Below are 105284 nucleotides of genomic sequence, written 5' to 3'. Positions count from 1 at the left end.
GTACATATATGTATATATCGTACTTAGAAAACTTTCCGAGCTGTACCTTTTTATTTCTAAATGAATTGGTTCAGAAGTCTCTACTGGGTCGATTGTTACAGAAGTAATACTTTTGTCAGTTCGGTATACTGAACAACATATACTGGAACATTATCCGCCATTAGTCCGACTGGATGTTTCAGCCGGACAGCTATAAGTTTACTGAAATACAGACGAATATCCAGGTTTCACAGAGTAATAAGCCTAGTACAAGAATTTTCCTTTGCGGTAAGTTATTTTGTAGCTAATAGTCAACATTTGCTAAGTACCTGAGTGGTTCTTCTGCATTTCTAAAGTCCGTATCAAGACCCAAGACCATGCGTCAATTATTGACGCCCGTGAGTTGATGAGACTAGAGCTCTAATCATTCATTTAAAAGAATCTTCACTCTAGAAATAGCGTAAAACAGTGGCATAAATCAATGGATTTTCTTTATCCCATTGGTATCTTCGCCGCCCCCTATCCCTTTCTGATTGGGCAAGAAGGGCTTTGTAATATGAAGTGGTTTTTTTTTTTTTTTTTTTTTTTATTCTGTTTAGCATCACTATTATGTATATTTCTTAATTCGCTTAGTATCTGGCAACAAAGTGCTAGTTAATTGCTACCGAAGCTCCACCCACACGTTTTTAGATGTGGAAGTGGATTTTCACAACGTCAAACCTTCTAATAAACCTCTATCATGACGAGCATTCTAAAAGTTGACACGACAAATTAGGTTGGCAATAACGGCGTTGCTTTACAGTAATTGGATCACACGTTCGTCATCATTATGGCCGTTCAGATATTCACGAGTGAGATAAATTTGGACATCAAAATCAGTCATCTGTTGGTCAGGTGACCACGCTGATTATGTATTAGCTAATTAGGCAATTGAGACGACGCCGATGTCGTTCACTTTACCTGTCTAAAACGACCCCACTTATGGGAACCCATCACGTGATGATTTTTGTCTAATAAGACAATGACTAAACTGTGTAATTGTGTATGTCTCAGGTTAACACGTACGCTGTGGTTCTGATTCGAAAGACCTTCTACGAAGTATATATGTTTAGAAATACCTTATACAAAGTATGTTTAGTTAAGAGTTGTGCTAATTACCGCAAAGTAGATGTTAAAGCGACATAATCTCATTGAGATTCGAGTACAAATACAACATTTTGCCTCGTGACCATAACGCTCGTCTCATGACACGAAAGGTGAATTAGTGCATAGCATGTAATAACCCAATGGGTTCTCACGGGATGTCGTAAATCATCGCATAGGGCAACGAAATCCAAAATTCCAAGTCGCTGCAAAGTTTAATCTTTTACGGAGCGACGCTTGTCAATTTATACGACAATGTACTTTTTCGCATAGCACAACTTTACTCATGTTGTCTCTAATGACGAATCATGTCTGCACAATGAATGATCTCCTTTGTCATATCACGAGGCGATGCCCTATCGGATCGTGGGCCCTATCTTTTCATAGGCCAGGTTATCTAATGGGACCTCATCTGTCGTTTCAAAACATCTCTTGTGTCCTGTCACTTCACGAGGCGAAGCTATGACTTTTCAAGGGACGAACCTATGTCGTCTCACGGGACGTCGCTCTGTCTCGTCTTACGTGAGCGTGGCATTTGTCCCTTATATTCTTTATGACGGTGCATAGGATTACACTGCGTCCCATCGCTGTCAATTTTCTTCATCGTCTCCATGCCACCACACAGGAACAACCCTGTCGTCTCGCGGGACAATGCAATGTCGTCTCATTGGACGACGCCTGTCGTATCACAGTACGACGCCATGTCGTCTAACGGGACGACATCTGTCGTCTCACGGGACTACGCCATGTCATCTCACTGGACGACGTCATGTCGTCTCACGGGACGACGCCTGTCGTCTCACGGGACGACGTCTTTCGTCTCACGGGACGACGTCTGTTGTCTCACGGGACGACATCTGTCGTCTCACAGGACGACGTCTGTCGTCTCACAGGACAACGTCTATCGTCTTACGGGACGACATCTTTCGTCTCACGGGACGACGTCTGTCGTCTCACGGGACGACGTCTGTCGTCTCACGGGACGACGTCTGTCGTCTCACAGGACGACGTCTGTCGTCTCACGGGACGACGCCATGGCAGTCTCACGTGAGTGAGGCATATGTATCCGCGTATTTATGACGGTGCCTACAGGAGGTCACTGCGTCTCGTCGCTGGGCCAATGGCACCGAGCGGAATATCACGAAGTTAGAAGTAATCATAATCTTTTCGATGCTTTAAATTTCTCGAACTTTTTAATACTTGCTTTTGTAAACGTGTTGCTCGGCCGAGTTACAAAAGCGTACTGAGGAAAAAGCAGCCGAGCGCTGGTAACCGGGCGACACTAGTACTTGACTGGCGCGCCAGATGGCGCTACTAGTCGAGGAATTCACTCGATTAGGGCCGAGTTATGAAGGTGTTAATCTCATTAGTGGTTCAAGCGAAGGCACGGACACCTAAATGATAATTAAGTCTTAAATTACTTTTGTATTATATCGAGGCAAGGATATTAATACCTTGTAACGAATTGGTAAGTCATTATTATGAAGCCATAAAACCAAAGATTTGCGCAATTTAAAAAAACCTTTAATTCGGTATTAGTAGATTTGGTAGTAACTTTGAATATTGACTGGTATCCCCAAATAATGACAGTGATGACGTCATTCAAATGATTTTGACAGTGGCAATAAGTGCGAGAGGGACACCAGCCCCAACTTTACCCTCTCATGTGGACACACTTTTTGGCCTAACAACTCAATCTAGCTTAATAATATATAAATCTATGGTTGTGAGTTGTGACACATCCCTCCCCCAATTGACTCATTCGTTTGATTCTTAATTAATTATTTTGTAACGGTAACTGAATACTTTAAAATGTAAACGACTCCACTTATATTTTAGTTCTAGAGTTTCAATTAGTTTTGGTCACATCTACAAGTTTATCCATCAGGCTTCATGGAGTAAAACTGCGTAAATCGGAGCGAACGGATGAGGTATTTGCTTGCAGTTGGCAGTAAGTGTACATCCGTGGTATATCCCACATCCGGTAAGTCCTAGATTGTGATTGGTAAAAAAGTCACATGTTGGGCTAGCATTGGTTGTGTTGAAAAAAATAGACAGGAAGTGTAGGAAGTGTGTCAAATTGTCAATTTTAGGCGCTAGAAATAAAAAAACAATATCAAACGAAGTTTTTATTGCTTCAAGTTATGAGTATTTAATAAAATCTTATGGTTAATTCTTAAAATATCACAGTGCAGGTTTTAAATATATGTACTATACTTATATGAACTATAGAGTCTGTTCGGAAAGAGTCGTAAAATGTATGGGATCCAACACATTTCACCAATCTTCGCTTTCGGAACAGACTCTATACATCATTTTTATTAGTTTAACCTTAACTAAGGCTTCCCGGAGACAGTCTTAACAATTCATAATCTTAAAAAAAACTTGTATGCAATCTGACAGTTCAAATCTGTTAGTGTCTTGTCAGTGTCAGTTTGAACTGTCAGATTGCATACAAGTTTTTTTTAAGATTATGAATTTTTAAGACTGTCTGTGGGAAGCCTAACATGAAATACTTACATAGAGCATGTTAAGCAACTTCCGTCAATAGAAAAAAGCGGCAAATTTAAAAATGTAGGTGCGAATGTTTATCGTCCCATAGACAATTTGAATTTCGCGCCCTTTTCTAATGACGAACTTGTTTGACCGTCTATAATTATGAGATTTAGGAGTAAAATTTAACTTAATATTATTCTTGTATTTGATGTAAAAAGCTTCAAAGAGAATGAACAAAAAAAATGAGTATATTAATTAACATAATTTTCAGTACAGATGGTGTTTTTTTACGCACTAGTGCGAGAAGTGGTTCATTATATGCCAGGCAGGCAATTATGGTCGCGCGATAAGTGATAAAATAGCAGGCCGTCCCTATCGCTACACGTGCGAAAAGGTAACTCGTGTCGATTCAAAACACTCCCTTCGGTCGTGTTTTAATTTATCGCCACTCGTTTCGAACTTCCTTATTTTTTACGCACTTGTGTCGTAATGTACTATTTCTAACAATCTGCACATGTAATATTACTCAAATTATACTTTAATATGCTATCCATTTCCATTGAAAAGAATACGTTTATAATTACATTTACAGTGATTCCTATAATCTTAAATAATAAACTGGTGTCATTCAGAGCATTGGCCTTCCGCAGGTGATGTTCGCGGTTTATATTGAAAATAAGGCTGAGAACCACCGCCACGATAGCAGACACAACCTAAAAAAAAACGAAAAAAACACAAAATAAAAAAAAAGTGCAGGAAAAAATTGTGATAAAAGAAACTCGTGATAAAAATGTAAAAATATAAACCGACCAATCATTGAAGAAAAATAAACAAAGGGATGTAACGTAACACAAAATAAATATATCGATACTCTGTCAATTTTATTTGACCCATTTCTACCCTTACGACTAAACTGTCTACAACGTATATTGATAAGTGGCACTTTGCATCACTGCTACGCTTTCATGTTCAAGAACTTATCAACAATGCTCGTTGTCCTATTTCCATAGAAATCTTGCGTGGAGAGCGCGGGGTCGAGGCCGAACGTCATTTTAATAACATCACAGAAGACTGCGCATGTCATGAGCCCCACCGAACCGTGGTACAGCCAATCAGCGATTTTCTTCTCTTTATGGCTTCCCTCATTGTCCATGAATGATATGATTATTGCCAAAACTCCCGCGCTCGCCTGAATAGAGTAAAACTTTAAGTGAAAAATCAAGAAATATTATAAACGAAGGTTAAGTTTTACGAAGTACTCTTAATTAACCTTAAATAGTTTGTCGGTAATTTTCAAGACATTGTGCCATTTCCTTTCCGTAAATATTCGCTATTAATATAATTAAGGCGTTCTAAAATCAAAGGGCTGTTGGAGTACTCTAAACCGAACGCCGAAATGACGATATTGAACACGGATATGACGAATATGAAAATGACTATGATGTCATTGAGGATCACCGCCGAAGGTTGGTCGTCGTCGTCATTCAGGTCCAAGCCGCCGATGGCAACAAAGAGCAAACCAACCAGCAGCTAAAACAAATATTTACCTAGTTTAACTTATATTTAAATTGAAAAATAAGCCAATTCTACGCTCCTTAATCTCTGCATCTATACACAGATTATGATTGGTTGATTTACGTTGTTGATGACTTTATCACTAATTAGGAATGAACACTGACCTTTTAGTTACTGTACTAATTGTAATTATTGGTTAAATTACACAAACTATTAAAGTATTCAATGTGCTGCTGTTGGGAGTGGATGTTATTAATACTTGTTATAAATATTGCCTGATTTATCTTTAGCAAGAGCCAGTCGGTCAGTGTTAGCAAGAGTCAGGGAAACAGAGTTTTCCTCCAAAATCTAATATATTATAAGAGAATAGTTTTTCCGATATTCTATTTTTTCTGATAGAAATCATGTCTGTCAGTATGACGTAGGTACTCGATCTACACGTTTAGTCTTGTGCTACACGACTTCGCTTGTGACTTGACTATTAATGACTTCGCCTGACAGCTTAGTTAATCGCATAATCTATTTCCAAGTATCTTGCAAGCGAAGAGTCAAAGGCAGACACGAGCACATTGAGGACGGTAACCACAAAGGCAGACGCTGTGGTGGCGTAGTTGACGCGATGCGCTGAGACGCGGTGCCGAGGCTCGTGGAAACGACAGTCACGGAGCAGGTTTAGAGAAAGCAGCACCAGCCCCATTGCTACCTATACGTAGTTTAAAATCAACAATAGCGGTGGAAGAATATTCATTAGACCTACACGCATATTAGTTTTTGTCTTGTACAGTCACCTACGCTACGGCTAGTTTATAGATAACTATACAATAACATTTTCTTTGAAGTACATTATGTAGCGCGCATATTACGGCTTACATACTCCTGATATGCCTAGTACCTGAGATGCGTTGTTGAAGTTGAAGAGGAAACGATTATGTTACACCACACCTGATAATCTGTATTCCAGACCTTTAGACAAAGGTCAAATCTATACAAAATCCTACGCGTAAATGCTTACCTGCAGCACAATGGAGACAGAGATAAGAACGACCAGCAACGTGTAGAACTCATGCTTTGGGCCAACTTGGAGCACGTACTTCAGCTGCGACGCATTGGAAGTCAGCAGAGCGATGTCCAGCATGCCCTGGGCCACGGTCTTCTTCGTGGCATAGCGGTTAGCGTCGAGGCCTTTTACCTGAATAAAGTAGTTTCTTTGTTAACACGGGATACAAATGTTACAAAACACCTGCCTATACGTACCTAAAGCGTGGCACCTAGCTTTTTTCGGGCATAGGACCTTGATAGCTAAGGCGATGGTTTGTTTTATATTGTTTGATAATGAAAACCTTAACACCTTTCATTGCTCTCTATTTGTGTAGGTACATCAGCATCAGCAGTTTATTTTTAATTGACTAATTATGATACGCCAAGGGCGAAGATATAGATATAGTAGTGAGATTACCTATATAATAGAGCTACATCGCGTTTTATATTACCTATCTAACTGACAGAGATTTTGGATTAAATATAGTCTGTTTAAATTCACTCCTTCCCAAACCTTTCAGCAGTTAATAATTGATGCAGGCCATAATTATTAAATTATTGTATAACTTACAATGTTTCAATAGTAATTGTAATAGGAAAACAAAAGAAACCTTAAATTACTTGTGCACTGAGAACTCCAGTAGATGCATCCTGTTCCTTTCTTATCATTTCGTCTATATCCACATCCACGCCGCGTTCGCTCGGAGCATCGGTATTATCCTTACTTTCCATTTTTTAAATTTAAAAACACAATTTCGATTAAAACTATTCACGGATACGTTCCGACGGCAACTAAAGATCTGATTGAAGCATTGTTTTTCGCCGAGCGAAGGAAATTCGTTATTTCCTTTAGCATGAGCCTTCGAACACGGAGTGAAACCGAATTTTAAATAATTACTTACTAGCGTATTATTGAGCGTACGCGTAGGTACGATGAATCAGCGAGAGCAATGGATTTTGTAATCTTCCAACCTAATTGAATGTAAGTACATGGAAGGATCCCGCGAGATATTCTGCTGTGCAATTGTGCACAATGTGTACATCGCACATAACTTATTTATTACAAACACACAATTCAATAAAATTTACATATATGAAATATATCATAAAGCTAACCTCATGATATAAAGTAGAGAACTTATTGTAGTTTTTTTTATTGCAATAGTGGTCAAATTGGCCAAACAAATACAATTAAAGTTCTTCTATCAAATTGCAGCAGGTATTTAAATGATTAGATATTTTTTGCGGTTGCATCCTGCATAGAAGGCAATTAAAATGTATGTTAAGTACGAGTATATAATATTTAAGTAGGAGAGGACTAAATGTAACCTAGCCAACCAATTTTAAAAAGTGGAAATAAGTCGGAGTTAAAATGGATACCTACTCCTCATTATTGCCAAAATACATTAAGTACTGTGACAATACATATTTCATACCGCGCCGCGACAGATTTTCATTATGCAATGTAGAGAGTTAGAGACTAAGTACGTTTTTTTTAAAGCACCTATTCTAAAGTGGAATGAACTAGACCTGTTTCATCTGCTACCATTAATGCTCATGTTGACTGTACTTGTTTTTGTTTGTTCACCGTTTAAAGAACTACCTAGGAACACATAAATAATGTACCTATACAGTCTTCTGTCCATCACGAATTAAGAGCTATGGAATATATTTTTGTGCAACTTTTGTACACCGATATTTTTACACTTGACTGTATAGTCACAGTTTTCATATTAGGAATTGGAACAACGAATAATATTGTCACAAAATAAATAAGTATTATTAAACGACTCTACATATTTACGCATTAAGTGCGCATTTCCATACATTTTAGCAACTTTTGTGCAATATTTTTGATGGCGACTGTACTGTGGTTTCAAGTCCAATCGAAAGTTTCAAGTCATATAGAGTGCCATCAAAGTCACCACATACCTATTCTTTCGAATATTAAAAATAAAGAAAGTATTCGCTTTTCTCGAAATAGTCAAACTTACCCCATTTCTCAGTCCGGCGGGCAAAATTGAAGCCATTTTAAAATTTATCTAAAGTTCTTTCAACTTTGAATCATTTGAAAATAGAAAACTAGAACGTTGGTCTTATTTTTAATACTTAGAGCCCTGGAACTGCTGAAAAGAGCCGATGCTTGAGGGGGTGTAAAATCGATTCGGTATCCAGACAACGGGGACAAACATTATTCTTCTGCGATATAGTTGGTCTGATTTACGAGGGCGATAGCTATTGGTAAATGTCAGTGTCAGGGTGGTGTCAGGTGACACGACGAGTTCAAGTATTAAAACACTTTGAATCTAACGTGTATTACCATAAAGTAATAATATCAGTGATATAACTGAATTTTATAAGATTGGATAAAGCATTTGATTCGCAAAGAGATAGCGATTTACATAAGATTATAGTGACATCGATAGCATATGTCGATATATTTCATTTTGTCAATCCCTATTTTGTTTTTAGAAAAAGTTGTTTATCTGCATATAAATGATCACGTGACGACTGACGAAAAAATACTTCAAGTCCTTCAAGACAAAAGTTCTAAGGCTTAAGACTTTGGTTTGACTTTAATAGGCTTTGGGTTCTTTTGTTGTTTACACCAAACTGCAGCTACTTAAAACAGATATTAAATCATATATAATTCATTTAATAGTAGTGATTTACTAGATGAATTTGATATTAAAGCTACAATGTAAAGCCATAAAACTTCTTTAAGTACATCGAACTTTTGAAAAGTCGCGCGAAGTTCTCATATATTTGTCTATTTTATTTAACTTTATAACAAAAGAGTTAAGTTTACTAACACACGTGTACAAAAAATGTACTTAATAATCTTTAATTCTGTACGAATAACATAACATAATAAACAAGGAAAATAACAATAAAAAATATTTCAAAACCTTGCTAAAATGAAACGTAGACAACAGCGCGTCCATCATCGTCTCGTCAGTGTGATCTGTCAAAAAATGTTTCCATTCCTTCCCGTGTTGTTTGGAAAAATATAAATCAAAACTACTATGTTTTCGGCCCTAAACATGCATAATTTTATCTTCGTTGTGTAGCTCAGTGTTTTGCTTTTTATGTGTTCGTGTTTTGTGTCTGAAATAATGGAGGAAACCAGTTAAATCACGAAGTGGAATTCGCCACCATTAACATTGTTTTAGCGGGACGAGCCCATATATTATTCTAGATGCTGCCTTCTATGCCAATTTTGTTCACGAGAGACAGCCAGGATGCTTTTGGTAATAAAATTGTGCCGAGTACTAGTTCTTTCATTCAGAATTTTGCTCCTAAAATTGGTTTAAACCCAGAGGTGAGTCAGTAAGGCGTTCATGTTGGCTATTGCGTATTCATGGTATTATTCGTATATTTTGCATTATCATTTTAAAAATACATTTATTTGACTAACAACTGAACACTTTATTAGAGTATAAACAGAACATACAGATATATTGACTGCTGGATTGTATTATATTTTAGCTTTACATTATTTTGTAATTCACGAAGTTGACAAACACTAATGAATGAAGACGACATCACAAGTCTGTTCTCATTTCAGTCTAATTTAAGTGTTTAACTTTTTTCTTTTGCTTTTTTTTCAGCCTCCTCCTCAAAAAACTGAACAAACTCCTCAATTGCCTGTTCAGAGTGAGATTAAAAACAAAAATGATAACCAGGGTAAAAATAAAGAGCCAGTTAAGGCTCTTGAGTCAACAGAGGCCAATGCATTAGATGCAGGTAAATATTCTATTACTGTGTTCATAATTTAGCTTTATTTCTGTGAAAATGTATGGAGGAAGAAATGTGTCATTTAAGTAGGTCACAAGAGTTGGCAACAGACATTATTTTTATAAGTAAACAAAACTTGGTAACATAATGTGTGTGTGATGTACACTTGTTTTTTGCTCCAATTTGAATTTATGTAAGTGAGAGAATGCCATTATTTTAATAGCAATTTGACATTAATAATTATATTGCCACACTTTGCCTTTGAAAATGTTATGTTGAAATTTATTTAACTCCAAACATTTATTTGTAAAATAATGCATTCAATGCCATTGCCATGCCAATTTTTTTAACTTTATAATAAATTTTTCGCATTTTTCTTTGTTTCAGCATTAGTTAGATCTTATTACACAAAAGTACAATCAAGATTTTCTTCAAACCAGTCGGTGCCTACCAATAAGTTTGTACAGTTTCAAAGTCTATTGAAAACTTTCGACCCTGCCAAGGAGACTCCCGTAGAGTTATATAAGAAGATAGAGGAGTTATTTGGTGTAGAGCATAAGGATTTTGTAGAGGACTTTCTATTGTTTCTGGAGCCAGGACAGGCAGTGCAAGTTGGAAGGTTCTCCGACCATGTTATGTTGACCAAGATGACAAATTTTATAGAGTTGTTACAAGTAAGTATTACTTCACTAATATCATTAGAGTGAAGCATGAATTAACTCATATTTAAGCTAAGCATGATTTGTCCTTACTTATAATGTTGTCTATCCTCGTAAGGCCCAATGTACATTACAATGTACATAGTTGATGCAATCTAATTTGAATCTTCCGTGAACCAAATATTAAATAAAGTAGAATTTCCATTGTTACATTGCTTTTTGAAACAAACGAAATTCTCACCAATTTACTAATAGAACAAGGTTCAAATTCAAAATGGGAAAACTAACTATGGTGGGCCTTACGAGGCTATGTGTTGTGTATGATGGTCATATTTTACTGTATGTTGGTATTGTAGGTGCAAAATTTTAAAGATGGTTTTGAACATGTTTTTTTAATAATACATTGTTGTCAAACATGCATACTGCCCACCTGACATCAGCCACCTCACTCCTTGCAGCAGACATCATAGCCTATGGATGCTTGTTCAATGTTACATGAATTATAACTAGATTAGATAAATTACTATTTATTTTTATTACCAGATTCTGACATTTATGACTCATTTTTTTATGGACTGACCCAGTTGCTTTTTGCCCAATGTTACAGCTCATTCTGTATTATGGAAAATAAACAGCCATTCATAGTAATATTAAACTACAATATGATAGTAATCCTTGTATGAGTGTTGTGTAAGGCAACTAAGGAAAACTGATGGCGGCAGATATGCACATGAGCAAGGCTTGCCCGTATCCTTTACAAGGTACTTGCTTACGAGATCTGTGCACACCGTCACCACAAAAAAAACTGTTTCACTCGGATGTTTGTCCATCAGTTTTGTGTCAAATAGCAGCCATTATTTGTTTATTAAACTTTGTATAGTTATGACTTATGATTGGATCCTTACTCGATTTATTCAACATTGTAAGGCCTCTATAAGGTAATTTATTAAACTTTGTATAGTTATGACTTATGATTGGATACTAACTCGATTTATTTAACATTGTAAGGCCTCTATAAGGTAATCTAACTAAGAAAATCAGTATCTACAGGGCTCATATTTTAAAAAAATGGGATGGTGTATGTGTGGTTAATGAAAACCAGCCACAAATGAAGGTAGCCAGCACATAGCATTGATTCTATATTACTTTAATCATTAATTATCATTATACATATGTAGATTGGTCATAAGCATTTTTTTCCTTGTTTATTTATAGAAATGCATGATACAAGGACGAAATGTAGGAAATTTGCAACTCACATTGAATGTGTTTAATTTATACTTTATACTCTATTGTTCTAAATGCCCTACTTTCCAGACTTGTATAAATCATATCATATGATTCTTCTTAATATAATTCTATACATGGAGATGAGAATTGAATAATAATTTTTATAATTGATTTACAATCATAACCCTCCTTTTGCGTTGCCGTAGTCGGGTAATAACTTTTTCCCCTCACTAGCTCGGAAACACGTGTTTTGTCCTTTAATACCAGCGGGTAAAAACGCATTTTATCCACTAGTGGGTAAAGTGATTTGACCTTGAATAAAGTCAAATTAACTGCTCTATAATTGATAAAAGTAGGTGAATCTAGTAATAAAGATGATTTACCACCTGTGGAACTATTGGAAGCAGTGATAAACGCATTTTTTGCGTTGTAGTTTCCTCGCTATAGTGAGGGGAAAAGTTTTGTGTTACACTCGGGTGCAAATGTATTTTACTTCTCGTGTGTTAAAAAACTCGCAAGTTCAGGATTCTATTCTCGAACCACTCGCTTCGCTCGTGGTTCAACTATAGAATCCTTTCACTTGCTCGTTTTTCAATTCCACACTCGGCGTTAAAATACAACTTTGCCCCCTTGTATAACAAATAACTATAAAAACAGCATCGTTTTAGTTAGCGTAGCAAGATTCATTTTAAAATACAGATACCTAGATTAAAACTATCTGTATTTTAAAGCTTTCTCAATTTTTTTTATCAAATTAATAGGTAACATGAATAATTAAAATGTTTTTATGTTTCTCCCAGAATGAGTCACTATAACTGTAAAATTTTTGCATAACTGGATTTGACCAGTCTTAAATATTCAAATTAATATTTGGGGTTTTCTGGTTAATCTGTACTATTGTCATATCAACTACATTTAACATTTTAATTCTTATTGTAGAGAAGCGTTTTAGTTTTACGTATGATGGCAAGTATTTTGCCGCAATCGATTAAAGGGCTAACAGATGACACAGTTTTAGGTGTTATATTTCATTGCTTCTTTTAATTAATTTTGCACAAAGCTTTATGTATGTTGTTACACAATGCAATGTTTATTTGAATGCAGAGCGAACTATATTCTACTAACAAAATAAATAATACATGTGCTCCATTGATGTGCCGTTTTCAAGCAAAAGGTCCACATTATAAGATTTATAAGTTTGTATTTTTAAGCATAAAGACGCTCGGAAGTCTGATAGGTTATTCCTATAACGATTCGAGCAAATTTCGTCCTTACGGTAAGTGACAATGTACCTTTTACTTGAAAACGTCCTATTTGGTAAGAATGGTGGCAACTTCATCTAGCTAGTATCCTTTATTATACTAATGAAAGTTAATGTTTGTGTACGATAGATAACTCTATCTGCGGACGTCCTGTTTATTTGCGTATCATGTGATGTTGAATAAAAGTTTTCTATTTCTAGTACAGTCGTGATCATAAATATGTGTATTTTTTCACCTTATCGCAACGAGTTAAGGTGAAGAAATGTACACATATTTATGAACTCGACTGTACACACAAAGAGTCGGGTCGCATAGTATGCGCTTCGTTTTTGTTGCTCCTGTGCAATGTTCTCAGGCTGTAACGTCGCTAGTTACAAACTGTAAAGACGCATTTTTTAAAATTAGACTTGACGATAGTTCTGGCTTAGCGCGTAGTGTAGTGCTTGCTAAGCCGCGGTCCCGGGTTCGAATCCCGGTAAGGCCATTTATTTGCGTGATGAGCATAGATATTTGTTCCTGAGTCATGGATGTTTTCTATGTATGCATGGATGTCTTATTTATATAGGATAAGTAATAGGGATGACGACTACATAAAAAAATGGCATTCTGTTTAGTCTGTCAGTTACAGTTAGATCGTCCAAAAATACTGAACACATATTTTTCGCTTTTCTAATTAATGAAAAAATACAAAGATATAGAGCATCAAAGTTCCCCGGAGTGGGGGTTTGTGACGTCACTTCTAAGTAAAAATTGTACCTAGGCGTGACGTCACGCGAAACTTCATCGCACTGTACCGTCGTCATTTTTCGCTTACGAGAAAAAAGAAAAAATACGTGTCTAAAATTCTTTGATAATCTAACTGACGGACTAATTAGTTTTTTTTAGTCGTCTCGCCTATTGTATAGTAATATGTACATAATTATTATATTGTTGTCTGAGTACCCACCACACAAGCCTTCTTGAGCTTAAGGTACCGTGGGACTCAGTCAATCTGTGTAAGAATGTCTATAATATTTATTTATTTCTTGCTTAGTGGGTTATCGTCACCAGTCAGTAGACAAGTGATTCATGCCCAATATCAAAACGGTCGAAGACAATCCTAACAATTACATAGTGTTCAGATTCAGATAGAGAAGAGTTCAGAAGAGTCATAATAGAAGGTATTGGATCCCATAAATGTTACAATATCTCAAAAACTCTACCTCTACCTTGTTTTGGCCTCTTTTAGTGTCACACTGCTAGGCAAAAACCTGCCCTCGTTTTTTCCACTAAAACTTGTCGGCGTTTTCCCACCATTTTGGGTAGAATGCATCCAGGTCATCTCGCCATCTCCTTTTTGGCCTGTCCGAACCCCGGCCTGCACCATTTATTGGTGTCGCGGGTCCCAGTGTGAGATAACAAGATTATTTCTTGGACCCCTTGATTCACATGCACAGTCAAGTGTAAAAATATGGGTGTACACATCTTACTCAAATTATGTCCTGTAGCATCTTAGTCCGGTGTAATAAGAGCGTAGTACCGTATTTATGAGACGATTATTACGATACGTATTTTTGCACTTGACTGCACACTATAAACATGTTTTTTTTCTTTCCAGACGTCGTTATCCCGCAAACCCACGGTGCTTCGCAAAGTCCTCCGCGCCATAACGAACGCTCTCGCAGGCGGCGCCGGCGCAAATTTGAAGAGCCGTGTGATGCCGCACTTGCGCGCGCATCCGAAGCTCGCCGCCATGTTTAAATCGCTGTTCCTTGACGAACGGCCGCCTGATAGGTAGGTTTTGTAAATTTAAATGGACTTACTCATGTCCACAACCTAGCCGAGGCGAAGATGGGGATACGATGGAGCAAGCTTCGCCCAGAAGGCGCCTGTTCACCCTAGATTTGAATATTGTCTAGACTTTTCTCTTTTATATTTAAAGACAAAAATATCTAACACTCTATATTTCTAGAGCCACAGATAAGCGTGTCAGATGCGGCCTTCTTTTCGTAAGATGTTATTGCTGGAGACTAAGGGCGGTTGCATCAAACTGTCTGTCACTGTTAAAGCGTTCGTTAAATTTTATTGTATAAGAAGTTCCATAGACGTCTGCTGCGTGACGATGATGTGTCTGTCAAATGTGGTTGATGCAACTGGCCTAAGTTTCAATCTAATTTGATCATTTTTGTTCCAGTTTATACGAAAGTGGCGTGGACATGTTACACGAGAGCTTTCTCACTGACGACAAGGGTTACGACGTTTGGACGTTTCCCGAAGAGAAGTACAACCGGAGGCAGCCTACAGACAACACGGGACTTGACACTGTGGTAAGTATTTTGAAGGCTCAGTTTCATTGGCGGGGCCGATGGAGCTCCGCTTGCGGGGGGTAGTCGTTTTTATTGGTATTGGAAGCACGCGTGAGGGATGCGAGTTTTAAGGTGCATGTGTGGTTTCCCAAAGAAAAGTACAATCGGGGACCGACAAGGGTCTTGACACTGGCCAGTATCTTCGAGTGAAGTAGAACGTTTTAAATGCTGTGTTTCACTGGCCGGTAAGAGAGATAGGCAATTTTCCATAGGGGAACCCTTTTCATAAGTCAAGTGCCCTCGTGCGCCATTTTTAGTGAAATAGTTTTAGGACCCAGTCAGTTTCACTTGTCCACACCAATAAAATTTGGTACACTGTTGAAAAATAAATAAGTCGTTATTGTTTCCAGTACCTCCACGGTCGGGTGTTCCTCCAACACGGCAGGATGCTGCGCGCGGCCTGCGTCACCTACCCCTACAGCAAAGAACCCTACCGGGTGCGGACGAACCCAACCCCAACCCCAAACCGCAGCCCCAAAAGAAAAAGAAAACCCCCAAGTCACCCACCAAGAACATCAAAGACGTGAACGACAACACCAAAAAAGATGTACTTAAAAGCCCCAAAAAGAATGGAAGGAAAAAAGAACTGAAAAGAGAGAAAAAAGACAAGACTGTTATCACAGAGGCTCCGAAACCAAAACTCGCGAAGATCGAAGTCACGGCGACTGAAATAAAAAAAGAAACTAAAAGTAATTGGACCAGAGAAGAAGATAAGACTATGCTACAAGTATTAAAGGGCGAAGCGGGGTCCGAACAAGTATTTGGAAGGATACAAGAGTCCCTACCCCATAGATCGTATACGGAAATCAAAGAGAGGTTTTGCCATGTCATGAGTTTGCTCCAGGAAATGGCCGTTGGTGAGGTCACGTAGTAACCCGAACTGATTATTGTTAAGTGTATTTATAATTTTTTAATGAATAAATTTATTTTTGACTTTTAGAGCTCACGTTGTTTCTCTTGGCGATCTATCATTCGAAGGAAATTTTACGATTTTGTTGCTCGTACATTGGTACACTGTTATGCTATCGATATTTAATGCCGATCGGTCTGGCCTAGCGAGTAGTACACTAGTGACCGAGCCGATGGACCCAGATATCTGTACTCACAAACAAATATGGAAGTATTCTACGTTTTTAACTATACACATTTACATATTAAATTATACAACACAAGCCTTCTTGGCCTAACCGCTTACTCAATTCGTGTAAGAAAATCCATAATATATTAAGTAAGTATCTACTGATCTATTGGCAAAATGCTTTCACAACATTGATATGATAATCCTCGCTACACATTTTCGCTCTTTTCAGCTTAAGTTTAGTAAAACAAAGAGGTTGATGTTTTTTTCAATCTCGCAAATTCAAACATCGTCATTATTTGACAAGTGTCAAAGTAATAAGTCATTTTAATAACTTATTTTATTTATTTTATCTAATATTTTATAAATGTTTAGATTCGACGAGAACTATTATTATCGAAAATGCTTCTTCGAAAGAGAGCCTCAAGTCCCCACGCAGTCACAAATAAAGAAAAAGATGGGAGAACCTTTGGCGAATGTTTACTTCAAGTCCATGACCCCAAAGCTGAAGGTTCTTGCCGGCTTAGAACCTGTCATGAAGGGCGGTGGAGCCAACTGGTACATGCCTCCGCATGAAATCTTGAAAAGTCGACATGTTCTCAAGCCGATCCGGAAAGAACATCTCTCCCAACTTAGCTACATCGGCATCGACGGCTACGCCGAACGCATGCATGAAGAGCATTTCCAAAATATGGAAAAAGAGAAAAAGCGGGCTTTAGAGAGAAGCGATGCACAGTGGAAAGTGAGAATCAACTTAGCCTGCGAAGACCAATGGTTCGAGGAAGCCAGAGACGCGGAAAAGAAAAACACCGCCATGATTCAACAGGCTTTCCACGAGTTCACTATGCTTTTTTCCTCTTCCATAAACAAAATTGAAACGCTGCTTTTCCAAGCGGCTGAAGCAGAAATCAAAAGAATTAGACATGCTACGTTTGAAAAAATGCAAGCGCATTATGAAGGTCTTCTGAAACAACAAGCGACTATGCTTTACGATAGATACACCAAAAAACTTGAAAAGGAAAAGGCAGAACTGAAAGTTCAGTTTTTGAACAAGGTAAATAAAGCAAATGAAGACACTTGGAAACGCATCCACGATATTAATGTTGAGAAACACGTTGCTATAGAAAAGTTGAGACATCTACTTGAATGTCAGAATTTGGCGTGTCAAGTATATGTCGCGCTCAGGGAGAGAGAGGAGTGCGAGAAAGAGATAGAAACTGCCAAACACAAACACGAGAAAAAGGTCAAACGTCTCGACGATCATATAGAGATGAAAAACGTAAAAATTAAACTGGCTGCTGCTAAAGAAAAAAGGGTACGAGAATTCGACAGGATTTGGCAGAAAAAAGTTTGTCACACCGTAAAGAAGTTTCAAATTTTCGTGTCTTACTGTCTTAACACGCTTCCGGAGTATGCAGAGTTCTTCATTAATATTGAGAAACTGATGATGATTCAGTTAGAAGAGGTTATGCAAAATCCCAGCGCTGAGAGTTTGTTCGAAGAGGAGTCGGAAAAAGTGTGGACTCCCGTGCCTCGACCGCACCCTTTTTATCTTTGTTGTGAGAAAGGAAATAAGCCGCAAATTGATAAGGCTCTTTGCCCAGTTCATTGCACTTCGAGCGCTGACCAGTTCCCGGTTGTAATCATTAATAAACGTTGCATATATGCCGCTTGCGACAATTTCAATCTCTTCACATCTAAAATACAAGATTTCGTGGACGGAGAACGCGGCGATGACACAGATTTTGTAGATAATCACGATTACACTTACGACGTCCCAGTTAGATACACGTCTTCGACTCATTTGCGAGCACTACAACTGGAAAGCTCGCTCATGCAAATTTTACAAAAAGAACGCCCCAATGTAAAAGGAGTATCGACTGCATGTTGCGTATGCAGACTGCCCTACTGTTTCTGTAGTCCGATCAAAATAAAAAGCCCAAAGCCAGAGAAAGTTATCAAGAAAAGTCCTTCCGTCCATTCTATTCCATCTGGCAACAAGATAGAATCCAGGGAAGCGGAACTGAAGCACGAGCGAGAACCTAAATGGGAAGGCTACATGGATTTCCTAAAGCCGAAGAGATGTGAATGCTCAAAACTAGCTAAACATTACCTGCAGGACCACTTACCAGCGTATATGAGGATGACGTCCCCTTATGAAGCACCAGACGTGCCCAATTACGAGCCTTGCGACCTTGATACTTTGAAAAGGTTGGTGCGGAAGGCTCAGGGCAAACGTAAGCCACCGCCTCCTGTCGCTAAAGTACCGTCCAGAACTAAAGACGTGGGTACACAGTACTCTGATCAAGAATTCGAGAAGTTGTGCACCTGCTTCTCTGACGAAGAGCTAGATAAGCTTTTCCAGGATATAATGAATGGTCCACAAGGTACACCGAAAGACCGGTTTGCCGTGGTAGCTGGTTCTGCGTTGGACACTGAAAATACTGAGGGTTTCGCTGCGGCGCGCGCCTTCTCGCTTAGGAATTTGCTTGAAGGCGCACCGCAACTAGAAGAAATCTTTAAAAAAACGTCGTGTTCTTGGTTAAACGATTAGCTACAATAAAATGTTTTGAATGTATCTCAAATAAAGGAATTGTGTTTTATTTTTATACATACATTTATCGTGAAATAAAACTAAATATACAGGGTTAAAAATACTTATATATCCCAATTCCCAACATTCAATATAAAAGCTCTTTTCAGTACAGATGGTGTATTTTTTACGCACTAGTGCGAGAAGTGGCTCATATGCCAGGTCAAAACTTCGGAGGCTCATCTGTACTGAAAAACGTCGTACGATACACGTGCAAAAAGGAAATTCGTAACTCGTGTCGATTTAAAACACTCCCTTCGGTTGTGTTTTAATTTATCGCCACTCGTTTCGAACTTCCTTTTTTACGCACTTGTATCGTAATGTACTATTTTGTACCTACATATATGGTTTCATTTAAACCCAGTAGTTCCGTTGACTGTGATCAATTATTATGTGTTTTTCGGACACCACCTGCGGAGAAAAAATGTTGATTAGGTAACAGCATTCGTTTTGGAGGCCAACATTCTCTTTGGATCGCAGAGCCATCTTAATATTCCCATTACAAATTAAACGGAATAAACTGCTGTCACTGACAAAGTAACACGTGCAGCTCAAGTCAGGGGTTCTCAAAGTAAGGACCGACAGGAAAAATAACTTTTAATTTAACCGGTTATTAAGTCAGCAGTTCTCGAAAAGTTTGGACAAAAATCAAGGAAAAAGTCAGTCCAAAATTATCGAACTTCTGTCATATCAGATACTTAGAAAACCGGCTAATTAAAACCGTCTTCAAATACGATGTTGAAGACCGTTTTAATTAGTCATTAAAATTCACTACCACCTAGTCTCGAAAGTTGCTGAAAAATAATGTTTAGCGGCCCGCTATTTGTACATGGCACATTTCCACAGTGATACCAGTGCAATAAATAAACTACCCCACAAAAACGGCTTTTTAATTTCAATAAATTATTGTCTTTATTGTACTTCTGTATGTTTGTCTATCTTGCCTACTTTAATGTTCCTCTCATCTAATCTAAGGTTAGCTGGAAGAGATCTCTTATATGGATAAGTTCGCCTTTGTACCATGAATCTGTTGTGCACAATAAAGTGATTACTACTACTATAAATATACCAAAACGTTTTGTGTTGAAATGTATTTTCGTTTAAACAGAGTCATTATTTGTGTAATGGAATATGTAAAGATGTTTAATGAAATTTTAAAATATAGGCAATTTTAATATGTACCTCGTGGTGCAATTTTTTTATAGCACCGGCCACACCTTTGTTTACAATAATTCTGGCTAATTTGAAATAAGAATATAGTTAGTTAGTTATTTTATGTAATAGTCGTGTGTTGCAGTCAGGTGTTCAATTTTTTTTGACGTGATAACGTCTAATAACTCGTTACTACGGGCTGCATGCACGAAAAAGATGACGTCATTGTCCCGTTCCGCAAGGCCCGCAAGCAAGAGCAAGTGGTTTGTGTGTGGACCATTTTGGTGTATGCTGCCAAATTGCTAATAAAATAGGCTTGTGCCGTTTCGTTCGTTGATCGGAGCGCTCCGATCTCGTTCAGTCGCTCCCATGAACTAGTTCGCTCTTTTAGATCTTTGCTCATTTAGTTCAGTCAGACCAGACCAGCGACCACTACGGTCGGAAAAATCAGAACGAATGGGACCGACTAGTGTCAAAATGATACGAATATTCCACAGACAATAACAATTCCGGGCCGAAAGGTTGTAAGTAACCGAATCTTAATATGAAAACTTGACGTTTTTGTGTCGCTTTGCTAAATACCTCGCTCCCGGTCGGCGCCGTCTCACACTCTTTCTTGATCCAAACCGCTCGCGCTTGCCGATCCTATACTGAACTAAATGAGCAAAGACCGATTCACAGAGCACGGCAAGATTCAGTTCATTTCGGTCATTGATGGGATTTTATTCCTAACAGTAATGACAGCTAGTTCATAGTTCGTGAACGACACAAGCCTACAATAAAAAGATGGCTTCCAATATGAACGTGTTCTCATTTTATAAGTTAAATAAATAATAAGTATAATAACATAAAACATGGTGGCAGCGGTGGGATAAGTGAAAATAGAAAAGGAGGCTTCCGACATGAACGTTTTCTCATTTAATAAGTTAAATAAAAAGAAAATTAATTATTTCAATTTATACCACGACTTTTTGACAGAACATATACCGTCTGAACTCGCCATAGATTTAGAATTATTAAACTAGATTGTGTAGTTAGGTCAAAAAGTGTGTCCACATGAGAGGTCATTGTTTGTGCTGGTGTCCCTCTCGCACTTACTGACAATGTCAACATTATTCAGTGACGTCATCACTGTCATACCTTGGGGATACTAGTCAATTTTCAAAGTTACTACCAAATCTACTAATACCCATTTGAACGTATTTTTTAACAAATCTTTCATTTATTGGCATCAAAATAATTACATTATAATTATTTTCCAATTCTTTACAAAAATACTACTACTATGAAATATATCGAAACCCTAGTTTGAATATAACACTAAAATAATACAAGAAGTTATAAAGTGTCAAAATGGGTGCTATTTATATAAGCAATTGTATGTATAGAACATGGACTTTCAATAGGGACTGAGCTCACACTTTTTTGCCATTGCGTTCTTGTCAGACTAAGGCTCCCCACAGACAGTCTTAAAAATTCATAATCTTAAAAAAAACTTGTATGCAATCTGACAGTTCAAACTGACACTGACAAGACACTGACAGATCTGAACTGTCAGATTGCATACAAGTTTTTTTTAAGATTATGAATTTTTAAGACTGTCTGTGGGGAGCCTACGTCAGGTAGGTAAGTAATTCTTGCATTTGAAAATCTCATCGTTTAATCTATAATACGGTAATGTTTGACGTTATCACGTCAAACTACCGTCCGTAAACCGACTTTACAGACAACCAATTTTTTTAATATTTGGATTAGTGCTGATTTTGGCCGGCAACAGACAGTCTGAAAAATTCATAATCTGAATTTGGATTTGTATGCAACCTGTCAGTTCAAACTGACACTGACAGATCTAGGGTTGTAAATAGAAAAAAAACCAAATGTTTTTTTTTCAGAATTGTAAAAAAAAAACATGAAAAAAAACCGAGCACCTTGTTTTTTTTTCTAAATATGTTTTTTTTCAGATGAACAAATAATACGACAATAACGGTTTTTCGTGAGTTGTAACGTATTTCAATAACAATAACGTAAATTTTAATTCAATTAACATTCAGTATACAAACGTTTATTGGGGAATCCCCGATGCTGCGTGTAGCGTGGAGAGGCGGTGGTGTTGCCAACAGTAAAAAGTGATAACTACCAACTACAGATTTCGTAAATGTTACTTTTATAAGACCAGAAATTAAAGTTATTTGATTAAATTCGTTTAATAGTTAACATTAAGTCTAAAAACCGTATAAAATATTAACTACTTTCAAATTTTGAGATTTTGTACTTTAGAAAAAAACATACTCCAGAAAAAAAAACTGTTTTTTTAATGCTTTTTTTTTCAAGCCAGAAAAACCGTTTTTTCCAACCCTAGACAGATCTGTCAGTGTCAGTTTGCATACAAATCTTCTGTGGCGTGCCTTTGACGGTACGAGACAGAGCAGAGCATTTTATCAGCCCGGTATATTTATATGTACAGCTTGACTATTATATATTCTGTGGCTTGGCTAAGTAACCTAACTAAAAATTACAATTTTGAAAAAAACCCCGACAAAGTGGACCGATTTCCATGAAAAATGGCTAAGGACACTTCCGACTAATTCGGCTTTCAAACAAAAAAAAAAACATTTAATTTAAATCGATTCATCCGTTTGGGAGCTTACACACACAGACAGACAGACACGTCAAACTTTAACACCCCATCGTTTTTGCGTCGGAGGTTAAAAAGAGTAGAAATGGAAGTATTTTTTTTAATCATAGCAACACTTAACTGTTCTCAAGAAGTGTCAAAATAGTTACCACTTGCAAAACGGTTTACAAAGACAGTGGCGCCCCCATTTATTGTCTACTCTTTTTTGCCAGGCTGAGGTCAGTGTCGGGTCGGGAAGACCGTCTACAGAATATAACTTGTATTATATATCTATCACTTCTCAGCGGTAGTACATCGGACATGTGATATCTATCACTTCTTACACCTCCGAAGGCATACCAGTTTTTCATCCTTAATCGATTGGTCTTCAATAGATATCCCTAGGACGAACACTTGTAAACAAAAAACTTGATTCGTCTTTCGAACTCGACCATCGAGTTCAACATGGTTACGCAAAAAAATAAAACATAATTTTTAGGAAAAAAAAACCGCCTTCCTTTGGGGTTCTGGTGATAAATACTTTCAAATGTTGGATTATGTTATCAATTCGTCTGTATATTTTTTAATGTTTGTTATTCGATATCTCCGTCATTTCTGAACCAATTTTGAAATTTGGATGATTCTGAAGTACTTACAGATGAGAATGATTATCAGAACGGAACTCTAACCAGGGGCGGCTCACTATTCATCAGCAGTTCCACTGCACCAAATGTCTCTGTTCTGGACGTAAATGCATGCTGTTCTTATAAAAATACCAAAGTCACTATAAGTGTGCCGTTCAGATTTGAGGAGTTCCATTCTGACCATCATCAGCAGTTCCTCTGCACCAAATGTCACTGTTCTGGACGTAAGTGCATGCTGTTCTTATAAAAATGCCAAAGTCACTATAAGTGTGCCGTTCAGATTTGAGGAGTTCCATTCTGACCATCATCAGGAGTTCCACTGCACCAAATGTCACTGTTCCGTACGTAAATGCATGCTGTTCCTTTAAAAACACAAAAATCACCATATGTATGCCTTTCAGATTTGAGGAGTTCCCTCGATTTCTCCAGGATCCCACCACCAGAACTGGGTTCTGAGACTTCTGAGAAAAATGGGACCAATCTGTATGCATATACATTCAATCAAAAAAAAAATTGGTTGTTTGTAAAGTCGGTTTACGGACGGTAGTTTAACGTGATAACGTCAAACATTACAGTAGTATAGACAGGGGCGGTCAGAGTATAGCAAAAGGGGCCCGATTCTGGGACTTTTTTCACGTTTTTTTGTTCTTATTTGAAAGAATGTATTAAAATAAGCATCTTTTATAAATTAAAGTTTTTTTTAAAAACCTACTAATTTAGGAGTTAGAGTGGTGCAAAGTTGCAAAATTTTCCCGTAGCATTACTAAGGCGCCAGAGACAGAAAGCGACATCGACGGACGGTTCTATATGATTTATCACTATTAACATAGGTTATATTGGTAAAAAAAATCATCGTAAATTTTCTAAGTCTCTGGCGCCTTAGTAAATACTATGGGAAAATTCGCAACTTTGTACTGCTCTAACTCCTAAATAAGTAGGTTTTTCAAGCAACTTCATTCTATAAAAGATGCTTATTTTAATGCAATCTTTCATGTTTTTAAATTACAAACACTCATAAATAATAAATGAAAGTTTTTAACAAAAAATTTCTAAGTCCTAAAATCGGGCCCCTTTTGCTTATACCCCAACCGTCCATACACAAACCACTTGCTCTTGCTTGGTGGCCTTGAGGAACGGGACAATGACGTCATCTTTTTCGTGCATGCAGCCCGTAGTAACGAGTTATTAGACGTTATCACGTCAATTTTTTTTTCAAAATCGGTCCAGTAACGACGGAGATATCGAGAAACAAATATAAAAAAAAAAACAGACGAATTGAGAACCCCTTCCCTTGAGATTTGGAAGGCGGTTAAAAATAGAAGCAGTTGGAATATTTGTGCGTTGTGTATGTAACGTGTTAATTTAATAATCGTTCTTCCTGTCTAGTACAATAAATTCTCTTAAAACGCGTTCAATTTATTGTTTTATGTCCTGAAATATGTAACTTCGAAATTGTGCCTAGTCGGAAAGACCGTATAATGTATATAAAGTTAAGGCCCCTTTATTAGGCTTTGTGAGCATTTCTTTTTTTTGCCACTTTTATGAAATGTGATATGTTTGAAGAAAAATATGCTATTTCTACTCAGAATCACTAGCTTTTTCAATCCTAGTAGTTAAAAAAATTGTCACATACGAGTTTTTCTTATTTTGTTACCATTTTCCGTACATGTTGTGTGGGGTAATAAAAGAGGAAAGTAACAAAAATGTATGGACATTCTGGGACAATTTTTGTCTCCTGTCAGAGATTGAAAGTACTCGTGATTCTGAGTACCTACAATTGACCTAAAATTCCCTAAAAAAATCAAAATAAAAAAATTGGCAGAAAAAAAGAAATGCTCTTATGGGAAATAAGTCGAGTTTAAACGGGCGTTGTAGGTTAATTTGAATTATAAGTTTCGGCTTTGCTTTTGTCTGGACCTGAAAAGAGAAGGTTATCAACCTCATTCACGGGACATATGACGGTCGTGCCTTATAAATAGAAAAATGATGATATGTTGAAAATATCTACGAAATTTGTTTTAATATCTATCACATTACTCCTTGTTATTACAGAATATAACAATGAACATGATTTTGATACTCTTTTCCATATGAAACGAGCACTAGACGGTCTTTCCGTACTCAGCGCGTGGTCAACTCGCCGAGCCTCAAAACAAGTGATTTTTATCACATAAGTTTACTTTATTTCACCAAAACATTATAAAATCTATGTACCTACAATATAAAATTTGCTAGCCCATAAAATCATGCGGATCACTCCAGACTACTTTAATAATCTAGTTTTGTCCACTCAAACTTTATTTCAAATAAAGTACCTATATCGCACATGAGTCCGCACGGCGCCTAAATGAGCCCAACTGGGGTAGTACCTCCGCCTTACAGAAGACCGCAGCCAAATAGCACTAGGCACTAGACCCTACTCATAGTGTTGTGTTCCTGCCGGTGAGTAAGGCCGGTGAATGAGGGTGCGGTGTGCTGATGATGGGAGGACTTAGGCTTCCCACAGACAGTCTTAAAAATTCATAATCATAAAAAAAACTTGTATGCAATCTGACAGTTCAAACTGACACTGACAAGACACTGACAGATCTGTCAGTGTCAATTTGCATACAATTTTTTTTAAGATTATGAATTTTTAAGACTGTCTGTGGGAAGCCTTACGGAACTGACTTATTCCATCTATTGGCCTTTGAGTCGTCGGCAAGCCGAACCCTCCTTGGAACTCAGGCGGGCCGTACGCTGAGGTAGTATAAAAAAACCGGCCAAGAGCGTGTCGGGCCACGCTCAGTGTAGGGTTCCGTAGTTTTCCGTATTTTTCTCAAAAACTACTGAACCTATCAAGTTCAAAACAATTTTCCTAGAAAGTCCTTATAAAGTTCTACTTTTGTGATTTTTTTCATATTTTTTAAACATATGGTTCAAAAGTTAGAGGGGGGGGGACCCACTTTTTTTTCCTTTAGGAGCGATTATTTCCAAAAATATTAATATTATCAAAAAACGATCTTAGTAAACCCTTATTCATTTTTAAATACCTATCCAACAATATATCACACGTTGGGGTTGGAATGAAAAAAAATATCAGCCCCCACTTTACATGTAGGGGGGGTACCCTAATAAAACATTTTTTTCAATTTTTTATTTTTGCACTTTGTTGGCGTGATTGATATACATATTGTTACCAAATTTCAGCTTTCTAGTGCTAACGGTTACTGAGATTATCCGCGGACGGACGGACGGACGGACGGACGGACGGACGGACGGACGGACGGACGGACGGACGGACGGACAGACAGACATGGCGAAACTATAAGGGTTCCTAGTTGACTACGGAACCCTAAAAAGAGCCTTAATCAGTCTATTTACCCTTTCTGTGTTGTCCGAAGTGTTCTGTTCGGTGTTGTATACGAAGAGGCGAAGTGGCACCGTTGCGCGCATCTCACACCGCGCGGCATCGGCGCGGGAAACTAAATCCGGGGTTAAATCCAGAACGTTGCGTATACTGAGCGACTGCAAATGAAAAGGTTAGGATAAATTTTGAGAGAGACACATTTATTTATTTACATTTTATTGGACAGTAAAGGGAAAATGGCGGACTTAATGCCTTAAGCTATGCACTATGCGCAAAACAGATATTCACGAATAAATAGTGTCGTCTCGAAAATGTTGCTACTTCCAGTCTACTGGGCTACTCCACTTTATATAATTTCTTATTTGGCTAAACGTAGTAAATTTTTGGATCCCCATTTAAAATGCAGTTAACCCTTAAATGCATAGTGATGTATATATGCATCATGCATTTTTGATTCTATTGACAGCTTGTCAAAATTCAAATTGGAATAAAGCTTTGTCAAGGTCATGTACCCAAGTAATTAAGTAGGTACCTGCTAGTATACTTACACATGTTAGACAAAAAGTAATCCGTGGGGTTGCTGTATAGATGCGCATAACTAATCAGCAACCCCACGTTTACTTGGCTCATGTTGATGTTTGTCAATTAATTATGATAACGAAACAATGAATAATAATGATATTAGGACGAATCGCCACGCATCCAGATATGCCTCGAAGAGAGGAGTTAGTTTGGTTAGAATCGTCCCACGATAAGTCTGCATAGATTTTAATAGCCCCGCCTCTGCAAGGGTTAAGTAAACGTCATAATTTCATCAAACTTTGACGTTTAAAATAACATCTGCACTGGCGAGGGTGTGAAAATCGTTGCAAACTTATCGTGGGACGATTCTATCTTGCCAAGATGGCGAGAGGTTCAGAGAGAGAGAGAGAGAGAGAGAGAGAACTGTGTTTGATTTCGTTAGATTACTATTTATTCCTAAGTGGAAAATGTAATAATTACCTAACATTTGTGCTAACGCATTTGTGTAATGCAAGAAATGCAAAGTGATGTTGAACTTCATCGTGTTTCATTTATAACATGGAAGTGAGACCTCAAAATATTAATAGCCATTTATCACTTAAATAATGATGAAATATTCTCAGAAGAGTACCTAATTCGTTAAAAAAAATCGCATTAGCGAATGAGCTCTAAGTACCGCAAATATATAATTAATAGTTATTTATTATACAAGGGGGCAAAGTTGTATTTTAACGCCGAGTGTGGAATTGAAAAACGAGCAAGGGAAAGGATTCTATAGTTAAATACTTTTGCACCCGAGTGTAACACAAAACTTTTCCCCTCACTATAGCGAGGAAACTACAACGCAAAAAAATGCGTTTATCACTGCTTCCAGTAGTTCCACAGATGGTAAATCATCTTAATTACTAGATTCACCTACTTTTATCAATTTTAAAGCAGTTAATTTGACTTTATTCAAGGTCAAATTACTTTACCCACTAGTGGATAAAATGGGTTTTTGTTTTTTACCCGCTGGTATTAAAGGACAAAACACGTGTTTCCGAGCTAGTGAGGGGAAAAACAAAATATATAGGTAATGCGTAAATAAATAAGTAAATATTATCATTAAATTACCGTGAGTTTAGGACATGATCGGATACAGGATACTACGTCATCTTCGGTGACCTTGAGGCAATCTTCTAGACTGAGATTCGTCAGGCGGTCTCCGGCAATCTTCCAGGCGCACCATAAGCCTAGTGGTGTTATGAAATCTGTGGGTACAATTGGGAATGCAACTGTCAAGGGATACGAACATTACAAATATTAAAATGTAAATTGTAAAAACGTCGTCCTTGAACCGTCGGCGGTTAGTTTATAGTATTTTATGCAACAGGCGTTTAAAGGAGGTCAAAAAAGACGAGTGGCGTGGGTAACAATTTGAGGCGAAATCAATTAAACGCCGTTGCATACAATACTTTTTCTACGACCATGCACTTAGTTTTTAATAGTTTTCTTGAATAACTTTCGTGAAATTCACAATGGTTCCCGTATTTTGATGCAAAGGTTTGCACTGTCAGCTCAGCACGGTTAGCACATGATTGCCGCGAGAGTCGACAAGCGCCAAAACACCGCGACATAGAGCTCTCACGCGAACCGATAGCACATGATTTGGGCGATAAAGCTCTCTCTCGCGGACAAATGTCAAAGCGAAAAATCGTTGTCGCTTGAGAGTTCCACGCGGGATACTCTCGCCAGTCGCAGCATGAGTGTACTTTGGGCGACAAAATATCCCGCGCATCAACTTCAAAACGAGAGAAACTGTCTTCGAGACATGAAGCTAGCGAGACGCTCTCGAGAAACACTTTTTAGGTGATTACGAGCAGTTTTCTTCCAAAAAATACCTAAGTATTCCTTGTTTTCTCATTTATTACAAAAGTAGCAAATTTTTTTGATACATATTAATGAATATAACGAATTTTTATAGTTTCAGAATGCTCTGTTTTATTCCATTGAACGAAAAAAATAGGCAAAGAAAAGTTTAGCGCAAACGGTTCGAAATTCCAGCATTTGTATAAAACATGATGGCCACTGCCCAAAGCCTTACCGCGCACGCGCGCAGTATCGTTATAACAATGCGTTGCCATGGTTACAGAGTCAAACAATGCGTTTTCACTTTTTTAGATACTGTGCGCATGCGCCGACAGCCGGCTTACCCTGGCTTGGGGGAATAGACTTTTATGTAGGGTTTTTAAAGATCTATACACGGCCCTGTAAATGATCGGGAGTAGAAAAAAAAGAGTTATACGCGATTAAGTCTCGTTTCTAATTTTAAGTATAGAATTGTATAAAATTCAAATATCACTTACCACATTGTTCTAATTCTAATATATGCAGATTCTCACAGCATAGCGTTATAATTAATAAGTCACAGTCCTTTAGAAAACCATGCACATATAGATGCTTCAAGTTCTCTAGACCACATACTGAGTTGAAAAAATGATCAATGGGTTGGTGAAAGAACTCATAATTTACATTTCTCTGGAGATAGTGCAAGTATTCCAAGTTAGGTAACTTATCCACCAAAATATTAGATTTATTGTGTATTTCCATGGTAGGATCGCCAAGTACAAATTGTTTCAGCTTACTGAAATGGTCAACTGCCGAAACCAAATGATGGAATTTCAGCTCAGGGCTATAGCCAATAATAAGAGACTTGAGATTCCTCAACCGTACATTATTCAGACATTCTCCAGTCATTGTTTCATTATTACATATATAGAGTTCTTCTAAATCATTAGTGCAGTTTATGAATTTAGTGAAGCATTGATCCGACATCTGAAAATAGAATAGAATTGAATAAACGTTTACTCGTGAACACAGGTAAGACAAAATACACATAATAACAACAAAACAGAAAGGAATGAAGTGCCACGAAATGGCTTCATATCAGCGCGTTGTTGATGACTTCCAGCGCTGATCTTCCCATGAGACCATCAAGTGAGAAAAGAGAAAATAAAAGTCAGACCAAGCTAAGCAACGTTTTTGATATGGAAAAACGTGAATCGGTTAATCGGCATAGATAAAATTACACTTGGCATTCTCTACCAGTCAACTATAGGGAAAATCTGAAATGAATCTAGCAGGGCTCGGATACCGGTAAAATTTTCAAACCGGTTTTACCCGTAAAAGATAAACCGGTTCCGAGAGTTGGAATCCAGTTGGGTGGATCATGATATTCATGATATACCACCATTCACAAGCATCTTTCACGTGGCGCCCTAATAGAAGTCGGTTTATTTACCTGAACAATTATTAAATACCAAAAGAATAATCACACATTCTCGTATAAAGAGCATAAACGTCATTTTGGACATCAGTAGTAGGCATAAAAAATCAATCTTACGTCAATAAATGTGAAACCAAGCTTCCTCAGGAACTTGAAATTTTTACCGTTATAGTCCTCTAAAAGTTTTTCTGTTATAGGGCAAAACAACTGGAAGTATAAAAGAAACATCAAGTTACTTCAATGCCATTATAAAAATAAATAAATAAATATTATAAGGACATTCATTATTCACAGACGGTCCAATTAATTATTAATTTCTATCTTCAATCTATTATAATGACTTATTTAATCTACCTATATTTAAGCAGCGTCCCCACTTAGGCGTCGCGTGTCTCGCGGCGCGCAACGGACGTCTCCGCCACGCCTATGTTCTTCCTATACAAAATGTACAGAGGAGACGTTTTTAGGGTTCCGTAGTCAACTAGGAACCCTTATAGTTTCGCCATGTCTGTCTGTCCGTCCGTCCGCGGATAATCTCAGTAACCGTTAGCACTAGAAAGCTGAAATTTGGTACCAATATGTATATCAATCACGCCAACAAAGTGCAAAAATAAAAAATGGAAAAAATGTTTTATTAGGATAAACATGTAAAGTGGGGCTGATATTTTTTTTCATTCCAACCCCAACGTGTGATATATTGTTGGATAGGTATTTAAAAATGAATAAGGGTTTACTAAGATCGTTTTTTGATCATATTAATTTTCGGCAATAATCGCTCCTAAAGGAGAAAAAAGTGCGCCCCCCCCCCTCTAACTTTTGAACCATATGTTTAAAAAATATGAAAAAAATCACAAAAGTAGAACTTTATAAAGACTTTCTAGGAAGATTATTTTGAACTCGATAGGTTCAGTAGTTTTTGAGAAAAATACGGAAAACTACGGAACCCTACACTGAGCGTGGCCCGACACGCGCTTGGCCGGTTTTTTGAATTACATTCAGGCGGCGTGGCGGAGACGTCCGTTGCGCGCCGCAAGACATGTCTTATGAGTGTGGATGGTCCCTTAGAGTGCATCTTATTTTGCTTGTGAGCATACTAGAATTAAATTTAGATTAGCACATACCGCCAAACCTTCCAACTTTGGGCAGTTTTCACTGATAATATTCAAAGTTTCCATACAAATACAATGAACGCCTACAACCAAAGACCCACATTTGTAAGTCCAAGTAAGAAAAGACGGCCAGACATCTGGATCCACCTCAAATGAAGTAACATCTGGAATTTCCATCATCACACCAAGGCAGTCATAGTGATCCTTATATGTCACAAGCAATCGAACATCTGTAAAGGATAAACATAGAAAATAATTAATTAAAATAGGCCATAAATATTAGGTTAAGAACTAAATGGACTGAACTTGAATCAATATTTAAAGCTGAGTTTAGACCAGCAAGTTATTGCTGCAGGTTTTGAGACACAACTATAGGTAAGAGCGAGTGGCAAGTATCTGCATCTCTTTCTTGCATATACTTCTGTCTCAAAACTTGCAGCAATAACTCGCTCGTCTAAACTCAGCTTTAGATTATGGCCTAGTTTGACTCATTTACATACATACATTTTCCTTACTACAAGCTTATAGATAATATACACATTGATAAAATTGTAAGGCGAAATAATGAAACCTAAATGTAAGGTCATTGGTGTCATTGCGTAAACATACCCCACATAAGCTAGTATTCGTCCACACACAGAATAGCAAATATTGTTACTTGCGAAATACTAGTTCTTGTATATACAATTTTTTTTTGGTACTTATGTATACAATTTTTTTATGTAGATAAATATAATTATTATTTAGACAAGAAGTATTGCAAGTTACAAAATTCCGAGAAATGGACGCAAACAAGCGCTAGATAGAAATAAGCACATAATCTACTTATACCTATATTTTTTTATCAAAAAGTATTTTGATAGACTATAAGATTCCCATACTAATCACTACCAAAGGGCTAATAAAATGCTTATAAAAACTTGTATTTATAGTACTTTATTTGAGAGATAGGTACCTACTTTATTTTCCAATAATAGTTATTTCCAGAAAATTATTGTTGGAGTTACGGAAGGACTATATGGCAACCCCAAATTCTAACAAGGGGTTAGAGGTCAAACCCAATAAGTTGAGCCAAGGACCATTTAATACTAGACTGATATAGCCCATACAAAAAAGCGTACCCCTGAAAAAAGCTTAGTTTTTGCTTTAAAACTAGATGGCGTTGTTTCGTAACCCGGGAGTGGAAAAAAACATATTTTCTCACATATGTTTACTTGTTTTTATATTATACTATGAATAACTATCAAAAAACTTTATTTTAATATCAAAATATTGGCTCAAAACATAATTTTTACAAATTATATTTTTTGGTCGGCCTCGACGTAGTTGTGATCGCTTCGCTGGCTAAGTTTGTTCGCATGTTGTCTAACTATTGCCAAATAAAATGACTAGATGACGTTGGTGGACTAGGAAAATGTCACATCCGTTTCGTTGTTCATTAATATATATAATATACTTAGTGATAATAAACCTATATGTTGAGCTCAAATACGTTCAACAAAACGCAATCATTGTGCCAACAGATGTGACATCCAGTGACATCTGACATCCATGTCACATCACAAATGTCATTGTATGATTTATTGAATATTCATAATATATGGATATTAAATATTTTAGAATCGCAGCAGCAATGCGAGTAGAGATACAGAATTAAAAACTGTATAAATTAATAATTGTATGACCAATGACCTCATACATAAAATTACCAGTTTAGGTGACAGAAGGCGAATCCAATTTGTAAACATTAAATTTAATGTGCTAAGGAAAAGAATCTTTCCGATTTTCAACGGGACACGGCTGAAGGGGCGAGCTGGTTTCGACTGCGCCCATGCATCTCAATTGTCCAGAAAGTTCATTCGAAGATCATTTTGCTTATAATAATCTGAGTAATCACAGTGAATGGTTTGACAGTATTTCAGCTAACATGTAGAGAGACTTGCTAGCTTCGTCGGTCAGGCTTCGTCTTGGACACAACGCCGATAGTTAGGCCGCCAGGTGTGGCACTTTGGATTACGTTTTTATAATAAACTAGCTTTTACCCGCGGCTTCGCCCGCGTAATAAAAGTATTCATTAAGATTTTCATTTGGATCCGTAGGGACCGTAGGTTTCTCTGTAGGTTTATTTATCTGCGATTATTTCGATTGCACATAATACTTTTGCTTGCAATGATTGTAGAAATATTACACATCGACCACAGCGTAGGTAATTCTATATACGCTGGGGAAACCTTTATAAACATCCCACATAGCCCGTATTTCGACACTATGATCGGTGGGTAAAAAGTACTTTTTTCTATTATCCCATACAATTTTTTACATTTTGCTTATACTTATCGCAAACGTAATCTTCAAGCAAGCAAACAACGATCGTCTTAGAGCACATTGATTGTAAGAGACCGCCGACCGATTATCCGTATCCCTCTAACGATACCCATATTATCCGTATCCGTATCGCTATCGCTAACGCTATCGCTATCGCTATCGATATCGCTATCGCTATCGCTATCCCTATCGCTATCCCTATCGCTTTCCCTATCGCTATCCCTATCGCTATCCCTATCCCTATCCCTATCCCTTATCAAGATGTTTATAGATATAACACTTTAAGTTCTCGCGCTTTGTACACATATTTAAAGTCACATACAGGTCGAACGCGATTAATTAATATTATTTTTACCTTTTTTCCCAACGTTTCGGCCAGGTTGCACTGGCCGTGGTCGCGGAAGACTGACGTCCCAGCAAAATGTCACCGGAGATGTAAACAACACAAAACTACCCGATATTAATTTATATAAATGTTCGGGGTAGACAAATAAATATAATCTACCCGCTTTTAGTTAATGTTTATTTCCCACCATGTTTATTTTAAAGGTAAAAATAATGTTAATTAATCGCGTTCGACCTGTATGTGACTTTAAATATATGTTTAATGATTTCTTATCAAGTGCTAAAATATAAAGTTTCATGGTTTTATCATTCAAAATTAAGAAATCCCATACAAACTTTCAACCTCTTTTTCAACCCCTTCATCCCTTTTTTTCGAAATAAAAAGTAGCCTATGTTCTGTCTCAGGGTCTAAAGATTGTCTGTTCCAAATTTCATCAAAATCGGTTGCGTGGTTTAAGCGGGAAAGCGTAACAGACAGACAGACAGACAGACAGACAGACAGACAGACAGACAGAGTTACTTTCGCATTTATAATATTATAGTATATATAGTATATATAGTATATTATAGTATATAGTATATAGTATATATAGTATATAGTATAGTATAGTATAAGTATATATAGTATATAGTATATTATAGTATATATAGTATATAGTATATAGTATGGATGGAAGTATGGATTAATGATAGTTTGTATTGTTTTGGTAATATATTTTCTACTCGTATACTATACTCGTTTGGTACTCGTATAAACCTAAACTGAGATAATAAATGAATAAAAGGAAATAATTAGTGAAACTCTGATATAAGTAATAATTAATGAGACAATGCGTTTTCACATTATCTGATCCGATATCGGATGTAGGACTGATACCCCATACATTACAGGCGCTATCTTGGATTTTTTCCATTTAAATCCTTCCGACATCCGATATCGGATCGGATAATGTGAAAACGGACTAAGACAATAGATACCTTGTTAGTGTTATATACCTATGCCTATGTATATCCCACCAAAAACATTCTGTAAAAAATAGCCGTCTCGCTGGAGCTGCTTGTTTATCTCTAAAAAGTAATGAAATCGACATAAAGTTCCTTACTGCGATTTCTTTATTATTATAGTTAACTAGCCTTTGCCCGCGGCTTCGCTCGCGTTAAATTCGAAAATCTCTCCACAAACTTCCATCCTCCATTCTAAGGAAGTGGGGGGATATAAAAAGAGACAAAAAGTAGCCTATGTCACTTTCCATCCAGTCAACTATCTCCACTTAAAAAATCACGTCAATACGTCGCTCCGTTTTGCCGTGAAAGATGGACAAACAAACAGACACACACACTTTCCCATTTATAATATTAGTATGGATGTTGTGTGACTTGGCCGTTGAAGTGTAGCGGTGCTGGCGACAGATTGGTGCAATGGTGTCATGGAGCACCTGGTTATAAACTTCTTTATACCCTTGTGTATAAAGAAGTTTATAAGTTTCATATTCGATGGTCCGAGCTAAGGTTCGTAAAGCCATGAAGCCGAGCTGATAATCATTGACGCTAAACGCCGATCGAAACGCAGTCTGAAGTGGGTGATAAACGTACGATACGAGCAGGTATGCGTACTTATGGCTCGACCACCTTTTTCGATTGTGTGTCACCGTAAGTACGCGTAAAAACCGCTGCGCATAGTAGTCGACCATCCAACGCGTACTTGCTCGTACGCCTATCACCCACTTGACGTCGCGCCAACACTTTATGGAAAAAGCGGGTTTTCGACAACTAAGTACCAATAAGATTTTAGACATTCAAAAATCTTCAATAATACTCAACTGTTTCGGTCGCACTCGTTCAAATATAGGATAGGATTGGTATGAGCGAGACGGTCAGGAGATTGATTGTCAACATGATATCTATCATAAACACCGTTCGAAATGGCCTCATTAAAATCTAAATTTTAAATATATTGAAAGTAATATTACTAATCATTGACGTCACGCTCAAAATGAAAGAGATAGAAAATTTGACAGTATGGTACTCTTTTGCATGATTGTCATAATTCAAAATAAGAACGATGGTTTGCGTTGTAAACAGGGACTGAAACATGACACGGGCCCCTAGCGTCATCTACAGGGTGTTTCCTGTAACAGGAGCAATAAATTAAAATATAGAGCCTCTAACTAATCAGTAATTAAGTCCAAATGTTTTTAATTAATTAAACTGAAAAATAATTTTACCGTTATTTTCTAACAAAATAAATCGAGCCAGCAATGTACAGCCGTCAGCCGCCACACTTGGCAACCATTGATTCACTACTATCGTGTTTAGTCGGAATACTTCGTTGAATGTGACACAAGTGTCACAAAAAGGATATTTGAGTTCTTCAATCACTTCAGTGATTATGTTTTAAGTATTTACAGATAACACTTGATATGATAGCAATAAAACTAATAAACACAACGGACTTTTACGTAACTGTTTAGAAAATAACTTTGCAAACGTAAACTACCTATCTAGGTAAAATAATTAACCACAATAAAAAATCTAAATGTTTATTGAGTCCAAGCTATGCGTGGCTTACATTTTTATTGTTGTGTTCTGTGTTTGTGTTCTTTTAGTTGTTCTCATAAAGCAATGATTCATGATGGACATTGCATATTGGTTACACATTGTTTACAATAATAGGTCCTAGCTGATGGATGATGATAACCGTCGTATGTTATTTGTCGTAACCCTCGACTTGATTTTCTCTGGTTTCAGCGTAATTAAGGTTTGTCGTACAATAACGTAAACGCAATTCACACCATAGTAATTTGTAATACTGCCCAGACTTTAGACTCGATAACTTGACATTCTCAATCATAACACGGTTGAACGTCACGTCTTGTCACTATTCTTAGATAAGCCAAAGAGGTTCCAACATTTACGGCACTTAAGAGTTCTGTGTTCTGTGATTTAGGCCAAAAAGGTTACAGCATGAAAAACGGGCTTTGGTTATGGTATGGCAAAAATTAAAAACGCTCATTGCAATCAAAAAGTTTGCATTCGGGATTGCGTGGTAGGTATGTCAAACCCACAAAGGTGTATAGGAGAACCTTAGTCACAAATTAAGGCCGATAGAGAGGTCAAGTAAATAGCTGTGTTTCGTTTTCATTAACCGAGTAATGACGAATTCAAAAGTAATTCAAATGTCAAGATTGCCACTAGTTAGTGCGACACATTGACTTCTCTTTCGGACTGTGAATCAATGGCACTTGTCAAAAGAAGTTGATACACTTAATAAAAATGCAATAATTGAATAATTTTTGGTTTTATGCACGTATAATGAAATAGTTAAAGAAAACAAAAAATAACTAAAATTCTATGGCTTCTTGTCAGAATCCTTAATAATTAATTGCCTACTAGCCACTTACTTAATTTAAAATGTTCTCGATATGCTGGCCATGTGCTTGTATGCATGCTTCGTACCTTAATTTAATGTATTTTGATGAACTACATTTAGATCACGTTGCCGTATGGTGTTAAATGCCTGAGTAATTCGATCTTTTAACATTTCTACATTATCCACTTCGGCAGAATACACGTCGTTTTTGATAGCTCCCCATAAAAAGAAGTCCAGACAAGTTAAATCCGGCGACCTCGGTGGCCATCGCTTAGGTCCGAATCGTCCGATCCATCGATCTCCAAATAATTCAGACAACTTTTCACGGATTGCCACAGTGGAATGAGCAGGGGCTCCATCGAGTTGGAACCATGTTGCGTTTCTTATTTCCTCCGGCAGATTGTTGTAATACTGTAACAAAGTGCCATTTATCAAGTCTAAAAAACGGACTGTATTTAAATTACCATCGATGAATACCGGACCAATTATCGTATTTCCGTGTACAGCTGCCCAGACGTTCACAGAGAACCGATATTGGTGAGCTGTCTGTCTCATTAAACGGGGTTGTTCGTACTCCAATAATGGGTATTTTTTAGATTCCATAGTCCATTGTTAGTAAACGTTGATTCATCGGTCCAGATAACATTTTGTGCGAATGTTATATCGCGTCTGTCCCCATGGCACTGTTCCATGAACCACTCACAATAAACTTGCCGCGCTAAGTAATCTCGCTGCAACAAAACCTGCACTTTTAAAAATTTGTATGGATGCTTCTTATTCTTTTTTAAAACTTTGTGAACAATACTATTATTGACACCAAATAACAGACCCGCTCTCCTTGTGCTGGTAGTTGGACGTTCACGGAAGTGCTGAAGAATCCGTCGTTCCAGTGCCAGTCTGACGTTAAATGCTGCACCAGGCCCTTGTGGCGGCTGCACTCTGCCGGATATGGGCAGGTCATCCCGCACACGTTGCACAGCGTTCACAATGACGCGGCCGTTCGCAGGATGCCTCCGGTTAGGATTCCGCTCCCGGTACAAATTGAGAGCTCGAGCAGCATTGCCTCTCGTTTCTCCGTAGAGCAAAATCATGTCACATAATTCTTGAGAAGTATATCGTGCCATTTTTCAGCGACATTGACAATTTAATTGACAAGTTAGTACTACTTTTTATTTTAAATTATCCGAATGAGTTGAATAAAAAGTTCAGACCGAAAGATTTTACGATTTTCAAGACGGATTTTAAAAAATAACCAAAATTCGAGTGTCATTTTGTGTGACTTTTAATTGAAAATTGTTCCTAGTCCGCCTAGATAAGACTACTATTTGCGATTGGTTTAAGATTATTTCTGAAGTTAGCCCCGGTACCACGACACTAAATGACCGTAAAGCGATAATTTCGCGATAGTTAACATCCACTGACTGTGAAATTTAATTTGAATTGCTCTTTCTCCATATTTAAGGACTTTGGAACATTAAGATATTTTAACTATGACTACTAATAATCTAAGGAATCTACATTTTAATTTATTGCTCCTGTTACAGGAAACACCCTGTATATACTTTTCACTGTATCACTTGTAATGCCGTTGAACTACCGCGTGCGTATTTAAAAAAAAAACGACATTTTTATTCAAATGACACTCTTAGTGACATCTAGTGACATAGATTTACGGCTGCCAACGGGGTACGGTATTTAGTATGGACTCTGCTGGTCCTTTATAATCGTCCTTGGTTGAGCTGATTGGTTTTTGAAATTCGAACTATGTGCAATTTCCGCAATGTTCTTATTTTAATAAAAGAAAATCCCGGTTTATCGATATTTTATTTAGATATGTTACTTTCAACCCCTTAATATACTTAAGACGTAAATATTTATATTTTACTTAACCCTTCAGGTGGCGAAATCCGGGGGCCGACCGCACGTAAAGTGGCAGGTAACCGGGAGCCGGACTTGAAATAAAAAGCTGTTGAGTGGCAAGGATACCGCTAAAATGACAGAAAAAGTTTACCCTTGAGTGGCGGGGCCCTCACGGGTGGTCATCGCGAATGTTACTTGTGTTACAAAAATTATAATTACTCAAAAAATGTAGGGATGTTGTGCATAAACCATATATCACTGGATTCAATATATTACAGTACAATTTTTGCGAAAAAGACGGTTTTTAAACACGTGTCTCAAACATGGCAGGCGGATGGTCCAATCAAATTGGGTCATATTTCAAGTTGTTTTGAAGTTGAAGGTGTTGAACCTTTACTGAATGCCGTCCTTGTTTAGTGACGAATGGTTCGTGTAAGTATGAGGAAGCTAGATATAGTTTTAGACGGTTTTATTTATATATTTAGGGTGATTTAGGTATATCGTCGCACGGGGTCCGGGAGCCGGTCCCTGCCACTTAACAGCTTGTTTTTCCCAGAGTCCGGCTCCCGGCGCCTGCCACTTAACGGAATGTTTTATAAAATGACCGCGCCACTTCTCCCCTATGCAACTTGTAGCTCTGCCACCTGAGGGGATAATGGGGTTTACATTTTTTAAATTCACCTGCAGTAAATACCTTAGACTTAAGACACTGATCCATGCATGGAAAATTTTCACCTTTTATTTTAGGACCACTTTTTCGATTAATAAATTGACAGGTCGCATACAACGGGATTACTTATCCTTTACATTTGGCGCGAAAACTTACAACAGTGGAAAAATCCACATTGAGATAAGAAAATTGATATAACTTACGTGATAGTGATAAATACGTCAGAACAGTTTTCTGCCAGTGGCTACTGACCCTCTCCGAGGATATGATATCCTTGACTGGCACATAGTCCAAAACTGCGCGCCAGCAATACTCGTTAAGGTAATCCAGTATAGTCAATCCATTAGAGCAGTTAACTTCTCCTTTTCCAGGGCTCATCTCTGTTATTTTTCCTAAAAGCACGATACAGACATATAAACGATTGCAAAACTCACTAGAAAAAATATTTTAAAATACCTACCTTACTTAAATTCTAATCTGATTCAAAAAACAAGGGTACTTAGAGAAGTTATAAGGTAGATAAAAATGCTGGTTAAATCTGATCGACACGAGAGGAAATTATGATATCATTATATATTTAACTCGAGTCTAATAATTGATATTAAATTCATTCATTCTAATTCACAAGTTTCAAAACATTGAAAAAGTGAACATGAAGTCAACTGATATCGGCTTGACTGACATTGACATTTATATTTTTTTTTACAATAATGTTCCGAGGTTGCTTAAGCCATTATGAGTCATATGCTGTAATTTATTTTTGTTTGTTTCATAATATTTAGGCTTTCATATTTTTAGTAAATATAATAATACGCATATAAAAATATGTAAGCAACATATTTATATTAGTATTAATTTATATAGCGGGTGATTTTGTTGACAAAACAGCGTACACAAACCGTACCTTATTTCATAGACAACATATTTTTTACTGGCAATTCTGTTGATCGACGAACAAATGAAATACGGCAACGTCACGTACGTTAGTGAGTAGGGGAGATTACACAGCTCAATCTTTCGGCGTCTCCAATAATTCGTAAATTTTCTAATTGTAATTTTAATTCGTGATAATAATGGCAGACAATAGAAGGTAAGTGTATAATAATCTTTAAATTAAACTATTCCGTTGAAGTTTTTGTGTAATTCAACGGGATTCACATAGAAACCGATGTTCGGAAAATTGGCTTGTCATCATGTCTACTTGAATGAAAAACCAAATCATAGCATCAAATTTTGCAATTTCATGATTGTGTTATAGTATTTCTAAGAATAAATTTGTGTTTTGATGTGAAAAATATCAAATTTTCGGATGATGTTTGTGCTCAGTGGGGGTTATATTTTCGGTGGGCTGACTTAGCGTTGTTATATGCAGCCCGGATGATCTGTCGACCGCGATCCTGCGCCGCAAGGATAGGCCAAACCGCCTGATCGTCGAGGAATCCACCAGCGATGATAATTCAGTCGTCTCCCTCTCACAGGTAAGTTTCCTTTGTCTCCATTTTGTTTTTGGGGCATCATTATATTCGTTCTCCTAGACTTATAGACTAGTGACTACTTAAGCTCCCTATTCCTACAGTAACTCGTTTCCAATAAGTAGCCTGAACAATATTGGTGGTGTAAGAACTTAGGCCAAGTTTGTATAAACTTTCACTATGATTACCATGATAATTAAAAGTAGCATTTAATATTAGTTGCCATGAGCCACTAAAATGATCATATTGATCATTTTTATCTGTCATTTTGTGCAATAATTGAGGAATAACCATTTCAGCTCTTGAAAACAGTTACAACTCTTGAAGTCTTATCTATCATCATCAAATTTCTACCTGTCATGTAAGAGTGTTGCTACAAATGAAAATTATTTAAATGTTTTTTTGTTTATTTTGCTTGATTTAATGGAGTTTTAAGTTATTACTTTATCCACTTCAAGCTTTTAATGAAGACTTATAGGACCAAAAGTACTTAAATTTTTGTGTCCCTTTTAAAATATTAAATACACCTAGTTCAGAAAATAAAGTCATCTAAAAAATATAGCATCAGAAAAATATAGTACGAATATCACTTCACTTCCCAACTCAGGTTTCGCGCAATTTTATTCCGCCGAATGTTCATTTCCCAACTTATTTATTTATTATTCAAATAAGTTACACAGCATAACAGTAAAAAAAAGGTGAATTAAATTAAAAATTAAATAAAAAAGGGTGAAAAAAACTAAAAGTGCGAGCTTTCAAAAAGTAATAAAATAACTAAATAAGTAGCTCTAGGAATACCTACCTTCCTTCTTACGAAATACCTACCTTCTTCTTCTTAGGAATATCTACCTACCTTCTACCTTCTTACGAAATACGTAAGATGAAAACCTAACTACGAAATTCTTGAACGTAAAAATTTTGGTACTTAAACATAAAATTACTTGAATTCTGAACACAAGAAATATGACAAAATAAATTATTAATTATTATTCTCTTTATTGATTTCCATTATTAATTATTGGTAAAGTGTTGTCGCGTCGGGGGACCGCTCTCAATATTAGCGCGAGGGCAGACGTCGTTGACGGTTGTGTTTCCGATGCAGTCTTTAGAGTCTTATTTTAAGATTGGGTGTTGAAATTTTTGCTCAGCACTTATCTAGTTTGTTTGGTTATAAACATATACGTTACTTGTAATTCTAATACTTCCTTTGACATTTTGGTTGTATAGTTACATTGTTCATGTTCAGGTAGTTAGTTTAATGTATGTACCTAGTGAATTTTTTGTTAAACATTTATTAAGTTAGTTTAGCTGTGTAAATATTTAGTTTTTAAGTTTCAAGTTAGACAGGCAAAGAGCGGTCCCCCGACGCGACAACACTTTACCATTAATTAATAATGGAAATCAATAAAGAGAATAATAATTAATAATTTATTTTGTCATATTTCTTGTGTTTAAGAATTCAAGTAATTTTATGTTTAAGTACCAAAATTTTTACGTTCAAGAATTTCGTAGTTAGGTTTTCATCTTACGTATTTCGTAAGAAGGTAGAAGGTAGGTAGATATTCCTAAGAAGAAGAAGGTAGGTATTTCGTAAGAAGGAAGGTAGGTATTCCTAGAGCTACTTATTTAGTTATTTTATTACTTTTTGAAAGCTCGCACTTTTAGTTTTTTTCACCCTTTTTTATTTAATTTTTAATTTAATTCACCTTTTTTTTGTGTCGGGGGTTTTTTAAATTTATAATTTAAGGTTTTTATTTCTTTCTTTTTGTAGGGGGCTCTTTCTTTTGTCATATTTCTTATGTTTTGGAATTCAAGTACCGAATTGTATGTTAAGTACCTACTTACCTACATTTTTTACGTTCAAGATGTTCTAGAGGTAAGTGCATGCTGTTTTTATAAAAATACTAAAGTCACTATAAGCGTGCCGTTCAGATCTGAGGAGTTCCGTTCTGACCAACATCAGGGGCCCGTTTCTCGAAAGGTACAAGCCTTGTATTACAAGTGCGCGAACTGTCAAATCGTATGGGTTGTCATGGAAACACACTTGTAATACAAGGCTTGTACCTTTCGAGAAACAGGCCCCAGGAGTTCCACTGCACCAAATGTCACTGTTCTGGACGTAAGTGCATGCTGTTCTTATAAAAATACCAAAGTCACTATAAGCTTGCCGTTCAAATTTGAGGAGTTCCGTTCTGACCATCATCAGAAGTTCCAGTGCACCAAATGTCACTGTTCTGGACGTAAGGGCATGCTGATCTTATAAAAATACCAAAGTCACTATAAGCGTGCCGTTCAGATTTGAGGAGTTCCGTTCTGACCATCATCAGCAGTTCCACTGCACCAAATGTCACTGTTCCGTAAGTAAATGCATGCCATTCCTTTAAAAACACAAAAATCACCATATGTATGCCTTTCAGATTTGAGCAGTTCTCTCGATTTCTCCAGGATCCCATCATCAGAACTGGGTTCTGAGAAAAATGGGACCAATCTGTATTCATATACTATCAAAAAAAAAATTCAAAATCGGTCCAGTAGCGACGGAGATATCGAGGAACAAACATAAAAAATAAAATACAGACGAATTGAGAACCCCTTCCTTTGAGATTTGAGGCGGCGGTTAAAAATCAGCACCGATAGCATGGTCGCGCCAGGCCATCCTTTTCGCACTTACTAATAGTACGAATATCACAGAATATAATAGTACAAATACTGAAGGCTCACTCCTTTGATGTTCATAAAATGCCGCCATTCTAAATTCTTACCTACATTAACAAACAGACCGCACGCGAGCAGCCGACATAGAATTCTATTGCGCCGCGTGAAGGTCGTCAGGTCGTCACCAGTGAACGGGCCGCGGAATTCGCGGCCGCCGCCATATACATGTAGCGCGGCGATAGAATCGCAGAATGAGCCGCCCCTTTAGGCCTAGCACATGATTGCCGCGAGAGTATGTCGCCGCGAGATAGATGAGATCACACGTCTTTGTCGTAATTGTATTAATGACATAAGAACCGGTAGTCTATCTCGCGGTGACATACTCTCGCGGCAATCATGTGCTAACCCTGCTGGTTTTATCATTTATCGCGCGATCATGCTTGCCTCTGTAATCCATAATAAATAAATATTTTTTTTTGTGGCGGCGACCATCTTGGACCAGCGGCCATCACCTACAGCTACATATACATACAATCACGCCTGTGTCCCATGAAGGGGTAGGCAGAGCACATGAAACTACTCAGGTTTCAGTGCCACTGTTGGCAAATAAGGGGTTGAAAGAAAACGAAACTGTGACATTGCAGTGACAGGTTGCCAGCCTCTCGCCTACGCCACAATTTAACCCACATCCCACAGTCGCCTTCTCCCACGGGAAGAAAGGCCCTCACCTACAGCTAATATAAATAAAAAACACTCGACTAATTCACCTTTTATAAACAAAAAAATAAATCAAAATCGGTAGATCCGTTCAGGAGCTACGACACGATGCGATGCCACAGACAGACACACACATACACACACACACACACACACACACACACACACAGAGACAGATAGACACGTCAAACTTATAACACCTCATCGTTTTACGTCGAAACACAACTTTCTACGATAATTGGTCAAGTGCGAGTCGGATTTCGACTCTTCCATACAATTTAGTCATGAGCGCCTGATGGAATGTGATAGCAACGATTTCACAAAGAAATAGTAGAAGTTTAGTACATTTCGTACTTTCAAGACGTTATATCTCGGAAACGATAAGAGATAGACCAAAATGGACTTCAGATTTGGGCTTTCGGTGGCACGATAGTGCCACACGAATTTTATATTTTCGTATATATAGACATTTTTTTGGACCGATTTGGATTTATTTATTTATTTATTTAAACTTTATTGCACAAAAGAACAACTTAATGTACAAAAGGCGAACTTAATGCCATGAGGATTGGATAATTTTTTTTTTCAAAAAAATCTAACCCGGGTGTAAAATCTTTATTTTTTGAGCTAGAAGGCTGAAAAAAATAGTATTTAGGTGTTTTTGTAATACATTTCGGGCCGCTAAGAATCAGCCACATACCATTGTAATTTTTTTTTATTAAAAAAAAAACTAATTAAAATTTTGAATAACCTCCGACATAGTGGACCGATTACCATCAAACATGGCTAAGAACACTCCCGACTAATTCAGCTTTCAAACAAAAAAAACTAAATCAAAATCGGTTCATCCGTTCGAGAGCTACGATGCCACAGACAGACACACACACAGACAAACAGACAGACAGACAGACAGACAGACAGACAGACAGACAGACAGACAGACAGACAGACAGACAGACAGACAGACAGACACGTCAAACTTATAACACCCCGTTGTTTTTGCGTCGGGGGTTAAAAACTAAGGCACTGTGAAACTAAAAATAAAAAAAGAACAATATATATATCACATATTAAAAAATACAAAACAGGGAAGAAAAAAAAATACAATATTCTATTTAGGCGACGACGTAACAGCGTGGCTCCGTTGCGTCGTCTGACTCGGCGTAGGGTTCGGCAGGTTGCCCCGTAACCGCCGAAACACCACGCCCTTCGGCCAGAAGTCTGCGCTCGCGATGGTGTCCTGCAGCGGCCGCGGTACGCGTACTACAAACGAGCTGAAGTGCACGTAGTGGCGCGACTGCAGCTGGAACACCCTGAGCGAGTAGCCAGTTTTCTGGCGAACATACTCCACCACCTCATCGGCCCCGGCGGAGTAGTGCAGGCGCGACACGTAGAGCGCCTTACTCTCTTATTCTTTTACTCTTTTTTTTATTCGTACTCTTTATTGTTTTATTTGCCAAGCTCACATTTACCAACTTAACATTTGACCTTTTTTAAAAAAGCAAACTTTCATGTTGTCGAATGTTTTACTTAGCGTAATATAAAACTAGTTTATCTAGTATGTAATGTACCAAATGTTTTATTGAACACCAACAATATATATGGCGTATTTCAAAAAATATGCAATATTGAGTCTTCTATCACTTTCTAAATGTATTGACAGGTGTGAAATTTTTACTTACGTACCTATTAATATTCTTTTAATTTCAATAGTCACCTACTTACTTTTTTTACCAGACCCATATTTAAAAAAAATACCTATATTATAAGTACTTATATTTTTTATGAAATTTGACATTGTTTTAAAAACATTTTTACTTCAATGAAATCTAGACTTTTATAAAAATGCAAATGCGATTTTAATTTTAAACTAATTAAGGCAAAAATTTTGACCAAAAAACCAGTTTCGGTCCTAAAATAGTTCAACTTTGATGCTAAATATCACAGAATCATTGAGCTGTGAAGTAGATACCTAATTATGGGATGCTAGTTTGTTTACAGACGATTCTGTTAATATGATATGCTTCAGAAACTATCGTAATATTCATAATAGCAATGCATTCAAATCGAAGCTCATCGGAGTAGAGAATCCCCTTAAGAAATGTCGTTATTTAATATATCATGGAAAAAATACAAATGTTTGCAAACAACGGTGGCTTTATATGTAACTGCAATATTTGCAGGACAGAACAAAGTAATGAAATGTACAGTGAAGGTTAAATATGAAATATCTGGGCAACCGAGCTTCGCTCGGTTCTGTTTCGTATCCTTGACATGTGTCGCCATCTAGTTCAAAAATGAATAGTACCTACATCGAGCGAAAGAATTCTCAGCCTTAACAACACAACTACTCCACACGAGATGGCGCGCATTTCGCCACAAAAACTCAAATAGTGTATTTTCTATTCGTTTTAGCCTTGACCTGTGTCGCCATCTAGTGTTTGCAATAAATAGTACTTACATCGACCGAAAGAATTCTGTCTTAACAGTACAACTACTGCACACGAGATGGCGCGCGAAGAAAAACGCATGAAAACTCGAAAATTCGCGTTTTCCGGGACCTAAGGATAAGTTAGACCGATTTTTCACCCCCAAAAACCCCCACATAACAAATTTCTGCGAAATCGTTAGAGCGGTTTCCGAGATCGTCAGTGTAAATAAATATATATATAAATAAATAAATAAATAAATAAATAAATATACAAGAATTGCTCGTTTAAAAGTATAAGATAAAAGCGCGAGCGGAGCGAGCGCGAAATTTTTTTCATTATCAAAACGCCGCTCCTTGCGGTTTGACCCTAGTGTGAATTCGCCACTGGCATGGACCCCAAAAATATAGTACTTTTGCGTACTATATATGCTTCATCTAGAATATAGTACGCTGGGCCAAAATATAGTACAGTACTATATTATATAGTACGGTTGGCAACCCTAATCAGAAGTAACAAAGCATAAATTGTTCAAAATGATTTAAAATTATTTTTAATGTGTGCAGGCAGGCAAGCATGGTTGCGCGATAAATGATAAAACATCAGGCCGTCTCTATCGCACTTACAAATAGTGTGATAGGGATAGCCTGATGTTTTATCATTTCACTGCCAGATTTCATTGGTCAGCTATCAACTGGCCATAAAGTCAAGTTTACTATAGATAGTACATTGTTATTCCGTCATAACACAAATCAAATTGCGAGCAAAAATAAAACCGCCTTCGTTGTTGTTGTATGTCCTAAGGCACCCCATAGGTGCATAGGGCCTCCACAAGATCCTTCCACGCCTTTCTATCTTGAGCCACCGCCTTGGCCTCGTTCCAGCTCAGTCCATATTCCCTCAGCTCGTTCTCAACGCTCCGCCTCCAGGTGTGTACGGGGCGTTTGCGGGCCCTCTTTCCTCCTTGAGGCCGCCACTCAAACGCGATACTGGCGCTGTTGGTAGCTCCTCTTCGAAGGGTATGACCGATCCATCTCCATTTCCGCTGAGCCACTTCCTGGGCGATCGGAGGTTGTCGGCACATACTCCACAGATTCTCATTCCTTATAGTTTTCGGCCAGAGGATACGGAGGATCGACCGGAGGGACTTATTGACAAACACTTGAAGTTTGTGCGTCAGCCCCTTTGTCACTCTCCATGTCTCACAGCCGAAGAGAAGCACGGTCTTGACAATAGATTCGAAGAGGGAGATTTTCACGCGGCGAGTAAGCACGTTTGAATCCCAAACAGGCTTGAGTTGAGCAAATGCAGCTTTTGCCTTCTTAATTCTGCTCTCGACGTCATCGTCTGCACCTCCCTGACACGACAGTGTACTGCCGAGGTACACAAACTTGGAGACTGATTCAAGGCGGTCGTTTTTGAGCAACAAAGGTTCCTTACAAGCTGATTGTACTCGCATATTGACAGTCTTCCGTCGGTTGATTCGCAGGCCCATGGCTTCAGCTTCCTCTTGAAGACTCTCAAGTTTCGCTTTTAGGTGGGCTAAAGATGGCGAAATCAGCACGATGTCATCGGCGTAATCAAGATCTTCCAGTACCTTTGTATGCCAGGAAATGCCTCTTGGCGTTTTGACCACTCTTCTCATGACGTCGTCGAGCAGAATTATAAATAGCAGTGGAGACAGGAGGCATCCCTGCTTCACACCGGCACTTATTTGTATAGGCGCTCCCATTTCCTTTTCATGTATCACCCTACATGTGCTCCCCTCGTACAGGGAGCGGATGATGCGGATGACACACTCGGGTATGCCCCTGCGACGAAGGCTGGACCACAGCGCGCTCCACTTCACGGTATCGAAGGCTTTTTCAAAGTCCACAAAGGCGAGGAACAACTCCGACTGCCATTCGACACTCTGTTCGATCAGGATGCGTAGGGTATTGGTGTGGTCTGTGCAGGAGCGACCAGGGCGAAAACCTGCTTGCTCGTCCCTCAGCGTCTCTGCCACTCTTGGAGCAATGCGATTGAGCAGTATCTTTGCTAAAACTTTTGCGGCTGTGGGCAGGAGCGTTATGCCGCGCCAGTTATCGCATTGCGATAGATCACCCTTCTTTGGGACTTTCACCAAGAGTCCCTGCTTCCACTCATCGGGTACTCGTCCAGCTTCCCAGATACGGGTCAGTAGAGGATACAGTAGAGTTGCAGATGTCCCAGGATCGACCTTCAACATGTCCACGTGGATGCTATCAATGCCCGGCGCTCTCCCCGGTTTCAGGGACTTCACCGCCATCAAAACTTCTGCAAAGGACGGTGGAGCCGTTGGCACATCCAGTAGCTCGTCTGGGAGATCATTACTGGTATGCTGGGTGTCAGGGGATTGGGCTTGCTCCAGCAGGCTCGAGAAGTGTTCGGTCCACCTTTGCAGCTGCTCGCTTGAGGTGCACAGGAGACTGCCGTCTTTACCTTTCAGCGGTTTCTTTGCTGTACGTGCCCGACGGCCGCTGAGGCGGCGCGTTACGTCGTACAGCTCGCGCATGTCGCTGCGGCGTGCGGCGGTATTTGCGCGCTCCGCCAGCTCGTCTGCGGCTCGGCGGCGGTCTCTGCGCGCGAATTTCCTGATCCTCGAACGGAGGGTGCTGTACCGTTCTCGGAGACTGAACGTTTCTGGCTCTGTAGAAGATTGCAGCAGGAGATTAATTTGGTGCCTATCTTCTATAAGCTGCCATAGATCTGCTGACATCCAGCTCTCCCTGATCGGCTTCGTGTACCCGAGCACCTCTTCACCGGCTCTCGTATAGGCGGTGCGGATACGGCTCCAAGTTTCGTCCAACTGCTCATCTTCAAGTTCCTCTAGAAGTTCGTACTGACTCCTGAGACATAGGCGAAATTTCTCCCGCGATTCAGGGTTCCGGAGTTTGCGTACATCGAAACTTCTAGAGATCTTCTCGGACTTGCGGCGGGGGACCGCCAATTTTAGCCGCACTTCAGCAACAACAAGATGGTGATCGCTGTCCACGTGGGCTCCACGCCGGTTCCGCACGTCCAGTAATGAGGACCTCCAGGTATGGCTGATCGCAACATGGTCAATTTGGTTACGCGTTACACCGTCGGGGGAATTCCAAGTAGTCTTATGGCACTCCTTGTGTTTAAATAGTGTACCACCCACTACGAGGCTTCTAGCGGAACACAACTCGCCGAAAAGTTCTCCGTTCTCGTTCATGTTTCCGGTGGCTCCATGTATACCCATGTAATGTTCTCTGCCATCATTGTCGCTGCCTAACTTCGCGTTGAAGTCGCCCATCAAGATCACGATGTCCTGCTTGCGAACACTTCTGAGTGTGGTCTCAAGTTGGTCATAGAAGGCGGTTTTTGACTCGTCTGTGGCTTCATTCGTTGGAGCGTAACACTGTACGACGCTGATCTTACGGGCCCTAGAGTCAAATCGCGCTAACATGATGCGTTCCGAAATCGGCTTCCAGCTTAACAGGCTTTTCTTAGCACCGCGGCTGAGGAGAAGACCAACTCCATATTCCCGGCGTGCGCCTTCGTCTTCCTTGCCGCTAAACAGTAGTGTAGTGCCAAAATCTGCCTCCACTTCTCCAAATCCGTTCCACCTCGTCTCGCTCAATCCTAGGATATGAATGCTGTAATCACTCATGACTTTAGCTACCTGAGGCAGCCTTTCAGGTCGAGTCATGGTTCTGACATTCCAGCATCCTATCCGTGTCCGTTGTTTCATGCCAAGGGTTGTCGTAAAAAGGGGGGTCCGGTTATTTTTCTCTTGTGTAGGTTTCATAATCAGTTGTGTTTTAAGAGCGTGCAGGTGATTAGCCCACAGCGCCCCGATCACGATGATGGGGCTGCCATCTTTGCGTCCGTGCCCGCAGAGCCAGGCTTTAAGGGGTTACCCCAAGGCTTCTGGTAGCCTAAGCGTTTTTCTGTCAGGGTTGTCTCCCTTAGCTAAGTATTCGGTTTTACGGCGCCAAATGCTCGCCTTCGCCCTGCATACTCAGCTATTTTGGTCCCAGGGTATATTTATAATGGAGCAAAGCCTGCTAGCGAACCAAAACATTGCCCAGGAGGGACGGCAGGGACGTGTATGCAGGACTTAATTGGTGTGCGGAACTTAGGTCTAACTTTGCATACTTAAACCTACGCAAACTGGCAAACTCAGTATTTTGTTTCAGGAACTTCACCGCCTAGCACAGTAAAGCCCACCGAGGCCTATCTAACACCAATTCAAACCCCTCCCAGGCTGGTACCGACTCCAAAAATAATTGATTTGTTTATAATTTGGATGTTTAGCTTATTGCAATACGATAAGAAATCTGAATTGAAAGGTTTATTATTTTTGGCTTTTTAGTTTCTCCGTGTTTTGTAACGCGCTTATTTTTGAAGGCGGTTTTATTTTTTGTTAAAAAGTTTATTTATTTGTTGATTTTTAGTGGTTCCTAGTGATATTATATGTATCAGTCCGAATACATGTACAGTAGTGAAAGAATTATCCTTAAACTCCTAACCATTGAGGAGTTGACCTTCCATCATCAGCTCAGCCACATAAAATTATTACCATCAGACGTAAATACTGGTGTACCTTTGAAAAATAGACTAAAAACATTACATGTGCCTATAACATTTGAAGAGTTCCCTCGATTTCTCCAGGATCCCATCATCAGACCCTGACTTGGTGCCAATGGGACCATCTCGGGGTTATACCGGTTCGATCAAAAAAAAAATTTTGAAAATCGGTCCACGATTCTCGGAGATATCGAATAACATACATACAAAAAAAAAAAAAAAAAACATTCAGTCGAATTGAGAACCTCCTCCTTTTTTGAAGTCGGTTAATTACCAAAAGTAATTACACAATGTCATAAGTTGTTGCAAAATTAAATTTAAAATAATAAGTTATTTTCAGGGCTCCGTGTCTTGAATGAAACAATAACTTGTGTTTTTAAATTAAAACGGGACTTAATCGCGTGAAACTTACGTTTATATTTTATACTTATATTTACAGCAGTTCTGAACACAATTAATATCATGGGCATAAAAGCATGTTCACATATTTTTTGATTTACACAATCACACAATGACAGTGTGAATTTGAAATTGTATGAGACTGTAAAAACGTTGATTAAGCCAGATAACAACCATCAACTCTATGTTGGGAATGTCCCAGATAGATAATCTTTACTAGTATAGTGTCATCTCAACATTCTTAGTAGTTATGTTCACACATAAAATGCAGTGCTATACTGAAGAACATATACACATAATTGAAACCAAGCTTACAATTGTCACAATCCACATATTACAGTAAAGTCAGCGTCAAATACTTGGGAATAGATATAAACCCTTTTTTGTGTTTTAGAAGTGAAGAAGTATATGTGTACGTACACACTTCTAGACTCCAGTAATAGTACATTACATCAGAGGCCGGGAAAATGAGGATTTCCGGCCAAGTGGGCATATACGGCCGAGCGAGCGTGCGAGCGAGGCCGGATAGGGATACGAGGCCGGGAATCCGTTTTCACGCCGAGGCATGTACAGTGCTTTTCTCAAACATACAATGAAATAAATAAAAAATGCTCTAAAGGACAATATTTTATAAAAAAAAGTTACTTTGCAGGCCTAGGCCTAAAAAATAATATGAAATCCCTTTACAGTCCTCTCGAGTTGTTGCGCCCAAAAAGCGATACTTCCCAGCCCATTTTAAGGAACGTAAAGACAATATTTCATTGCATGTTTGAGAAAAATCTATTTCATCCTGACAGCGTCACATCAAGCAAGCCTCTTTTCAGATAATTTTAGGATTGTCAATTAATAATATATTCGCTTAACAGGCAAAAATGGAGCAGCTCCAGCTGTTCAGAGGTGACACCGTGCTCCTCAAAGGCAAGCGGCGCAAGGAGACCGTCTGCATCGTACTGTCAGATGAGAACTGTCCTGATGAGAAGATCCGCATGAACCGTGTGGTCCGGAACAATCTGCGTGTGAGGCTGTCAGATGTGGTGTCTATCGCACCATGCCCGTCTGTCAAGTATGGCAAGCGGGTGCATATACTGCCTATTGATGACTCTGTCGAGGGATTGACTGGGTAAGTGTTTATTTAATTAAAGGAATATGTTACGGATTGAGCAGGCAACTGTGGGTCAGGATGCGACCTTCAGTCTGGATCTACTTCATTGTTAGCTAAACATTAAAACACAGAATATATAATAGTACAAGTACAGAAGGCCCACTGCTTTGATGTTCACGAAATGCCGCCTTTTAAATGCCTACAAAATTCTAACAAAGAAATGAGCCGCACGTGCGCAGCGTCGGACGATAGGGTTGCCTATGGATTAAAACATTTTAAAACGAATTAATACTCAGATAACAGTATTCATATTTTTTATTTAAGTCCCAACATCACAAGCCTTATTGAACTTTTCCGTGGGGCTTAATCAATAGTAGATCTGTGTAAGATTCTCCTATTTTATTCATGATGTCTATTTAACTAAGCATTAGCCATTCACACGCGGATATCGCATATAAAACTTAAAAAAAAACTCGCAACGTAAAGTAACAATAGAAAGTGCAAACGTGCGTTCCGTGAAAACGCGCGCCACCCCTGATTAGGCCGCGAACTCGCGGCCGCCAGCATGTACTTGTAGCGCGGCGATAAAATCGCGGAGTGAGCCGCCCCTGATTAAAATGGCAAATTGGTACTGTGGTACGCTCACGGACGTTGACTAGCTCATTTTATAATGGACACTTCATAGCTTAACTATAAAATAACGAAATAATTGTGACATATAATAATTGTGTCATAAAGGCTTCACAAATAAAGCCCTGTGTATGTGTGGTATGTCAGTGTGAGGAAGACATTGAGCTGAATGATAACAAAGCTCATTGCAGATATTGGGACTATATATGTCCGTGTTTTTCATGTAAGCTGGATTATTAGTAAGGATTTGTTTTGGTCTTTTATAAATGTTTATTATTTTTTACATACTTATCTCAACCTTTGTTCCCCAGAAATCTCTTCGAGGTGTACCTGAAGCCGTATTTCATGGAGGCGTACCGCCCCATCCACCGCGACGACACTTTCATGGTCCGCGGAGGCATGCGCGCCGTCGAGTTCAAGGTGGTCGAGACTGACCCTTCGCCTTACTGCATTGTGGCTTCCGACACTGTCATACATTGCGAGGGAGAGCCTATCAAGCGAGAGGTAAGCAACTAGTCCCACCGATAACTGTAATGACAGGTTCATGGTACGTTGTGGTATGTCTGCTGTCGAGTTCAAGGTGGTCGAGACTGACCCCTCGCCTTACTGCATCGTGGCTTCCGACTCCGTCGTACATTGCGAGGGAGAGCCTATCAAGCGAGAGGTAAGCAACTAGTCCCACCGATAACTGTAATGACAGGTTCATGGTACGTTGTGGTATGTCTGCTGTCGAGTTCAAGGTGGTTGAGACTGACCCCTCGCCTTACTGCATCGTGGCTTCCGACACCGTCATACATTGCGAGGGAGAGCCTATCAAGCGAGAGGTAAGCAACTAGTCCCACCGATAACTGTAATGACAGGTTCATGGTACGTTGTGGTATGTCTGCTGTCGAGTTCAAGGTGGTCGAGACTGACTCCTCGCCTTACTGCATCGTGGCTTCCGACACCATCTTACATTGCGAGGGAGAGCCTATCAAGCGAGAGGTAAGAGCGTTTAGCCATCCATCCATTTACCCACAGACAACTTTGAAGACACGTTCATAGTTGCGAGCGGTCGAGTTCCAGGTCTGACAGACCCTTTGCCTTACTGCATCGTGGCTTCCGACTCCCTCATACATTGCGAGGGAGAGCCTATCAAGCGAGAGGTAAGCAACTAGTCCCACCGATAACTGTAATGACAGGTTCATGGTACGTTGTGGTATGTCTGCTGTCGAGTTCAAGGTGGTCGAGACTGACCCCTCGCCTTACTGCATCGTGGCTTCCGACTCCGTCGTACATTGCGAGGGAGAGCCTATCAAGCGAGAGGTAAGAGCGTTTAGCCATCCATCCAGCCAAGTCCATCCATTCACCCGCAGACAACTTTGAAGACACGTTCATAGTTGCGAGCGGTCCAGTTCCACAGACAGACCCTTACTGCATCGTGGCTTCCGACTTCGTCGTACATTGCGAGGGAGAGCCTATCAAGCGAGAGGTAAGCAACTAGTCCCACAGATAACTACGATGTTATGATTTATTTTTTGCCCGCGGCTTCGCTCGAGTTAAATTCGAAAATTGCCGAATTCTCCATATAAACCATTTTGTATGGAGAATTCGGCTATTTTAGTTCTATTTTTTTACGTAAGTAGGGATTTGAAAGAGACAAATAGTAGCCTATGTCACTCTCCATGCCTTCAACTATCTCCACTCAAAAAATCACGTCAATTTGTCGCTCCGTTTTGCCTTGAAAGACAGACAAATAAACAGAGACACATTCTCCCATTTATAATATTAGTATGGATTATTTTACTGGTTACAGTGGTTACCCCTGGTTACCCGGTGGTTCTTGGTCACAGAACTCATCCCAGTTGAAAAGTACAATAATAACTTTGAATTTTTCATGAAGCCTTATTCGTGTCGACGGCGGTAGTACAAAGTTATAAGAAGATTTGTCTTACCAGACTTCGGCTAAATGAGCTGGATATTGTCTTTTCGCATATATGGACTACGGCAGTTAAAGGGTTAATAGTGGTTTCGGATAGGTAGATGTAGTGTAGGGACGTCCGGCCGGAAGTAGGCGGGCTGTCGATCACTTGTAGTGTTCATTCAGCCTTCAGCCCATTTGGATAGGTAAGACCTGGCATCAGTTCCTACTGTTCGCATAGGGGCATTTTGAGAATTTGGGACCCCACAATTAGCGTAAGTTTCTCAAATTCTGAAAATACCCATAGATTCAAACTAATCACATTGCATGACATTCAACTTAAGCATCTGGTCTCCCGCGATACAGGTCTAGCCTAGTGCGGGGACTAATGAGGTATCAGTAAACCAACTAAGCTATGCACGTAGGTAATTGTAAGCTATGTAAGAATGCATCTCATTTGTGTCTTTTTGTGCAATAAACATTTTTTATCTTTTATCTTTATCTTTTTAGGGTTCCGTAGTCAACTAGGAACCCTTATAGTTTCGCCATGTCTGTCTGTCCGTCCGTCCGTCCGTCCGTCCGTCCGCGGATAATCTCAGTAACCGTAAGCACTAGAAAGCTGAAATTTAGTACAAGTATGTATATCAATCACGCCAACAAAGTGCAAAAATAAAAAATTGAAAAAAATGTTTTATTAGGGTACCCCTCCTACATGTAAAGTGGGGGTTGATTTTTTTTTTCATTCCAACCCCAACGTATGATATATTGTTGGATAGGTATTTAAAAATGAATAAGGGTTTACTAAGATTGTTTTTTGATGATATTAATATTTTCGGAAATAATCGCTCCTAAAGGAAAAACAAGTGCGTCCCCCCCCCTCTAACTTTTGAACCATATGTTTAAAAAATATGAAAAAAATCACAAAAGTAGAACTTTATAAACACTTTCTAGGAAAATTGTTTTGAACTTGATAGGTTCAGTAGTTTTTGAGAGAAATACGGAAAACTACGGAACCCTACACTGAGCGTGGCCCGACACGCTCTTGGCCGGTTTTTTAATCTGTTTTCGTTGTTTTTACGTCTTGTATAAAATGTTACAGTACTTTTTGCGGCAGCCGTCCAAAGGTCAGCTGTAGAACATGTTTTGTAAACATCGTGTATTTTTGCATTGATAGCAACAGTTAAAGAATAGATTTAGCTAAAATTTGTTTTTCAGTGATACAAAACAGCTCAATCTTTACTTTTTACGAGTCATAGAATTTTAATGTCATCAATTTGAAGATCATATTTGTTCATGTCGTTAAGTCTGATATAAAATTCATTTCCTTATTTTTAGTGCATAAAGACGCTCTGACATTGTTTGAACTAGCATGACAAATACGAACGCTTTCAAGAAAATGTTGGAAATATGATGGAGAACTATTATGCATTTGACGACCGGTCTGGCGCAGTCGGTAGTGACCCTGCCTGCTACGCCGCGGTCCCGGGTTCGAATCCCGGTAAGGGCATTTATTTGTGTGATGAGCACAGATATTTGTTCCTGAGTCATGGATGTTTTTGATGTATACAAGTATTTATATATATCGTTGTCTGAGTACCCACAACACAAGCCTTCTTGAGCTTACCGTGGGCCTCAGTCAATCTGTGTAAGAATGTCCTATAATATTTATTTATTATTTATTTATTTATTCATTACATCTGTACGGTCAAGTTCACAAACATCTTCACAAGCCAAGATTTACATGTCTCTAAGAAACTAACAATAAGGTTCTGTTTAAATACATTTGGTATGTTGGTTTGTAAAGACGTTTGTGAACTCAATTGAACATCATAAATATCATCTATACTATACCTACTAATATTATAAATGGGAAAGTGTGTGTGTCTGTTTGTTTGTCCGTCTTTCGCGGCAAAACGGAGCGACGAATTGACGTGATTTTTTAAGTGGAGATAGTTGAAGGGATGGAGAGTGACATAGGCTACTTGTCTCTTTCTAACGCGAGCGAAGCCGCGGGCAATAGCTAGTAATGTATAAATGTACATTGGGTGCAGAGAGAACGGATAAGTAATCTTTAAACAGTCAGACCATTGTTGCAGTTAGTCAGAAACGCGTTCATAGTAATTGCCCCTGCATATAAATAACTGTTACTCGGTACTTCGTAACAATCAGCTAACGTTTACACGACAATCTATCGCACTTTATCGCGGTCACGGCGATTTGATTATTCGCAAGAACTACGGTAGTGTACTATACTAAACTTATATATAAATACATATACCCCCTTATTAATAAACGTTCACTAAAGTTATCACGCCGATAAAAATAGTTTGTCTCTTTCCGACGTATTGGTGTGCTAGAAAGGGACAAACGATTTTTATCGGCTTGTTAACTTTAGGAGATTAGAATGTAGTTCAATGAACTGTTCTGGTCCTCTGTTTGTGATTCTGATTATTGATGGGCCGACGGAAACGTCGAAATTCGCGAAATTTTCAAAGTAAAATTCTGAAACATTCCTAATTTTTGTATAGAGATTGAAACTTTCTTTTTCATAAATTTGTTCTATTTGAAATTTCCAAGAACATTTCAATTTTTTTTTTATGTATTCGCAACATGCACATCAGTATTTGTGATCCAGGTAATAGGGAACTAGACTGTAGTTAAAATAAAATATTTTATACCGTGCACGAAATAAAGCATCAGATAATTATAAGAAAAACATGGACAGAAGTTATTTTTAAATCCAATTTCTATTTAATAAGTCACGTAGAAATGTATAAAGTAACTGTGTTGACCGTGACGTCACTCAATTCGATTTCATATAAATTCCATATTAGCAAGTCGTTCAAATTCGTTTTGACAGTTCTTAAAAAGAAGCTGATTTGACTAGGAGGCAAGTAGCCTATTGTTGATTAGTGCCTTAAATATCGCAATACTAAACATAGAGAATACATTTAGAACTCAGTAATTTTCAGGTCTTCTATTTGTGATACTAGGAATAGTGCCTTAAATATAGCGACCTATATTTCTAAGATCGATAGTTAGAGTTACCCATTGAGGTTGGCAACTAAAATTGTAACAAGAACAATTTACCTGTATCTCATGGGATATGAAGATTCAATGCTTTACAACATACATACAGACTATATTAACTAGGTATTTCTAACTTGAAAAAAATACTCATCAAGACTAAACACACTGAATAAAAATGCAGTTATTCTGTAAGGACAAGTTGATTTGTATTAGGACATTTATTTCGGTTTACAGTCATTTAACGCACACAAACGCATTATAAAGACAAGTTTATAATTATATTATACGATTTTTTACACAAGTTTATTATTTTTTACCTAAGTTACTGAAACCCCAGTTCAGTTACCTATGTTCAAATGGCCTATTCGCGGATTAGCAAAGAAATGTTCTAGTTTTGATTGAATAACATGGATTTCCGCAAAGTAACGATTATTTCATTCCATCGATTATTTTCATTTAATCATCATTCAATACTAAACACTATTAAGTGGTTACTTTGTGGAAGTCTCATAGAAATTAATTTCATGAATTACTTTAAATAAAATGAAGTCTCTCGCTCCCCCAAGTGCCTGTCACTCAGAATTGTAAATATAACTTGAATTTATTCTTATTCTTATATTCTAACCTTTACTTCTGAGAATTAACAATGTACAGTCGACTAGAAAGAGATGTATACACTTTTTCACTTTATTGCATTGTAAATTGTAATAAGGTGAAAAACTGGATAAATACATATCTTTGTAGTAATGTCAAATATGACTAGTTTACGAGAAATTATTTTTTGAAATTTAGGGTAAATGTACCCGAAAATTGACTAAAACTCAAAATATCCTGAGAACGGTATCGATTATCAAAAAACACTTTTAAGAGAACTTATAGAACTACCAATATACTATCGTATGGAATAATCAGCACGGACCTTACATCATTCATATCGGTATTAGAACCAAATTAGTCATTTTCGATTTTGATTTTTTTTCTCGAAAGTTCCTGTATATTAGCATTTCTATTATTTTTTTACTGAAAGGTGATTAGCTTCCCTATATGCTATAATTATTGCATTAAGCAATTCCATAGGATCTAGAAATTATGGTGTGCTTAAATACTCTATGGGGATTTTATATGGGACGTTTAAACACACCATAATTTCTAGATCCTATGGAATTGCTTAATGAAATAATTATGGCATATAGGGAAGCTAATTAGCTTTCAGTAAAAAAATAAAAAAAATGCTAATATACAGGAACTTTCGAGAAAAAAAATCAAAATCGAATATGACTAATTTGGTTCTAATACCGATATGAATGATGTTAGGTCCGTGCTGATTATTCCATACGATAGTATATTGGTAGTTCTATAAGTTCTCTTAAAAGTGTTTTTTGATAATCGATACCGTTATCAGAATATTTTGAGTTTTAGTCAATTTTCGGGTACATTTGCCCTAAATTTCAAAAAATAATTTCTCGTAAACTAGTCATATTTGACATTCGGGAGTTTTAGTCGTAGCATTGTTTTGGTCTAGGCTACCGGTTTTTACAATAAAAAGACCATGGTCAAAAATGAGGTCTGATCCCACACTGTGGTATGTAAGATAGATGCCTGTCTCATTTAAATTTAAAAATATATGTTCAATCTTGAGATAGAAAATTAAAATTACTTCACTATTTAATTTCTACTTACAACTTGGGTCGTATATAGGGCTTCCAAATACCGGACCTTATCCAATACCGGTATTCATTCCGGGATCCCGGTATTGAAATCGGGAAAATATAAAAACCAAGTAATTTGCTTAAAATAACAAATTTTATTCAAAATATCGTTTGTTAGTTTTCATGCGTGTTATACTATAGCGGAATCTTGCCAATCCGACTTACAAATGGGTCAAATCGATTACATTTCCAACTTAAAAAGTTTCGATATCAACCCAAAACGGTTCGCAAACTTATGTGGCCAAGTCGGTTCAACTTTTATTGTTTTTAAGTATACATAGTTCAAAGGGCTACGCCCTGTGCTCTTTATTTTTGTTATGCGTGGGACTGAGGACGCAGTATAAAAGCAAGCGGGAAAGAGCGCCAGATCTCTACTCAGGTGATTCTGTAAGTTAGATATCGCCGCCAGATCGGACATTTTGCAAGAAGACGCGGCTATAGCAAACCATGTTTTCTGCCAAATCGATCTCTTTAAGCTCGTGCGGAATAAAACCTTTTACATTTTAATAATAACAGTCCATCTATAACAGACGATTCAAGCAGCATCCTTGCGACACTTACGTTCGTGGCTCTATACTATAGCCCAATTCGAGAGAGGATCCCTCGTGCGCACACACTGCAGGTGTATGCTCCCCCAGATGGGCGGGGGTTAGAGGCCTGCTCGTGACGCCTCATGCGTTTATCATTCAAGGAGGAGAACCAGGCATTGGCGTGCTTGGATTGACCGTCACGGACAACACGGCGCCACGTGGGTCGGTCTTCGGCCAGTCGTTGCCACTGGTTGCATGGAATATCAAATGTAACCATGTCACGCTTCACGCAATCTTTAAAGCGCAGCATTGGCCGTCCGACCGGTCTCTTTGCATCTGCAACCTCTCCCAGCAGGACTTAACGTGGCAAACGAGTCCGCACCTCAGTCGCCTCTTCTTTAGTATGCCTGTGATACTAGGAAGCTGTGTCTCATTCATGCTGTGTTACATTTTATAGTCAGTGTTAATGGTGTAATTGTACTGTAGATTTAACTATAATATCACAAAGTGATCAAATAACAAGCATTAAGAGCATTTTTCGATTACACACACTCTATAGTTTCATCATTGACTTTTGAAATTAGAACATAGATGATTTTTTTTGGAAACACATTGTAATCAATATCTACGATACAATTTAGTGGTATTTTTGTTTTTCGTAGCGCTAGAGGCGCTAAAGCACTAATAAAATAAATCCGCCAAATCATTGAACAATTAGCCAAGAAAGCTAAATTGTCCGAAATAGATTATTAAAAATCACATTAAGAAATATTCTATGGAATCACACATTACTTTGCGGAAATCCATGATAATCAAAATCAAAAAGATTACTTCGCAGAATAGGAACACTTAATTTACGGATAAGAAAAGTAATTTTCTTCATTTTGATAGTTGAGTAGTGAGTTCCCAATTTCGTTACTATAGGGAATGTTACGGCAAAGTTTTGAGCCAGAGTAGCTACGGTATACGTTAGTTCGTATGCATTAACCAATTTTTTGAAAAGTTATATCTATGATATAGATGCATCAAGGCGATTTGTTTACAGAGGATCTGTGGCCTGTTGCAACTACGTTTGACGTGTTGCTTCTCTGTCACACTTACGTGCGAATTCACAAGTGCGACAAATGTGTCAAAAAATGTTCGCGGCAGACCGTCCTCAATGAATGCTTTTGACACGTATCTTTAATTCTTTATCTAGGTAATCATCGAAAAAACTATCATTTTCATACAAATATTGCAAAAACACCAAACAGAGAATGTGTCAAATCGAGAAACGAGAGCAAGAAGCAAGATTTACGCGTGTGACAATCGTGATGCAGAAATTTAACGTTTTTGATGAGTAATTTACGTTCATTTGGCATAATTTAGTTTCTAAAAATACCGGGATCCCGGTATTGCTAAATTAAATACCGGTATTGAAATATGCCCAAAAAAAGGCGGGATCCCGGTATTGGAAGCCCTAGTCCTATATCATTAGGGTCGAATTTAGCCGGTGGAGTAGGCAAACAAAAGTGAGCTTTTCGGATTGGGTTTATTTGTCTACGACTCTATATTATTAAATTGAAATTGAATTATATTTATAGATGTCTCAATTCACAGGAGGAAGAGGAAGCCCTCAACGCTGTGGGCTACGACGATATCGGAGGTTGCCGCAAGCAGCTCGCCCAGATCAAGGAGATGGTGGAGCTGCCTCTGCGCCACCCCTCGCTGTTCAAGGCCATTGGCGTCAAGCCCCCGCGCGGTATCCTCATGTACGGACCGCCCGGTACTGGCAAGACGCTCATCGCTCGCGCTGTGGCCAATGAAACTGGTGAGTACTAATATAAGATAGTAGGTGGGGGCATATTATTCCAGCAGTAGGTTGCGAGATAACGGTAACGACCGTTTATGATCTGATCTAACTTACCATCCTTCTTATTTAAAAACCAACTATTGTCTAGTAATACATTTTTCTGATTTTCTCCACAGGTGCTTTCTTCTTCCTGATCAACGGTCCCGAGATTATGTCCAAGCTCGCCGGCGAGTCTGAATCCAACCTTCGCAAGGCTTTCGAAGAGGCTGACAAGAACTCTCCAGCCATCATCTTCATCGATGAGTTGGATGCCATCGCTCCGAAGAGAGAAAAGACCCATGGAGAGGTGGAGCGCAGGATCGTGAGTCAGCTGCTCACGCTTATGGATGGTAAGTGGACATTTACCTACCATATTCTAGGAACGAGTCACACAATAGTTTAATCCGTAAAGCGACAGATTATAAAAAGATGGCTTGCTCAAAAGAACAAATAGGCTGTTTCATTTCCTGTTTTCAACCAGAAGTGGGCAATAACTAAATGTATATGGCCGACTTAATGCCAAAAGGCTACTAGATTTTTTTTAGCAAATTTCCTCCTAATGTTATAAAACACTTCAATTTTACACAGGTATGAAGAAATCATCTCACGTGATCGTCATGGCAGCTACCAACCGTCCGAACTCGATCGACGCAGCTCTCCGTCGCTTCGGGCGCTTCGATCGTGAGATTGATATCGGCATCCCTGATGCCACCGGCCGTTTGGAAATCCTGCGCATTCACACTAAGAACATGAAGCTGGGAGACGACGTCGATCTAGAACAGGTAAGCAACAGTGAAAGTGAAAGAATAGTGATAAGAGAACTATGAGCAAGGATGATCCTGGGTGGTTAGGTGGTGGTTAGGCTTTACCCTTCGAGTCCCCGCGAAATCATATGATGTCAGTGTTACAGAAGATACCTAGGAGGTTCAAAAGTTCGAAGGGTTTATATCGAGATGAGCTACGGTGCTTCGATCGTGAGATCGACATCGGCATCCCTGATGCCACTGGCCGTTTGGAAATCCTGCGTATTCACATAAGAACGTTAAGTTGGGAGACGATGTGAATCTAGAACAGTTCTTCGTCTTTAAATTCCGATTCTTCGCGAGATCCTGTTCGCGACGCGTCATCGTAAATCTTGTCGGAATGAACAAAAGTTGAGATTGAGATGTAGCCGCGCGCATTTATATTGTCTTTTACGACCTACCTACGAGACCAAAATCTAGCGTCTGTCAGTTTAAGGTCACTATTTAATTACACATTTTTGACAAACTGGAACAGTTCAAAGGCTAATACTATTGTGTGCATTAATACCTGTTGTTTGTGACAGATCGCGGCCGAGTCCCACGGCCACGTCGGCGCTGACCTGGCGTCTCTGTGCTCCGAGGCGGCCCTCCAGCAGATCCGTGAGAAGATGGACCTCATCGACCTCGAGGACGACCAGATTGACGCGGAGGTGCTCAACTCTCTCGCCGTCAGCATGGATAACTTCCGGGTGAGTTCACATTAAAATGGAAATTCATTTATTCGCAAACACACAAAAAAAGAGGACAATTATACAAACAAAAATACATAAAAAGAGAAGGTGCCTCGAAATGGTCCAATCTCAGTATATTGCTAGACTTCCAGCGCTTATCTTCCAAGATATGGTTGACTAGTAGAGAATGCCTTTTGGCATTAAGTCCGCCATTTGTACATTTTTGTGTATTTTTGAGCAAAGATTTAAAGTTTAAATAAATAAATAAATTATAATAAATATTGCGTGACTATGAAAATAAATAGTAACTAGAATTATGTTTCCCAATACATTCCTACTGTCCCTTGCATCTACTTTATAATTATAGTTTCATTATCCGGGTCCAAAAGTCCTCACTCCTCACAGAGCGAGAGGTTTGGAAACTGCCTCTCGATTCTAGTCGCTCTGTGTAGACCCGACTAATTTACGCGTGCTTTCGCTCGTTTTATCATACTATCATAGGGTAGAATTAACAGATCGTGATTATGATTATTATGAATGATACGACCCATACTGATGTGTGTGGTCTATATCTGTGAGCGGAAAAGACGCCTTCTATGTTTGACCAGAATACCTACCACTAAAATCTTGTCAAATCCTACATTTACATAATTATAGATGCAGCATTGCTCTTTAAACAATTCTTATGGCTGCAGCCGACTGTAACAAGCTTGTCTGTTACTCGCTTGGATGGCATATTGATATATTTTTTCATCCCCAGTACGCGATGACGAAATCGTCGCCGTCGGCGCTGCGCGAGACCGTTGTGGAGGTGCCGAACGTCTCGTGGACCGACATCGGAGGCCTGCAGTCCGTCAAGCGCGAGCTACAGGAGCTCGTGCAGTACCCTGTGGAGCACCCAGACAAGTTCCTCAAGTTCGGCATGCAGCCCTCTCGCGGTGTGCTGTTCTACGGCCCGCCCGGCTGTGGTGAGTACTTATAGCCAACACAGCGGCAGCTGATCCCGTGGAGCACCCCGACAAGTTCCTCAAGTTTGGCATGCAGCCCAGTCCTGGGGTGCTGTTCTACGGCCCGCCCGGCTGCGGTGAGTACGTAATACCTTCCCAACACAGGAGCAGCTGACACCAGTTATGCAGTTAGTTCCTAGACCGTGGTAGTGTCGAACGTGACGTGGACCGACATCGGAAGCCCGCAGTCCGTCAAGCGCGAGCTGCAGGAGCTGGTTCAATACCCTGTGGAGCATCCAGACAAGTTCCTGAAGTTCGGCATGCAACCCAGTCGCGGGGTACTGTTCTATGGTCCGCCCGGCTGCGGTGAGTACATATAACCAACGCAGCGGCAGCTGACGCACCGGTGTAGCATAATTTTTCACATTTTACCACCTGCAATTGACCCATACTGTCTCTGAATTGAAAAACGTGTAACAAATAAAGATTGGAAGGAATTTAATAATAAATTGAATCCTTCGTAATTTTTTGTTTTTGAGGCAAAGTCAATAAAATTCGTATTTGTCGATAAGATTAAGTTTAATTGTCAAAATTGGTTTAAAAAAAAACCATATCAAACATAGGATATGTTCTAACAAGTGACGTATTTACAGGTAAAACTCTGCTGGCCAAGGCGATCGCTAACGAGTGCCAGGCTAACTTCATCTCAGTGAAAGGCCCGGAGCTGCTCACCATGTGGTTCGGTGAATCTGAGGCCAACGTGCGAGACATCTTTGACAAGGTATGCTAATTTTACTGATCCATATAAAATGAAATATATTCAACGTCGAAAATATAACAATGGCTATTCGATTTGAGACGAATTTGTTCAATAGTCTCCTCTATTATAGGTATGGTATGAAATTTATGAAGATTTACTTCGTCGTTTGGTGCGATGAGCCAATAAAGTCTTCAATTCCAACACAAATGCATGCCATTGTAGTATATCTTGAGCAAATTTACGCCAGCTCGCCAATGTCGAGTATACGAAGATCTATCACCACTCAATTAACTTTTAATGAGTAAATAATATACTTAAAATGAGCAAAAGGTCGGCATCCATTCGGTCGAGCTACATAAGCCCTCTTCACAGCACGTTTAGAGGTAGTCTAGTTAGCGGAGCCGATTTTCCTCACCAATAGGGATGACGTGCGAACCACTATTCCCATTGACGTGACGTTGAACTCTAGAGACTTGAGATTTTCACTGCCTTTTCCATGTTTTGTTTGTAAAATTAAAAGCTCAAGGCCAAGTAAATAATAATAAATAAATATTGGGGACACCTTACACAGATCAACTTAGCCCCAAACTAAGCAAAGCTTATACTATGGGTGATAAGCGACGATATACAGACGATATAGATAAATACATAGTTATATGTCATATATACATAGAAAACATCCATGACTCAGAAACAAATATCTGTGCTCATCACACAAATAAATGCCCTTACCGGGCTTCGAACCCAGGCCCGCGGCTTAGCAGGCAGGGTCACTACCGACTGAGCCAGACCGGTTGTCAAAGCAATGCAAGCATTGAAATTGTTTCCAGGCCCGATCAGCGTCGCCGTGCGTGCTGTTCTTCGATGAGCTGGACTCGATCGCCAAGTCCCGCGGCGGCTCCGTGTCTGACGCTGGCGGCGCCGCCGACCGCGTCATCAACCAGATCCTCACCGAGATGGACGGCATGGGCGCCAAGAAGAACGTCTTCATCATCGGTCAGTACATGTATAGTTGAGATATGATGAAGTTGGAGGGTTGAATGGAGGTTAAGTAAAACTGGTCATTATAGATGATGTGTATTGTATTGCCGATTATCAGTACAGGAGAGAGACAAGAAAAACTAAACATACCTTATATATATAGTAAATTATTGCTTACATGCTATTTTATTCACATACGTGCTTCACATGTATGTTGCAAACACTAACGATAAGTTTCTTTTAAAGTGTTAATTAGGGATATACTACATAGTCATCGTTTATGAGGAAATGTGTCACTGTTTAGTAAAAAGTCAGACTTTGTCGCTTACTATAGAGACGAGATTTGCTTGTATCATTATATGAATAAACTGACAAAGCGGCTATAGCAATCGACAAAGTGGGACGATTTAATAAACACACTTACAAATAATGTCAAATCCCATTGATTAGACTAGGGGACCCTTGGATTAAACCTCAATCAGCCCCTTTTTCAGCGTGCGCTCATTTCATCTTCGTAATCTTCATAGGATTCGTAATATTTTCTTCATATCCGGTTTGTTTATCTTTAAAATTTTAGCTAGCGATACATTTTACGGTCCGCCTGTCGATAAGCAGTCACCATTGCCCATGAACGCCAGCATCTTTAGAGGTGTGACCTGTGCATTTTCGACCCTTGAAAATTCAATCTTTGTTTCGAAGACCATACTGTAGACCCTCGGGAAAATTACGGAAGCTAATAGGCGAGACGACTAAAAAAACTAATTAGTCCGTTAGTTGGATTATCAAAGAATTTTAGACACGTATTTTTTCTTTTTTCTCGTAAACGAAAAATGACGACGGTATAGTGCGTTGAAGTTTCGCGTGACGTCACGCCTAGATACAATTTTTACTTAGAAGTAACGTCACAAGCGCCCCACTCTGGAACTTTGATGCTCTATATCTTTGTATAATTTCATTAATTAGAAAAAGCGAAAAATATGTGTTCAGTATTTTTAGACAATCTAACTGACGGACTAAACAGAATGCCAATTTTTTTATGTAGTCGTCATCCCTATTCCTCAGAAGGAACAGGTGTTGTGAAAATATTCTTAAAGCAGTGTGTGATGTGTTTTATATCGAAGGCTTCCCTTCTATTCTAATCTCACATAGAAACATATTGTCTCTTCCAGGCGCGACGAATCGTCCCGACATCATCGACCCGGCCATCCTTCGGCCCGGGCGTCTCGACCAGCTCATCTACATCCCTCTCCCCGACGAGAAGTCTCGCGAGGCCATCCTGCGCGCCAACCTGCGCAAGTCGCCCATCGCTAGAGACGTGGACCTGCTCTACATCGCCAAGGTACGTAAAAATTACCTATTAGCCCGGTCCACACTGGCCTCATGTGCGCACGTTTGCCTCGTCCGAGCAAATACCTTTACAGGGGACAGCGCGATCACATTTTTTGCCATACCAAATTGAAAACCTTATCATTGAGCCAGAAAAGCGTTCGTATCAGACTAGCAAAAACGGTCCACATGAGAGGGCATTGTTAGGGCTTGTGTGCCTCTCTTACGTGTGGCCAGTGTTAAAGAGGTTACCATAGTAGTAGTTTTTTTTATCTGTATATTACCTAAGTTTAAAGTTTCTTATATTATTTTAGTTTTATAATCAGACTACGATTTTGATGACATTAAATCAGAGATTTCTATTTAAAAAAAAAAAACTTCAATTGAGTATTATACTCTGTCAACCAAGTCTGACTCAGTAAATAAGAACAAAGACAACTATATGCATCCTTTTCTTTAGGGTGCTAGAGAAAAGGATACCTATAGTGTTCTTAGTTCTTATTTACTGACAGACTTGTTTGACAGAATATAGTAGATTTTGTAGTAAAATTGAATATTGACTGGTATCCCCAATTTATGACAGTGATGACGTCACTGAATAATGTTGACATTGTCAATAAGTGCGAGATCACCAGCCCAAACAATGCCCTCTCATGTGGACACACTGGCCTAACTACTCAATCTAGCTTAATATCTCTAAATCTATGCGCCCGAGCGATTTTGCTCGGCAAGATGGCGGCCCTCGGACAGCTGTTCTAAATAGTTCACCTGGCGTGTGGCCAGTGTGGACCCGGCTATTGGACTACACGAAGACCACCACTTTCTTCGCTAGCCATGTAAAATTGATTACCTACTAATTTTCTCATTTTAGTTTAGCATTTCCCCATACATTAGTTACTTAACTCGAAACAAGTCTCCTTTCATGCCCAACATCACATGGCGACCCTGTCAGGATCATATTGTTTTTTTTTTATGCTCCCTCGTCGCTCAAAATTAGACTCAAAAATCTATTGCATTCTGCATTCCAGACACGGACGATACAATCCAGTGATATGTCAACTGACGCGCGCTGCTGACTAATACCAAAGAGGATCGAGTATTATAGAGAGTTACTGTCGAAGTAAAATGTGTAATCACCTAATCACAGTGCATAGACTGCCATCTCTTGACACAGGCTTCAAAACTTTTGAACCTCAGTTTTGACAATTTGACCGATATTCTTAGCTTGATATGTGTTAAAATGTCAAATTTAATATTAGCGCCATCTAGCTGAGCGTACCCCAAAGGTTTTAAGGTTTTTTCTGTATGGTACTGAGGTACGTTTTTTTCTTAGACTTTATCTGTCTATACGGAGTTATATATGGATGCTGATACGCAATAATGTGTTATTCCACATGAATTTGGCAATAAAACGTCAACTTTAATCGTCAAATTTTTGAGTTGACATCTTATTGCAAAATGCATGTGGGATGACACATTATTGCGTATCAGCATCATGTAAAAGTTGAGTATTAGCAAAGACATATTATGTCTTTGCTAATATCAACTTTTACATTCCGAAAGTGGTGTAGATCTGATGGCTATCAAACGGTTAACACCATCATCCTGCTGCCTCTAAAAACTGCAGTCACAGTATAATAAGGAGTACTATCGTACAGTGTGGCCACTCCCTGCTTCCCGCTGAAAGTGCCGCCCACTCGCTCTCAGTTACTTCACAGTTATCACCTATCAAAAACGCGACCAGTCGACCAGCATGGTACTCGTTCGCCTACACGAGCTCTATGCAGGGCTTCGATACCAATTAAATTTTCAAACAGTTATCATGTACTTGCGGACAAACCTTTAAATTTCGTTTTCGCTCGAAGAACCGCTATTTTTAAACCGGTTTTTAGGAGAACTATTTCATAAAGGTTTCGTTCGATTAACCGGTTTAGAACAAAATAAACCGGTTTATTCCGAAGCATGATAGGTAATACTGTTCGAACCAAACAAAAAACTCGCTGCGTGAACGTAGGTATTTAGGTGCGTCTCGTCGCTCGTCGAATAAACCGGTTTATTTCGGTTAAAATAAAGTTCTTATAACGTTCGCGTTCTTTAAAAAGTTCGGAGTAAAATCGAAATAAACCGGTTTTAACCGGTAAAAAATAAACCGGCTCCAAGCCTTGGCTCTATGTATGTAGGAACGCGCTTCTTTCATATATTTGATCGCCATTGTCCGAGGTGTGTCACAGGTGTGTTTGTATGTTCCAGGTGACACAAGGCTTCAGCGGTGCTGATTTAACTGAGATCTGCCAGCGCGCATGCAAGCTGGCCATCCGGCAAGCCATCGAGACTGAGATCACTCGCGAGCGCGCCAGACAACAGCAACAGGCTGGCATGGATGTGAGTATTTTTAACCCCCGACGCAAAAACGATAGGGCACGTGCTACGCAGAGCAGACAACCACCTGTCCAAGCAGGGTCTCTGCTGGCAATCACCTGGCAGTCGACGGTCGGGGCGGCCTTGTACCACGTGGAGGAGGTCAGTGGAGAAGGAGGCTGGCGCAAGTGGACTAGGCTGGAAGGATTTGGAAGCAGTCGCCCAGGATCGTCAAAAGTGGAAGATTCTTCTAAGAGCCCTATGTCCCTAGTGAGGGATAACAGGAATACATCATCATCATCATCACGCAAAAACGACGGGGTGTTATAAGTTTGACGTGTCTGTCTGTCCGTCTGTCTGTCTGTCTGTATGTTTTAGAGACCTTGTAGACCTCTTGAAGACTCGAGACTTCATACGTGTCTAACACATCTTATTAATTAATCATAATAACTTTGTACTTTAGTTGTATTTTATACTATTTATTGTAATAGGCGAGACGATTAAAAAAAGAAGAATTAGTCCGTCAGATAGATTATCAAAAAATTTAAACGTATTTTTTCTTTTGTCTCGCAAACGAAAAATGACAACGGTACAATGCGTTGAAGTTTCGCGTGACGTCACGCCTAGGTACAATTTTGTGCTCTATATAACTGTGGTGCTCTATATCTTTGTATTTTTTCTTTAATTAGAAAAAGCGATGTGTTCAGTATTTTTGGACGATCTAACTGACGGACTAAACAGAATGCCATTTTTTTATGTAGTCGTCATCCCTATTGTTGACATGTAAAAGTGCCCCTGTGGCCTACTTGCTGAATAAATGTTTTTGATTTTTAATTTGTAACATTACAGATGGACGAAGAAGACCCGGTGCCGGAGATCTCGCGCGCGCACTTCGAGGAGGCGATGAAGTTCGCGCGGCGCTCCGTGTCCGACAACGACATCCGCAAGTACGAGCTGTTCGCGCAGACGCTGCAGCAGTCGCGCGGCTTCGGGACCAACTTCCGGTCAGTACCATTACTCGTTGAAACAAGTAAACAACTAGCATAGCGTCACTACTTTAAAAAAAACTTGTATCTTCGTCTTTCAATGAAAAGAAAAATGTTGTAAGTATGTATGGAATGCATATAGACTTAAAACCGAAATAAATTACACATATGAAAGAAAAAGTGACCAAGGCCTCCAGTGCCTGAGGCTGGAATCGAACCAGCGTACCCTGCAATCGCCTATTTCCGCTCGGCCAACCAGGTCACAGCTGCTGAGGTCGAAATTATCTCTCATATGAGTAATCTATACAAGGCCTCGTAGCGCCCTCTGACCATCCCTAGGGTAGAACGGTATGATTCTTGCCCCCCATGTGAACCAAACTCAGGTTGGTTTCAACACAGCTCGAGAGATGGCGCTGCTAAATCAATTTTAATTAACACAAGTCAAATTATATCAATAGAATATAATTTGACTTGTGTTAATTAGAAGCATATAGACTTACTGCGTTTTAACTTTGAGGAACAGCGTGAGATACGAGATTTTTTAAAAGTAGTGACGATAGGCTACTTGCCAGTCAAATCAGCTTCTTTTTAAGAACTGTCAAAGCGAATTTGAACGACTTGCTAATATGGAATTTATATGATCTCGAATTGAGTGACGTCACGGTCAACGTGAGTTACTGTATATATTTTTACCAGACTTATTAAATAGATATTGGATTTAAAAATAGCTTCTGTCCATGTTTTTCTTATAATTATCTGATGCTTTATTTCGTGCATGGTATAAAATATTATATATTTATAACATGGCCAGCAGGGTTAGCACATGATTGCCGCGGGAGTATGTCGCCGCGAGATAGACTACCCGTCTTTATGTCATTAATACAGTTAGAACAAGACGTGTGATCTATCTCGCGGTGACATACTCTCGCGGCAATCATATTCCATATGCTAGTTACTGCGAGGTGGCCAGTAATAGAAATGGTATGTAAAAATTAACTCTGTTTACCTAGATAATTCATTTTTAGTATAGAGTGGCCAGAGTTATAGGACACCGGTATTATAAAGTAAGATTCCAAAGAGGTAAGTGTGATTCGGAACGGGCGGTGTTGGAAAAATGCGCTTCGGTGTGGCCCGAATGGCCGGTCGGAATAGCGAATCTTTCCCTTACTAGTAGTATATTGAGTGCACTAGTATATTGAGGTAAGTTACATTTTTGGTTTATTGCAGGTTCCCGACGTCGGCGGGCGCGGGCGGCGGCACGGGCACGTCGGGCGGCGACCAGCCCACCTTCCAGGAGGAGGCGCAGGACGACGACCTCTACAGCTAAACTACACACACACGCTGCTCCGGGGTACCACGGCGAGTGAGTCCCATCACCACACTATACGGCGACAATGACTCCATGCTGCATAGCGTGCACGAGGGCGAGCCCGCTCCGCCGCACGCCAAGCCGACCGCTCCGAGTGTCCACTCGGACCTTACATCGAGCGTTTTTTTAATATGCGAGGGGTGCCATACATCTTTTTTTTTACACGGGGAATGCGTTTACGCATACCGCCGGGTTTAAAATGCGTGCGACCCGGCCGGTTATGTCGGGCTCGAAGCGATGGCGGCCCACTAAACCCCACGGTGTCCTCTCACCGCTTTATGTCCGGGGTCCCGGGGAGCTACTAGTGCGACCGCGGCCCCGGCCATAAACCCGAGCCGACCTCTCCTGCATGCGGTGCACCCTGCCAATCAGCAAACGAGGCATAACCACCGACCCACATTTGACCAGCGTGGTGTAATTATGGTCCAAACCTCCCCATAAACACCAAGCGTTATAACACTTTAAATTCTCGCGTTCATAATAGACGCCAACCTATACGTACAACGAGCGCATATTATGACGAGTTGACGAGGCAGTGTCCTAACGTGACAAACGGCTACTTCAAAAGTTTTCCGCGCACATTGCGTCGCGACGTGCCTCGCACTGGTTTGACCTGCTCTAATCACAAATCAAACATCAACGTAGGCCGCAATTGTTTGATTATAAAACAAAGAACGTTATCGACCGATGTCAACGGCCGGCATGCTTTTATAAGTAGCTCTTTACCTTTTGGCAGGTTCCGACCTATTTCGGACTACAACGGTACCCGGGGCGTCCCAAGAAACACGCGCTGGGCGCGACACACACAGCCGGCAGCACACACACACACACAGGCCGGCTCCGCCCGCGTTCAGTTCTAGGACTGACTACTTAAGATAAGATTACCGGTGAACTACGTCCGTGCGGTGTAGCGGGTCCCGGCTCACGAAATGTCTATAATGTCTATATTAAATTCCAATATGTATTCCCGACCGGGTATAAGTGTATTTATTTTGATTGATAGCATTTCTTTGTGTTCGGATTCGCTTGTGTTTAGTTGTAATTTGAATAATGTAGGCTCGCGGGGCCGTTAAGATCATAATGATATAGTATAATTGTTAACTGTATGGCAGATCCTGTACGTAGGTCTATTACACGATATCGCAGTGATTTTTTAATAAAAAAATTTTATAGACCAATATTGTGTTTTTATTGTGTCATCTTTTCTCCTACCCTGCTCTGTCTGTAAGCGCTAGTAATCTGTTCTCGCGTTTCCCCGCTTTTTCCTACCTATCACTGCAATATCACAATTTCGTTCTTTCAACCCCTTAATTTCTAAAAGTAGCAGTGGCACAAAAACTTGAGCAATTGAATGTGTTCTGCCTACTTTTATAACATGAGCTTCTAGGTATATACAGTACTGGACAAAATTCTTCATACACCGCCATATAAAATAAACTTTCTATCATAATTTCTTTACCCTTAAACTTAACATCACAGTTGTAGGAAAACTAACTATTTCATGGCGTACAACATACAGACAATAACATATCAATGATCGTACAATTATTTTTTTACATGAGTATAAATATAAATATCAGTACTTTGGCTGTCATCTGCTTTAGATATCGCTGATTGTCTCGGAGGACTATTTTATGTTAGAAACTGAAAGTATTTATCTAACCCAAGCTTTTTCCTGTGTGTCTACTGAAGTAGGCAAGTGGGTATAATTCAGAATGACATTTGATATTTTCTTTATTTTTCCAAAAACTTCCTTAAATTTTGGCTTGGATTGATTACACGAGACTATGTTAGCCATTCAAGCTATTCATTCCTATTAATCATGACAAACGCATGAGATATACATACTGGTATTATCTTTCAGCCATCGCCCGTCTGAATATGTATGAAAAGATGACTGAAAGAAAATACTAGTATGTCTATTTCATGCGTTCGTTGTGATTCATAGGATTAAGAGCGTTATAACATTTCGGCGTCGGGCGAAATTAGGTATTTTACCCGCCGCGCGAGCCCAATATGCCGACCCTTTCTAGCACGTCTTATCACTCGCTCAAACTACAATAATGGACAAAACAATCTTGATCCTTTCTATGGAATTTTGATAACAACCACAATCTACTATCTCGATATAAACTTTTGGTTTCTAATAAACATTATTTTGTACGAAAATACGAGAATATAGCGCAAAATAATATCAATTATGTTAAAATTTATTTAAAAAATTAAAGTAATAATTATAAAAGTAGATCCCATCCCAAATATTTGCTTTTGTTATATGATAAGTATTAGAGTAAAGTATATATTAATATGATGATAAAATAAGACAAATACAATTCTAATTACTTCAAGATGGTGCTCAGGGTCTGATGATGGAGCCAGATGGTGGTCACCAATACCAATGAACAATATGACTATACAACTTCGTGGTTTACATGTCATTCTAGCATTTTCACTTTCACATTTCAAGTGCATATACCACGAGTATAGGTTTTCGGGTGTGCTGATTTAAAAATTAATGACCGATTTGGAATCTGACATTGCTGACTGTCACTTTGACACAAAAGTCATCATGGGTGTCGTAAAATAGGTTTTAGGGGTGCTGATTCCAAAATTAATGACCAATGTGGAATCTGACATTGCTGACTGTCACTTTGACACAAAAGTCGTCATGGGTGTCGTCAAATAGGTTTGCGGGGGTGCTGATTCCAAAATTAATGAACAATGTGGAATCGGACATTGCTGACTGTCACTTTGACACAAAAGTCGTCATGGGTGTCGTAAAATTGGTTTTAGGGGTGCTGATTCCAAAATTAATGACCAATGTGGAATCTGACATTGCTGACTGTCACTTTGACACAAAAGTCGTCATGGGTGTCGTCAAATAGGTTTGCGGGGGTGCTGATTCCAAAATTAATGAACAATGTGGAATCTGACATTGCTGACTGTCACTTTGACACAAAAGTCGTCATGGGTGTCGTAAAATTGGTTTTAGGGGTGCTGATTCCAAAAATAATGACCAATGTGGAATCTAACATTGCTGACTGCCACTTTGACACAAAAGTCATCATGGGTGTCGTAAAATAGGTTTTAGGGGTGCTGATTCCAAAAATAATGACCAATGTGGAATCTAACATTGCTGACTGTCACTTTGACACAAAAGTCATCATGGGTGTCGTCAAATAGGTTTCCGGAGGTGCTGATTTGAAAATTAATGACCGATTTGGAATCTTGACATTGCTGACTGTCACTTTGACACAAAAGTCGTCATGGGTGTCGTCAAAAGGTTTCCGGGGTGCTGATTCCAAAATTAACGACTATTTTGGAATCTCACAGTGCTAATTGTCATTTTGACACAAAAGGAATCATGGGTGTAGTCAAATAGTTTTTAGGGGGTACTGATTCCAAAATTAATGAAATGATTTAAAAAGTAATGACCGATTTGGAACCTGACATTGCACAGTACCCCTGGAAACCTATTTGACGACACCCATAACGACTTTTATGTCAAAGTGACAGTCAGCAATGTCAGATTCCAAATTGATCATTAATATTGAGATCAGTACCCATGAAAACCTATTTGAAGACACCCATGATCACTTTTGTGTCAAAGTGACAGTCAACAGTGTCAGATTCCAAATTGGTCATTAGTTTTCAAACACCTCCGGATACCTATTTGACGACACCCATGACGACTTTTGTGTCAAAGTGACAGTCAGCAATATCAGATTCCAAATTGGTCACTAATTTTGGAATCAGCACCCCCTAAAACCTATTTTACGACACCCATGACGACTTTTGTGTCAAAGTGACAGTCAGAAATGTCAGATTGAACATTGGTCATTAATTTTGGAATCAGCACCCCTAAAACCTATTTTACGACACCCATGACGACTTTTGTGTCAGAGTGACAGTCAGCAATGTCAGATTGAACATTGGTCATTAATTTTGGAATCAGCACCCCCTAAAACCTATTTTACGACACCCATGACGACTTTTGTGTCAAAGTGACAGTCAGCAATGTCAGATTTCAAATTGGTCATTAATTTTGGAATCAGCACCCCCTAAAACCTATTTTACGACACCCATGACGACTTTTGTGTCAGAGTGACAGTCAGCAATGTCAGATTGAACATTGGTCATTAATTTTGGAATCAGCACTTCCTAAAACCTATTTTACGACACCCATGACGACTTTTGTGTCAAAAAGACAGTCAGCAATGTCAGATTCCACATTGTTCATTAATTTTGGAATCAGCACCCCCTAAAACCTATTTTACGACACCCATGACGACTTTTGTGTCAAAGTGACAGTCAGCAATGTCAGATTCCACATTGGTCACTAATTTTGGAATCAGCACCCCCTAAAACCTATTTTACGACACCCATGACGACTTTTGTGTCAAAGTGACAGTCAGAAATGTCAGATTGAACATTGGTCATTAATTTTGGAATCGGCACCCCCTAAAACCTATTTTACGACACCCATGACGACTTTTGATTCAGAGTGACAGTCAGCAATGTCAGATTGAACATTGGTCATTAATTTTGGAATCAGCACCCCCTAAAACCTATTTTACGACACCCATGACGACTTTTGTGTCAAAGTGACAGTCAGCAATGTCAGATTCCAAATTGGTCATTAATTTTGGAATCAGCACCCCTTAAAACCTATTTTACGACACCCATGACGACTTTTGTGTCAGAGTGACAGTCAGCAATGTCAGATTGAACATTGGTCATTAATTTTGGAATCAGCACTTCCTAAAACCTATTTTACGACACCCATGACGACTTTTGTGTCAAAGTGACAGTCAGCAATGTCAGATTCCACATTGTTCATTAATTTTGGAATCAGCACCCCTAAAACCTATTTTACGACACCCATGACGACTTTTGTGTCAAAGTGACAGTCAGCAATGTCAGATTCCACATTGGTCACTAATTTTGGAATCAGCACCCCCTAAAACCTATTTTACGACACCCATGACGACTTTTGTGTCAAAGTGACAGTCAGAAATGTCAGATTGAACATTGGTCATTAATTTTGGAATCAGCACCCCCTAAAACCTATTTTACGACACCCATGACGACTTTTGTGTCAGAGTGACAGTCAGCAATGTCAGATTGAACATTGGTCATTAATTTTGGAATCAGCACCCCCTAAAACATATTTTACGACACCCATGACGACTTTTGTGTCAAAGTGACAGTCGGCAATGTCAGATTCCACATTGGTCATTAATTTTGGAATCAGCACCCCCTAAAACCTATTTTACGACACCTATGATGACTTTTGTGTCAAAGTGACAGTCATCTGAGGTACTACATATTCGTAATCTGAAAGTAATCAAGTCAATAATTTCAGTTATTTTGAATCGACTATGATTCCGAATTATTGGTAATAGTAATGATTGTATAGATGATTAGTGATTCCTTTACATGTAATGGTAATTTACCGTTTGACTTGATTACATTACAAGTAATCTGACACCCAGTAGTGTCAGATTTCAAAGTAAAATCAAGTAATCGTGTAATCCGGAATCGATTACGATTTCCCCATCTCTGGGTTTAGTTATATGGTTCATTGGTACTGGTGACCACCATCTGGCTCCATCATCAGACCCTGAGTACCACCTCTTGTCAAAGGTCTTGTTGAGACGAACCCAACGAGCCTAAACACGAAGTCGTTTACTTACATGGTTCACTGGTACTGGTGACCACCTTCTGGCTCCATCATCAGATCCCGAGTACCATCTTGATGTGTCTTATCATCTTGACCGTATTGTAATTTTCACATTTTTATCATCACAACGTTGTAATACTTTAACATTCAAACATAACAAAGTATTACAAAAGCAAATATTTACGGGTCTAGGATCAAATTCGTTGGTCGCTGTTTACACACACACAATGCGAGGATAGCCCGTGTATAAACAAGGCGTCCGACCCACACAACGATAAATATTCTCGACGTTTGCGATGAAAACTCGGAGAGCGAAGCGACATACGTCTCACCTCCTCGAGCTCCGGCGCGGCACTGAAATCGCAGGCGTCCGTCGCCGGTAAAATAGCGACAGGAAGGCTAGTTTTCAAAAAATTGGCAAAAAATCATGATAAAATATTATAACGACAAATGGATAACAGCAGTTTAAGCACATTGTGCAGATTATTTATATACTAAAATAACTTCGATAACATGTAGATTTTCGGAGAAATGATCACTTGTTTCGATGTATTTTCAAGACAAAATCGAGTTCGTTTTACTTTCAATTTCTCAATTTCAAAGGATTAAATGATAAATATTGTTTAATGGGCCTTAAGTACAAGATATTTGGAACTTAAATTTACCTCATTTATGAGAGTGATCTTATCAAATTGTACATAATAAGAGCTCCGAATTCTGTGCTTCACGCGGTTTTTCCTAAACGAGCATCAGAAAAACAATCATTACTAATTGAAAAAGCTTTTTTTTTCATATGTTTTTTATTTAACCGACAGTTAATAAGATGTTCTAACTGAAACAAGTACTTTCACTGTCTTTTAGTATGAGTAAAGTGTACAATTTTGTCGATAAATATTGTGCATTTTACAATATATCGCCTTTTTTTGTCATAGCGCTCTTAAGTAGCTTCAATGGCTGACATAGTCTCATGTTATCAATCCTAGCCAAAATTTAAGGAAGTTTTTGGAAAAACAAAGAAAATATCAAATGTTATTCTGAATTATACCCACCCACTTTGCCTACTTTAGTAGGCACACAGGAAAAAGCTTGGGTTAGATAAATACCTTCAGTTTGTACCTGAAAATGTTCCTCCGAGACAAGCAGTCATATCTAAAGCAGATGAAAGCCATACACACTAATACATTGCATTTCATTCGTATTTTAATTACTGTATGATCATTGATCAAATTTGTCCAGAGCCAAAAGTACTAATATTTATATTTGTCGGGTCCCCGTCTGGGTTCCCATTATTATCGATTTCATCCATTTTTGGCACACAACTATTTTTCGATAAAAACCGAAACGAATTCCAAAATAAAACTTGGTAACGTTGGATAAGATTTTTATAATTAGATTCCAATTCAAACAATACGAAAATCAACTGTGATTACTTAGATGTAAGCGGATTAGAATTTAAGTAGACACAATTTTATTCTAAGAAACGCGGTGCGTTCGTCACAGAGCTAGCTTAGCGTGCACTCGCCACGATCGTCACGACCCGAATGTCGTTGCCGTCGTCATCCGGGACGACCACGTGGAGGGGACCATTCGACGGTTGGCCTACCTGACACTTCCCCTTTTTTCCGGTTTGCCAACCTAACGAATTACCAGCGCTAGCTCTGTATCGACCACACCCAAGCTTACCGCTTGGCGTTTCTAGCGGTCACCGGTAGATGGCGATAAAATCAATTGGCAAGAAATCAATGCAGGTTAACATAGATGGCGCTGCTCTGCTCAGAGAGTAATTAATTGACCCTTAAATCTAGTACGAGTTGCGATACTAGCTAACTCGTCGACACGGCCATCTTGACATCTCACACGTCCTCGTGTGACGTACCTGAAAAAGAAAACAAACTTTCAACAGCAAGCACTCTACGTCTCGGCCAACCTGACCATTTTTAGAGTGATTTGATGTAAAATAAAATGGCCGTATCCCCGAGAACCCATCAAAATAACATTGGGACATGTAAAACAGATAATAACTAAGACACATAAACAATCTACAGTTGCTTCCATATGGTAACTCTGGGACAACTCTTGGGGACGTCTATTGGTTATCTCTATTTGACTGCCAATAAATTATCCCTTAGAGCGACCGATCATAACAAAAAAATACACCTGGACAATCCTTACAGGCGACCGATGGTTGCTCTTGCTGACAACCCCGTGGACAACCCATAAGGACGACCGACATTCGCCTCCATCCGGCTTCTCCTGGACAATCTCTATAGGCGACCGATGGGTTACCTCTTGGCAACCCCATGGACAACCCATAAAGACGACCGATATTCGCCTCCATCCGGCTTTTCCTGGACAACCCCTAGAGGCGACCGATGGTCATCGACATAACCTCATGGACAACCTCCAAGGGCGACCGATAATAACAACCAGCTAATATTTAATATCCAATAAATAATTACACTTACATTAGCTATACCAACATAAATACAAGTTCAATTCAGTTCTAAAGACAAAGAATCTGTTTGTGCATCGGAATCGTCAATATTTGTGTAGTAGAGTTTACGTCAGTCTGCCCTATACCAGTCATAGTCACAACGTCATGAAGTCGTTTCCCGCTAAACTTGCATGCAACAGATTCTTTGACTAGTGAACATTCAGCTCCAGAGTCATAACAGAATGAAAAGTGCTCACCGGATAGTCGCATGAGTGCAGTTGGGTTAGCAACGACGCATAAGTCCACTCGTTTCTTCTTGGCGGCTGTCGGCTCGGTGCTGCTCTCCCCTGGTGCACTCCTCTTCGGACAGCTGCTTGCGTAGTGGCCCTGCTCGCGGCACGAGAAGCAAGTGATTGGCCTCTCTGCAGTTGGATCCTTCCTGATAGCGTCAATCTTCAGTCGGTTTTCTTCTTTTCTTTTTGAAAAACACTGATTTGACTTGTGTCCTAATTTTCCACAAAAGTAGCACTTAATGTTTGTGTTGACTCCAGCTATTTGACTCTTCTTAGGCTCAGGCTCATCGTCGTCATTACTCGATGAAGATTTCCGTTTCAAAAACGAGACTGCCTTAAGCTCCTGTTGTAGTTGATTTCGGGTCTTGATATCCGTTGTAAATGACAACCGTTGAACACGTGGCTCAAAACGTGATAAGTGATTCAAAACAGTAGCGATGGCTATTTGCTCGGTAGTAAGTCCTTTCCATCTCGACATAAGTGACGACATTAAACCGGATGCGTAGGAAGCGAGGCATTCTTTTTCGTCTGGTTTCTTCGAATTCAGATTAATTAAGAAAGCAGCTGCTGTTTCACATGAGTCATACCTTGTAATAAAAAGTTCTTTGAAGTCGCTCCATTTCATTCCTGGGAAGGCGACGGTGGCAAGCCAGGTGGACGCTTGCTTCTTAAGCGCTCGACTCAGTGCCATCATTAAAGGTGTTCCTTGGCATTGTGGATCATCGATGCACATGTCGGCGGTGGATACCCAGGCTCGTGCGTCGACATCTGGTTTGTCAGGATCAAATTCTGGCAGACGAATTTCCTTTGATGTTGACTGTTGCGGCTTGTTCAAAGTTTCCAATAGAGCTAAGAAATTCCGATTCTGCTGTTCCATCAATAGCCGCCACTTTTGATCACCACTTCGTCTTGCCGGCAGGCGCGGAGATTGCGGGCGATTGGATCCCACCACTTCGGATGTCGGGTCCCCGTCTGGGTTCCCATTATTATCGATTTCATCCATTTTTGGCACACAACTATTTTTCGATAAAAACCGAAACGAATTCCAAAATAAAACTTGGTAACGTTGGATAAGATTTTTATAATTAGATTCCAATTCAAACAATACGAAAATCAACTGTGATTACTTAGATGTAAGCGGATTAGAATTTAAGTAGACACAATTTTATTCTAAGAAACGCGGTGCGTTCGTCACAGAGCTAGCTTAGCGTGCACTCGCCACGATCGTCACGACCCGAATGTCGTTGCCGTCGTCATCCGGGACGACCACGTGGAGGGGACCATTCGACGGTTGGCCTACCTGACACTTCCCCTTTTTCCGGTTTGCCAACCTAACGAATTACCAGCGCTAGCTCTGTATCGACCACACCCAAGCTTATGTTAAGTTTAAGGGTAGAGAAATTATGATAGAAAGTTTATTTTTTTATGTCTGTGTATGAAGAATTTTGTCCAGTACTGTATCTTGTTAGTATAGTTGCCAGTTTAGGCGACATACTGCGACATACTATGATAAATAAAAATAGCTTCGAACTTTGCCCTGTGTAGGTCTTTGTGATGCGAAAATAATAAGATTAGTTATTGATAAGATAATTATTCGAATAATACCTAATAGTTCAATGTATACGGGTTATTCCATATTAAGTGTTGCAACCTTTGAAAAAAAAAAACGCATGAAGGGATTCCCCTATAAACATAACAGTGCTAACACTCGACTGCAGCGCACCAAGTGACCAAGGTCATCCACATACATACCTACTATTCTGTAAGTGAGAGCGAGAAAGAGTTATTTTTTTCTCGCTCTTGAGTTTCAAGATTGGATGCGGTACCATCGTGTGCTATTGACAAGTTTTTATTTGACCCTGAAAGAAATTAAAAAGTGGCAACATTGTAGTCTCGTTTTCTTGCCAAGTGCTGTTCACAGCAAAATGAACTTTATTTTCACTTCAACAGGTTTAATATTACATGTCGAGGCCGACAGAGTTTGTTATCTGATAGTGTTTTTGTGTACTTTCCAAAGTTTCACAGTAATTAACAAATTATGAAAATATTTGACTTAAATAACCATTGTTCGTCATTAGGTTATTATTATAATTTTTAAATAAATATTCGAGGCGCCCGATGTTCTAAATACCTACATATTAATTTAAATTAACGTTTATTTAAATGTAGGGCCCTTTTTATGAGGTAGTTAGGCGGGGGTTCAAGGCACGAAGGTCAAACAATTTTTGCTACAAAACTGAAAGAAAAATTAGGAAAATATTAAAAGTTACAATTTCTATTATTTTTTGCCCACATGAAAATATAAAATATTCAACTTTCTCATTTGTTTTAAAAGTATCAAAAGAGCCTTTATCAGTTAGTGCGGTGAAAATGTAGCTACGTAACTTCATTTTAGTTCTATTTAATGAGTTCTCACTTGTTCACGAGTTCCTGTGACTAAGTACATGATATGATAACAGAGGGATATTGTAAATGTTGGAATAAATGAATAAAGACACCCATCAGTGTAGGTTGACCCGTCGGACGCGACGATACAAAAGCATATACAAATACAAATAAACAAATTAGTGATAAAAAAATTGTGGAAGCGGACTTCGGCTGCCTTATGAGGAGCTGTCGATATGGGTAAGTTGCCTTTTTTTTAATTCTTTCTTTTTTTAATATGAGGATTTAAGGAGATAATTAATAAGGGGGTCCCGTTTTCGAGAATCCAAATTCAACTAGGAATTAATTTTATTTGCAACTTAAAGCGAATTATTTTTGATGATCCAACATTCAACAAAGAATTAATTTTATTTGCAACTTAAAGCGAATTATTTTTGTTATGATTGTGACCCACACACAATAAACAAAGATTACAAAGAACGGTTAATACTTTGACATGATGATAAGAGTTCTACGCGTCAGTTTAAAAATAAAAAAACACAACAATGAAAAACCTACACTTACCTGTTAGTTTCATTTGGTTTCATCGAAAAAGTTAATAGTTATTTAAAGAGTGCGTAGCAGCAGCAACAGCCTCCTTCGTGCATTAGAAGGGTGCCTTAACTGCCCTGTCACTGAATACTGGGTGGCAGTAGTGACGGGCAGGAATAAATAAATTTCTGCGCAATTGTGTTGTTAGTTGTTAAGTGTACATAGTCTTAGTTTTAGTTTTCTTTAGCTAGTTTGTAGTTATACTAACATAGTCGGTAAAGATTTTTGTGTAATTGTATCTACTAACCTATTATGGACCGTACACTGGTCTGAAATAAAGCATTTTGTTTTTTTTTTATTTTACAGTACATATGACGCTATTTTTGTGAACTAGTGGGCAAATAGTATTATACTTTTCACATCTCCTATTCGGAAAGGAAACATTCCTTCCCCGTTAAGAGGGATCAAAGTGACACTTTTCTTCCCTCACCTGCTAGGAGACACTTTTCAGTTTTGGACACAATTATTTTCCATATTTTTGGATAAATAATATTTTGGAACATAATAATTTCCTCATAAATGATGTGAAAAACAGGATTTAAGTAGGTATGTGTCACAACGCTGTCACAAATGTTTTTTTCATCACATTTGCTGTTTAAAGGTATCATTGCATCTACGTGTACTGAAGCATAATGTACTATTTTATTCCCTTGGGAATAATGGATTTAAAACCGAAATAAATTACACATATGAAAGAAAAAGTGACCAAGTCCTCTGGTGCCTGAGGCTGGAAACGAACCAGCGTACTTTCCAATCGCGACCAGAGCACTTGGTCACTTTTTCTTTCATATGTGTCATTTATTTCGGTTTTAATTTATATACATACATAGTAGTGTGACTACTTTAAGACAGCACAAGGTGAAATATTTTCAATAGATTATAATTTAACTTCTGTTCATTAGAATAATGGATTTAGTTTTAAAAACCGGCCAAGTGCGAGTCGGACTCGCCCACCGAGGGTTCCGTACCAACTTTCTTTCAAACTACCTAGTTAAAATAATCTCATGTTTTCATATAACTCTAGTGACTCGACTAGAAGACAAAAGTATGGGTACTAAATGAGCATAGCGCCATATGTATAGCGCCATCTCTGGGTGAATTCGCTAACTAATTTGCGCGACCTGTATAGTATATGTTGGTTTTTCAAGGGTAATTCTTTATAATGTTAACCGATTTAAACAGTTTTTACTTTATTGGAAAGAAGATGGTTTAGGTAACATCTCGTATTAATTTGAAGAACGATATACATCCGCAAGGGTGGGTAAATTGAAAGTAAAAGTCTGAAAAGTTTTTTGTCAATTAAAAAAAAAAAGTTTTCAAGATATTGGGTTGGTAAGAAAGTAATGAGCGATCGATTGAATTCCACATAAAATTTTTGAGAGAGTTCTAGAATCTTCTATGGTCGAAAGTATATAAAGGGCGAGTCGCACAGTTTCTCGTCAGTCATTCACTAGCTGTCGCCGAGCTAATATAAGGAAGAAAATGGACGAATTAAAAGTGCATGTAAGGCATTGCTTACTATATGAATTTCAGTCTGGCCATTCAGCCGTCGAAGCAGTGCGTAATATATGTCAGCGTGTTGCTCCTGAAGTTGTGTCTGAGGCCACGGCGAAACGATGGTTCCTGCGGTTTCGTAGTGGCGACTTTTCATTATCAGATCAACCTAAGTCTGGTCGACCGGTGAAGATTAAGACCAAATTAAAAACCTTAATTGAAGGAGATCCGAGGCTAATGAGTCGTACTCTTGCTACCGAGTTAGGCTGCTCTCATGTCACCATAGAAACACATTTACACGAGTTGGGAAAAAACTACAAATACAGTGTTTGGATACCGCACGGACTTGATAGAGATCAACTAAACCGCCGTGCCGATATCTGCATACAACTTCTGTCTTTTCGCCGCACATTGAACTGGTTGGACCATCTTATCACTGGAGATGAAAAATGGGTCTTATATATAAATCACACACGCAAACGTCAGTGGCTAGCTCCAAACGAAAAAGGAATAGAGGCACCAAAAACAGAGCCTCACCCGAAAAAAGTTATGCTGTCCGTTTGGTGGGATATTCATGGTATTATTCACTGGGAACTCCTACCAAGTGGAATGACTGTTACCGCATCAGTATACTGTAATCAGCTTGAAAATTTAAACCAAAAAATCTGTCAGAATCGTCCACAGCATGCTAAAGTTTTTTTCTTACACGACAATGCTCGCCCACACATTGCAAAAGTGACTCGGCTAAAGCTATTGGAGCTAGGTTGGAAAGTGATACCTCATCCACCGTACTCTCCAGACTTGGCACCTACGGATTACGCATTGTTCAGATCGCTAAGCATGCCTTGAATGAAAAAAAGTTCGATGATCAAGCCCACCTACGGTAGTACATAGCTGAGTTTTTTGAATCTAAACCTAAGAACTTCTTCGCCGATGCTATTCATTCTTTACCAGAACGATGGACACAAGTAGTAGATAATGAAGGCCGTTATATTTTTGATAAATGATTAAAATAATAAATTAAATAAAAATTACAATATTGGTTATGATTCGCTCATTACTTTCTTACCAACCCAATATAAAGCAGTTTATATTTTTTCCCCTCACTAGCTCGGAAACACGCGTTTTGTCCTTTAATACCAGCGGGTAAAAACGCATTTTATCCACTAGTGGGTAAAGTAATTTGACCTTGAATAAAGTCAAATTAACTACTTTAAAATTGATAAAAGTAGGTGAATCTAGTAATAAAGATGATTTGCCACATGTGGAACTACTGGAAGCAGTGATAAACGCATTTTTTGCGTTGTAGTTTCCTCGTTATAGTGAGGGGAAAAGTTTTGTGTTACACTCGGGTGCAAATGTATTTTACTTCTCGTGTGTTAAAAAACTCGCAAGTTCAGGATTCTATTCTCGAAATCGCTTCGCTCGTGGTTCAACTATAGAATCTTTCACTTGCTCGTTTTTCAATTCCACACTCGGCGTTAAAATACAACTTTGCCCCTTGTATAACAAATAACTATTCCTGTAATATTTAGCATAAAACCAATATTTCGTAAAATTTTCATAATTTTTCGTTGGTAAACTTCGGAGATAAGGGGGGAGGGGCGGGGACAGTATTTTTTTTACATTTTCCTTCAAAATTATTTTTTTCTCCACTACAAAAAAATTGTAAAAAATAGTTTATTTACGTTCAATTTGCGCTCTTTCTAACGATACCCCACTTGACCTGGTAACTTGAAATTTACAGTTTGCCCCCCTTTCATGTTGGCCATTTTCTACCATTAAAATTAATAAATAAAAAAAAATATACTTTCTATTTGTAGAGGTTTACAATGTTCACAACTATTCCAAATTTCAAGTTGATAGCATTAGTAGTTCTCGAGATATTTAGGAATGTGACAGACGGACAGACAGACGGACAGAGTCGCACCATAAGGGTTCCCGCTTGTACCTTTTTGGTACGGAACCCTAAAAATTAATACAATCCGTACAATACTTCGGGCAAAGGATGTTTCAATCTGCCAAGGATTTTTATTGCACAACCAAAATTTGACTATTAAGCTATAAAAGATATTATACAGTATGAAAAGTGCATTTTATTTATCTTTTACAATTATTTCAGTGTGTTTCGCATTTATTTAGTAAATTTAACTCAGATAAATTGTTATAATTTACAATCTGACAATATGCTCTCTACTCGCGCTTGACCGCTTGCGTACGCGAGGCACCCACCGTTGCTTAGCAAGTTTAGCAACGGATAGTACAACAGATCAAAATATTTAAATGAATGAAAAATAAGTAAAATTTTAGTTCAATCAAGTTCAATTATATGATTTATATGCTTTTTTGAACATTGCATTTAATTTATATGCAGTATTTTCGTGTTTGTTTTCGTTCAAAAAGTGTTTGTTATCAAAAACAATGGATTTAATATGAATAATCTGATGTAGATCAAGATACACTACTGGTCGCAACGCCGCCGGTTGAAGGTTTTGCCTTATAACTGTTTCCTCTGTATTTTTCTCTCAAATGTGATGAAAAACATTGTGTGTAACTCAGGAGGTAAGGACATTAAAAACTTGTGTCTATTATTCACTCCTGCCTGCGGCAGTCGTGAATAATAACACGCGTCTTTAATGTCCTCCTTACCTCCCTTGTTGCACAATGTACTATTTTTTAACTACGGATTAAACACTATGCTTATAGATGAAAAACTTAAGAAAGTCATCTGGTTGTATGTGTTAGTGACGTGTTCGAATAGAGAACACATATTTAAAATTAATAACACAAACAAAACGCCTATTCGAACACGTCACTCACACATGCAACAGGTGACTTTCTTAAGTTTTTCACCTACACTTCTACTTATTTCTCTATAGGGAAAGTGCTTATTATACTTAGTAGAAGTTTAGTAGTTACATACCTATATGTAGGTGTGATAAAATTTATTTTCAGTTATTCGTTTATTGTAGGTGTCCCCTAATATTTTAATATTTTTAATTCCAGGTTATAAAGCTCAGAGGATAATCTTGCTGGCATTATTTGCCGTAATAAGTCAAGTGGATAGCGGTTGCGAGCTGCTCAATTTGGGAGGACAACCATGTAAAGGCGAATTGACTTGCACAGATGACTTCGGCTCCGCTATCGCCTACGTAAGGGACTGGTCTTGCAGACGACATGAAAACTACGACGACTACTACAACGGTACCGAAGACATGTTACCTATATAATTAGAACCGATGAAGACTACAATCTATACGTCAAAGCAGAAAATATCGACGGCACAAGTTCATACGACGCCTACGGCGTTGTCAATGAACTCAGGGACCATATCCTGACTTTATCGATCACCAACGGAAAAATGAATTCCGTCCCATCAGCCGTTTATAACGCACGTAAAGCGACAAAGATCGATCTGTCTAGTAATACAATAGAATCCTTAAAATTGGAAGCTTTTACAAAAATTAGCGGTCTACAATCGCTTAACTTGTCTTGTAATCAGATATCAGACTTAGAAGTTGGTGAAAGAACGCCCGGCTCCGGATTCAGCACGGTGCAGACAATAGATTTGAGCTACAACGCTATCTCATCCATCCCCAATAACTACTTCAGACAGTTTCCGGATCTACTCCATTTAGATCTATCTCATAATTACATCAAAAGTTTCGATATACTAACTTTCGAAGGCATAACCCAGCTCCAAAGATTATACGTTTCGGATAATGAAATAACTAAATTGGGTGTAGTTTTTGCAAGATTTGAATTTATGAAGGAGTTGGTTTTAGATCACAACTATTTGACATCAATTGAGGAAAGCAATTTTGACAAAATGACCAAATTAGAAAAACTTAATATAAGTTCTAATATTTTAGCTAGTATTGGAGATACATCATTTGACCATTTAGTTGAATTGAAGGAGTTGGATTTGAGCAATAACACAATAAATACAATCACAAAGAATATATTTCAGAACAACACTAACTTACAATCATTAGATATATCATCAAATAGGATTTCTAAAATCGAACCCGGAGCATTTGAAGGAAAGCGTATTGAGGATTTTAAAGTCCACAATAATCCAATTACTGGTGCTTTGATCAAAAACACCTTTCAAGGCATTTGTGTCGACAAACTAGACTTGAGCAGCGCTAATGTTACTGAGCTAGGTCCGGAATTATTTGAGGGGCAATTTCAATCTTTAAATTTCAGTCGAAATTCTATATCCAAAATTCATAAATCAAGCTTTTCCAAACTTGAATCCTTGACAGAACTGGACCTCTCTTTTAACCATTTACAAGACATAGAATTTGACACTTCTAATCTAAACAATCTCTCCTTCTTCTATCTCAATAATAATAACATTAAGACAGTTACAAAGGATACGTTTAAATCTCTAACTTCATTGAAAGTTGTCGATTTATCTAATAACGCAATTGAAAATATTGAGATACTATCTTTCCAAAATTTAAAGCAGCTCGAAACGTTGAATTTAAATAATAATCCTCTCTTTGATGTTATCCCACCACAAATGTTCAGTGGACTAACTTTAACCACAGAGCTTGATTTTACTAATTCCAAAATAAAAACAATTCAAAATAACGCTTTCAATGGAATGGAGTCCTTGAAAACGTTTAATTCTACGAACAGTAAGATATCAGTGCTAGAAGTTAATACATTCAATGGCACTGGATCAATTGAAATTTTAGATCTATCTTACAACCAAATACAATCTTTTTCTATAAATAACGGGGATATACAACTTGTAAAAGAATTATATTTACAATACAATAAACTTCAAAATGTGACCGATCAAACGTTTTCAGGACTGAACAATTTAAGTTCATTAACTTTGAAGGGAAATGATCTAGTTGACATTGAGAATGGGGCTTTTCGAGATTTAAATAATCTCCTAAAACTTGACTTATCTGGTAACAAAGACTTAGTGTTTAATTCATCAATATTTTCGAATTTGAAATCACTTTCTGTAGTCCTACTTGCTCATGTGACGTCAAGATTTAGTTTTGATAATGTTATAAATACTACAATCACAAACTTGGATTTGTCTTTTTGCGATATATCAGATATCAATGCAGTTAAAGTTTACCAGATTACGACTCTCGAACGGTTGAATTTAGCTTCAAATAAGATAAGAACAGTTGACAAAACCTCGTTCCAAAACTTACGTGATCTTTCATGGATCGATCTCAGTAATAATAAGCTTTACAGTATCCAACCAGGGTCTTTCAGCGATAATGAAGACCTGAGCATCCTAAATTTAACTAATAACTTCTTATCTTCGCTAAAGTTTGGTGTCTTCGATGGTCTAGTGAATTTAAACACTCTTGACTTGTCAAGTAACACTTTGCATAGTTTTAGCGCGAACATATTTCACAACACACCTCTTTTGCGAGTAGTTCATCTTGACAATAATCTAATAGACGATGTGGATTTCGTAGAGTTTACTAAAGCAAATATTAGAGAACTTTACATAGGGGGCAACCCTGTATCTTGTAGTAGATTAACTGAATGGAAAAAGGATAACGATGTCCCCATCGATGTCCACATACTGCGAATTAATGCGAAAAATAAAATATACAATAGAGAGAATGTTGATGGTATAACTTGTAAAAGTAAGAGTCAAATTACCAATTTTGATCAGAACAATAGTAACGACTCTGCTCTTGCAGCTATGTTGTCTAACTCTTTGGAAGAGTTTAGAGTGACAGTTGAAAGGTTTTTGAACCGTAACGATTCTAAAATAGATACTGACTCAGTAGGCCTCCAGAAAGTGTCTGCTTCAATCGAACAGTTTCTGGAAGTATTCAACAAAAGTGAAACTAAAAATAACGCTTTCCTTGAAAAACTAATGAATATCAATAATAACACTAACAGGGTTTTAGAAAACATGCAGGAATATATAAAACTTCGTAATGTTGTAGCAGTCAATTCTCAAACTGAAAAGTCGTCAGTAAGCAATGATGAAATAGAGAGAACAATAATTGCAATGTTATCTAAAGAAAAGCAATCTATGAAAACTGAAATGAAGAATATGTTTGATGATTGGAAATCGAATAACGCTGTAAATAGTAAATTGGAAGCTCCGTCTGGTGACGGTGGTTCGAGTGATTTGAGATCTGCATTATATTTCATAGCAACGTGCCTTGTGGTACTCCTTGGTCTACTAGTTTTAAGTTTGTTATATGCATTCTTTAAGTTACGAAATAAACATGCCTATAGTAATCATTTGTCGCACAGCAGACAACCAATATCCAATGTGATGGAAATGGAATAATTTCAAAACACAAATTGTCGAGTTGTGTCTATTTTTGATGTGATTGTGATGTGATGTAACTACTTTAAGAGAAAGCAAATTAAAATGTTTTCATATGCTATACAATCTGTTTTGCTACTAGACCTATTTATTGGGTTGGCACAAAAGTAATGAGACACTTGGTTTACGTTTTATATTTTTTATTATTATTACAATACAAAAAGCTTAGTCGATGATGTAATCACCATTAGCATCTATGACTTCTTGCCAACGATCCGGCAAAGTTTGGATGCCTTTCGCCCAGAACTCTGATGGCTGTGCCACGAAAAAGTTGTTCAACTCCACCTGTACATCATGGAAATCATTGAATTGTTTACCCCGCAAATATCGTTTCAGGGCTCTAAACAAATGAAAGTCTGATGGTGCGAGGCCTGGAAAATAAGGTGGGTGGGGTATCGTCTCCCAGCCCAAGTTCTGCAGCTGTTAGCGAACGGTAGATGAGACATGAGGTCGAGCGTTATCATGTAGTAAAATTACAGTGGCTCGTCTTCGTCGTTTTTTCTTGATAGCAGAAGATAGTTCGGTGAGCTGTGTTGAATATTTGTTAGCGTTTACAGTTTCATTGTGTAATAGTTCATGAAACAGCATGCCTTGCGAGTCCCAGAAACAACAAAGCAAAACTTTTAAGCGGTTCTTTTGACTCAGCTTCGGTTGAGTTGGTGGCGTTTCTTCTCGAGGCAGCCAAAAAGCACGACGTGTATCGTTCTCATAATAAATCCATGATTCATCTCCCGTAACCAGATCAGTCTCTTTATTTCGGGGTCGCAGCAAAAGTGATTGACAGAAGGCGACACGGACTGCACGACTGGCGTCGGTAAGGATGTGCGGTACCCATCGAGCCAAAACTTTTCGATACCCAAGCTCATGCACATGGTATTCCACAGCGTGGTAACTGCAGTTAAGTGCTTCCGCTAATTCATGAGTAGTAGCATCAGGATTCGACTGTAGTTCGCGGCGTAAATCGTCATCATTGAATGCAGGTGGTCGCCCTGAGCGTGACTGACTTTCAAGGCTCCTGTCTCCTGATTTAAAACTGTCAAACCATCTGGACACCGTGGCATGGCTTGTACTTCCAACGCCCAATGCAGGGTTGATATTGTCAGCCGCAGCCCGCGCACTGTGGCCTAACAAGTACTCGTATAAGTAAAGTGTTCGAACTTGTCGCTCGTCCATTTTATTTCAATCTAACTAAACCAATCACGAGGGCGGCTTTATTACCCTCACATTAGAAGTACCTAGAATGTTCTACAACATACTAGAATATTATCGAAAACAATTAACTTAAGAAAGGAAATGTATAGAGTTTTGTAGAGTGTGTCATTACTTTTGTGCCAACCCAATATTTACTTGACTCGTATCCATCATATTAAAGTTTGTATTTCAACGCGGGAATATACTAAATATACATAGGTAAGTACCATTTTTTCAGTATACATCCACTTGTATCGTAATGTACTGAATATATTGATATCGTATAAACCTAACGCCATTTAATGAACACCTTAGTTTATTAGTTATTTGTTATACAAGGGAGCAAAGTTGTATTTTAACTGAGTCTGGAATTGCAACACGAACTAGCGAATGGATTTTAGGGTAGAACTAAGAGCGAGCGAATGGAGTCTATGGTAAAAATAGAATCCTGAGCGTAGAGAGTGTTGCAATACACACGAGTTAAAATAACTTTGCATCCCGTGTGTAACACATAACTTTTCACCTCACTAAAACACGCAATAAAAACTACTGGAACATAATAATTGCACAGAAATAAGTCAATTTGCGTTTATTACAATTTCCACGAAGCACCGACCGACACCACAAAAGTTTCAAAAAGAATCAAGAAGAAAAATCTATTTGGGTGCGTTCAGTTTCACGCGTTTTGAGATTGCAATGTTACTTAAGGTGCGTTCTGAATAAGTAGGTACAATGGAAGAGTCAAAAATACAATTTCTTGTACGATTTCAAGTGTCTTATGGTAAAATCATGTTATAAAATTGTTTGAATTTTATGTTTTTAGTCGGATATAAGTAATTCGATATGAAATTATTTTTACGTTCGCATCACATGATTTGTTAAGACAATTTAAGCACAGGGACAAAATTGTCCTGTCTGGGAGATGCCTTTACCAGAAATTATATTTCAAAAAGTAACTAATGACACGTTCGGATTTCAAATATTCTTTGCACTCTTGTGGGTAAATGCGATTTTGCTATCTGTTTTTAAAGAATAAAAAAGTCTTTTCCGAGCTATAGAGGTGAAAAATAATTTCCCTTTCGTTGCAGATTGTGTTAGCCAGGATACTTAAAGATTAAAGGCCTTTAATATGTGGTTTAAGGTGTTTAAAAAAAAAACCTTATAGCAAAAAAATGGCCTACGTGCCGAACTAGGTAATATGCTATGCAGACATTAAACGTCGATACGAACTCTAGGTGCCTACATTATCCAAAAGTTTCATCCTTGAGAAAATGAGGAAGGTCTGGCGGCTTTGGGCTCTTAGTCCATTACGGCGAGGTGGGTTATTGAATTCTGAAAGAAGCGAATAAAGTTAGGAACACACTACGCGGACGTCCGTCGTAAATCGACCGCGGACGGGAATCTGGACAATGGAAATACACGTAGCCGTGCAAACTATCGGTCGACGGACGCGGACGTGGCCTTGAGCGCACGGACGTCCGATCGAAATCTGGCTCTCTGGATGTTCAGTTTTGTTCCGTGCACACTGATAGGTCGCGGTCGCGGTCGTTTCACGACGGACGTCCGCGTAGTATGTTCTTAGCTTTAGAAGAAAATGGCTTTTAATAGCTTTAGCTTAAGTTAGCTTATCCTAGTCAGCGTTCCAGCGGTACCGGCATAGGGAAAATTAAATAAGTTTGTGGGAGATGCATTTCCTAATCAAATGGTGCTCTCACATTGGCTGTTACAACATTGTGTGACAAGGGCTGTGTTCCTGTCACACAATGTTATAAATTATAACATTTACAACAGCCAATGTGGGACCACCATAACCAAAGCGGACAGAAAAAACAACAATAAAACCCTTAAAACCCAACAATACAACCCTTTTAATTTACAACTCAGCTGGTAACCAACTGACAGAAGGTTCATGACGTCACACAGCACCGCAGCGCTATACAGGCAACTCGGCGAGGCGAGCGCGCGCAAATGTGACGAGCCGTCTGCTAGTCGCCATTTTGGATTCTCACTTTCACAACAAACAAAAGGGGAATGAGAGCGCGAGCTAAAATTAAGGTTATTAGAATTTAGAATAAGTAGAATAATACGATACTAAGTGATGTCGTGGACAATCGAAAGTGACATAAAACTCATTAATCTAGTTAAGAAATATGATATGTTTTACAATCCTAAAAGCAATGACTACAGAAATGTTACGTTGAAAGTTGATGTGTGGAAAAGAATTGGGAACATACTGGACAGAACACGTAAGTTTTATACATAGTCCATTTTATTATATATTCAAATATTCCGAAGATACAGCGTGAATATGATTATAGGTAGTTAAAATTGGGTCAGCACTTGTTATTTACCTACCATAGATAAGAAACGAAAAGGTTTGAGGTGATGACCGGCACGAGTGACAATAAGTAAAAGTGTTGCCGTTTTTTAAAAGATGGCGCTGTAATCAATTTGAACCTTTTACGTAAAGTTAGGGAATTTCAAGAAATGATTTTTTTGTAGTATTAAAGTATTGTTAGTTTTAAATTTAATGACTATTAAAATAACTTTGCTTAAAACGATATTGTTCTATTTATATATAAAGTATTTCAAAGCGTACAAGTCAAAATAAAAAATATAAGTACATACAATCTAAATAAATTGTTGCTAGTTGACTACGGAACCCTAAAAGTGTGTACACTCATAAAAAATCATTAGAAATTAAAAAAAGACAATATTGTAGTATCGTCCCGTTTTCTTATACACATTGATTAGAAGGGGAAAACACTATTAATAATAATATTTTTCATTGAAACCATGGTATTCATACAGTTGTTAAAAATAAAGTTACTGTAGTTATTTTTGGACCCTGATGAGGGCATAGTATGTATTTTAGTACTTCTTAGTCTTCTTACTCATGAGTTAAAACTAAATTTTACATAATAAAATCAACAATTGTTGCATTTTATTCAAATAGCATAAATAAACTCTGATTCTGCATAATAACGTTTATCCAGTAAGAATGTTTTAATTAATCTTCAATAAAACATGGTTTTCTAAATTGTTTTGTTTTAGAAAATTTATTAATAATAATATCAGAAAACTTAATGTCGCTTTTATGTTACTGCTTCGTTTACTATCTAACGGAATAAAGAAGCCAGATTTGTCATAGTAGCATCGAAAATGTGTATTTGAACTTTTTTTATTATTTTACAGATGAAGACTGTTGCAGAAGGTGGGGTTACGTGAGAAGCCAATATGTTAGACGAAGAGGAAAACCAGTCCCAAAAAGATGTTCTGATGTCATCAAAAATGGCTTAAAACGAGCAAAGCTACTCACATTCTTAGATGAATATCGTGGAGATTATTATAACAATGATAGTAGCACTGATCAGAGCGTCACTGAACCTGCGTCTAGCGAAGTTAGCTATGAAAATTTTGATGACTTTGAGGATGATGAAGACGATATTGTTGAAGTAAAACACGAAAAACATGACATTGTCGACTTAGATGATGATAATTATTATAAAGAAACAGAAGAAAGTAAAAACGTTGAGCCCATACCAAGTATAGAAAGCTCGAAGAAAGAAACGAATGTTGACAGTTTTGATGCGACGGACCATTTTTTTGCATCAATGGCGAAAATTGCGAAGAAACTGCCCAGACGGGATCAAATTATGCTGCGAATGCAAATAGCGACGATGGTTGGAAATGCCGAGTTGAAGCAAATGGAAAACGAGCGAAGCTGAATGTTTTTACCTCTTTCGTGACTGTGGAATAATGAAGAGGGCAAGATGTCGTTTCTTTGTAATCCTTTTCTTCCAATTCCTGTGAATTAATAAATTGTTTTATGGAGTTACAAGCACCTAGGTGGTTAATAATGTTAATATAATTAAATCATTGCTTGAACAATTATTGTTGGAACACTATTTAGTTAGGGAAGGCAGAGAATTGGAGGTTGCAGTCAAAAGAGGCATTCATTAAAATCTAAATGATCGATCTGGTAACGATAGCAGAAAATCGTTAGGTATATGAACTATGAAGGCAGCATACGACCGATCATTGTGGAAACCCTCTTGGAGGCTTTATCTAGTATACGTTTTACGGTTCATATCATGAAGTGTTGCTAATCTCTGGCCTCCCACGCTTTTAATACTAGTAAGAATATCTCCAATAAAATTAGAATCATTATTAAATGGAGTAGAGGTGCTCTAATGTTGTTTATAATTTTTTCTACTACAATTGATTCCAATTTGATTGGCATTTTCTCATGGTAGGTCGCTAGAACATAAATCTGCTTAGCAATACCAAAGAGGATAGAGTATTAAAGAGAGTTACTGTCAAAGTAAAATGTGTAATCACAGTGCATAGACTGCCATCTCTCGACACAGGCTTAAAACTTTTGAAGCTCAGTTTTGACAATTTGGCCCATATTCTTAGCTTGATATGTTTTATTACTTGACAGAAGTTGAGTTATGCGAGCCGGCTACTAACTTATTATTTCTACCCACATTGTGACAAAAGAAATGTTTGTTTAACTTAGATTATTTTAATAGGTTACTACATTGTCTGCACGTTAATTGTAAACTGTAAAAGAAATATTCCTTAATAATTAAGTAATTTTTGTAAACCTACCTACTTTAAATGCACGTTAGTCTATAAGTGATAAAAAAATGTATTCTCAAGTAAGTGAATTTTGTAAATTCTTTTTGGGAATAAAGATCTTAAACCGTAAACCGTATATGTTTTAAAATGACAAATATTAATATTAGCGTCATCTAGCCGAGCGTACCCCAAAGGTGTATCGCCATCTAGCTCACCGTACCTTTTTCTGTATGGGTTTGGGGTACGTTTTTTTCTTAGACTTTATCTGTCTATACGAAGTTATATAGGTCTTTGGCAATACCGATTTTATCACTTACCTAACATAAGTTGTAAGCGTTTTTTAACATTTTTGGTATGGATATACCTACCTTGCATAAACTTCCGCCTGGTAATGTACAAAAGTGTTTATTTAAATAAAATAGACAATGGATTTTTATTTTGAAAACTTGGATACAATGGATGAGATATTTATAAGTTTTAACTAGATGGGTTACCTATTATTTTTTGCACCTACTAGATTTTTTAAAATTCATTTGTATTTAAAAAAAGATAAGGTAGGGAAAGGCGACTCAGTAAATCTGTGTAAGAATGTCTTACTTATATATTGTTTTAATAGTTATCGTGTTGCAGCTTTAAACGGCCTCAAAAAGTGAAGTGAATCTACTATTTTATGCTGCTTTTCACCGCGGAGGATTCCTTGTAGTTAAAGAGCGTTAATGTCCTTTCCATGATTCCATCTGAGATTCCAGCAGAAATTCTTATAAAGAGATATTTATTGTACCTGTTGTATGACGACTTAAATGGACGCCACATATGCTGTACAGATTAGGGAACAGGGGAACAAACACTAACTTCGACAACAAACAAAATCTATTATCTGCTTTCCGAAAAGGTAATCTTATTCTTAGCGCCATCTGTAAATGTGAGCAGTTACTAGAGTAGGTACAAATAATCATGACAGCGATGTACCAAAGTTCGTTGAGGTTAACGTCATTTTTAGTTACAGCTTCGATGTGTAGATGTCGCAAAAATATGACAATATTATGTAGTAACAAACTAACAATTTTTGAAGGCCCTGCCCTATCTATGACATTTTGAATACGCTGTAATAAAGCGCGTTTACATATTTTTGAACCGGATGGGAGTGAATATAATTATTAGATATCAAATAAGTTTTCATCACACCAACTGTTAAAGGCTTACTTTGCTATTCGAAAACAGATAGCAAAACTGCATTTTATCCACAAGAGTGCAAAGTAATTTCATACAAATTTTTACTTGATGTCTTAAGCTGGCTGGGAGAATTTACCTATAAATGATGATTTTGAATCATAAATATTAAATAAATTGATGTATTTTAGTCCCCCTTTCTTCCCGTGGGTGTCGTAGAAGGCGACTATGGGATATGGGTTAAATTGTGGCGTAGGCGAGAGGCTGGCAACCTGTCACTGCAATGTCACAGTTTCGTTTTCTTTCAACCCCCTTATTTGCCAAGAGGGGCACTGAAGCTGTAGTAGTTTCATGTGTTCTGCCTACCCCTTTATGGGATACAGGCGTCATTGTATGTATGTATGTATTTTAGTCATACTAGTTATGAAAAAAAAGCTGCACTTTTAGATGGAAGCAAGCCGCTTTGCATGGTGATAGTAGACATCATAGTAAACGATTTTTTCCGAGGATATCGAAATTTCATCCCTTAGGAAGCCGAGCGCAGCGAGGTGTTTTATGAAAATGAAAAAAATTCTATCTTTTTATCATATGGTCCGATTTTGACAAATCCTATCTCAAATGAAAGATATTGATTAGTGCAACTTAAAAAAAAAATTAAAAAAAAATATTGTTCAGAAAAAGAAACAAAAAAATTTAAAAATGTAAATTTACGTATCGCATTAAACAACTTCAAAGAATGAATGACAAAATGTAGAATATCGATATACGAGTTTTTTTATATCAAAGACAGAAAAATTCATAATTGAAAACTAAAAACCGCATCGAAATCGGATCAGTAGTTTTTAAGGTACATGTTGCCAAAGTTGGAAAAGTTTAGTTTATATGATCACTTTGCAATTCCTTTGCCAGAAAGTCAGAAATAATCTATTTTTCTTAGACATAAAAGTACACAGTGACAGTACACATCAAAATAAAAGTTTTTTTCTCGAGGATATCATAATTTAAGCCCTTAGAAGGACGAGCGTAGTGAGGACTATTAAAAACTGTTAAAAAAAATTCTATTATTTTTGTGCTTTATCCGATTTTGACAAAAAATGTGTCAATTGAAAGGTATTGTTTAATGTAATCGAAAAAAAAAGTAAAAAAAAAAATTGCTAAAAACGTGTAAGAAAAACCGGCCAAGTGCGAGTCGGACTCGCCCACCGAGGGTTCCGTACCTACAAAACTTTTAAGTTACTCACATAATTCTAAAGAGTGGGCTAGGCTAGAAGTATAGGTTCTAGGGATGTACCGACTAGTCGCCGACTACTCGGGAAAGCCGACTATCCGGCCACATTTGTAGTCGGCGATTAATCGGCGACTAGTCGGCAAAAAGAGCCGATTAGTCGGCACTTCATTAGTGATAGAAAAACAGTAAAAAATTAAATTACCAGCTGAAAATTATGGTTGTATTATGTAGCTATTAGTAATTCCTTTTTCTTGTCAAAACAACAAATATCTGTTATCAACACAGAATTAAATTTCCTACCTAGGATTATCGACATCATAGGCAGGATCACTACCCACTAAGCCAAGCCGGTTGTTAAAAATAGAAAATGTATATAAATATTGTCATGAACCTTTGAACATCTGTAAAAAATCATGAAAGCGCGAACGAAGGACTAAAAATGACATTCAAAATGTGAATTTATCGAAAATTATGTTCTGGCCGACTAGCCGACTAGTCGGCCGACTAATCGGCCACCCAAGCGCCGACTAGTCGGTAGTCGGCCTAGGCGGCCAAATCAATAGTCGGTACATCCCTAATAGGTTCTCTAATGAGCATAATTGTGTTTAGCGCCACCTCTCGACGAATTCGCGAACTAATTAGCACAGCTTGCGTGAGGTCTTTTGTAATGTCAAAATGTTAACCAAATTCAACATTTTTTATTTTATTTTATTTTAAAGTAGGTGTTTTATGTAAAATTTCGTAGCTATAAATTTTACACCCTTATTCATAAACGTACACTAAAGTATCCAGCCGATAAAGTTCGTTTGTCCCTTTCTATCACACCAATACGTCGGAAAGGGACAAACGAAATTTATCGGCTTGATAACTTTAGTGTACGTTTATGAATAACGGGGTAAGTAAGTATGGTAAACATCAGAAAGGGTGAGTAAAACAATCTGAAAGGTTCTAAGTTTTACTTAAAGGTTTTTTCAGTACAGATGGTGTTTTTTATACGCACTAGTGCGAGAAGTGGTTCATTATATGACAGGTCGAAACTTCGGAGGGTCATCTGTACTGAAAAACGTCGTACGATACACGTGCGAAAAGGAAATTCGTAACTCGTGTCGATTTAAAACACTCCCTTCGGTCGTGTTTTAATTTATCGCCACTCGTTTCGAACTTCCTTTTTTTACGCACTCGTATCGTAATGTACTATTTTAAACTAAACTAATCCAAATTTGGTTATGGTAGCTGAAAAAGTACACATGTAATAACGACTTAACCACGTAATATACCAAGTTAATAATAGTACAAGTAGTATAACGCAAGTATCTAGCGGGAAATTACTAAATAAATATTATTTAGTAAATACAATACATTATCTATTGCTGTATTTTGCCTTGGACCTTGTAGTACCTATAGGTACTCTTGTATATGCGCACTAAAGCCAAGCGATAAAAGGTAGTTGAATAATGTCAAATTGTACGACAACGAGAGACGTGAGCCGACTGCGCGAATGAGTCGCGCTTTCTTACGACAGAAATTGCTTGACATTAATATACCGGGTGCCCGGTAATTAATGGACAACCTTTTAACCACCAAGAGGGCACCTTACAGAAAATCGACATTAAGGTTTAGTAAAAGTCGCCTGGTTTTCGAGATTTTCATACTTTTCAAAATTTTAGGTAGTAGGTATTAAAATTTTAAAAATTGTGAAAATCTCGAAAACCATAGGCGACTTTTAAAACATTAAAGTCGATTTTCTGGACCAGTATAAGAGCCATCGATCTAAACTACCTAGATGCACCATCATGGCTTAGAATGTGTCCGCAGCAAATTGTGCTTGAAAATGTTCTAAGCACAATTGGGCGGTCAGTAGCGCTTCATCCGCCGTGTCGACAACATGCCTAAGTGCTCCGTAAAAAAAATGTGCAAAAATAACACCTTATATACGTTAAAAAAGGATGACGTATCGTATTTCCGGTAAGTAATTGTTAATAATTTTATAATGTTATGCATTTGTGGCCAAAATGGCTTCCTAACTTACTAAAAACATTTATTTTCTAGAATAATTAAAGTAAATTCCTTGATTTGGTCTTACGCAGTTTGTCTCTTTCTCTCGCGCTATACTAGTAATGAGCGGACGGCCACAAAAGATGGATGAAGTGGAACATAGTTAAAAATGGAATGATGGAGTCGCTAATTTATATTTTTTGTAAAAGAAGCCTATTTCATATTATTAGTGTATGTATTTATTTATTATTATGGACCAATAAGTCTGAAATAAATGATTTCAATTCAATAATATTAATACATATCTTATAAATTACTTTAATTATAAAAAGAAACAACCCGGGAATAGCAAATTCGTTTTTAAGTAATAAAAAAGGTTTTTATTCCAGATTCCCAAAACAAGATGAGGCAAAGATGAGGATGAACAAATGGCGCAAGATTATAGCTGAGGAGCGGAGAGAAGATTTACCCACACAAAGCTTTGAAAGAAATTACGTAGAATAATAAATTAATGTCATCATTAAATTCTTCTTTGTTTTAATAGCTACTTAATTCATATTCTCCAAGTGCACCATCCCTCACACACACCACATACAATCCCTCAACTGTTTACCTTCACATAATCGCTACACATACACTCACTACACGCACACACACACACATATGTTATATATATTAGACGACCGGTCTGGCTCAGTCGGTAGTGACCCTGCCTGCTAAGCCGCGGTCCTGGGTTCGAATCCCGGTAAGGGCATTTATTTGTGTGATGAGCACAGATATTTGTTCCTGAGTCATGGATGTATCCTATGTATATAAGTATGTATTTATCTATATTTAAGTATGTATATCGTCGTTTAGTGCCCATAGTACAAGCTTTGCTTAGTTTGGGGCTAAGTTGATCTGTGTAAGGTGTCCCCAATATCTATTTATTTATAAACATACATACACACACACACACATACACACATATATATATTTTTAAACAGTTTTTCGCAAAAATACCGCAAATTTCCTCATTCTCGCCTTTCATCTCATAGCGCGACTCCCATGATGCCTCTGTCCATCCTCGTTCCCAATTTCAAAATGGCGTTTAGATTGTTGCAGCGCGAACGAAATTAAACTTATGTTGGTTGCAATAAGACGTAGATTTGTTTAAAAATATGCACACCTGCGATCTGCGGTCATAAAATTTTATGGCTTTCGCGATGATCACATTCATTAATGTCATAACCGCCAATTGCTTGCATTTGAAATTGAACTCTAAGTACTAAGAAATAACGTTGTTTTTGTAAAAAAATTAAAGTAGTTTTTACTACATTGCGAAGTTTTCGTTTGTCAACTAGACGCACACATTTGCAACTAAGCGTTCGGACACTTTTGAGTGTCGAATTTGTAGGCGATAGTGTATCTAGGGAAGTTTAAATCGATGCAGGCAGCGAAGGGAGCCGACCGCGCGAATGATGATGAGTTCGCGCGGCGAATCCCGCGTGACATCGTCCATCGACACCCCCTCCCCCCCCGCAGCGGCGCGCGGTGTCTCCGCCCGCCTGTGTATCGTCCTTCAATTTCTTTACATATCGAAACTTATTACTGAAGAAGAAGGTTCAAAATTGAATGAATACAGGTGTATAGATATTTATGTAGCTGCGATACGATAAAAAGTATAATTCATACACTTAATTGTAAAAATGTAATGTATACGGATTAATGAATTTAATATAGATAGGTAATTATTGATATATGGCAAAACGAAGGCAATTGTTTACACCTCCGCAAATAAGTATCTAATGATAATTTTTAATTTACCATGTTACTTCACGTACCTAGGTACTTATTTTAAAAACCCTAAAAATGTCTATTGAGTTTCTGCCACAGACCACCATGTGGTTTCTGCATATTCTGCGCTGTGCATAGAATTTGCAGACATTGCAGAGAGCGCACACGGACACCGGTGCGGCGCCAGTGGGCGCGTCTGTGTGCGTGAGCTAGGTATGCATACAACTACAACTGCTGTAGGCACCGCCTCCCTCAGTAGATCGATGCGATAACATCAATTTAAACTTCCCTAGCCTTGTGGCGCCCACCAATCAAAATTTTTGCTAGGGAATTTTGATTCTTATTGTACTTGAGATTGAATTCAATTTCAGTTATTCGAAAAATTTTAGAAACAAAAAAAATTATATTTTATTTGTTTACATGAGAGTTAAAATTCCATTGATACCATTATGTACTTTAAAAAGTACATTCGGCGCCACGAGGCTAGATACACTGTCACCTACAAATTCGACACTCAAAAGTGTCCGAGCCATCGGCTTATCAGTCGCGGTCGTCAGCCGCGTCCGTCAGACGCGTCCCATAATTTGTTTCAAGCTTTATACACAAGTTTTCCTTTCAATAGCAATAGCTAACGTAACGCTTGGCTTG

At 38.4% G+C, this 105284-nt stretch overlaps 7 protein-coding genes across 26 annotated transcripts; 3 read left to right on the top strand and 4 right to left on the bottom strand.

The window, feature by feature from the left end:
- Nucleotides 1–4053: 4053 nt before the first annotated feature.
- Nucleotides 4054–8297, bottom strand: LOC125234860 (ninjurin-2). 5 transcript variants are annotated; one of them, XM_048141281.1, is made up of 3 exons: nucleotides 6793–7009; nucleotides 6146–6322; nucleotides 4054–4331 (listed from the first exon to the last, which is right to left on the bottom strand). In XM_048141281.1, the coding sequence occupies exons 1-3, from the start codon at nucleotides 6901–6903 to the stop codon at nucleotides 4119–4121; spliced, it is 501 nt and encodes a 166-aa protein (XP_047997238.1). In that variant the 5' UTR covers nucleotides 6904–7009; the 3' UTR covers nucleotides 4054–4118. The 5 variants fall into 5 exon arrangements, with proteins under 5 accessions (XP_047997238.1, XP_047997237.1, XP_047997240.1 ...); XM_048141280.1 differs by having other exon boundaries at nucleotides 4221–4807; XM_048141283.1 differs by lacking the exons at nucleotides 4054–4331; nucleotides 6793–7009 and adding exons at nucleotides 4722–5148; nucleotides 8166–8297.
- Nucleotides 8298–9123: 826 nt separating this feature from the next.
- Nucleotides 9124–16346, top strand: LOC125234684. Of its 2 annotated transcripts, none has more exons than XM_048141028.1 (6): nucleotides 9124–9422; nucleotides 9783–9918; nucleotides 10297–10583; nucleotides 14658–14833; nucleotides 15234–15366; nucleotides 15756–16346. In XM_048141028.1, the coding sequence occupies exons 1-6, from the start codon at nucleotides 9414–9416 to the stop codon at nucleotides 15930–15932; spliced, it is 918 nt and encodes a 305-aa protein (XP_047996985.1). In that variant the 5' UTR covers nucleotides 9124–9413; the 3' UTR covers nucleotides 15933–16346. The 2 variants fall into 2 exon arrangements, with proteins under 2 accessions (XP_047996985.1, XP_047996983.1); XM_048141026.1 differs by having other exon boundaries at nucleotides 9125–9493.
- A 2957-nt stretch (nucleotides 16347–19303) lies between these two features.
- On the bottom strand, nucleotides 19304–40942 carry LOC125234980 (F-box/LRR-repeat protein 2-like). 5 transcript variants are annotated; one of them, XM_048141410.1, is made up of 8 exons: nucleotides 40762–40942; nucleotides 40505–40693; nucleotides 31744–31961; nucleotides 30740–30829; nucleotides 29703–30171; nucleotides 28471–28607; nucleotides 26850–26993; nucleotides 19304–19487 (listed from the first exon to the last, which is right to left on the bottom strand). In XM_048141410.1, exons 2-8 carry the CDS (start codon nucleotides 40677–40679, stop codon nucleotides 19431–19433), a joined length of 1290 nt encoding a protein of 429 aa, XP_047997367.1. In that variant the 5' UTR covers nucleotides 40680–40693; nucleotides 40762–40942; the 3' UTR covers nucleotides 19304–19430. The 5 variants fall into 5 exon arrangements, with proteins under 5 accessions (XP_047997367.1, XP_047997370.1, XP_047997371.1 ...); XM_048141413.1 differs by having other exon boundaries at nucleotides 29982–30171; XM_048141414.1 differs by having other exon boundaries at nucleotides 28471–28589; nucleotides 29982–30171.
- On the bottom strand, nucleotides 36588–38919 carry LOC125234981. The gene is made up of 2 exons (XM_048141415.1): nucleotides 38601–38919; nucleotides 36588–38182 (listed from the first exon to the last, which is right to left on the bottom strand). The coding sequence occupies exons 1-2, from the start codon at nucleotides 38893–38895 to the stop codon at nucleotides 38094–38096; spliced, it is 384 nt and encodes a 127-aa protein (XP_047997372.1). The 5' UTR covers nucleotides 38896–38919; the 3' UTR covers nucleotides 36588–38093.
- Nucleotides 40943–41257: 315 nt separating the features above from the next.
- On the top strand, nucleotides 41258–74659 carry LOC125235027 (transitional endoplasmic reticulum ATPase TER94). Of its 4 annotated transcripts, XM_048141487.1 has the most exons (16): nucleotides 41258–41391; nucleotides 41674–41779; nucleotides 53415–53668; nucleotides 54592–54784; nucleotides 63049–63259; nucleotides 63418–63630; nucleotides 63869–64062; nucleotides 64608–64772; nucleotides 65515–65722; nucleotides 66355–66482; nucleotides 67292–67457; nucleotides 68612–68781; nucleotides 71019–71150; nucleotides 71976–72130; nucleotides 73340–73475; nucleotides 74218–74659. In XM_048141487.1, the coding sequence occupies exons 1-15, from the start codon at nucleotides 41375–41377 to the stop codon at nucleotides 73437–73439; spliced, it is 2412 nt and encodes an 803-aa protein (XP_047997444.1). In that variant the 5' UTR covers nucleotides 41258–41374; the 3' UTR covers nucleotides 73440–73475; nucleotides 74218–74659. The 4 variants fall into 4 exon arrangements, with proteins under 4 accessions (XP_047997444.1, XP_047997446.1, XP_047997447.1 ...); XM_048141489.1 differs by lacking the exons at nucleotides 41258–41391; nucleotides 41674–41779; nucleotides 53415–53668; nucleotides 54592–54784 and adding an exon at nucleotides 55012–55104; XM_048141490.1 differs by lacking the exons at nucleotides 41258–41391; nucleotides 41674–41779; nucleotides 53415–53668; nucleotides 54592–54784 and adding an exon at nucleotides 55397–55425.
- A 5773-nt stretch (nucleotides 74660–80432) lies between these two features.
- On the bottom strand, nucleotides 80433–83233 carry LOC125235029. Of its 2 annotated transcripts, none has more exons than XR_007178038.1 (2): nucleotides 81337–83233; nucleotides 80433–81040 (listed from the first exon to the last, which is right to left on the bottom strand). XR_007178038.1 is itself a non-coding variant. In XM_048141491.1 (2 exons), exons 1-2 carry the CDS (start codon nucleotides 82892–82894, stop codon nucleotides 81018–81020), a joined length of 1062 nt encoding a protein of 353 aa, XP_047997448.1. In that variant the 5' UTR covers nucleotides 82895–83233; the 3' UTR covers nucleotides 80433–81017. The 2 variants fall into 2 exon arrangements, 1 of the variants encoding a protein (XP_047997448.1); XM_048141491.1 differs by having other exon boundaries at nucleotides 81856–83233.
- Nucleotides 83234–84289: 1056 nt separating this feature from the next.
- LOC125235026 (protein artichoke-like) lies at nucleotides 84290–98598 on the top strand. Of its 7 annotated transcripts, none has more exons than XM_048141486.1 (2): nucleotides 84290–84516; nucleotides 89368–89725. In XM_048141486.1, the coding sequence occupies exons 1-2, from the start codon at nucleotides 84513–84515 to the stop codon at nucleotides 89589–89591; spliced, it is 228 nt and encodes a 75-aa protein (XP_047997443.1). In that variant the 5' UTR covers nucleotides 84290–84512; the 3' UTR covers nucleotides 89592–89725. The 7 variants fall into 7 exon arrangements, with proteins under 7 accessions (XP_047997443.1, XP_047997437.1, XP_047997442.1 ...); XM_048141480.1 differs by having other exon boundaries at nucleotides 84297–84516; nucleotides 89368–92753; XM_048141485.1 differs by lacking the exon at nucleotides 89368–89725 and adding an exon at nucleotides 97079–98598 and having other exon boundaries at nucleotides 84324–84516.
- Nucleotides 98599–105284: the final 6686 nt, after the last annotated feature.

The sequence above is a fragment of the Leguminivora glycinivorella genome, chromosome 16 (genome assembly GCF_023078275.1).
Source record: "Leguminivora glycinivorella isolate SPB_JAAS2020 chromosome 16, LegGlyc_1.1, whole genome shotgun sequence".
Lineage (NCBI taxonomy): Eukaryota > Metazoa > Arthropoda > Insecta > Lepidoptera > Tortricidae > Leguminivora > Leguminivora glycinivorella.
Note: the sequence above shows the minus strand (reverse complement) of the source record. Positions and strands in the feature narration are given on the sequence as shown.

Coding starts and splice junctions, on each gene's coding strand:
- LOC125234981 (XM_048141415.1), bottom strand. CDS start 38,895: ATGGCACGATATACTTCTCAAGAATTATGTGACATGATTTTGCTCTAC. Junction 38,183..38,600: donor TACCAGCACAAGGAGAGCGG/GTCTGTTATTTG, acceptor ACTTTGTTACAG/TATTACAACAATCTGCCGGA.
- LOC125234980 (XM_048141410.1), bottom strand. CDS start 40,679: ATGAGCCCTGGAAAAGGAGAAGTTAACTGCTCTAATGGATTGACTATA. Junction 30,830..31,743: donor CAAAGTTGGAAGGTTTGGCG/GTATGTGCTAAT, acceptor TTATACTTCCAG/TTGTTTTGCCCTATAACAGA. Junction 19,488..26,849: donor CTTCGGACAACACAGAAAGG/GTAAATAGACTG, acceptor TTTTCTCCGCAG/GTGGTGTCCGAAAAACACAT.
- LOC125234860 (XM_048141279.1), bottom strand. CDS start 6,903: ATGGAAAGTAAGGATAATACCGATGCTCCGAGCGAACGCGGCGTGGAT. Junction 6,323..6,792: donor CTGGAGTTCTCAGTGCACAA/GTAATTTAAGGT, acceptor TACTTTATTCAG/GTAAAAGGCCTCGACGCTAA. Junction 5,149..6,145: donor CTGTCTCCATTGTGCTGCAG/GTAAGCATTTAC, acceptor TATTTGTTTTAG/CTGCTGGTTGGTTTGCTCTT.
- LOC125234684 (XM_048141026.1), top strand. CDS start 9,371: ATGCTGCCTTCTATGCCAATTTTGTTCACGAGAGACAGCCAGGATGCT. Junction 9,494..9,782: donor AAATTGGTTTAAACCCAGAG/GTGAGTCAGTAA, acceptor CTTTTTTTTCAG/CCTCCTCCTCAAAAAACTGA. Junction 15,367..15,755: donor ACACGGGACTTGACACTGTG/GTAAGTATTTTG, acceptor TATTGTTTCCAG/TACCTCCACGGTCGGGTGTT.
- LOC125235026 (XM_048141480.1), top strand. CDS start 89,723: ATGAATTCCGTCCCATCAGCCGTTTATAACGCACGTAAAGCGACAAAG.
- LOC125235027 (XM_048141487.1), top strand. Junction 53,669..54,591: donor TCTGTCGAGGGATTGACTGG/GTAAGTGTTTAT, acceptor TTTGTTCCCCAG/AAATCTCTTCGAGGTGTACC. Junction 64,773..65,514: donor TCAGCATGGATAACTTCCGG/GTGAGTTCACAT, acceptor TTTCATCCCCAG/TACGCGATGACGAAATCGTC.
- LOC125235029 (XM_048141491.1), bottom strand. CDS start 82,894: ATGGATGAAATCGATAATAATGGGAACCCAGACGGGGACCCGACATCC. Junction 81,041..81,855: donor TGCACTCATGCGACTATCCG/GTGAGCACTTTT, acceptor TTTCTTTTTCAG/GTACGTCACACGAGGACGTG.